At 41.2% G+C, this 144179-nt stretch overlaps 1 protein-coding gene and 1 pseudogene across 3 annotated transcripts; one reads left to right on the plus strand and one right to left on the minus strand.

Moving 5' to 3' along the window:
- Positions 1-16885: 16885 nt before the first annotated feature.
- Positions 16886-117949, minus strand: RNASEH2B (ribonuclease H2 subunit B). 3 transcript variants are annotated; one of them, XM_059684561.1, is made up of 11 exons: positions 117601-117947; positions 89373-89444; positions 86848-86955; positions 84564-84640; positions 79991-80105; positions 60403-60467; positions 58549-58654; positions 52271-52352; positions 48214-48256; positions 42756-42836; positions 39540-39780 (listed from the first exon to the last, which is right to left on the minus strand). In XM_059684561.1, exons 1-11 carry the CDS (start codon positions 117662-117664, stop codon positions 39664-39666), a joined length of 930 nt encoding a protein of 309 aa, XP_059540544.1. In that variant the 5' UTR covers positions 117665-117947; the 3' UTR covers positions 39540-39663. The 3 variants fall into 3 exon arrangements, with proteins under 3 accessions (XP_059540546.1, XP_059540544.1, XP_059540545.1); XM_059684563.1 differs by lacking the exons at positions 39540-39780; positions 42756-42836 and adding an exon at positions 16886-17501 and having other exon boundaries at positions 117601-117948; XM_059684562.1 differs by lacking the exon at positions 42756-42836 and having other exon boundaries at positions 117601-117949.
- Positions 117950-142609: 24660 nt separating this feature from the next.
- On the plus strand, positions 142610-142724 carry LOC132228979 (small nucleolar RNA SNORA16B/SNORA16A family; annotated as a pseudogene).
- The last annotated feature ends 1455 nt before the right edge of the window (positions 142725-144179 follow it).

The following is a 144179-nucleotide window of genomic DNA, read 5'->3' on the forward strand; positions in this document are numbered from 1 at the left end:
AAGAGCAGGAACCTGAGGCCTCGGCTCCCAGCTGGCAGCTGTGCTGAGACTGCCAGACCTTGTGAAGCAGGTGCCCTAGCCCTGGTTGAAAATGAGAGGATTTTGTTCAATGTTTATTATGATTGAAATAATCATTTCCCATGTAAACAGATGGCTCCATCCTGCATTTGGTGTCCCCTGGAGCCTACTATTTACTCTGGAACAAACACTGTAGAGACCACCTTCAGGTGCCCAGGGAACCCAGGCAGGCAGCTGGTGTGCTCTGTGACCCCCTGAGGCTCCCAGGGGAGCGTTCTCTCCCGGATGCACCTCTCCAGGTTGGAGGCCTCCGGAGCTCCTGAGTGTGTGAACATCCACTGAGCGTGCAGAGTAGCTCTTAGGACATCTGCCCCGCTGCAGCCTCTGCAAGTGCTCTAACTCCAGCCTCTGGTGTCTGCCTGGTGACCATCAGCGGGGCCTCTGGCTGTCTTTCCAGATAACAGACTTGTTTAGGAGAAGTGAATGCCTTGCTCAGCCGGGAAGGCAGGATGACTCCAGGCTGAGCCCTGCTCCAGCCTTAGGACCTTCCAGGAGAGGCATCTCCCTCCACCGAGACCTGGTTACATTCATTTTACCCGGGACCCTGTCTGGCTCCAAGCCCCTCAGCTCCCTCCACCCCAGGGGCAGGGCAGACTCAGATCTAAGCAGATGGCTGGTCTGGCTTCTGACCTGGTCTAGCAGGCCAGACCATTACAAATTCACAGGCCTCCAGCCCGTGAAGAGAGATGGAAATTTTCATTAGTAAGAACTTAAAAACTGCCAACCTTCCTTCCCCAGTGGAGTCCAGAGCTTCATCCCATGGTGCCTTCAGCTGGTGCTGCCCCACCTCTCAACCTCTCACACACCAAGCCTGGAGGTGGAGCTCATGGCCGCGAGCAGAGGGGTAAGGATCTGTCAGGGGTCCTTTGCCTCCCCTTTCTCCTTCCTTTGTAGACATCCGAGTCCTGTTTTCGAATGTTTGGCCTGGCCAGGGGGTAGCATCTCGCCCTCCCGCTGGGCTATGACTGGCTCATTCTTTGTAACAACCCAACCTCCCCACCCCTTCTTTTTCACCCTTTCTTCTTCTCCAACTTCCTCCAGCGTGAGTTGTGTGTGAGAGAAAGAAGGCGAATCATGTCTGTGCCTGGCTGAGGAATGAGATCATTGCTCTCCCTTCTCAGCAGGCTTGCTGTCTGCTGGTCGGGGTGACGGGGAGAAAACAGGGCAGCTCCATTTCCACACAGAGCCATCTGGCTCCACCAGACTTGCACGGATGCTAATCTGTTGATTTCCTTTACTTATTCTTTTTTGTTGGTGGTGTTGTTCCCCAGGACCACTTCACTGCAGCTGTAAATTCAGGCCTGGTCCATCTGAAGGCGGGGGGTGCATTTGGCATTATGCCCCCGGACCCCCGTCCCCTTGTAGGTGTCAGCGCGTCATTGTTATCATTGGTGGGTCTATGTAGTTGTAATGTCAGGGCTGTACTTTCAAATGGAAATCAGGCAATTATGCTGCACATGGGGAAATCTGACAGATGCAGAGGTTTTACACCACTGGTCCTGTCATGGGGACAAAGGCAGCCAGTGCTCCCAGGGGATGGTTAAATAAATAAAATATGTTTTAAGAGCACAGAAAAATCCAGGAATAATTAACTGCATGATGAGAGTTCATAGGTCCTGTGGCTGTTTAACTTCAGAATGTGATAATGATATGTCAATGGATCGCTTAACTCATCTTTATAAAGGCGGCATTAGAAAACTGATTTCAATGTGCATTCAAACAGAGGCAGCCGCTGCTCTACGCATCTGCTTTGCAGTTTCCAAATGCAAAGCTTTTTAACTTGTTTCTCTTCCACCACATGGGCAGAAGGGGGGAGGGGGATTGTAGCCGGGGGTTGGGGGGGGGGGGAGGAGGGATCCAGTTGGCTTAAGGAGAAGAGGGGCTGATAGCAGTCTGATGTCTAATTCACGGAGAGTTTCCTGTCAACATTTAGTGTAGATTCATAGGTGCTTACACAGAAAAATATGGTAACAGGATCATGGCTACCAGTTCAGTACTTGAATATTTGTTATGTGCCAAGCCCCAGCCGAGTGCTTTAGTCCTGTGAGTGTGAGGTAGGCACTCCTATTACCCATGTTTTACAGACGGGGCACTGGCACCAGCAGTAGGTGAGACAGCTGGGTTTCAGATCTCGCCTTGTTGGTCTTTGGTCTTAGCTCTCAGCCACTGAGTGGCCCCCTCTCCAATGTTGCAACAGAAAATAGAAAGAAAGTACACACTCATTCGTGCACCCTTCATCACACACCCTGTGTCAGACACATCCAGTTGGAGTGAATTACTAAATAGGAGAGACTTCAATAAAACTTAAAACTTAAGTTTTCCCCTAAAATACCCCGATGTTTAAACAAATGGTTAATTTGAAGCCTGAAACATGAGATAAGATTCAACACTCAATGTGTCCAAAACTGGACTTATATGAACTTACATTACACTTACAAAAAGTAAAGTGCTCCCAAATCCTGGCCATTTTTTTCTCCTGTTACAGAGGAAGCAGCTCAGAGCAGGCTTTGGTCCATGGCTTTGAACTTCAGTAGTCCCTGAATTTCTTTATATGCCGCGGCCGCGGCCGTAGACTAACTACAGCTGATGTCAATTAGAGCTGAGATAGAAAGGGAAGACATTTTATCTCTCAGAAAAAGTACTTTTAAACTAAGCATATGACAAACTAAATACAACAGGTTTACATGGGAATCCCTAATGATTTCTCAGATCAGTATGTTCCCTTTGAAAGTCCATGAGGCCCACTGTAGTTAGAATGCATTAATCAAATAAAACTGGAAGTTTCCAGAGACAAAATGTCTACTAATTTGTTACTAACTAATAAACACAGATCACACACACAGCACCCTCTGATTATGACTTGTTTTAACTTATCCAAGGGTAGAAAAATATTTGGACCATCAGCTTTGTCTTATGTTAAGAAAAAATTAAATTTCTGCTTATGGAAAATTAGTTTTTCTGTTTTCACCTCTACTGAACACATTTGTTTGAAAATATTAAATAATAAACTCACATTGTAGAAATAATATCATTAAAGCATACTCTTCATTAAAGATCTTAATTAAAAAGAATCGAAAACACTAGTGATGAGCACAAAAGAGACCAAAGTCACAAGTCACTCAAGAATGGATCACTCAGGAGCTCAACGGAGCAATCAGAGCATCATCCCAGGGGTGGGGCCAGCCAGACCCAATCACCCATCGACACAGCAAGGCCTTGTTCCACATAAACCAAGGACTGATGCTTCAAGAAGAAAAAATCAGAGTAAAAATAAAAAAAGTGAAAACCAATTAAAACTCAAAATTTTAAAAATTAAAAGCTACAATGCAGGTTAACAACCTCAAAATATATGTCATAGCTAATGTCATTCATTTAGTTAATGTCCATGATCAGTTATTAGCATATATCTTTTCCACAATGAATTTTAACTTCATTATAAATTCTTTACCCATCAAAAAGCATTTTAAACTAAGCATTTCACAAAAAAATAATTAACAGAGACATTTCTAACACTTTCCCGGATTTAAGAAGTGCCATTTTGAAAGTTCAAGATGCCCCAATTTGCAGAGGAAGTTTACTAACTAGACCTAGTGTCTACTAATTTGCCTGTGGTTAATGAGCATCAGAAACACACACATACACACACACACACACACACACTCATTTGTTATTCCAGCTTCCTAAATATAGAAAATCTTTTTGGCCATTAAATTATCTTATCATAGAAAAAAAATTAAAACCCTCTGATTAAAGAGAAATTAGGTTTTCTTTTTCCTTCTCTTTTTCAACATACTTATTTGAAAATATTATTGTAATAATCTTGTGATTGTGATTGGAAAAATTAGAATTGATTTTGACCCAGCTCTTTCAAAAAATTGTGTGTGTGTGTGTGTGTGTGTGTGTATTTAATATTAACCAAGCTCTCAGGTAACATACGTATTATGACTGTGTATGCATATCACCATAATACTTAAGAAAAGTAAAGCAAATTGCTGGCCAACGAGTGTACAGATAAGTCAGTAGGGATGCAACAGTGCAGAAAGCTTTCCATTAGTCATTCCAATACAAACCTCTCAAACTTTCTTACACTTGATCATGGACAGTGTGAACTTGGAAAAACCATGCCGTTTATTAGAAGAAAGAAAATGAGACCATGGGCAGATAAAAAACACATAAAAAACATAAAAAATACAGATCTTCTTTAGGAGCTGGAATTATGGGTGACTTCATTTTTCTTCTTCATGTGTTTCTGCGTTTTCCAAATAATATGTAATGGGTCTCCAGCATGATGCTTACATGAGTGGGCACTGGAGCCAAGCCACCAGATTGGGAGCCTGGCTCTGCGGCTCATTGGCTCGTGCAAATCACTTTCCACCTTGAACTCTCAATTTTCTCTCTGCAGAATGGAAGCCATTAGAGTGCCTACTTCACAAAGGTGTGATGATGCTTAGTGAGATAATACTCACAAAGTATGTAGTGCCTTGCACATATAACTGCAATAAATGTTAACTCCTTAAGGGAAGTCCTTATGCAGCCCACGTCGGTACTTGTTCTTACAGAAACAGAAAAAGTGGCAATCCTGAGTGTCGTTGATAAAGCCAATATAACTTTCATCTGCCACATTGCTGGATCGATCACCTGGTGCAAACAAGCACCCTCCAGTTCCTTCTCTGCCACACTCCCCTCTGTTTTTTAATTTATAACACTCATTGCAACCTGAAATTAGTTTATTTGTTTAAATTCTAGAATCAGTCACCATGGTTGATTTTAAACTCTGAACGGTTTAACAAATGGCTTGGTAAACTCCTGAATAGGTAACAACCGGCTCTCATGAGCCAGCATACCCCCAGCTAATCTCCTCTGACAATTTCAACATTTTAAATGGTAGTTTGGGTTTGACAATGAAGGAAAAGAACCCCCTACCCCATATCCTCAAGCCAGCACAAATATGACAATTAATTTGTAAGCAGTATCATCAGTGGGAGCTGTTAGCTGTAACTAAACTTATAACCAAGTGGACCATTTTCTGGGTTGATTTTTATTATAGTGGTGGTAAATGTTAGATTCCTTGGAAACTGATGAAACTGCAAAAATAGGATCCATTGTTATTTTTCCAAATAGCTCCAGCACCCTAAGGAAATGGGCAAGATTGAGCATTTTTGGAATTAAGATCCAAGTATTTTCTCTTTCAATTCATTTTGAAAATCAAAATAATTTTAAAAGGCATACATTAAGATGTCTCTCTCCTACCTCTGAACCTATCCACCCATGCTCTCATTATTGACTATAGGCCCAGTGCACGAAATTCATGCACGGGGGCGGGGGGGAGGGTCCCCCCTCAGCCCAGCTTGCACTCTCTCCAATCCGGGACCCCTCTGGGGATGTCCGACTGCTAGTTTAGGCCTGATCCTGGGGCAGTTGGACATTCCTCTCACAATCTGGGACCATTGGCTCCTAATCGCTCACCTGCCTGCCTGCCTGATCACCCCTAACTGCCTCTGCCTGCTGGCCTGGTCACCCCCAACTGCACCCCCCACTGGCCTGGTCACCCCTAACTTCCTCTCCCACCAGCCTAGTTGCCCCTTACTGCCCCCCTCTGGTGGCCTGGTCGCCCCCAACTGCTCCCCCCTCCCCCCGATGGCTTGGTTGCCCCACACAGCCTGTTGTTCAGTCATTTGGTCGTCCCTCACTAACCCCCCTGCTGGCCTTGTTGCCCCACACAGCCTGATGTTTGGTCGTTACTGTTATTGTGATGGTGTCCTGGACAATTTGCATATTCCTCTATTATTAGTATAGATAATCATTTGTTTGATTTCTTGTGTACATTCTTTTTTTATATATTTTATTGATTTTTTACAGAGAGGAAGGGAGAGGGATAGAGAGTTAGAAACATCGATGAGAGAGAGAAACATCGATCAGCTGCCTCCTGCACACTCCCTACTGGAGATGTGCCCGCAACCAAGATAGATGCCCTTGACCGGAATCAAACCTGGGACCCTTGAGTCCGCAGGCTGACGCTCTATCCACTGAGCCAAACTGGTTAGGGCTTGTGTACATTCTTTATAAAAATAGAAGCAAACACCATAGGTATTTTTATTCCCTGCTCCTGTTTTGCACAAAATATTTTGTTCACATTGTTCCATACTTAGCTTTTTTCACTTAACAAAACTAATGCTAACCATGTCAGTATATAGAGAACAACCTCATTTTTTTTTTTACAACTGCATATGTTTTTATTATATAGCACATTTAAGACGACCCCAAATTCTTTGCTCCTCTTCCATTCAGAGGTAGATTCTAGTTCTTTGCTACTATTGAGAGGTAGATTCTAGTTCCTTCCCCTTGAGTATGTGCTGGCCTCAATGACTTGTTTGACCAGCAGAGAACAGTGCAAAGGAGGCTATGTCAGTAGGTCAGGCATGAAGAGGCTGGCTACTTGCACTTCCTGCCACTTAGGGCACTCCCTGGGGCAAGGAGGACGGATGCTTGGAGAGAGGTCTTCCTCCCCTGAGACCACCATGCTGTGAGGAAGTCCAAGCTAGCTATGTAGAGAGACCTTGGGCAGAGAGATGCCTGACCAGCCCCCAGCCATTTCAGCCATGTTGGCCTTTGCACCAGGAATGGCAATGAAGACAGGGGGGGCTTCAGATGATTCCAGCAAGCCAACGTCTGACCGCAATGAGAATTCCTAAGTGAGAACCACCTTGCTAACCCACAGAACAATGAGAGAGAATAACCCACTGCTGTTCTAACCACTATATTTTGAGGTCACTTGTTACATAGAAATTGATAACCTGAATACATTATGAAGATACACATAGTTTGTTTAATTAGCCCTTTATAGATACACATTCAAGTTGCTTCCAATCTTTTGTTATTTCAACCAATGATTTAATGAATAATCTTGAGTATAAATTGTTTTGCACAGTTGCAGGTATATACATTTCCAGAACTATGTTAGTCAAAAGAAAAATGCAATTGCATTTTGGTGTACTTCCATTCATTTAGTGTCAATTTCCTTGCTTATTTTTCTATGGGCTTATTCTTTTACTTCTCAGTTTCTAGAAAATTAGTTCTTTGTGACATGAGGTACAAATATTTTTTCCCAGTTTTCTTGTCTTTGGATTTTGTTTATGATGACTTTCCATGAAGACTTCTATTTTTAAGACTCCTCTATATTTTCTTCATTACCTCTATCTTTTAACATTTAATTTTTGATCCATTTGGAAATTGTCCTGATGAATGCATCTAACTTTATTTTTTTTTGAAATTGCTATTTAATTGTCTTTAAATCATTTATTTAATTAATCTATATTTTTGATACTGATTTCAAATGCTACTTTTATCACATACTAACTTTTAGTATGCATGAGTCTATGCATATTTCTACTGATTATCTATCTTAATTTTTGTAAGTTGAAAATATATTTTAACATGTGAGATGGCTAGTGTATGCTTGTTATTCTTGTTTTAAAGAAGTCTCCTGAATATTTTTCCTAATTTTCTCATATGAACTTTAGAATCAACTTGTTGAGTTACAAGAATATCCTGGTAGCGCATTAATTGAAATTACACACAAGGAGATTTAACATCATTATGATATTCACTCCTTTTATCCAAAAATATGGTATGCTTTTGCATTTAAGACTGATTTTTTTTTTTGTAATCCTCACCTGAGAATATGTTTTTTATTGATTTTAGAGAGAGAGTGGGAAAGAGAGAAGGAGAAAAAAAACAAACATCGATGTGAGAGAATGTGAGAGAGAAACATCAATTGGCTGCCTCCCACATGTGCCCTGACTAGGGACCAAACCCACAACCTGGGTGTACTGGCCAGGAATTAAACCCATGACCCTTTGGTGCGTGGGATGACACTGCATCCAACTAGCCACACCAGCCAGGGCTGTTTAAGACTGCTTTTTGTCTTTCAGGATCAATTGAAAGCATTTCTTATATAGATCTGGAATAATTACTAAGCTTATTCTTGGTTATTCTAGCTTTTTTTTTAAAATTATAAGTGTGAAAGTGTCTTTTCATTTTTTATATCTTCTAATTATTTGTTTAAATATATGAAAGCTTTTGAAAATTATATATTGATTTAATATTAAGCCACCTTATTGAATTCTTATTTTTTAACCTTTTTCAGATCATTCTCAGGTTATTCAAGTATAGAAATAGGTATTTTGCAAATAATGATAATTTTGCTTCTTTTCAATTTTTGTATGTCCAGTTTCTCTCTTTCTTGTTTATACATTTATATTTTATCCCTGACTTAGTAGGAATGCTATTTGAATTTCTCTTTTAAACATAATGTTGATTTTCAACTAGGTTTATGTTAGGAAAGTAAACATCTATTGTTTTTTCATTAATTTTTTTAAAGATCAAAAATGAAAGTTACATTTTACTAAGCATTTTTAAGCATCTAAAAAGATAAGTACATATTTTTTGTAGTCATTAATATGGTGAATTCATATAGACTTCCTAACATTGAACCACCTTTGCATTGAATAAATCTCACGTTGTTACACTGTATTATTCTTTTATTGAGTTGCTTGAGTCTATTTTATATATTTATATATATTATTATTATTTTATTTTTTAATTTAAATTCTTTATTGTTTAAAGTATTACATAAGTCTCCTTTTTTCCCCATTGACCTCTCCCTGGCCGCCCCCAACCCCCAGCATATCCTCCCACCCCCGCCCCCGTCTGTGTCCATTGGTATTTTATATTTTGTTTTGTATTTTTGCATCAGTATTTTTAAAGTAACTTTGATTTTTTTAATAGCACAATTATTACTAGGTTTTTCTATCAATATTATGCTCTTTTTGAGTCTTTCCTGTTTAATAAATCTTTCTTATATCCATTTCATTTTGCTTGGTCTTCTCATTTTGATCCTCTAAGCTCCTTCCTGTGCTTTTACTATGGTCTATTTCCCTTCCAATTCCTCCTGTCTCTTTGATGTTTTGTATTTTCTCCCAGCTCTACCCTGAATCTCCCAGCTCACACATTGTCTCTTGTCTCACTATCACTGACAATGGCCTCTTTGCTTTGTGCCCAGGCTTCGTTGAGGTAACTGATTCATTAAATATTTTACATTTGTAGTAAAATACTTTTTACTATTTCCACCTGCTATTTGGCAACATCTAATCTACCATTCAATTTTCCTAATCTCTTTCTTTTTTTTTAAAATATATTTTATTGATTTCTTACAGAGAGGAAGGGAGAGAGATAGAGAGTTAGAAACATCGATGAGAGAGAAACATCGATCAGCTGCCTCCTGCACACCCCCTGGGGATGTGCCCGCAACCCAGGTACATGCCCTTGACCGGAATCGAACCTGGGACCTTTCAGTCTGCAGGCCGACGCTCTATCCACTGAGCCAAACCAGTTTCGGCCCTCATCTTTTTCTTGTTTCATTTGTTGAATCTTTCAAATGACTTGGGTTGGTACTTTTTGATGTCTCACCTTTGAGAGAAGTAAGTTTGTCTTGGACCAAATATTTACAGGTCCACATCCCAGACTAGTAGGAATCCTTTTATGGGCCAGGGCTTTGTGCATGAGTTTTAGATCCATTTTCCCCAGCCAGTAAAGATAGGCAGCTATGAGGTTTTTCAAAACCCATCTTTTTTTTTTTCCTGTTGCTTACCGAGGGGGCATTCCTTACAAGTGTGTGATTTTTTTTTAACCCCATAACCTCTACTTTTCACAACTAAATTAGGTTCAAGAGATTCCTACTTCCTTATTTGTATGTTGTCCCTTCTGTAGAAGCATGAGACTTGGATTCTGTTCCTCACCCCATTTCTCCCCTTTAAACATATGTTTTACTGACTTATTCTGATTTCTGCAGTCATGTGCTCATCTCTCCTCTTCCTCCTCCTGTATGCTCCCTTGCTTTCTGTAGCCCTTCCATCTACTTTGTTCTTTTAACTCCCTCCTAGTTTTGCTGAATATGAAAATTTTGTTTTAATTTGTTATTTTCCTTTTGCTTTCCACAACTTCCAATAGGAGAAGGGGAAAGACAGATTTCCCACCTTCCTCTTCAAATAAAGAAAGTACACGGGCACCAATATTTCATATTTTAATGTGAATAGTCGAAAGGATTGAAGTAGCGAATGCTGGAAATATTTTAAAGAAAACTAGTTTGGGGTTCACTCTCCAGAGCATATATTTTGAAGCTTCAAAGTGAATTTAGATATTCAAGGTCTTTTCTTAGCTTGTCCCTTGGGAAAGTTATCTTATCTCTCTCTCTGGACCTCATTTTTCTAAAGAGGGGAAAGGATCTCTAAAGCCTTAAGGCAGAGTGGTAACTCCAAGAAATAAATCACTGGTGGTGGAATTTAGCTCAAAGATACTTGGATGGGAAAGAAGTATGAGACCCTGAAGTGGAAAGAGGAGACCTAACCTGTAGAGAATTACCTTGTATCTGGCCCTGTGCTAGGAAGTTTACATACGTTAATATACCTGAAAGACAGATATTTTCGTGAGCTCCATTTCAGCCATGGAAAATGAGGTCCTAAGGGGTTAGATAACTTACTCAAGATCACAGTCAGGATTGGAGTCCTGGCCTTCCTAGTTTGGGAGCCCAGTGTTCTTTCCCAGAGCAACTCTCCTAGGTGCCCAAATGCAGGGGCGGTGGTAACACTCCGGTTCCCATGGGCCACACTTCCCTGCCTTCCTCACCTCCTTGGCAATTAATTAAAAACCAGGCTTTAAAAAATGTTTATTTTTCAATTACAGTTTACATTCAATATTATTTTGTATTAGTTTCTGGTGCATAGCACAGTGGTTAGCAATCACATGCTTTACAAAGTGACCCTCCTCCCCCCGATATTTCAAGTACCCTCTGGCACCATAGGTAGTTATTACAATGTTGACTATTATTGACTTAGTCTCTAATCATGAAAGCAACCAAAATAATTGTATGCACTCTGCTATTCATCTCCTGATGATCAAATCCAGGCCGTGTAAAGGTAACCATTTTCTGCCTGTTCAGGCTAGTGTTCTGGAAACTACACTCTAAACAACAGGATATTCATTTACTAAAACTTAGATACAATCATTTTAGGCAAATCATCCATTTAAAAAATAGACCAAATGGAAAAAAAAAAGCTCTGGCTGGTGTGGCTTGGTTAGTTGGATATTGTCTCATGCACAAAGGGGTTGCTGGTTCAATTGCTGGTCAAGGCATGTGCCCAAATTTTGGGCTCAATCCCTGGTGGGGGGCATGCAAGAGGCAGCCAATCAATGTTTCTCACATCAATTTCTCTCTCTCTCCCTCTTCCTTCCTCTCTCTCTCAAAATCAGTTTTAAAATTTTAAAAAAATAAGGAACTATCTTTTGACCATTTTCCATTGTTCACCAATGAAATCAGTGCAGATAATCGTTCATGTGTGTTAAAAGAAAAAAGGTAAACAATTCATTTCCTAAAAGTACGTTTGCTTAGAAATTATTTTACTTTCTGAATTTCCTTGGCTTTATGAACAAGTCAGCAGAGCAAACTAGGAGCTCATCTCCTGCAGCCATAAACCCACCACTCTTTTTAAAAGTCTCTACCAGCGATGGCGAACCTTTTGAGCTTGGTGTGTCAGCATTTTGAAAAACCCTAACTTAACTCTGGTGCCGTGTCACATATAGAAATTTTTTGATATTTGCAACCATAGTAAAACAAAGACTTATATTTTTGATACTTTATATATTTAAATGCCATTTAACAAAGAAAAATCAACCAAAAAAATGAGTTCGTGTGTCACCTCTGACACGCGTGTCATAGGTTTGCCATCACGGTGTCTAGTCTTTGGAAGTGTAAACACTTGTGTTGAAAAGCATTCACTGGGAAGATAAACGAGCAGCAAAATGATTAGTGTCCACTTAGTGATTAATTACCCCTGGTTGGCTTGTTAACAATGAAAAACGGACATGATGGGCTTTGAAAGCTGACGCCTTTCTTCACACCTGGGTAAAGGAGGTCTCCTGACTTTGTTCCTCCCTGCCTGGGCCTGCCAACCGCGGGGCCCTGGACAGGCTGAGCCCTTACAGGCCTGTTCAGTCAGCTTCTGTGGAGTCAGTCTCCTTAGAGCTGAGGTTCTAATCACAATTTAGCTTGGAATTCTACTGCAACCTGTAGGCCACAGCGCCAAGCCGAGAAAAAGTACAATTATATCCTAAAGAGATTCTCCAGCCTCCTCCTGAGTTCTACTCCCTTCTAGGTCTGAGTAGGGCAGATGGGGTGCACGGGAGGTGCATGAGCTGGTAACTCCCCTTACCCCCTTGGGTCACACCTGTCTAAATCCCAGTCATTCCAGCTCAGGCCAACCTTCTCCATGGAGCCCACCCTTCTATACCTGGCAACCTTTACTCTCTCTCTCTCTCTCTCTCTCTCTCTCTCTCTCTCTCTCTCTCTCTCTCTCTCTCTCTCTCTCTCTCCTGCTCTTCCACTCTGTTTGAGAACAAAACATTTCCATTTACTAAATAGATAACCTTACCTCATCCAATTATTAGCCACTGCTCCTGGATTCCCTGAGCAGCCATGCAGGTGCTACAAAGGAGATAGATCACAGCTCTGCCAATTAACAGCTGATGCATCTGAGAGTCCTGTCTTCCCTAGAGAAGGGTTAAAATGGAAATGGGTGTGCTCACATTTACTGGAGGGGGAAGCATCCCTAAGACAGTAGGTAACAGATGCATCTTCATCATTGCTAATGAGCTCTTACCAAATATTCAAAATAAAATTAATGAACTTCATCTTATATATAAAGTGAAGTGTATATTGGGGGTGGGGAGGGTGGGGCTGAGTGGTGGTGTAGATTGCTATTCATCATTAAAAACAACATTCTCAAGAATGACTTTGTTCTGCACCACAGGGATGTTCTTACCAGTGACCTTTCTGAAATTGGCCTCTTTCTTACACTGTTCAGATAAACAGTGTTATTTCCTACTCTTATCAGTGTGCCTGCCTACTAGCTGTGAGCCAGGAAACCAGAGTGGAAGCCTGTGAAATATGATTGTCAAAGGCGGGGATTGGACGGTGCTGGAGAGATGGTGGGTGGGGGTGTCAGCAGGGGCTACACAATGAAATCCCTGTGCCCAGACTAATTATATCAGAATCTCTAGGGCTGAGGCCTTGAATCACAACAGTGTGGTGAAGGCCTAGTGGGAGGGGAGCCAAGAGGAGGGGATCAATGGGGAGGGAAGGGGGGAAATCTGTAATACATTCAACAATATTTCCAAAAACCAAAACAACCTTCCAGGTGATTCCCAATGTGCCACCAAAGTGGAGAAGCACTCACTGCTCTGAATACTGGGTGTCACTATACATGGAACTGGCCAACACTGCAGGGTGGTGGGGTGGGGGAGGGGTGGGCAGGAAAGCCAGGGCAACCTCCTGTGGGAGAGTGAAGGTCCTGCCATCTCTCCACCCCTCCCCCAGCCCAGATACAGATTCATCTTCGTGAAAAAAATTCTGATAGGCTTTGACCTACTAGATTTCCTGACTTTTTTTTTTTTTTTTTAATTCTGCCTTTTTCAGAAGTATGTACATTCTTTATTTGGGTCATTAGGATGTAGTTGATAAATAATAGTATTTCTTAGTTCTGTTGAAAATTTCCACAGGACATATTTAGCCTTAGTCCTCAGATCATTTTCATTTTCATTTCAACAGCTAGGTAATGAACCAGTTATTAAAGGTCAAATACTGTACAAGGTTCTGGGGATATGATGGCGCACTGAGGGTCCCAAGACCACTCCCATGCTTGAATGCCTGCTCTAAGGAGTCTGTGGGAGTCGGCACATAGTTATATTAACAGCTAAGATTTACTACAGTGGTGTATGTAGTAAGGATACACAGTCAAATCATAAGAGAAAAAGACATCAGTGGAGTCTGGAGAAATCATGCGCAAGCTTCCTCATGCTCCCTCCTCCTGTGAGGGTCACAGAGTGCACCTCAGCAGCAAAGTGCAGCAACATGCATGCAGTGTTTCTGCCCAGGGCCCATTCGAGACTCCAGCCTAAGGTTTTCACTGCGGCCTGGTCACACTAGCACCCTCTGCCTAGCACGTTCCAAATGTCTAGATCCCAGAAGGAAAGCAGGTGTTCAGCATAAACCACATTGTTTGTATAAGCAGTTTAGACACAGTGGGCCACTCAGATCATATCAGTGTAAAGAGCTGTTGACCAGCCAAGTTCTCAGGCCAAGGGCCAACCTTGCAAGCAGGCAATGACAGCCGTCTCAGCCCTGCTGTGTTAACTCTTCTGCACGAATGGTAAGCTGAAAGGGTCTCTGCCTTTTTGAAGTCCTGCTCTGTGAAACTGGGGAGAGAAACTTTCATCCAATCACTATCCCTGCAGACATAAACATGTCTCTGTGACCGTTTCAGGAAGAGAGGTGCAGGGTGCCAGGACAGCTCACACAGGAAGGTCTGCCCTGTCTGTGAATTTCAGGGGAGTCTCCCTAAGCCTTCCAGATGGTGGACCAGGGAAGATGAGAGGCGAGGGAAGAGCAGGGCATAGGGAATCAGCGAGGGGCTTGAAGAACAGCACAGTCTAACAGCCATAAGCCAGTCAGAGAAAGACAAGTATCACATGATCTTACTCATATGTGGAATCTAATGAACAAATAAACTGATGAACAAAAATAGATCCAGAGACATAGAAGCATGGAACAGAGTGTGGAATCTCAGAGGGAAGGCAGGGGAGGGTCAGTGGGAAGAGATCAACCAGTGAACTTGTATGCATATATGCACAATCCATGCACACACACAGTAGGGTGGTGAATGCCTGGGGTGAGGGGTGGGGGTGGCCTAGAAGTCAATGTGGGAAAAAAGGAGACTTATGTAATACTTTCAACAATAAAGATTTTTTTTTTAAAGGCAAGTGTGAGAAACTGTCACAGCCTAGAGGAGCCTAAGGAGACATGAGGATTAAGTGTAATATATCCTGAATGTGCTGTGGTAACAAAAGTACCATCTTACTAATGTAAGATGTTAATAATAGGGGAAACTGGTTACAGAGTATATGGGAACTCGTGTTCCCAATTTTTCTGTAACACTAAAACTATTGTAACATAAAAAGGCTTATTATAGAAAAAAACAAGTAAATAAAGGCCATGTAGCCAGAGTAGGCAGGGTGCAGCGAGGACCTAAAAAGTAGTGTGGCTCTAACAGAGAGGAGGGCTGGAGCTCCGCGTGGCACGGCACGGAGGTCATGGGGAGGAGGAGGCTTCAGCCAAGAGCAGGAGGAACCACTGACGGTTTCACGGGAAGCTGGTATGTGTGTGCGCGCGTGTGCATGTGTGCGTGGCGATTCCGTTATTGTTATAAAGTTGAACAGTTTGGTCACTACCTGCTAGAAGAAAAAACATCAGCAAAGGCTGCATAGTAACAAATGTGAAACCTATTTCCTGCTCTCTTCCTTCAGTCCTGTGTTTTTTCTCACCTGAGTTTTATAGGAACAGTACTTCTCAGGTATGGTGGTGAAATACCTCAGAGCATTTGCAATGATCTCTAAGGCTCTTAGTAAATCTTCAAAGCAAAATTAATTAACTTCACCATTTATACTCATGTCAAACACACACAATTTAAAGCAAAACACACATTTTTGACCAGGAAAGGGAAGTCAAGGAATCAACAGCAGGGGTCTGGAACCTTTAAGTGTCTGAGGACAGAAGAACAATTACTTGATTACTGGTAGCACTTGGTCAGCATCCGCTTGAATACCAAGCACAGAACAGTAAAACATAGATTCTTCCTCCAAGAAACTTACTAAATGAGAAGACTTTTTTAAATTATAATTTTGAGAAAAACTAACGACATAAATTAACTATTTTTCTGTATTAACATAATAGTAGTATGTGTTTATCATGGGAGAATCCTAACATCAGAGAGAGGCAGGCAAAGGGCTGACATCGTTGATAAATGGAGCCTGTAGAAGATGCAGGACTGTCCCAGCAAGCCCTCCTCAAACTGGGGGAGCCTCAAACATGTGGGAGCATGGTGTCACACCAGGGTTTCCCAGAGTTAAGTCCTCCTGCAGGAGGGAGATAAGGGACAGCTATCATACTAGCAGCTCTGTTGCCTGAGATGTGGTCCTGAGAGGCTGACCAATTTGCTTACGGACACACAACATACTGAGCAGGGAAACTCCAGTGTTGGCAGTTGCTTTGGGCCAAAATATACAGACACCTGCAAGGGCAGTGTTTGGGACTGTGCAAGGTGAAGACAGAACAAACCAAATTTTAACTCCACATCTGTATATAGAACTATGTGTCAGGCTTTTGATTACGCAAATGGCCTGGATTTGAAACAGGTAATTTCTGGGGAGTGCTCCCTCTTGAAAGCCTTAATATATCCTGAATTCCACAACTGATTTCCTAGAATTGGGTTTTCGGAGAGGAGAATTCACTTATCAACTATAGAAGCACGGAATGTTAAAAGTCCCTCCAGATTAAAAATTTCTATGTGTGAAAGGAGGTGTGTAAAAAAACTACAGAGTACTTTCCAGAACCAGGTCCTACCACCTGATGGTGTGAATAATCAGAAACAAAAATATTTCCTGAAGAAGAGGTTTGGGATCCCGTTTGAATGCAGGACAATCACGGCACGGCTTCTACTCCATTCCTCTTGCATGTCAAGTGGATGAGCCAGCTCAAACCCCTGGAGATGTTTGCACAACCCCCACCCCCCACTACCCCCTAATACATGTTCACTATGTGTCAGAACTCCCCACACTAAATTACTTTTTGGTATCTACTTCCAACTTTCCCCCCATATCTTATGCCCTCACTCTAAAAAGTAATACTACACATACTGGATAAAGCTTTTAAAAATGAAGCAATGTTTATAACTCCAGCAGGTAATAAAATGCACATGTTCGGTATTGTTATGAATTACAAGCAGCCATTTAAAAAAATAAGGGTAGAAAATCAGTTCATCAAAGCTTTTAGTATAGAATCTAGCACTTACAATCACCAGGTATGCATGGTCACACATGGTCACCACACATCCACCACATGCTCACCTAAGCCCAAGAAAGCAGAACAGGCCAAGGTGGTCAGGCTTAAGAAATGACCTGAATTTCACAATGAGCTTTCTTCTCCCAGTATTTTGAAGTCTGAAGTACTATACTGTAAAAATCCACACCTTTATGGGACAGGTCTGGGGCAGAGGGGTGATGTGGCTTAAATTTCTAAGATTACAGACAGGCTCACACTCTGGGAGTACCACTGCCTACCTAACCATGCAGTTGATCAAAGAAATAGAGCATTTGTGGTTAGGTCTTTAATGTACATGTTTGGCATCTGGTGATTTTCTAGAAAGTGCAGAAGTAAAAGCTGTAGCCCTTTGGGAGAGTCTTAAATTACACGCGCAGCAGCCGAGCCTTGAGTGAACTTGCTGTCACTTGTTCCTTTTCTGTCTTTGTGCTGCCACCTATAGAGAAAAGGAAAACATGTTGTATCCCGCAGAAGGAGTCCCCTGAAGTCCCAAGCACCATCTGCACCTCCTAGAACAGAAAAGCAATGCTGGCTGGTTTAGTCCTCTGAGAACCTCAGACCTGAAGACCTCAGGTGAGGGAGGGGTTTTGGTGGTGGCCAGCCTTGGCGATTTTCTAGGGCTCCTATAGAGTGGATTGGTAAGAAACATATTTTTCCCCCCAGTGTTTAAAGGAGTGAAATACAAAATAATGTTAAGGTTGCCCCAAAGTTATGGAGCAAATACCATCATTTTAGAAAAAAATAAAGAAAATACATGAAACACACAAAAACGAGATTCTAACAAATAATTCTTAAACCATTTTTCTCTTTTCCTTTTGTTTTCTTTTTAAAAAGTGGATCCTTTTTTTAAACAGTAGGACTTCCAATGTATAAAAAGTATAAATATAGACTTGCTGAAGTAGTAGTCCCTAATATCCTCTGAAGAATGCCACCGAACAAGGATAATCACTATAAGCTGACTTCTCACTAAGTACAAAGTCAAGCATACTTTATTCTGAAGCTAAAAGTTACCAGGAAAAAAATGGATGGAAATCAGATTCCTATGCCATAGTGTAGATAAGATGTGACAGAGGTTAGACCTTTCTGACCACCCACATCCCCAGGGCTCTGTCCACTTCCTGGCCCAGCCTTTCCCCACAGCCCCAGCACTACCCAACATGTCCATCTACCTGCTCTCTAGAACAGAAACTTCCTGAAGGCAAGTAGATTGTCTGCCATGTTGACAGCTGCATTCCTAGTGCCTAAAATTTGGCACATAGCAGGTGTTCTTAAAGCAACTAATGGATTTAAGCCAGTGGTTCTCAACCTTCTGGCCCTTTAAATACAGTTCCTCATGTTGTGACCCAACCATAAAATTATTTTCGTTGCTACTTCATAACTGTAATGTTGCTACTGTTATGAATCGTAATGTAAATATCTGATATGCAGGATGGTCTTAGGCGACCCCTGTGAAAGGGTCGTTCAACTGCCAAAGGGGTCGCGACCCACAGGTTGAGAACCGCTGATCTAAGCTTATTCTTTGTTTTCTTTTGAAAGAACTAATAACATGACTAATTTTCACATATTCTGATTAAAACAAGTGTAAGATAACAATTCTTTTATTGTCTGTGAAGAAGCTGACTCCTCTGTAAATCACATTTGGTGTTTTTCCCTTCTCAAACAGGCTGGATTAATGTGAGGCCATCAAAATACATGTATTAACGAAAGCACAGGAAATGCAAAGAAGCTGACAGATGAATTAAATATTTGACATGCGAATGCACCAGCTAAGTAGAAGCTTTACTGAAATTCTGCTCACCACTGCTGAGGATAAACTGACCTGCAGAATTCATTGTGAATAGAGCAAGAAGATGAAGCAGAAGAAATCTGAGTTTTCTTTCTTAAAATAAAATTCACAATTAAATCAGACTACTGAACAGTAAAAGGCCATGGAGCCACATAATCAATGGCATGGATAAGAATCCTGAGGAGGCAAAAAGGAAAGAGGTCTGGGCCTGAGGGGGATGGGCAGCACAGCACTGCCACCGCCAGTGTGTGCGACCTCACTGTGACCATCTCTGAAACAGAAAACCCCTTTGTGGTCTGCCTTAGAGGCTTGTTGTGAAGATTAATCTAGCTGCTGATGTGGGACAGCGGCAAACACTGTAAAGTACTATTAAACACAGGGTAGGAAACCTTGTTGTAAGCCTAAGGGCTCTGAGGACTGTATAAATCTCTGTATAAAAAGTGTATAGATCTGAAAATGTCTTCCCATTATTCAGACAAGGTCAAAGCCTGTAGACATCTTCCAAGGACACCAAGGAAATAACCCTGCACTCGGCCTTCCTACACAGGGAGCTCTCTGTCTTCCATGGAGAGGTTTGATGCAGCTCACTCCGGAAATCGCCACATTTTTTATTAATCCTGGAGAAAGAGCTGTTTGGGAGAAAATATGTGATACGTGGCTGCTAGTCAAGCAAGATTAACTTTAAGAACAGAGAAAGTCAACCCTCACCTATGGGAAGAGGCTATCTTTCAAATCTGGTGAGGGGTGGCTTTCCAGGATGTAGCCAAAGTTAGAGCCTCTGAGAAGGGGAATTTGGTGCAGAGAGTCTGGGAGCCTGAGGTCCTGAGTTTAAGTTCTGGCTCAGTTCTTTAGTAGCTGTGTGACCTCAGGCAAATAAACTGACTTTACATTTTCAACTGAAATAATTCAATAATAACATAAGTGTCATATGGTTTCTGGAAGTATTAAACACATAAGGTCATGTGGAAAACGCTTAAAAATTGCAAAGCATTTTGTCAGTCTTTATTACTTTCCAATAATTGTGCTCTTTGCATTTCTTTCCACTGCAAAGTAATATAATCTATGGAAAATAAAGAAAAGAAATATATGCCCTGAAAAACACAAGAGCCAGTATGGGCATGTTGATGTATTTCCTTCAGGAGAAACATATGAGATAACTGACCTGGTACACAGTAAACCCTGGTGGATGTTAACTCTAAAAGCATTTTCCTCACAGGTACAAAGGAGATGATGCTCCCCCAAGTAGCGACTCAGGGAAGGACATAAACAACTCAATGGTCAGGTCTCATCTCACACAGATGACTGCTGGCCAGCAATGCTGGTGACTTGTTCAAGGATCAGGGAATTAAGGTGGGCCTGGGACTACTGCCAGGTATAATCCAGCTAATTTAAATTGGCCTTTTTAGACCAGTTACTTCTTCCCTCCCTCCCTTCCTCCCTCTCTTTTAATTTTAGAGAGAGAGGGAGAGAAACTTGATGTGAGAAACATGGATTGGCTGCCTTGCACACATACCCTGATTGGGAATTGAACCCGCAATACAGGTATGTGCCCTGGCCGGAAATTGAACCCAAAACCTTTTGATGTATGGGGTATACAATATAGACAACATTGTGCATTTAGTATGCAAACAGGTACATTTTAGTTTCTCATTCCAAATTGCCTTTGTGCATTGCTAAGGCCCCAAGTAAGAGAAATATGATCCTGGGAATGCTCTGCAGCACACTAAAAATAGACCCCGATCAACAAAACATAATTCCACTTAACATTCACATTAAACCTGATGGAGGAGCATGTCCTTGGGAGTGCAGAAGTATAAATCTTTGAAGATTAAAGAGCCTGAGCCAAAGTACAAGGAAAATTTAAATTGAAAATAATCCAGACTGAAAAAGGAAAGAATATTGGTAATCTGAGATTAATTTCAGAAATATATACTGTTTGATGAAAAAGATGGGGGCTCTTTTATATGTACAGTAGTTTTATACTTTGCAGATAGTTTTTGAAGCTTTCCCCAAACTCAGCACAATCCTATCTAATAAAGAGTAATATGCAAATTGACCATCATTCCAACACACAAGATGGCCGCCCCCATGTGGACACAAGATGGCCAGCAGGGGAGGGCAGTTGTGGGCAATCAGGCCAGCAGGGGAGGGCAGTTGGGGGGAACCAGGTCTGCAGGGGTGGCCAGGTGGGAGGACCAGGCTGGCAGAGGAGGGCAGTTGGGGGCAATCGGGCCAGCAGGGGAGCAGTTAGACGTCAATCAGGCTGGCAGGGGAGTGGTTAGGGGGCAATCAGGCAAGCAGGCAGGTGAGCGGTTGGGAGCCAGCAGTCCCGGATTGTGAGAGGGATATCCCAGATTGGAGAGGGTGCAGGCTAGGCTGAGGGACACCTCCCCCCATGCACAAATCTTGTGCACCGGGCCTCTAGTTAATAATAAAAAAAATGATGTAAGAGAAGCAAAGGGCCGAAGGATTTGAATAAGCTCAAGAGTCCTTATGTTTGGTATGATAAAGTCTAAAAAGGCGCTAGTTTGAAATTCCTTAGAGTTTGAAAACATGGATATATATGTGCCTTGGTATATGTGCATTTATATGTATATGTTTGTGCATATAAATGTTGGGTGTCACTATCCTGGCTTTATGGCACACTTCCCTACAACTATAGCTGTTTTGGGAATTAAATAAGTTATTACATGTAAAGTGCTCATAATAGTGCCAAACACATAAATGCTATATAGTGTTAGTATTATTAGTTATTGATATTATGAAATCAGCACATGAAAAATGGGAAGTTAGCATAGTTTCAAAGTATCTCAAAAAACTGAGGGGCATTTTACAAAATAATTGACCTGTATTCTCAAAATGTCAAGGTCATTGAATGACAAAGGAAGATTAAGAGACTGACACATTAGAAAAAAGAGGAGCTATGACAAATAAATGCAATATAGGGTAATAGATTAGATTATGCAACAGAAAAACATTAGTATAAAAACAAGCAAAAATCAAATAAGGTGGTAAATTAATTAATAGTATTGTATTATTGTAAATTTCCTGGTTTTGATAGTTGTACTATGCTTATGTAAGGTGTTAATGTTAGAGGAAGCTAGATGAAGGGTATATGTAAACTCTATGTTCTTGCAATTTTTCTATAATTCTAAAAATATTTCAAAATAAAAAAGTAAAGAGAGAAATAGGCCCAGAAATGAGAGAGATGATGAAACTACCAAGCAAGGACATTTAAGCAGCTATTATAGTTATAATGAAGTATTTAAAAGAAAGCGAGTATAATGAGGAAAGAAATCAGAAGACATAAAAAATAACCAATGGGGGAGACCCAAGATGGTGGCCGACAGGACAGCGGGCTGCAAGATAGTGTGTGAGTGAAAGAGCTAAAGGAGAGTGTGTGGACGTGCGGGGAGTGTCTGTATTTGAGAGGGACAGTTATATTCCACAGGACTGTTGGGGACTGGTGGACAGGCTCCCCTGGACGGGCAGCCTCTACTACTGCTGAAATCTCTCCCAGAACAGCAGGCTCTGCCACAGAGACCTCGCCATCTTAAAGGGGAGAGCGGCTGATTGGAAGCCCAGCCTTACCTTCAACCGGGGAGACCTCGGGTACCTCCCAGGACCCTACAACCACATTGCCCAGGGACCAGCTGCCTCAGCTGCGAACCCACAAACACAGAGAATCCAGCCTCCATAGCTGTGGGTGTCTAAAAAGAATGTCCAGGGGGAGACAAGGTGGCAGCTGAATACGTGGACGGGTCCTGCGCCTTCTCACAGAGCAGATAGAAGGAACAGCTGAATCAAATATCATCCACCTGGAATTGTCTAATTAAACACAGCTGGTGAGGCAATCTGTGGACGGAAAGGTCAGAGATCACCTAGAGCAGTGGTTCTCAACCTTGGCTGCACATTAGAATCACCTGGGAATCTTTTTAAAATTCTGATTTCTGGGCCTCATCCTCTGGAAATTCTGTTTCTTTGTTACTAATGTTGTGGCCTCACCCCATAACAAAGAAACAATTTCTGGAGGATGAGGCCCAGAAATCAGGATTTTAAAAAAATTCCCAGGTGATTCTAATATGCAGCCAAGGTTGAAAACCACTGGCCCAGAAAGAGGTGAGATCTGGATCCAGGCAGGAGGGAGAAACACGCACAGCAGGGACTAGAGTCTCAGAGGGAGACTGTGCCCCACCAAATCCATGGCCCTTCGGGTCACTGTAGCCCTTGAATGTGGAAGGAGGTCCATAGGGCCGCTGGCAGAGGGGGACTCTAAATCTAAGCCCACAGCTATAGGAGACTGTGCCAAGAAAGGCAGCCTGAAGTTCTATACTGGCCACGCAGTGCCTAGTGGAGAAAGACATGAGGAAGTGCAGTTGTTTTGTCTTTATAACTTCCTTGCTTTTATTTGCAAAACCCAGTGCATAGGATCTTTCAATTAAAAACACTCACTGAGACTTCAGGAGAAAGTTGTTTTTGTGGAAACTGGGGATCAGAATAAGGAGAGACAAGCAGGAAACCAGCTCTGGGTTAGTTCGTCCCTCCAACCCAGTATTAAGTGCGGCAAGGAAAGAAGAATCTAAACACTGGGTTGAGGGTCCATTTAATCCCGAAAACTAATACAAAAACACCACCACCCAGGGGTTGTGTCAGAAATTGATGCTTGTGTAAATACAACTGAAGGCAAGCAGAGAAACAAAGTGAGCAGAGAGATCACTCCTGCTTGAAAACAAGGTTGTGGCTTATGACACAGAGGAGTGGTGGATCGCAGGGAACTTCAACACTGTGCCGACTACCTGACAGGAAACAGATGTGCCAAGAAGAACAGAGAGAGGGGTCTTAAAACAACCCCCATACGTCACTGAAGCTCCACTGAAGTGAGCAACCTTCACTACTTCATTTTTATTATTTTTTTACTTAAGAAACTAAATTTTTTTCTCAGTTGATTTTATGTCTTATTATATTGTTATTTTTAATTATTATTATTATTAGAGGCCTGGTGCATGGAAATTCATGCACTGGAGGCAGGGTCCCTCTGCTTGGCCTGCCCCCTCTCACAGTTCAGGAGCCCTTATGGGTGGGAGGCAACCCGGCGATCAGGGGAAGGTGACACCCCTGTCACATCTCTGCTGCTGCCACAGCCAACAGTGCAAGCCTCTGCTGGCCTTGGTTACCTGAGCCTCAGGTGGCCCTGGGTGGCTGGGCAGCCACTATCCAAGGCTTACCTGTGCCTCGGGTCGGCCCTGGGTGGCTGGGGGGCTGAGGGGACTGGGGGACTCCGGAGGCGCGGCCACGTGTCTGCTGCCCTGGCGGGGCTGAGGGGACTGGGTGCCACCATCTTGTGGCTGTGGGCACCGCCATCTTTGAGGGTGTGGCAATTAGCATATTCCCTCCTTATTGGCTGTGGGCGCCGCCATCATTGAGGGCATGGAAGCCAATTAGCATATTCCCTCCTTGGCTGTGGGGACCACCATCTTTGCGACACCATGAGGGTCAATTAGCATATTCTCTCTTTATTAGATAGGATTACTATTATTTTACTTTTTAAAGTTTTATTTGATTTTTTCTTTATTTTTGGATTAGTGTTCTACATATTATTTTTATTTTTACTTTTCTTTTAGCATTATTTTACTATATCTCAATTTTTCCTTTATGCCAACACTTTCTTCCTCACTTTTCCCCTTTTCTGTCCTGTTTCTCTTACCCAGTTCCTGCTTTAGTTTTTCCCTATCCTTTCTTTTTACTCCCTATTAAACACTGATCTTACTCATATATCTAATTTCCTCTCCCTCACTCCAAGTCCATACACACTTCTTTATTCTCTTTCTTCACTAGCCAAAAATTTTTTTCTTTTTCTTTTCCTTTTACTTCCCCTTTTTCTTCCTTTGTCTTCTTGTTGTTGTTTATTTGACTGTTCGTTAGTCTTTTATTTTGATTTTCTCTTTTTTTGCTTCTGTTTTTCCTCTCCTCACTTGTTTTCTTCTACTAACAGCTTAATTAGTTTCAATTACCAACTCAGGCCTATCTACTCTTTATAAATTTTCATATATATATATAATCTTTCTTTTTATTTTTTTAATTTTCTTCTTATACACTCATTCTCATTCTACCTCCTCTATACTCAATTGTGGCCATTTACCCATTCATTCAATTTCTTGACCTTACCTTCTGGAAATAAACTCTGCCTCTTCAGATTCATCTGGGTGTTTGTTGTTTGCATTTTTTGGATTAATTGTTTGTTGTTTAGATTTTCTTCTCTGGGTGTTTGTTGTTTGCAATTTTTGGATTAGTTGTTGGTATTTTGGAATTTTATCCACATATACATATATTTCCCCCCTTCTTTTTTCTTCTTTCTTTTCTCTCTTACATTTTTTTCCATTTCTCAATATCGTTTTTGCACTCCTTTCTCTCCCCTAATTCTCTTTTCTCCGGTGGTCACCTTTATTTGGGGTTATTGGTATCGTGAATACATTTGTGTTTGGTGCCCTGTGTATTGTGTTTTGTCGTGTTGTAAAGAGAGAAATAGGCCCAGAAATGAGAGACCTTTAAGTCAACGTAGGGGAGAGAGAGCTACATAACCAGACACCCTGAGGAGAGAGAACATAAGGAGACAAATAAACAGCCCCCATATGGAGGAATCACTGGAAAAGGAAGTAAACAAAACGGAAGCAAGCAGTATGCCAGAGAAAGAATTCAGAGCAATGGTCATAAGGACGCTGAAAAAAAAATGCAAGACAAATTCAAAAATATGGATAAGAACCAAGAGGAAATGAAGAAAAAACAAGAAGAAATGAAGAATGACATTGCTGCAATAAAGAACACAATAAAAAGCATCAACAGTAGACTACAAGAAGCGAAGGACTTCATCAGTGAGCTAGAAGACGAGGTAGGAAGAAATACCCAAGCAGAGCAGCAACTGGAAAAATTTAAAAAAAGAAGGAATGCCTAAGGGAACTTTGGGACAACACGAAATGAAATAACATCCGCATAATAGGGATGCCAGAAGGAGAGGAGACTGAGCAAGGATTAGAAAGCCTGTTTGAAGAAATAATGACAGAAAACTTCCCTGATATTGAGAAGAAAAAACTCACACAAGTCCAAGAAGCTCAAAGATTTCCAAAGAAGATGAACCCAAAAAAAGTTGACACCAAGACAAATCATAATTAAACTGGCAAACACCAATGACAAAGCAAGAATCTTAAAAGCTGCCAGAGAGGGACAGGAAGTTACCTTCAAGGGAAGGTCTCCTATAAGACTATCAACTGATTTCTCAACATAAACACATCAGGCCAGAAGGGAATGGAATGAAATATACAAAGTCATGTAAAGCAAGGGTCTGAATCCAAGAATACTGTACCCAGCAAGGCTATCGATCAAAGTTGAGGGTGAAATCAGGAGCTTCACAGACAAAAAAGGACTAGCGGAGTTTATTACCACCAAACCAGCAATGCAAGAAGTGCTAAAGGGACTGCTGTAAAAAGAAGAAATAGAAAAGGAAGAAGGAACACAGGCATAAAGAATAAAAATGGAAACAAACAAGTACTTATCAATAACTTTAAATGTAAATGTTTTAAATGCCCCAATCAAAAGACATAGGGTAGCTGATTGGATAAGAAAACATGACCCATATATCTGCTGTCTACAGGAAACCCGCCTCAGAAAAAAAGGACTCACACAGACTGATGGTGAAGGGATGGAAAAAGGTTTTTCAGGCAAATGGAAATGAAAAAAAAAGCTGGGGTAGCAATACTTATATCTGACAAATTAGATCTCAAAGTGAAGGACATAAAAAGAGATAAGGAAGGCCATTTCATAATACTAAAGGGAGCAATCCAACAAGAAGAAATAACTCTGTTAAACATATATGCACCCTATACAGGAGCACCCAAATACATAAAAAAAACTGGAGGATATCAAGGGAGAGATTTGACAGCAATACAGTCATAGTAGGGGACTTTAATACCCCACTATCACCATTGAACAAATCCTCTAAACAAAAAATCAGCAAAGAAACAACAATCCTAAATGACTCACTAGATCAGATGGAATTAATTGACATCTTCAGAACATTACATCCCAAAGCCACAGAATATACATTCTTCTCAAGTGCACATGGGTCATTTTTAAAGATAGACCACATATTGGTACACAGACAAAGTTTCTTCAAATTCAAGAAGATAGAAATGATATCAAACATCTTCTGAGATCACAATGACATAAAATCAGAAATCAACTACAATAAAAACGATGTAAAAAAAATCAAATACTTGGAGGCTAAATAGCATGCTATTAAACAATGATTGGGTTACTAAAGAGATCAAAGAAGACATAAAAAGCATCATGGCAACAAATGACAATGAAAACACAACAATCCAAAATCTATGGGAAACAGTGAAAGCAGTCTTGAGAGGGAAGTTCATAGCTCTACAGGCCTACCTCAAAAAAACGAGAAAAAAATGGTAATAAATGATCTAACCCTACATCTCAAAGAGTTAGAAAGAGAGCAACAAGAAAATCCCAGAGTAAGCAGAAGGAAGGAAATAATAAAGATCAGAGCAGAAATAAACAACATAGTGACCAAAACAAACAATACAAAAGATCAACAAAACCAAGAGCTGGTTCTTTGAAAGGATAAACAAGATTGATGAACCTCTAGCCAGGCTCACCAAGAAGCAAAGAGAGAGGACCCAAATAAACAAAATCAGAAATGAAAGAGGTGAAGTAACAACTGATCCAATAGAAATACAAAGGATTATGAAAAAGTACTATGAACAACTATTCCAACAAAATGAACAACCTAGACAAAATGGACATAGTCTTAGATAAATTCAAGCTCCCAAAACTCAATCAGGAAGAATCAAAAAACCTGAATAGTCCAATAACTACCTAAGAAATTGAAGCAATGATCAAAAATCTTCCAGCAAACAAAAGCCCTGGTCTGAATGGCTTTAAAGGGGAGTTCTACCAAGCATTCAAAGAAGAACTAAAACCTATCCTCCTCAGATTATTCCAAAAAATTGAAGAGGAAGGAACACTTCCAAGCTCTTTCTATGAAGCCAGCATTTCCCTAATTCCAAAACCAGATAAAGACGCCACAAAGAAAGAGAACTATAGGCCAATATCCTTAATGAACACAGATGCTAAAATCTTCAACAAAATCCTAGCAAATTGGATTCAGCATTACATTAGAAAGATCATACACCATGACCAAGTGGGATTTATTCCAGGGATGCAAGGATGGTACAATATCCACAAATCAATAAATGTGATTTATCACATAAACAAATTGAGAGAAAAAAATCACATAATCATATCAATTGGTGCAGAAAAAGCATTTGACAAAATCCAACACCCTTTCTTGATAAAAACTCTCAGCAAAGCGGGAGTAGAGGGATCATACCTCAACATAATAAAAGCCTTATATGACAAACCTACAGCCAACATCATACTCAATGAGCAAAAACTAAACTCATTTCCCCTAAGAACGGGAACAAGATAGGGATGCCAACTTTCACCACTCCTGTTTGATATAGTACTGGAAGTGCTAGCCATAGCAATCAGTCAAAAAGAATATAAAAGGCATCCAAATTGGAGAAGAAGAAGTAAAACTGTCCTTATTCACAGATAACATGATACTATACAGAGAAAACCCAAAGACTCCATAAAAAAACTACTAGACTTAATAAGTGAATTTGGCAATGTAGCATGATACAAAAGCAACATCCAGAAATCTATTGCCTTTTTATACACCAATAATGAACTCACAAAAGAGAAACTATGAAAACAATCCCATTTACCATTGCACCCAAAAAATTAAGATACCTAGGAGTAAACTTAACTAAGAAGGTAAAAGACCTGTACTCAGAAAACTACAGGGCATTGAAAAAAGAAATAGAGGAAGACATAAACAAATGGAAGAACATACCATGTTCATGGATTGGTAGAATCAACATCATTATAATGTCCATACTACCCAGATTCAATGCAATCCCCATTAAAATATCAAGGGCATATTTCAAAGATCTAGAACAAATTCTCTAGAAATTCATCTGGAATAAAAAAAGACCCCGAATAGCCACAGCAATCCTGAGGATGAAGAACAAAGTTGGATGGATTATAATAGTAGATATCAAGCTGTATTACCAAGCTACGGTTCTCAAAACTGCCTGGTACTGGCACAAGAACAGACATATAGACCAATGGAAGAGAACAGAGAACCCAGAAATTGACCCATGCTATTATGCTCAGTTACTGTTTGACAAAGGAGGCAAGAGCATACAATAGAGTCAAGACAGTCTCTTCAATAAATTTTGCTGGGAAATTTGGTCAGATGCAAAAAAATGAAACTAGATCACCAACTTACACCATATACAAAAACAAATTTAAAATGGCTAAAGGACTTAAATGTAAGACAGGAAACCATAAAAATCCTACAAGATTCCATAGGCAGCAAAATAGCAGACATATGTCATAGCAATATCTTTACCGACACAGCTCCTAGGGCAATGGAGACCAAGGAGAAAATAAACAAATGGCACTATATCAAAATATAAAGCTTCTACACAGTAAAAGAAACCATCAACAAAACAACAAGAAAGCCACTGCATGGGAGAACATATTTGCCAATGCTATTTCACATAAGGTTTTAATCTCCAAAATTTACAGAGAACTCACACAACTTAACAAAAGTAAGATAAACGATCCAATCAAAAAATGGGCAAAGGGCCTAAATAGACACTTTTAGAAAGTGGACATACAAGAAGGCTATGAGACATATGAAAACATGCTCAAAGTCACTAATCATCCAAGAGATCCACATCAAAACAACAATGAGGTACCATCTCGTACCTGTCAGAATGGCTATCATCAACAAATCAACAAATGACAAGTGCTGGCGAGGATGTGGAGGAAAAGGAACCCTCATGCATTGCTGATGGGAATGCAGACTGCTGCAGCCACTGTGGAAGACAGTACGGAGCTTCCTCAAAAAGTTGAAAATGTAACTCCCCTTTGACCCAGTAATCCCACTTCTAGGACTATATCCCAAGAAACCAGAAACACCAATGAGAAAGGATATATGCACCCCTATGTTCATAGCAGCACAATTTATAATAGCTAAGATTTGGAAACAGCCTAAGTGCCCATCAGCAGATGAATGAGTTAAGAAACTGTGGTACATATACACAATGGAATACTAGGCTGCTATAAAAAAGAAGAAACTTTTTCCATTTGCAAACATCATGGATGGAACTAGAGAGCATTATGCTAAGCAAAATAAGCCAGTTACAAAAATATAAATATCACATGATCTCATTCATATATGGGATATAATGATCAACATAAACTGATGAGCACAAATAGATCCAGAGACATATGGCAGGGGAGGTGGTGGGGGGCTTTAGAGAGCAACCAAAAGACTTGTATGCATGCATATTAGCATAACCAATGGACACAGACACTGGGGTTGGGGGGCTTGCCCGGGGTGGAAATGGCTGGAGGGGCGGTAAAACTATAGACAATAAAAAAAAAAAAAGAACCAATGAAACATTTAGAACTAAAAATTACAATTTCTGAAATAAAATTCACTGAGGTTAACAGAAAATGAAACACTACAAAAGAGAATAACCTAAGTGTTCATCGACAGATGAATGAATAAGATGTGGTATTATAAATATACAATGGGATTTGGAAACAGCCTAAGTGCCCATCCACAGATGAGTGGATTAAAAAACTGTGGTACAAGCCAAAGCCGGTTTGGCTCAGTGGATAGAGCGTCAGCCTGCGGACTGAAAGGTCCCAGGTTCGATTCCGGTCAAGGGCATGTACCTGGGTTGCGGGCATATCCCCAGTAGGAGATGTGCAGGAGGCAGCTGATCGATGTTTCTCTCTCATCGATGTTTCTAACTCTCTATCTCTCTCCCTTCCTCTCTGTAAAAAATCAATAAAATATATTTAAAAAAAATAGAAAAAAACTGTGGTACAAATACACAATGGAACACTACACTGAGGTAAAAAAGAAGGAATTCTTATGATTTGCAACAGCATGGATGGAACTGGAGAGCATTATGCTAAGTGAAATAAGCCAGTCAGAGAAAGATAAATATCCCATGATCTCATTCATTTATGGAATATAATGAACAACATAAACTGATGAACAAAAACAGATCCAAAGACAGAGAAGCATTGATCAGACTGTCAAACCTCAGAGGGAAGGTAGTTGAGGGGAGGGGTAAGGGGGAGAGATCAACCAAAGGACTTGTATGCATGCATATAAGCCTAACCAATGGACACACACCAGGGGGGTGAGGGCATGAGTGGGGACGTGGGGGAGGCAGTCAGGGGGATAAGGACACATATGTAATACCTTAATCAATAAAGAAAAAGATAAAGAAATAAATATACAATGGAATACTACTCAGCCACAAAAAATAATTAAATATTGTCATTTGCGACAACATGGATGGATCTGGAGAATATTATGCTAAGTGAAGTAAGTCAGATGGAAAAGGACAAAAATAAAGTAGGATTTCACTTAAACGTGGAATATCAAACAAAAAAGGACCAAACATACTAACAAAATAAACAAAAACAAACTCATAAAAACTAACAACAGAATGGTGATTCCCAGAGGGAAACAAGCCTGGGGAGGAATAATAATTGGGCAAAGGGAATCAAATATATGATGATGGGGGACTAGACTTTTGGTGGTAAGCATTCAATAGACTATAAAAATATTGAAATATAATGTACACCTGAAATTTACAATGTTATTAACTACTGTAACCTCAATAAATTTAATACAAAAGCAAAGCAAAAAGAAATAAGACATTGATAAAAACGATAAACTTGAAAATATAAGCAAGAGAAACTGTCTAAAATGGAATACTAATAAAAAAAACAAAGTTAGTGAAAAGACCTGTGGTCCAGGGTAAAATTCCCAGAAGCTGAGGGGGTGAGGGAAAAAGGCAGGGGAGAAAGAACAGGAAACCACTTGAAGAAATATTGGACAGAAATTTCAAATTTTTATTAAAATAATAAATTCAAGATTCAAGAAGCTCAATGAACCCACAAACTAGATAAACACAAAAGCACATCAACAAATCATAATCAACTTGCTGGGAATTAATAATAAAGAAAGAAAAACTCGAAAGAATTCAGGGAGGAAGGAGACACATTATATAAAGTAGAAGAAATACAAGAATTATGACAGATGTCTCAATAAATATTATACAAGCCAGAAGAAAATGACTATTTAAGAGTAAAAGAAATTAATAAATCTCTAGCTGGATTAATCAAGAAAAAAAAAAAAGAAGACACCAATGACCAATATCAGATATAAAAGAAGGAACATCACTACAAAGCCACAGATATTAAAAGGATAATAAAAATATGAGGAACAACTTATGTCAATAAATTTGACAATCGAGATGAAAAAGACACATTTCTTGAAAGATGTATATTACTAAAACTGACACAAGGAAAAGAAGAAAATTAGAATAGCTCTGTATCTATTTAAAAATAGACTAATTAAAAACTTTCCCAGAAAGAAAATTACAGGGTCAAATGGCTTCACTGGTGAATTCTGTCCAACATAAAAGGAAGAAACAATACTGATCTCACACAAACTCTTCCAGAATATAGGTGATGAGGGAATATTTCTCAAGTCATTTTATAAGGTCACTTTACTCTGATGCCAAAGCTAGACAAAATCATTAAAAGTAATGAAAACTACAGGCCAATATCCCTCATGCAGAGATACAAAAATCCTTAACAAAATACCCTCCTATATAGCCAATCAAAGTGTAATATGCTAATGATATGCTGAGGGAGCTCAGCCACTTGCTATGACGTGCACTGACCACCAGGGAGCAGACGGTCGACCAGTCTACCAGTTGCTATGATGTGCACTGACTTCCAGGGGGCAGATACTCTGACCAGTAGATTAGCTTGCTGCTGGGGTCTGGCTGATTGGGACTGAGTGAGATGGGCCAGACATACCCTGGAGCCCTCCCACAGTCCCTCCCAGGCTGGCTAACATCCCGTGTCCCTCCCCGGCCCTGAGATCATGCACTGGTGGGGTATCTCAGCCTGGCCTGTGTCCTCTCACAATCCAGGATCCTTTAGGGAAGTGGTTCTCAACCTGTGGGTTGCAAACCCTTTGGCGGTCGAATGACCCTTTCACAGGGGTCGCCTAAGACCATTCTGCATATCAGATATTTACATTACGATTCATAATAGTAGCAACATTACAGTTATGAAGTAGCAATGAAAATAATTTTATGGTTGGGTCAAAACATGAGGAACTGTATTTAAAGGGCCAGAAGGTTGAGAACCACTGCCTTAGGGGAAGTCAGAGAGCCGGTTTCAGCCAGATGCCACAGGCCAGGCCGAAGGACCCCGCTGGTGCATGAATTCATGCACTGGGCCTCAAGCATACAATAAAAGGCTAATATGCAAATTGTCCCCACGGGCAGGAGTTCAACATGTGCTCACCACCAGGGGCAGCGCGGAATGACGGAAGGCCCTGGCCGGCAGCTGGTAGCCAGGGGAAGGAAGGCCCCAATTGGCTCTGATCGCTGGCCAGGAATAGGGACCCTACCCATGCACAAATTTCATGCACCAGGCCTCTAGTTAGGAAATAAAACACAATACTACCTATGAAAATAGTAATACACTGTGACCAAGTAGGATTTATCACAGGAATATAGAGTTAGTTTAACATTAAAACACCAATCATTACATTGCACATATTAAAAGTATTCCTTTATTGCCCTAGCCAGTTTGGCTCAGTGGGCTGAAGGGCCCCTGGTTCAATTCTGGTCAAGGGCACATTCCTGGGTTGTGGGCTCGAACTCCAACAGTGGGCATGCAAGAGGCAGCTGATCAATGATTCTCTCTCATCACTGATTCTCTCTCTCTCTCTCTCTCTCTCTCTCTCTCTCTCTCTCTCTCTCTCCCCTTCCTCTCTGCAATCAATCAATATGTATATATATAGTATTCCTTTATTAAAAGAGAACTACATGATCATCTCAATGGATGCAGAAAAACTGACAAAAGTCAATATCCATTCATGATAAACATTCTCAGTGAATCGGAAATAAAGCTTCCTCAATATGATAAAGAAAATCTACAAAAAACTCATACATAGATCAATAGCAATGAGCATGCTTAAATACCATTCTCTACTAAAAGGTACCTGAAACATATAAGAGGAGCCTGAAATAGCCGGTCATGGAACAAGGGAGTATGAATGAATGATAACATACCAAATGACATAGGAACCAACTTGAAGGGGCTCTCACTGGCCCTTTTGGGACAATATAAGCATCAAAGTAAATAACAAAATAATGTAGTATGACCCACTGGATAAAATAAAAGAAACACCTAAGTCCATACTGATAGAAGTTCATATATATCAGGTAAATAAACAAGTGAAGGGAAAGCTCTTCCTTATAGAAAACTAGAGGCCCGGTGCACGAATTCATGCACATGTGGGGTCCGGCCAGCCCCTCCCCGATGGGGGCCATCAGGGCTGGGCTGGCAGGGGGAAGGGGCTGTGGGAGGTTGTCCGGCCGGTCCTTCCCCCATTGGGGGATGGGGGGCCAATCTAGGGTGGGGTCAGCCAGGGGAGGGGCCATGGGCGGTTGGCAGGGGCCAATTGGGCTCTGATCAGGCCGGTTGGCCTCCCTAGTGTGCATCATAACAACCGTTTGTTCCAGTCATTTGGCTTTTATATATATACTAGAGGCCCCTAGTGCACTGGTGGGGGTAGGGGGGTGTCCTTAGCCCCACTTGTGCCCTCTCACAGTTTGGGACCCCTCAGGAGATAATGACCTGCTGGCTTAGGCCCACTCCCGGGTGGCAGAGGGCAGGTCCAATCCCTAGGTGCAGCCCCTGGTTGGGCTCAGAGCAGGGCCGATTGGGGAGTTGGGGCGCCGCCCCGTGAAGCACAGAGCAGGGCGGATTGGGAGGTTGCGATGCCACCCTCAGTCACGCTCAGGGTAGGGCCGATTGGGGGGTTGGGGTGCCACCCCCTGTCACACTCAAGGCAGGGTTGATGGGGAGGTTGCAGCGCCACCCCCTGTCACACACAGAGCAGGGCCCATCAGGGGGGTTGGGGCTCTGTTCCCTGTCACAGAGCAGGGCCGATCAGGGGGTTGGGGCGCCTTCCCCTGTCACGAACAGAGCAGGGCGGATAGGGAGGTTGTGGTCCCGCCCCCTGTCATACACAGAGCTGCAGGGCAATCAGGGGGTTTGGGTGCTGCCCCCTGTCACTCTGCTCCAGGGGCCAGGAGGCCTTGCTGCTCCGCTGATCCCGGTGCTGGGAGGCCTTGCTGCTCCGCTGATCCCGGTGCTGGGAGGCCTTGCTGCTATGCTGATCCCGGTGCCGGGAGGCCTCACGGCTCCGCTGATCCTGGTGCTGGGAGGCATGTTACCCTTTTACTATATAGCATAGAGGCCTGGTGCATGGGTGGGGGCCGGCTGGTTTGCCCTGAAGGGTGTCCCGGATCAGGGGGGATGATGGCTGTTTGCAGCTGGTCACAACCCCTTCAGGGTGGTGGTCCCCACTGGGGTGCCTGGCCAGTCTGGGTGAGGGGCTGAGGGCCGTTTTCAGGCTGGCGGGTGACTGAAGCTCCCAACCTCTCCTTTTTTTCTTTTTTTTTTATTCTGGGATATATTTACCTTCTATGGCTATCACTGGAGCTGAGAGCCAGCATTAGCTCTGAGGCTTGGCTCCAGCTCTGAGACCTCGGCTGCTGAAAGCAGGTATCTGGGTTTGTTTGGGTTCTATAATTGTAACACTGTTGTGGTCCTGCTCGCTCCAGCTCTGACGGCTGAAAGCAGGTTTCTGGGGTTTGTTTAACTTCTATAATTACAACATAGTTGCTTGGAGTGCAAGCTCAGAGGCTGATAGCGGTAGGTGGGGAACCTTGGCTTCCTCCATCACTGGAGCAAGCAAGCCTCCTGTTCGCTTCAGTTGCCTGGCTGCCGGCCGCCATCTTGGTTGGCAGTTAATTTGCATATCTCGCTGATTAGCCAATGGAAAGGGTAGCGAAGTTATGGTTAATTACCATGTTTCTCTATTATTAGATAGGATAGAAGATGACAATGATCAGTAAACATGAATATACAATAAACTAAATATATAAGAAATAAAAACAGAAGAAATGATGGAGTTAGAAAAATCATCAGTAGATTCTAAAACTTGTAGGTGAATGTTTGATGAAGAATAATTCTTCCAGATTAAAGACTAACATTAACAATAAAAAAGAGAAGGCTCAGTGCTGGACAATTTTACTACTTAAGTTCTTTAAAACTTTCCAGAAATAGAATTTTCCTATGCAATGTCATTCCTTCCAGAACACTGGGAAAGATGAAAAGCTAGAATAGTTCTGATACTAAAACTTAACAGCAATATTTCTTTTGAATATAGGATGAAACATCCTAAATAAAAGCCTTGAAAATTAGATTTGACAGTGGCTAAACCAGATAGGGAAATCTATGCTGTCCTTGATCTATTGTCAGGTAGGAACTCTAGTATAGTGTAATAGTAAAAAATACTTCTTAGTCCTAGGTGCCAAAGAGATAGTTAATACAACATACCCAATTACTAATTTAAACTTTAAAGAAACTATAAGTATTGAAAGTAAATATAAAAAATTTGATATATTTATCATCTTAACAGCTAGTGTCAGAATTAGTGCTAAAGTACATTAAAAAATCACAAATTAGACAAAGATGACTACTATTATTATCTACAACACTATCCTAGCTATTCTCATCATGGTAATATGATAGAAAACATATAAAAGAGTAATAACTATTAGAAGGAATTGCACACCATTTTCTCAGAGTAAGATTATAAACTTATGTATTATAAACTTAATATGAATATGAAAAAATTTTAGATTAATAGTTTAGTAAATTGGTTATTTAAAATATAAATATATAAAAACTAGAGGCCCAGTGCACGAATTCATGCATGGGGGTTCCAGCTGGCCCACCCTGATTGGGACTTATTGGGCCAGGCCAGTTGGGGGGATGGGTCATGGGTGGTTGGCTGGCCCTACCCTTGATTGGCGCAGGAGGCGGATCGGGGGTGGGGCCGGCCAGGGAATGGGGCCTCAGACATCTGGGGGAGGGGCCACAGTTGGTCGGCTGGCTAGCCCCGCCTCCAACCGAGGGTGGGGCTGGCCAGGGGAGGGGCCACGGTCAGCCAGGGGAGGGGCTGTGGGTGGTTGGCCAGCCAGCTCCACCCCCTGGTTGAATTTCTGGTTGAACACCCGATCGAGGGGGCAATTTTCATATTAGCCTTTTATTATATAGGATGTAACATTTACCACAAAATAGCCAGTTAGTAGATCTAATTAAAAAAAAATTCAATCAGAGCAACAAAAATACCCAGAAAAAAAAAGTATCTGCAACCTATATAAAGATGAAGAACCATATGTTAGTGAAAGATATGATTAGGATTTTAGTAAATACAGAGAAATACTATATTCCTGAATGAGAACACTGATTAATAAAGATGTCTGTTTTTCCCCCAAATTTTATGGGTTTAACAAAAATATCAATAAAAATCCCATTGAAACTTACTCTTAGAATCCTTCAAAACTAGTGGAAAAATAAGTGGGTGAGGAAATAAAATTAGAGCTTTTCTCACAGCATACTTAAATATAAATTCTCTAGATGATTTAAGTAATTAAATATAAAACAAAAATAACTGTTAAAAAAGTAGAAGAAATGACTAGTAAATTTTCCTGTAAAGAGAAACATCTAAGTATAATATTTTACAATACTTTTAGAGTCAACTAGAAAAGTACTGACTCTCCAATTTAATACAGGCATAAACAGATAATTCTCTTTATAAGATGACAAATGATCAGTAAATGAAAAAATGTTCAATATCATTACTAATCAGGAAAATGTGAATTAAAACTACAATAAAATGACTATTCCTCACTCATTTGCAAAGACAATATTTAAAGTTAACAAGCTGGCATTGAATAAAATAAGAACTCTCATCTTATTAAACTTTAATAAGATGAGAGTTCTTATCTAATAAACTTTCTGTGAAATATATTCCCACAAATATATATTTGCAGAACTTAGTTACAAACCAGTAAGCCTACATCCAAAAATCCATTCTAAGGAAACAATAAAAGATGTGGACAATTATTTACATACTAGAGGCCTAGTGCATGAAATTCGTGCAGGAAGGGGGTGTGTCCCTCAGCCCAGCCTAGACCCTCTCACAATCTGGAACCCCTCGGGGTATGTCTGACTGCCGGTTTAGGCCCAATCCCTCTTGCAAAATCGCTCACCTGCCTGTGTACCTGATCACCCCTAACCCCTCTGCCTGCCTGATCACCCTAATCACTCTGCCTGCCTGCCTGATTGCCCCTAACCACTCCCCTGCCTGCCTGATCGCCCCTAACCACCTCTGCCTGCCTGATCGCCCCTAATCACTCTGCCTGACTGCCTGATCACCCCCAAGCACTTTGCCTGACTGCCTGATCACCCCCAAGCACTTTGCCTGCCTGCCTGATCACCCCTTACCACTCCTCTGCCTGCCTGATTGCCCCTAACCACCTCTGCCTGCCTGATCACCCCTAATCACTCTGCCTGACTGCCTGATCACCCCCAAGCACCCTGCCTGCCTGCCTGATCACCACTAACCCCTCTGCCTGATCACCCCTAACCACTCCTCTGCCTGCCTGATTGCCCCTAACCACCTCTGCCTGCCTGATCACCCCTAATCACTCTGCCTGACTGCCTGATCACCCCCAAGCACCCTGCCTGCCTGCCTGATTGCCACTAACCCCTCTGCCTGATCACCCCTAACCACTCCTCTGCCTGCCTGACCGCCCCTAACTGCCTCTGCCTGCCTGCCTGATAGCTTCTAACTGCCTCTGCCTGCCTGATTGCCCCTAATCACCTCTGCCTGCCTGCCTGATTGCCCCTAACCGCCTCTGTCCCCACCACCGTGGCTTTGTCCAGAAGGACATCCGGAAGACATCCAGTCTAATTAGCATATTACCCTTTTATTAGTATAGATAATCTGATTCTTTAAATAGTGAACAGTTGAAAATAATCTAAATATTCAAAATAGGGTCATAGTTATTAAATAATCAAATATCCAAATAATTAAAAATTACTGTAATTAAAAGAGCATGTTAATAGCCTAGATAAATGCTCAGAAAATGTTGTCAAGAAAAAAAAGGTTATAAAATTATAATTCCTTTAAAAATTTATTTGCATCATATTATCTCTAGGTAATGAAAACTTGGAAGACTACAATTTTTGTTTTATACTTTTTTCTATTTTCTACAAAGAACATGTTTTCATTAGAAAACAGAAAATGCCATTTTTCAAAGCCAAAAACTAAAGGCTTTTAAAAAGTAGTTTTACAGATAGTTTTGCTATCAGATAACTATTTCTTCTCAGTATACTGAAAACCGTATTGCTATAGCTACCATTTGGCAAAGTTGGACAAAATAACAGGCACACACTCAAATATTGTCACATGTCAGTTTATTGGGGAAATTGAGATGCTAGAGGTTGACTCTAGTCACTTGATTACTTTTCAGTATGTCAAAGAAGACTCCACAATTACTTTCCCATATTTTGTTCAGGAACATAAAATTCAAATACAAAGAAATGTTCAAGTGAATCTAAAAACTGCTCTTTTATTTTATTTCAAAGGATGGTGATTAAGGGTCAGGAAGTACAGTGACATAGAGGAAGGACAAAAGTGGAACTGTAAAAGATAAAACATTTTTGCTGGATTTCATTTTTCATTTTCAAAGTTTCAAATCTTTCCAACTTGTTTTTTATTTTTTGCACCAAAAAAGGAATCAATACTTTTCATTCCAGTCTTGTCAACTTTAGCCAATGCCTTTTGAGCTGCAGTCATTTTGCTATTTTTCTGTTTATGAAAATAAGAGAGAAAAATTGTTTCAAATGCAACGTTTATAAATCACACATGCAAATCAAACCAGACCATGCATGTCTCAAGGTTCATTAAGGGAGGTAAGCATTTGCTAACATGCTTCATAAGGGAGTGTTGATTTTTAAAAAGTTCTGATTTCAATTCAGAATTCAAACCTAAGAGACAAAATATGTTAAAAGAGGCAGGAGATAAACTGCTGCCTTCTCTGAGGTGGAATGTCACAACCAACAGTTTACTATAGGGGAATAATTCTGGAGGGTGCATTAAAGTACAATAACACAAACAATGGAACTGACACAGGCAGCAATTACGAGGAAGGAATTACAGCCTTATATTACTACATGATGAATAATTCACATCAATTTGCCATCTGATTTTATTCAGAGGCTCTAGGGAAACCAAGAACACATATGGTGATAGAAGGAAACTTGACTTGGGGTGGTAAACACACAGTACAATATACAAATGATGTACTGTAGAACTGTATATAATTCCCTAAGTCTATATAATTTGATTAATCAATGTCACCCCAATAAATTCAAAATAAAATAAATTTTAAAAAATGTTACTATATTCAAAAGATAACCAGCTAGCTGGTCCATTTTTTCCCTCTAACAACAAAATACTTTCCAAAAAGCTGACTGCAAATATCTCTGCCTTGTAAATTGCTCTCTCTTCCTGATCACTATTTTTTTGTTTAGTTTTGTTTTCTTTTTTGCCATGTCCTAGTAGAAGGTAAATAGCGCTGATTTTATTTTGATGCATCACAACTTGTTCAACAGAAGCATAAATGGGAATCGGCAAAGAAAAAAATCAGCTGCCTCTCTGGGAACTATGAGACAAAGTTATTGCCAAAGTATCTTTTAGGACACAATACATGATCCCTGAAATTTTGCTTCTTACGTTCTGTCACTTATAATTTAGTAGGGTTAGTGAAAAGTGACAGTCTCTGAGATAAGACATCCCTGCATTTAACTGACATCCTGTTATCTCACTGGTGCTATGCCCTAGAGCAGCGGTTGCCAACCTTTGGGACCTCACGGACCACCCACGGGTTGTCGCCTGCTGCCCTAGAGGATACAAGGGACAGTTAAAAGGGTGGGGCAGAAATACTTCTCACCAAGAAACTCAAAAATATCCCTGCTCACAGAAACCATGGAGATAGCCAGGTATTTAGCCATATCTCAAATTGGATTATCCCCTGATATCACATGCCTAGATAAATTATATGTAAAGAATAAAATTTATTTAAAAACTTTAAATTATAAGGGGAGTAAATGTGAAAATCTAAGTGGAAGTTAACTCCATTTTGGGATAGGCAAGGCCTTTCTAAGCATAAAAATAACGAGAAAATCATAAAGAAGAGCAATTTCTATATTCAAACTTGAGAAAAACTTAAAACTATTTAAAAATGAAAAGGCTAAACACAAATTTGAAAATTCTTTGTACTTTCCTTATATGTCATGAAAAGTATGAATAGCCTTAATTTAGAACAGGCTCTTACAAATTAACAAGGAAAACATTACCATCCTAATATAAAAACAGGCATAAATGCAAATGGCCAATAACTTTCTAGTTAAAGAAATGTAGCTTAACTACACAGGCAAACATTTTCAAGAATAAAAATAATACTCAGTGTTGTCAAGAATGGAAGATGAATACTCATCAGGAATAATGGTTAGGAGTACAAATTTCTACTACATGTTTGGAAAGCATTTTACATATATCAATAATTATGGAAGGAGCTCATATTTTCTAAGCTCTTACTCTTAATTCTAAATTGTGTCTAATGAAATAATCAGATGCAGACTACAAATCAGAATGTGTATCACTTCATAAAAACAAAAAATTAAGTTAATTATGTGTTCAAAAATAGGGGAATGAATGCCTAAACTATATTTCATATGGTAAAATAACACACGAGTGAATATGATAAAAAGTTAATAAATTTTCAGAGCATGCTTAATAACAAGTAAACATTCTCACAATATAGTGATAAATGAAAAGGCAGAACCCAAAACTACATATCAGTGCCAATTTAAAAACCTATATAAATTTATAATGCATGTATAAGATAAAACAGTAAGAAATGTTATAAAAATATAGTGGTCGGCAAACTCATTAGTCAACAGAGCCAAATATCAACAGTACAACGATTGAAATTTCTTTTGAGAGCCAAAATTTTTAAACTTAAACTATATAGGTAGGTACATTGTTATTAACTTAATTAGGGTACTCCTAAGGCTTAGGAAGAGCCACACTCAAGGGGCCAAAGAGCCGCATGTGGCTCGCGAGCCGCAGTTTGCCAACCACTGGCCTAGGTGATTATTAAATGGTGGACTTATTACCAATTTTTGTCATCATCATTGCTGGGACGCTTCTGGACAGTAGAGTTGAAAAAACATTATCTGTGGCAGCTCCCTCCTTCCCCTCACCCTAACCCTCTGAATACATGAAAAGATTAGGCACACTTTTGCCAAGTACATTGAGCCTTTCTTAGATTCCTAAAGGCTTCCTTGCTGGACATTTTCATTGTCATTCACAATTGTGAATTGATGTTTAAGTCACAGAAATAAATTTAAGTCACAGGTTAATAATTCTTCATGGTTAAGATTGTAAAATCAGCCCTAGCCAGTTTGGCTTAGTGGATAGAATGTTGGCCTGTGGACTGAAGGGTCTTGGGTTTGATTCTGGTCAAGGGCATGTATGTTGGTTCTGGTTGGGGCATCTGCCTGAGGCAACCAATCAATTGTCTCTCTCACATGATGTTTCTCTCTCTCTGTCTCTCCCCATCCCTTTCATGCTCTCTAAAAAAATCAATGGAAAATATCCTCGGGTGAAGATTAACAAAAAACAAAAGAATTGTAAAATCATAATAGCATGCAATTGTTCCCAGATGTCCACATGCAGCATCACTCACTGAGTCTAAGTGTATGCCTGGACACACATACCTTTTCTGTCTTCATATCTTTGGTATTAAACTTAGTGTAATCTTCTTTTGCTTCTACAGGCTCATCTGATAACTTTACCTTCTGCAAACATTAGAGCAGTGAAATGATGTAAAACGTTCCCTTGACATATCAATCCTTTTAAAAAGAACCAATGTGCAATTTGGACCCACACTAAGGCCAAATGAAGCAGCTGACCCTGCAAATGGCTTTTTTCTTTAACGAGCTCCTTTACTTTTGATTATCTAGAGAACTAAGCCACACAGCCCTTCTGAGGAATAGTTTTGGTGATGGGGGATATAAGTAGGAAAATCCTTGCCCCAGCCTCTTGGGGTATTAATCACATACTTTGCATGCACCAGGGACAGAGACTGCTGAATTCCAGGACAGTTAGTTTAAGGGGGTGAATGCAGGCACAAAAGCAAAGACTGAAAATTCCTTTGAGGTCCTCAGCCAGAATATCCACTTCATTCACCTCCTGGGCTGGCATAATGTCCTTTAGAAACAGCACTTATTATCATCTTTATATAGTTTCATGTTGTTACCTCCTTTCAATTCAATAATCTCATTTTATCACATAAGAACAACTTCAAAAAGCAAGCAGCCAGAGGAAGAAGGAAACACAGAGATGTTCAACAAGTAACTTAAGGCCACCTAGCAGAGGACTTAGGGTGAGATCTCAATTTTTGTACAAGTGCTCTTTCCATTAGGCACAATCCAACTAAGTTGACCTTTACTTCGTGTTTTCCCTTTTCAAATTAGCATTTTGCACCAATGAGTGTGAGAATCTTGTCAATAGCTAAACTTAGCCTTAATATTCACATTATAGAGGAATCATGCCACATCCTATCTAATAAAAGGGTAATATGCAAATTAACCATCACTCCATCACTCCGTCACAAAGATGGCGGCAGCCACAGAGCTGGAGTGAGCAGGAGGCTTGGAGTACCCCTGGTGATGGAGGAAGCCAAACTTCCCACCTGCCCTGGCTGGACCTGGGCTCCGCTCAAGGCTACAAAGTTTCAATTATAGAAGATAAATAAATGCCAGATACCTGCTGAAAAAAAAGAAAAAGAAAAAAAGGACAGGCAGGGAGCTTGGGTCACCGGGGGGCGTGGCCAGCCTGAAAACGGCCCTCAGCCCCTCATCCAGGCACCCCAGCAGGATCCCCCCCACCCTGAAGGGGCTGTGGCCAGCATGAAAACAACCATGGGCCCCTCACCCAGGCTGGCCACACTGCTATGGGGTGAGGTTCCCCACTGGGGGGCTTGACCAGCCTGAAAACAGCCATCAGCCCCTCACCCAGGCTGGCCAGGCACCCAAGCGGGACCCCACCCTGATCCGGGACATCCTTCAGGGCAAACCAGCTGGCTCCCACCAGGCCTCTAACCTATATAATAAAAGGGTATTATGCAAATTGACCCTAAGAGCAGAATGACTGGGAATGACTGGTCACTATGACACACACTGACCACCAAGGGGTAGACGCTCAATGCAGGAGCTGCCCCCTGGTGGTCAGTGTGCTCCCATAGGGAGAGCTCTGCTCAGCCACAAGCCAGGCTGAGGGCTGCCAGTACAGCGGTGGAGGCGGGAGCCTCTCCTGCCTCCTCAGCAGCCCTAAGGATGTCTGACTGCAGCTTAGGCCTGCTCCCCGCTGGCAAGTGGACATCCCCCGAGGGCTCTCGGGCTGCCAGAGGGATGTCTGACTGCCAGCTTAGGCCCAATCCCCTGGGGAGCAGGCCTAAGCCAGCAGGTGGACATCCCCTGAGGGGTCCCAGGCTGTGAGAGGGCACAGGTTGGGCTGAGGGACCCCCGAATGCACAAAATTTTGTGCACCAGGCCTCTAGTTTATTATATAAAGGGCAGACAGCAGGGCTGATAAGTTTTTAGCATGGAGTATTGAGTACACAGAGATCCCAACTTAGAATTTTACAGATCTTCAGTTATAGGGTGAAGAAAAAAAATAATAGTAAAATAAAGAAAAGAAAAAAAAATAATTTTACAGATCTTCAATCTCTTTGTGGACACCAGGTTGAAAAGACCCAATATGGATCTACCCTAGGAAATATATATATATTAGTTCCCAGCTTCACTCTTCGCATCCCAGCTTTTGCTAAATACAGAACTGGGAGGGCGTTAAAAGATGCCACAGCACATGTATATCAGGGGATAAAACAACATCCTTGAAATTCTTCACTGGAACAAACAGAAGGGCATCTGGGAATATGTCACATAATGGGGAAAACCTTCTCTTGGCCACACAGTAACCTCTAGCAAATGAAATCTTCAAAAGAAAAAGACTAGTTTATCATGTATGAACTATGTACCAGCAAAGTGAATGTAAGTGATCAAGCAACTTTCTTAAGAATACATGGTTCTACTAAAATTAAGATGTGTTTAGGTGATGCACATTTTTACTAGGAAAGTATCTTCAACTGGGAGAGTAGAACGCATAGGTGATGATGAAGGCTATAATAATTTCACAATGAAAAAACTTAAGATTCTGAGGATGTTTGCTTTTCTACTATGCCAAAATGTCCTAATACAGATGATGTCATAAACATATGGGCTTATTTGCTTTTCACTGATAAGTCAAATAAAAATGGCAAGAGATTAAGATGACAGATGTTTCTTATAAATATTAAACATATAAAAAGATGACTGACTTGTTTAGGTGCTTTAACAGCTCACTATCATACAATACACAAGTTATAAGTACTTACAAAAAAAGAAAATGATGATGGTAGTCTCTGCACATAACTAGGTTTCATGTTATTCCCAGCACATTGTTGAATATATTGAAAAACCAAACAAACCCATAATTGTTATATTGACTTATTATTTTGTTGTTGTTGTTGTTATTTAAAAGACTGGAGTTGAGTAGTTGCAACAGAGATCATTTGCTTCACGAAGTCTAAAATACTAACTGGCCTCGTGATTTGGGGGACTGTTTCCGAAGGAAAAAAAAGTGACTCAGAAAGATGTATACGCACTAGTAACAAAGGGTCTGACTAAATGGGTACAGTTCTGGAAAGAAGAGAGCAAAGGGCAGAGGACCACCAGAATTAATGCTAGGATGGATTGGTCTTATCATTCTTACAAATTATTTGCAAGAAGAAACTGAGAAACATCTCCAAATCCACTGATTGCATTAGGCTCTGCTAGCTGACAGTGTTAATTCAAAAGATGGGAGAGGATGAGGGTTGGAAGCTGTTTCAACATAGGCACACATATGATAGTAAGAAAGTAATGCAAAACATGGCTCCATGCTATCGACTTACAACACAGACACAGATACCTATGAGCCATTAGAATGTATTTCCTGAAAACAATATACTAAATTACGTAAAAATCAATCAAATCCTGCACAGGAGAGCTAGCAGAAGACATTGTCCTATGCTTGTTTAAAATGTGGTACTTCACCCAATGCAGTTTGCACTGTGCACACTAGAGCCCCAGGAAGACCCAATAGAACCGGAGACCTCGAAAAGCAGCTAAAATAATCCAGGAGGCAAGGCTGAAATTTAAGAGAAGCAGGATGCCAAGACCTAAACAGGGCTTGGCAAACTACTGTCCATGCCAAATCCAGCTGGCCACCTGCTTTCATTAATGAAGTTTTTCTGGAACACAGCGCACTGGTTCATTCATGAATTGTTTGTGGCTGTCTTTGCACTTTTAACAGCAGAGTTGAGTAGCTGCGACAGAGATCATCTGCTTCACAAAGCCTAAAATACTAACTGGCCTTTACAGAATAAGTTTGCTGACCCCTCACCTAAATCATAAATAAAGAAGTCACAAACAACTTACATTTTGGAAATTAAAACAAGAAATCAGAAAACTGGATCCAAGAAGAATAAACTTATGAAACACATCACCCAGAATCAAAGGCTGAAAGCTTCAAGAATAGGTTTAGAGCCATTCATAAATAATCTCTTAGTTACCAAGGAAGATGGATATTTGGGAGAAAGATATATGCTTAGTTTTTGGAGAGAGAGAAATAAGAAAGACACCAACATGCCTATCCTCTCAATTAGACAATTATGTCTCTGTCCCCTAGTGCCATTGTCAGAGACAGTGGACCACTGGACTGGAAGAAGTGTGGTTTGACTTCTGCCCAGTGCTCTTCCCCCAGAGAGTGAAAGAGAAACCTCCTTTGATAATCAGCTGAAAATGGCCTACAGATGCACTGTAAATTTTCCATCCTTTCTAAAATTCAAAGTAACAAATGTTTTTAGAGCTACCACTACCTCCAAACAGGACATGATACAAAAAAGTCCCAAGAATGTCGCCACCTTGAAGGCAGGGAAAAAGGAAAGTTGTTCAACATCCACAATATGTCCACTTTACATTCTAAGGCATTTGCTATTTTTCTGGCAAGAGAATGGCCCCACTGATAGGCTGGCATGTGTGTCTATTTCTCTGTCTCGGAGGTCAGGCTGGACTGGATGCCACAGTGTGCCACCAGGTGTGGTGTGTGACTGACTTCTCTACTCTCCAATCTGGAGACAAACACAGCTGCAGTCCATGGTGCAGAGGAGCTATGGGTGGCAGTTCGAGAACATCTGAAAAAGGAAAAGGCTTTCCACTAACAGATAAATATTATACATAAATTTTGTTGATCACTTCAAGTACAGGAAAAACAGTATGGTCATCCTTTCTCAAAGGAGTCTTTGTGTTACAGAAATCATGCTCTGTGCACCTTTGTATCAATAACAACTAGATTTAGCAAAATTTTAGTATTCCTGGTGATTAATAAAGACAAGTACAGGATCTGGCTAAGAATATTTAATTATAATTATACTAGAGGCCGGTGCATGAAATTTGTGCACCGGGGGGGGGGGGCCCTCAGCCTGGCCTGCACCCTCTCACAATCCGAGAGCCCTTGGGGATGTCCAACTGGTGGCTTAGGCTGTGGGGAGTGGGCCTAAGCCGGCAGTCGGACATCCTTAGTGCTACCGCGGAGGCGGGAGATCAGACATCCTTAGCACTGCTGCAGAGGCAGGAGAGGCTCCCGCGACGGCTGCTGTGCTCACCAGCGTGAGCCTGGCTTCTGGCTGAGCAGTGCTCCACCTGTGGGAGTAAACTGACCACCAGGGGGCAGCTCCTGCATTGAGCATCTGCCCACTGGTGGTCAGTGCACATCATAGCGACTGGTCGTTCTGCTGTTTCATCGATTTGCATATTAGCCTTTTATTATATAGGATATCTACTCTATTTTTATATAGGTATCTGGTTAACCAACTCTTATTTGGGTTTTGACAGTACTTTATTATTCAGGTAAAATCTACAAAAAATAAAAAAAATTGATGGTGAGCCCAGTACAATCTTTATTCCACATAACATCACTCCATGCAAGATGGATTTAGAATGTTTTAAAATATACTACAGCAAACTAAATGTATATGGTAAAAGTATAACATTTTTCCAGCTTCCCCAAGATATCTTAGTCACAGCTTCTTACCTTTGATGGAGGTTTTGGCAATGAAGCGGAATCTTCTGGAAGCCTATGGAGTGAAAAATAAGATTTTTAGTCTTGGTTTTTCCTAGACAAGCAAACAGAAAAGCTGGGCCAATTTAAGATTCCATAAGTCTTCTTTCTTCTGACAGCTTCAGCTCTATATACTTTAATGTACAATCATTTCAGTGTAAAGAATGAAATTTGTCTAAATGAATAAATCTTCGCCCTAGCTGGTTTGGCCCAGTGAATAGAGCATTGGCCTGCAGACTGAAGGGTCCTGGGTTCGATTCTGGTCAAGGGCAAGCATCGATTGCAGGCTCCTCCCCGGCCCGAGCCCTAATCAAGGCACATGCGGGAAGCAATCGATGTGCTTCTCTCACATTGATACTTTTCTCTGTCTTTCCCTCTCTCTTCCACTCTCTCTAAAAATCAATAGAAAAATATCCTTGTGTGAGGATTAAAAAATAATAATAATAAATAAATAAATAATCAATTACAAAATTTAAATCAATCAATCAATTAATAAATCTTCATTTCACTAATTCCTTGTATGGGAATTGTCTGAACTAAAAAATAAAATTAGAACTCATTTGTTGAAATCAAATTGCTTTTCTTTAGCCTCTACAAATTTGCATTTTTGGCATTATAGTATTTCTTCTTCATAAATAATGAATCTAGCACATATTTAAAAGTTAAAATTATATTAACTGTTAACAAAAAGCCACACAAAATTTACTTTTTTCTCCACCAGAGAAAAGTTTAATTGACATATCTTTTCCCCAAATCTTTAACCTAAGCTTAAAAATTTTAGAGGGAAGAACCAAGATGGCGGCATAGGTTAACGCCGGAGTTTGCTGCTTTGAACAACTACTTCAAAAGTGAAACTAAAAGACGGAAGGGACATCACCCAGAACCACAGGAACGCTGGCTGAGTGGAAGTCCTACAACTAGGAGGAAAGAGAAACGCATACGGACACTCAGAGGAGGCGCAGTGCTGAAGTCAAATTCTGAGGTGCGGAGTGCACGGAGCGGGCTGGCGGCAGAGGGCGCGGTTGTTGTTTTCAATCGGGAGGGAGTCGCAGACTCTGAGCTCCAGATACAGGCGAGTCTTTAGGGACCCAGACTCAAACGGGAGAAGCGGGACTGTCTAGCTTCGGTCAGAGCGAGTGCAGCTTTCTCTCCGAGCTTTGCAGCGGGTGCTGGGACTCAGAGAGGCAGAGCCCCTGGGGACAGGACTGAGAGCCGCCATAACTGCTCTCTCCGGCCCACCCTGTTGATCCTGTGCGACCCGCCCTGCCCAAGCCCTGCACAGAGGCATTTGCTGGATAGCCTCAGGCAAAGGCTAGATTAGCACCTCCCTAGAGAACAGAAGTTCTCTCACTGCTGACACAGCTGATTCTCATAGCCACTTGGCCTGGAGGTCAAACCCTACCTGGTATTAGCTACAACAATCAAGGTTTAACTATAAGACTGCGAACAAAGACCACTAGGGGGTGCACCAAGGAAGCATAACAAAATGCGGAGACAAAGAAACAGGACAAAATTGTCAATGGAAGATATAGAGTTCAGAACCACACTTTTAAGGTCTCTCAAGAACTGTTTAGAAGCCGCCGATAAACTTAATGAGATCTACAAGAAAACTAATGAGACCCTCGATGTTATGTTGGGGAACCAACTAGAAATTAAGCATACACGGACTGAAATAACGAATATTATACAGACTCCCGACAGCAGACCAGAGGAGAGCAAGAATCAAGTCAATGATTTGAAATGCGAGGAAGCAAAAAACACCCAACCGGAAAAGCAAAATGAAAAAAGAATCCAAAAATGCGAGAATAGTGTAAGGAGCCTCTGGGACAGCTTCAAGCGTACCAACATCAGAATTATAGGGGTGCCAGAAGATGAGAGAGAGCAAGATATTGAAAACCTATTTGAAGAAATAATGACAGAAAACCTCCCCCACCTGGTGAAAGAAATGGACTTACAGGTCCAAGAAGCACGGAGAACCCCAAACAAAAGGAATCCAAAGAGGACCACACCAAGACACATCATAATTAAAATGCCAAGAGCAAAAGATAAAGAGAGAATCTTAAAAACAGCAAAAGAAAGTAACGCAGTTACCTACAAGGGAATACCCATACGACTGTCAGCTGATTTCTCAACAGAAACTTTGCAGGCCAGAAGGGAGTGGCAAGAAATATTCAAAGTGATGAATACCAAGAACCTGCAACCAAGATTACTTTATCCAGCAAAGCTATCATTCAGAATTGAAGGTCAGATAAAGAGCTTCACAGATAAGGAAAAGCTAAAGGAGTTCATCACCACCAAACCAGGATTATATGAAATGCTGAAAGGTATCCTTTAAGAAGAGGAAGAGGAAGAAAAAGGTAAAGATACAAATTATGAACAACAAATATGCATCTATCAACAAGTGAATCTAAGAATCAAGTGAATAAATAATATGATGAACAGAATGAACTGGTGATTATAATAGAATCAGGGACATAGAAAGGGAATGGACTGACTATCCTTGGGGGGGAAAGGGGTGTGGGAGATTTGGGAAGAGACTGGACAAAAATCGTGCACCTATGGATGAGGACAGTGGGTGGGGAGTGAGGGCGGAGGGTGGGGCGGGAACTGGGAGGAGGGGAGTTATGGCGGGGGGGAAGAGGAACAAATGTAATAATCTGAACAATAAAGATTTAATAAATTAAAAAAAAAATTTTAGTAGAAAGAAAGGAATGTGAAATATAATGGAGTACAAAGACATAAGGTATCTAACTAAATAAGGAGCAACTAAGTAATCCAGGGAAATATTAAACAGAAGGATATGGTTATCAATTTAAAGGAGGCTTTCAACACATTTTAACTACCACAAAAAACAATTTCTGCTAGTTGTTTTTTAAAGGAGGACCTATGCAATTTGCTAAAAACATCAACTAAAATCTATTAAAAAGTCATTTTATCTTCATGTATGAGAGGAAAATGTAATTATAGGGATGAGAAAGTACATTAACTTATCACACACATATAATCGGAAAAACAGTTATCTAAATCTAGAAAAAAAAATTTTTTTTAAGGTAAAGTCTTATATTATACTAGAAGACCAGTGCACAGAATTTGGGCACGGGGGCAGGAGGGGGAGGGAGTGGTCCCTTGAGTCTGGTCTGCACCCCTCACAATCCAGGACCCCTCAGGGGATGTCCGACGGCTGGTTTAGGCCCGGCAGTCGGACATCACTCTCGCAATCCAGGACCGCTGGCTCGTAACTGCTGGTCTGCCTGCTTGATTGTCCCTAACCACTCTGCCTGCCTGCCTGATCACCCCTAACCACTCGCTTGCCTGTCTGATCGCCCCTAACCACTCGCCTGCCTGCCTCATCACCCTTAACCGCGCCTCTGCCTCGGCCCCTGCTGCCATGGCTTTGTCAGGAAGGTCGTCCAGAATGATGTCCGGAAGGTTGTTCGGCTGTCCGGTCTAATTAGTATAGTATGCTTTCATTATTATAGAAAGGAACACAAATGAGGTTATTCTTAAACCCTTCTGTCCTTAAAGACACAAGACTCTATTTTTTCCTTTTTTGGATTCCAAGTGCTGGGTGTAATAAAGTTACTCAGTGAACATCTTATTTTTTAGTTCAGACAATTCCAATTTCAGTATCTAATATAAATGGTACAAATCTTTAAATGTAACTTTCAAAAATATTCTACACAACACCTACTTTCTTTGCCACTTTTATTTCTATTAAAATGATCAAAAGAACCAAATTTATTAAGTCTAAGGAGGGATAAAATATTAATATAGTTCACTGTCTAAAATCACACCAACCATACTTCCAATCCTAACACAAGTTCTCCAATCAGTATCCACTAAACCAATTCATTTCAATCAAGGAATGTCCATTAAAAATCAACTCCAAACCATACAATTTATAACATAACTCTAAAATAATCTCTTATCAGAAACAATGATATGATAAGTCATAAAGAAATCATATTGCTGGAACACCAAGAAGTGAAAAGGTACTTCTTAATTATGACTGAAGATGAACAATACTCACTTTAAATATTTAGATAAGTCATCACTTAATTCTTTAGGGATGTAATCAGATATCAGGCCATGGGCATAACGAATATAGTCCTCTGAAAGAAACAGAAGAGTAAAAAAAAAAAATTATAGTAATAATTATGAAAGATTTAAAGTCAAGTTGACCAGAGTTCCAATTCTGACTTTATATGATCTTAAAAATTCAAGCTTCTCACCCATTTTCTCATGTGTAAAATGGGGATGCTAATGTATATCTGTCAGAGTAGTGAGGTATTATGATGGATGAAGATATAAGATATCCAAGATATGATCATATAATACAAGTACAACACAAGAGATGCCCACTAAATGACAGATAAAACCCAAATTCAGGGTTGTGTTCTTAGTTGAGGCCCTTGAATACAAATAAAGTTCAAAAATAAGTTATAACAATATGAAATATTGTTAGCCCTTTGAAAAAGACTAATTGTTTCTCTAGGTCTGTTTCAATATAGAATAAATCTAATTATTTAACAGTAATGAGTATGCTCATTTAACTAATAAGCTCTTGCTTTATAAGAGTCCTGAACATTATATTATATATTCTTCCAAACTAATAAAATGAAAAAAGAAACAACACTAAACTCAGCAGAGTGTATAATCATTAATTCTAAAGCATTTGGATCCTTGGTACTGAGTATTAATTAAATGCAGTTACATAACACAATAAAATCTGTTTTAAAGCCCTGTTCCTTAATTCAGTATTTTATGCAGGTGATAATCAAATTTAATCATAAGATTGGATAATCACATCGGGATATAAACTATCAATATCCCAGGTTTGTTGCTAAGATATTTATTAGCTTATTTTTTTCTTTCTCTTCTACCTTCAAGTTAAGATAACAATTTGCCTCAGTATTTGTTAGAAAGTGTTTGCTTCTTGGATCACCTGATCACAAAAAGTCTTCAGTAAGAGGTTTTTACTGCCAATGTAGAAATGGAACATTTCTCAAAATGTGCTCATGGTTCTGAGCTAGCAATTATCCAATGAGTCATGAATGGACAAAACAATTTTAAGAACGTCATTTTAAGAATTTTAAGTGTTTGCATCTTTTGGTAGCATATCAAGCTAAAGATCTTGAAAAAGGAACTAGCATAAAGAATGGCTGGGACACTAAATGGCAATATACACTTATATGTAGAGATTAGCAAAAACACTGGATTGGGAGCAGATGACCTGGCCTCCTAGCCAGGATGGTGACCTGGGACAGTTGTCCATTTCTCTGAGGCCACAAATTCTCATTTTGTATTTATTTATTTTTTAAAATCTTTATTGTTGAAAGTATTACATATGTCTCCTTTCTCCCCCATTGACTTTCTCCACCACACCCACCCTAGGCCCTCACCACCCCACTGTCTGCATCCATGGGCTATGCATATATGCATACAAGGTCTTTGGGTGACTACCTCCCACCCACCCACCCTCCCCCGCCTTCTCTCCGAGATTCCACACTCATGGTTCCATGTCTCCAGATCCACTCAGTTCATCAGTTTATTTTGTTAGATTCCATATATAAGTAAGATCATGTGATACTTGCCTTCCTCTGACTTATTTCACTTAGCATGATACTCTCCAAGTCCCTCCATAATGTTACATAGTATTCCATGGTATAAATGTACCACAGTTTTTTATCTAATCATCTACTGATGGGCACTTGGGCTGTCTCCAGATCTTAGCCATTGTAAATTGTGCTGCTATGAACATAGGGGTGCATACATTCTTTCTGATTGGTGTTTCTGATTTCTTAGGATATCTTCCTAGAAGTGGGATCACTCGATAAAATGGCAGTTCCATATTTAAGTTTTTGAGAAAACTCAATACAGTTTTCCATAATGGCTGCACCAGTCTGCATTCCTACTACAGTATACTAGCGTTCCCTATTCTCAACATCCTCACCAGCACTTGTCATTTGTTGATTTGCTGATGGTGTGAAGTGATACCTCATTGTTGTGTTAATTTGCATCTCTGATGATCAGTGAACTTTGAACATTTTTTCATATGTCTCTTGGCCATCTGTGTGTCCCTTTGGAGAATTGTCTATTTAGGTCTTTTACCCATTTTTTAATTGGATTGTTTGTTTTCTTTCTGTTAGGTTGCATGAGTTCCTTATATATTTTGGATATTAACCCTTTATCAGGCATATCATTGCCAAATACATTCTCCCATACAGTGGGCTCCCTTTCCATTTTGTTGATGGTTTCTTTTGCTGTGCAGAAACTTTTTATTTTGATGTAGTCCCTTTTGTTTATTTTCTCCTTAGTTTCCTTTGCCCTAGAACAGTGGTTCCCAATGTGGGGCACATGCCCCACAGGGGGCAATCTGATTTTTAAGGGGGGCAATTTGAGAATGAGTTAACAGTGAATTTTTTGCATTTCTTATGGTTCTAGGGGCCTCATATACAGTATATGAATACATAGTGTCATATTTATGCATTTCAGTTATCTATTATATGTTTTGAAACTTTACTTGCTATTTTTTCATATCACTTTATATTGTGTGTTGTTGTTTTTTTTTAACAATTTCTAGGTGATTTCTTCCTCAGTACTTCAACTGTCCTTTTGTTCTTTTATTTTTCTCTTTCCTGGATGCCATGTTCTCTGGAAGCTTGTTTAGACCAAGTTTATGGCCTTCTAGCCTTCCTCCACCATGTGAAGAGGAGTTCACTTTTTGAATAAGAATTATATGTCACAGGGGGGCATCAGGATTTTAGAGATGCCTAGGCGGGGCATGGACAAAAAAGGTTGGAACCACTGCCCTAGATGTATTCATAAACATATTGCTATGAGAGATGTCTGAGATTTTGTTGCCTATGGTTTCTTCTAGAATTTTTATGGTTTCTTGACTTACATTTAGGTATTTTATTCATTTTGAGTTTATTCTTGTGTATGGTTTAAGTTGGTGGTCTAGTTTTTTTTGTTTTTGTTTTTTGCATTTACCTAATTTTCCCAACACCATTTACTGAAGAGATTGTCTTTCCTCCACTGTATACGCTTGTCTCCTTTGTCAAATATTAATTGAGCATGATGGCTTGGGTTGATTTCTGGGGTCTCTGTTCTGTCCCATTTATCTATATGCCTGTTCTTGTGCCAGTAACAGGCCGTTTTGATTACGGTGGCTGTGTAGTATTACTTGATATCTGGTAGTGTGATTCCTCTAACTCTGTTCTTCTTTCTCAAGACTGCTGTAGCTATGGGGGTCTCTTTTGGTTTCATATAAATTTTTGGAGTATTTGTTCTAGATCTGTGAAATATGCCATTGGTATTTTAATAGGGATTGCATTGAATCTGTAGAGTGCCTTTGGTAGTATGGACATTATAGTGATGATTCTACCAATCTATGAACACAGTATGCTTTTCAACTTGTTTATAACTTCTTCTATCTCTTTTTCAATGTCCTGTAGTTTTCTGAGAACAAGTCTTTTACCTTCTTGGTTACGTTTATTCTTTAGTATCTTAATTTTTTTTGTTACAATGGTAAATGGAATTTTTTTTCTTTCTGAGAATTCATTATTGGTGTATAAAAAAAGCCATCCATTTTTTGGTATTGATTTTGTATCTAGCTACACTGTCAAATTCATCTATTAAATCTAGTAGTTTTTTTGGTGGAGTCTTTAGAGTTTTCTATATACAATATCATATCATCTGTGAATAATGAGAGTTTTACTTTTTCCTTTCCAATTTGGATGCCTTTTATTTCTTCTTCTTGTCTGATCACTGTGGCTAGGACTGCCAGTACTATGTTGAATAGGAGTGATAAAAGTGGACATCCCTGTCTTGTTCCTGTTCTTAAGGGAAACAGTTTTAGTTTTTGCCCATTGAGTATGATGTTGGCTGTAGGTTTGTCATTTACGACCTTTATCATGTTGAGATATGCTCCCTTTATTCCCACTTTGCTGAGAGTTTTTATCAAAAATGGTGCTGGATTTTGTCAAATGCTTTTTTATGCGATTGCTATGATCATGTGATTTTTGTGTTTCATTTTGTTTATGTGATGTATCATGTTTATTGATTTGTGAATATTGTACCAGCCTTGCATCCTTGGAACAAATCACACTTGGTCATGATTATGATCTTTTTAATATATTGCTGGATCCATTTGCTAATATTTTGCTGATATCTCTATTTCATTTATCTTTTCTTCTGGAGAATTCTCTTGTTCTTTCATTTGGGGGTTGTTTCTTTGTCTCCTCATTTTTGCTGCCCATTTGGGTTTGTGATTAGGTATTAGATAGATCTGCTACGCCTCTCAATCTTTAGTGCAGAATAGTGTCAAGTGCTATTTCTGACTAATTAGATCAGGCAAAGACTCAAAGACTCTAGAGACTGCCTCTGCCTATAGACTTAAAGGATTTTGTTTTGAATAGCCCTCAGGCAATCGTCCACAAGTGTAGTGAGAATTTTTTCAACAGGGAAGGGCAACTGCTTCTGCCTGGAGGCTAATTGCTATTTTCAGTCTTTTAATGGGCCTCAGATACTTTGCACCTTAAGGCAAGGTGTTTTCCAAAAGAGTGGGTCAACTTTCTTCCCCCCTCACCCCTCGAGGCAAAACCGTTAGATAGCAATTGTCTTCGTGAGAAAGATGATCTCCTCATCGCAAGGGAATGACTCAGCACAAGAAACCAGAGTGTCTGCCTTCTGGTTTCTAACCCCAGAGACCCTGATCCTATCTTCTTCTCACACAGCTCCAGTCCACTATGTTCTCCCTCTGCCAGAGTACAAGGTGAGTGGCTCCAGAGGGAATTTTGTCTGTTGGCCCTTTAAATGTGTTGCATTTCTAGCCATCTCTCCCTGGTAGTCAGCAACACCACTGCTTTTCACAGTCAGATGTTACGTGGGTACCCTTCTCAGTTCTGGGAGGTCCAGCTTGGGGATTAGACCCCAGAGTTTCAGGTGGCAATCCCGCACGCTTAGATATCTCATGTGAGAGCCTGGGACTTCATTGTGGGAGCCCAGCCAGCCCTTTTGTGCCTCTGTCCCTCCTACCGGTCTCTATGCAGTCTCCACTTTCTATCCTTGGTTTTCAGGGTTCTCTCCAGTGAGTCTTCAGTTGATTATTAAGGAAGTTTTTCTGTATTTTAGTTGTAATTCCACTTTGGTCCTGGGAGCATGTCCGTGCAGCATCCACTTACTCCACTGACATTTTTAATCTTCCAATTTTTCATTTTTTAAAATGACATCTGCCTAAATAACCTCTAACATCGCTTCTCCTACTTAAAAAAAAAATGCTATGGTTTTATCCATCTATCCATCCACTTATCTACTACAACCTTTCCTTTTGTTAAAACCAACCAAAGAACCTGATGGCAGCTGGTATAGTGAGGGTGCTGTCCACCATTCCCAGAATGGCTGGAGCCAGCTATCATCTGTCTGTACTAGGTGTTCAAGGTATATTTCTGCAAACCAAAGACTGCCTCAATTATGATAAATCACAAACAGGGCACTGTCCCTATTTTTACTTTTTAATGACTAAAGTCAGGTGTTTCAGAATTGTATACCCAGAACAGGGGAACACTGTACTGAAGGTTAAAGTCAGAATAATTTCTGCCCCACCATTTGAGAATGTTAATTGCACTATATAGCTGTTTTTATTCAACATCTATATATACATAAGAGTATACTACACTGGAAAAAGCACCAAAAGAATGAACTTTAATAACCCCAAAGAATAAAAAATTGCTAAATGGATCAATTTTTATCTAAAATTGAAGTACTGAGACCTAATGTAGGACAGATGCTTCTTTAGAGAAAGATGCAAACAGATGCAGCTCACTAGACAGCCTGTACCACACAAATAATACAACAAGAAGCTTGAATGTGGGCTTAGGACTAAACCAGCTCCTTAGTAGCTTAGCTTCACCATTTTACCAGCAATGCAACTTTGGACAAAGCCTCAAGAATGAGACTTACTGGAGTCAGGTGAGATAATGTGTGTATACTGGCAACTTAGCAAAAGGCTTGGCATATGATACACCCTCAGTAAATGAAAGGCAGAGCTGTTAGGGTTGTTATTATTAGTGCAAAATAAATATTTGCTGAATGAATGATTTAAAAGTATCAGTTAGTGACAGAGGTGACCTATGGTAGAAATATTACATGTTTCTGAAATGAAATGCACACCTGTCACAAGATGAGAAGACATGGTAAGAATGTAAACTTCTGAAACATTAAGATTTTAAAATCATAAGATAGGCATTTATAACATAAGCAACATACTCCAGACAAAAATAATTTCTGATGAATCTATTTACTTACCTTCCTTGTCACTGGAAATATGGTGACCGGAGAAAAATGCAGTTGACTGTACACGGGCACCGACATTTATGTTATTGGTTTTTAATGCTGCCACGGTCTGATTAACCTATGAAATAACCAAAAGGGGAATATTAGGGTATTTTGAATTAACTCTAGAAATCCACAACTTTCCAGATAAGTCTTCAATTCATTTAAGATCCAGGAAGAAATATTTTTTCAGCAGATATCAGAGGAGAGACAGCTGCATATTTGGAGAAGGTTGAGCAGCAGCCATAGCATTTCAGGATGATCTCCATATACTTAAGGGCTACACAATAGAGAGCACTGACTCTGGAACCAGGCTGCTTGCTTGGTTCTGCTCTGTGACCACGGGCTAATTACTTAACCTCTCAGTAAAATGGAGATAAAAATAGTATCTACCTCATACAATTGTTATAAAGATTAAATGAGTTAATATACAGGGTGGGGCAAAAGTAGAGCTACAGTTATTTGTATGGAAAATAATACAAGTTAATAAATAATAACACAAGAATAAATTCTGCTTCACATACAACTGCAAACTTACTTTTGCCCCACCCTGTATGTAAAGACCCTTAGAACAGAACCTGGCATAAAGTTTATATGTCATAATTTTCTAAACAAAATAAATAATGTAAATTTCCCAAATCCTAAAATTTACGAAAGAAAACACAATAAATATAAATTTCACTTTGCTATTCATGTCATTATTATTTGTTAAGAGCAAAAACTAAACGTCAAGATTCGGTTCAGTACTTACACTCATTCTTCACTAATAGTAGACTATTACTAAGGTGAATGAAAAATGAAACATAGAGGCACCTTTAAAATTTTTTCACTATGCTGTACAGTAGGAGCCTAATTAATTTTACTTTTATAAGTTCATTTCCATGCTCCCAGGCTCCTAATATGCCCAGTAACATATAATAAACAGGTTTTTCACAAGATGGAAGACAGTAGAAGAGAATTCTAGGAATCAGTACTGTAACTGCTGGTATCACTGATTTGCAAAAACTCAGCAACAGATATCCTCTGGTAAGATTCTTAACCAATGTCAAAGTACACTGCATCCTTAGACTAATGGGTTTCAAAGTATTTTTTGTGTTGTCTTTTTAGCCATAACCCACAGTAAGAAATACACAGCAACCCAATATTGAAACACATATATAAATATGTTTCATAGAGCCACACTTAATACTTGTCCTTACTTTGTTAAATTTTAACACATCCTATCTATCCTATCCCATTCCAATACTGATTGTGACTTACTAAATCCAATTTGGAAACACTACCAGACCTTACATGCAGTCAGTCTACTTCTTAGGATCACTAAGTACACAGTGCGCCTGGAAGATGACTCCTCTTCAGCAGCCAGATACAGAGCGGGACACACATCCTCTAAGCATGAATCCAGTCGGCCTCAGGCCCCTGCCTGGCTGCGTGTGAGTAACACCCACCTCTGAGACAACTGTAGGACCAACTGCAGCAAATGCACATCAGGCCCGGTATTGTCTAGCTTGGAAGATTCAAGTCTACACCAACAAAGAGCAAGAACTTCTTTCATTCAGTGGTGAAGATCATGGGAAAATGGGGATGCAGGTCAAAACAAAACAAACAAACAAACAAACAAACAAAAAACCCATCTAGCAAATTCCAGAGACATGAGTTAGGGAGGATGAAAAGTAAAAGATTTCTTCTCATATTGGATATCCTTACATAGTTTTCCTGTCTTAGTTAGAAATACGAGATAGTCTTTGGTTTACGACTTACCACATTCCTAGTTTTAAAAAGATGTACTGAATTCATTCTGCCATAGGCACTGGAGAGGTACTATACCTTTTTTTCCAGCCACTTTAATGTCTTCTCTTTGCTGTACTTGTAATATTTCTTTTTGCTTATTTCTGGATTAAATTAAAAGAAAAAAGAAGACTGAGCATAGTAGAGTAAACAGAAATAAAATGCATAAGGTTATATCATATACAACAGGGGTGGGGAAAGTCTGGCCCCAGGGCCGCATAAGGCCTGTGAAATAATTTGGTCTGGGCCTGTCACGGCATTAAGGGCGAGTTAATTAAATGTTTGGCCAAACATAGCAGGCTAATTTTTAAGTTGATAATTTTGTATGGCCCACAAATGATGTTATAAATATACAAATGGCCCTTGGCAGAAAAAAAGGTTCCCCGAACCTGACATACAAGATAATTTTAAAGTATTTTATATTAGTGTATATTCTTGAAAAACTCAATTTGCAAACCTGTGAGTGTACTTGAGACATTAAAAAAATTCCAAAACAGCCCTGGCCAGGTGGCTCTGTTAGTTGGAGCGTCGTCCCATATGTAAAAGATTGTGGGTTCGATTCCCATTCAGGGCACATACCTAGGTTGCTGGTTAAGTCCCAGTCAGGGTAAGTGTGGTAGGCAACCTATCGATGTTTCTCTCTCATATCCATGTTTCTCCCCCATCCCCAATCTCTAAAAATCAATAAGCATATCCTTAGGTGATGATAAAAAAAAAATTCCAGAACAGAATTTGGTAGGAAGTATCCAACCATTGAAGGAGTGGGAATTTAAACAAATCAAATTATACACACAAATCTGAAGAAAAGGTAATTTTTAAAACAGAAAATTAGCAATTGAAGAAAATTTCATTCTTTGCATAATTTTAAGCTCACTTCCTTCAATGTTTTCAATGAAAGACTACTTTTCTAAAATAAAAACAAAATTCCCATAAAAGAAAATTGAAACTAAATGCAGATGCCTATGAACAGTCCATTATCAAATATATATTGTTAACTACTCAGTACTGTCATGATGGGATTAGTGGAGAAAAAAAGAAAAGATAGAACTCTCTTTCACTGTATTGCAGTATAACCATTGCTATTTTGGGGAAATTTAGACTTATGATATGTTCAACCTGGCCCTTTTATATAAGGGATAAAAGTTCCATGTCTTATAAATTATACTTCCTGTCCTCACAATCTACCTAGCATTACCTACCACATCACTGAACCACTATTTCCTCGGTATCTCTTCATTCATAGGGAGTCTTGGTTTCTGTGCAATCGGTGCACTCCCACTTCCTGCCCCACACAGGAGTTATCCTGTGATCACTGGATTAGGGCAGATGCAAACACCAGCTTATGGCTCTGTCAGAGACATCCTAGATTACATAGAATGACATTTTCTCTTTCGCTCCTCTGTAATAGTAGCAGGAAATGGAAACTACCCTATTTTTCCAGGTATAAGACACCCCCATGTATAAGATGCCCCCCACTTTGCCAACCCAAAATTAAGAAATCAATATTTTAAACATTTCGCTGGTTTTCCTCTTAAGGCCTTCTTCTTTCTTGGCATCTTAAGGAGTTGTTCTTCCTGTTTTCTCCACTGTCTGACCATACACTCAGTGGGAGGAGGTCCAAATTGTCTCTCTGCAGCTCTATTTCCATGCTCTTTTGCATAGCTGATTACATTCAGTTTGAATTTTGCAGAGTAAAACAATCGCTTACCAGTATTTATCTTTTTATTTTTGATATCTTTATGGGTTCAGAACGCTCTGTTCCCTGTTGCATCTGTGCACTCTCCACCTCCACCTCCAATTATGGCATCAGCTGATGTCAGTAATAAGGCTCGTGATTGGAGGAAGCCTGCTTGACTTGTCAGTTTGCCTTTGTAGCTGGGATATATGAGGCACTTCATATATCCCAGCATGGCTCCCTCCTGGGCTGACTTCCATGGATAAGATGCCCCTCGATTTTCAGTCTAATGATTTTAGAAAAAAATAGCGTTTTATATGTGGAAAAATACGGTACTTATTCAGGGATCACTTTACTGCAGTCTGTTAATTGCTTGAGTTCCACTAAATCAGTGGTCGGCAAATTCATTAGTCAAATATCAACAGTACAACGATTGAAATTTCTTTTGAGAGCCAAATTTTTTATTGTTATTAACTTAATTAGGGTACTCCTAAGCTGGCCTTTGCTAAAAACGTCCTCAATCTGATTGAGGTACGTTCGCTGAGGTCGACCCCTTCCAACTCTCCCATCCACACTCATCTTGTATACTTGTTTCGTCTATCTCCTTTCGTTCATCCTCTCTATATGTCCAAACCATCTCAACATACCTTTCTCAATCCTCGACACTACATCTTCTTTCACTCCACAATGTTCCCTAAAATTAATTTAATAAACTTTAAAGTTTTTTTTTAAAATATATTTTATTGATTTTTTACAGAGAGGAAGGGAGAGAGAAAGAGTTAGAAACATCGATGAGAGAGAAACATCGATCAGCTGCCTCCTGCACATCCCCCACTGGGGATGTGCCCGCAACTCAGGTACATGCCCTCGACCGGAACCGAACCTGGGACCCTTCAGTCCGAAGGCGGATGCTCTATCCACTGAGCCAAACCGGTTTTGGCAAACTTTAAAGTTTTAAGTCTTAGTTAAACTATAGGTACGTTGAATAAAACTTGATATCATACTTAATAACGATATTATTTATTGATAAAATTAAATTCCTTACAATTTACCTTACAATATCCATAAAATTAAATCACGACAAACACTAATGTGAACAATGGCCTTGCATCTCCTTGGAAAGTTTGGGTAAGTCAGGTTTGTACGTTGTTGTTTTTAATTTTAGGCACGATTCCAGGTTCTCATCAATAAGACGACTTCTCAATTTACTCTTGATAAGGTTCATGCTTGAAAATGATTGTTCGCATAAATATGTAGACCGGAATAAGGAAAGAACAGCAAACGCTAGTTTTTCAGTTGATTATATGAGTCAGGAATACTATTCCAGGTGTTAAAAATCAACATATCTTCCTTTTCCAGGTCTTTCAAAGCAGACCACTTGTGCTGTGGACGAAGGTCACTAACCACTGCACAATGAGACTGCTGACTGACTGGCTCACTCAATTGGTGCATGAATCGAGTGCGCCTCCCCTGCGCTGCGTATCCCGGGGCCCACCTGCGCCCCCTCTCCCTTCGCCCTACAGACCCACACCTCCCACTTCTTCTAACGCCACTTCTTCAAAATAGACTCGCCCAGTCCGAAAACCGACTTCTGCGCATGGGCCACGAAGTTTCAATCGCACTGTACGTGCACGCCCACACGTGGTATTTTGTGGAAGAGCCACACCCAAGGGGCCAAAGAGCCACATGTGGCTTGCAAGCCGCGGTTTGCCGACCACTGCACTAAATCAGTGGTTCTCAACCTTGGCCCAGAAATCAGGATTTTAAAAAGATTCCCAGGTGATTCTAATGTGCAGCCAAGGTTGAGAACCACTGCACTAAATGGTTTGCATGGGGAAGGGGCTGGCAGGTCCCTGGCCCTAGCACAAATACATTTCCTCCCCATTTCAGCCTGTGGTTGTCAACACTGTGGGCACTAGAAAGCAGGATAGAGTGGGGAGCCACATCTATGCTCCCCTCTCCTCAGGACCTGTCACCAAATAACAAAAAGGAGGCACTGTTACAAATGGTATCCTGTCAGAAATTTGAGAATTTCAAGGTGCAAGGTCTGCTGTCCCCAGAGCTAGGATTGCCTGGGGAAACAGCCTGCTGTAGAACCAAGGTAGAGGAGACTGGACCCATCTTCCCTGGAGACAATGTCCCATCCACATACATTAGGGGAATTCTAAGAGCAACGCAGCAATCACTCAAAAAATGTACACCGTTCAATGGACTTTATAAGTACTGTTCATTACCTAAGACAAATAATCACTAAAGAAGCTCAGGTCTCTCTTAAGAAATCTTACTTTGACTACTCACTTCCCTCTTATCTCTATCTCCAAATTCCCTGAAAGAATGTTCTACAATCTGCCCATCTCCTTCCTTCCTCCCACTCCCTGTGCCCCTTGCAGGCTACTTCCTTCCCTCTTGAAAATGCTCTTTCAGAAGAAGAGTCAGTCTCTGAACCGTATTTCCTGGGTTCCTATACTCGCAGAGCACAATTCACCTTGGGAAGTCAGTCACCTAATACACGGGATGATCCATACAAATATGATTGCACAACACCAGGCACATGACAAACACGTAATGTTAGTTAAGAACAAATGAGAACTGACAACCTGTTCACGATAATAGCATCTAAAACTAAGTACATTCAGGCCTGTGCTACATTCTTTTTTCTTTTTAAAGTATTTTTATTGATTTTTAGAAAGAGAGGAAGAGAAAGAGAGATACATTGATGTGAGAGATTGAAACATCAATTGGCTACCTCCTGCATGGCCACTACCGGTGGGGCGGGGGTTGAGCCTGCAACCCCAGCATGTACCCTGACCAGAAATCGAGCTAGCAACCTTTCTGTACAAGAAATGACGCCTAACCACTGAGCTACAACGGCAAGGGCTGTGCTATGCTCATTATACACATTTTTTCACTGAATGCCCAGAATGAATGGCTAGTTCAAAGGCTTATTTGTCCCCATCTTAACGGACTGGGTGTGAGTGAAGTTCAGTAAGTTGTTCAGAGTAAGCAGGAGCATCAGGATTCCTTTTCAAGCTGGCTGCAAGTTGTGGGTCTGACGCTCATTTTACCAAAATCAATTAGCTACTCATTCTACTGCCTCAGTACTTGTAACCCTGTTATTTGTGGGTAAAAACCTCTCCTCCAAGGTTCTATAAAACCTTTCTCTCAGTTATTCTACATCTCTGATGACTTTTCCTCGGATTCTTTTCTAGCTCTACTTCCTCCTCCTCTGAGGCCAATTGTACCTTTCTCCTGGAGTGACTTAATCCTACCTCAACAACACTAAACAAACCCAACCAGGAAACCCACAGTCCTGAGATGAGGCCCTGAGTGCCTAAAGCCAAACTGTGCACCTTCCTCACAAACTGCCCTCCTGGACACCCAGCCTCGAATCTCAGCCAGTACTCACTCCTGCCTTCCTCCCCACATTCCATCCCTAGACTCCACAAGAGATGGGAAGGAGACAACATTATCTTAGAGGGGACAATGGGGAAGGAAAAGCAAATAAGAAAAAAACTATGTCAGAAATAAGCAGGCTTAGCTTCTTGTGCTGGATCAGTAATCACTTCATTTAAAAAAAAATATTTAGTAATAATGTTTATATGATAAGTACACCCATTTTAAGTACATAATTTGAGAGTATGGACAAATGTATACATTCAGTCATGTAACCATCACCCAGAAAGTTCCCTTGAGCCCTCTGCCATCAGTCCCCCCATCCCTACCCAGACCTCAGGCGACCACTGATCTACTATCATCATAGAATCATTGTTGCTTTATCCTAGAACTTCATAGAAATAGTACACGGTGAGTGCTTATGACCATCCTCTTTTGCTCAACATCATTTCTTTGTGAGTCTTCCATTTTGTTGCAGTTGGCAATAGTTCCTTCCTTTGTATTATCAAGTGTATCCTGTGTATGGATTCCCACATTTTGTTTACCCACTCACCTACTAAAGAACATTTAGGTTGTTTCCAATTTGGGGCTATTTTGAAAAAGTTCCTCTGAAATTAAAAGGCTGCTCTGAACATTCTTGCACACGTCTTTGCACAGATCTGTGTTATCATAAGTCTTGGATAAATATCTAGGAAGAGAATTACTGAGTCATAAGAAATTTCTAAGTAGTTATATATCATTTTATGCTTCTCCTAGCTAGGTAGGGGACTTCCAATTATTCCTTAACTTATCATATTTCTTACTTAGCCATTCTGTGAATACCGATATTTTCTTGTGATTTTATTTACATTTTCTTGGTGACTGATATTGAACATCTTTTCATGTGCCTATGGGCTATTCATAAATCTTCTTTTCTGAAGTGTCTGTTCAAACTGCTTGCTGATTTTTTACTGGGTTGTATATCCTCTTATTATTGTGTTAAGAGTTCTTTATATATTTGAGATACATATTTTTTTATCAGATATGGCAGGTAAATATTGTCTTCCAACTGTGGCTTTATCTTTTTTATTTTTCCCCTCAGTGGTGTCTTTCAAAAAGCAGAAGCTATTAATTTTGATGAAATGTAATTTATAATGTTTTTCATTTTGTATTGGTTTCAGGTATATGGCTTAGTAGTTAGACAATGATATACTTTACATAGTGTTCCCCTTGATAATCCCAATACCCTAAATGGCGCCATACATAGTTATGGCAATATCATTGACTATATACTTTTTTTATGATTAGTGGTTTTTATGTCCTAAGAAACCTTTGCTTCTCCACACAAAAGTTTCCTATTAGACGTTTTAAGTTTTTGCTTTTGCATTTAAGTTAGTAATCCATTTTGAGTTCATTCTTTTGTATAAAGGTGAGGTGAGGGTCAACGTTAATTGTTTTTCATATGGAGATCCAATTTTTCCAAGTAATTTATTGAAATAACTATCCATGTGCCCATTTAATTATCTATTTCTGGATTCTCTATTCAGCTTCATGTATCTATATATTTACCTTATAGCAATAACACACTTTCTTGATTATTTTAGCTTCACAGTAAGTCTTAAAATCAGGTTGTGTAAGTTCTCCAACCTTTTTCTTCTTCTTCAAAATTGTTTTGGCTATCATAAGCCCTCTGCATATATAAATCCTAGAATCATCTCATTAATTTCTGCTAGAAAAAAATGGCCATCTTAATATTGAGTCTTCTAATTCACAAACATTATCTATCTCTCCATTATTTATGTAATTCCTTAATTTCTCTCATCAATGTTTTATAATGTTCAGTGTATTGGTCTTATACATTGTGTTATATTTATTCCTGGAACTTCATGATTTTTTGATGACATTATAAATGGTATGTTTGTTTTGTTTTTTAAATATATTTTATTGATTTTATAGAGAGGAAGGGAAGAGGGAGAGAGTTAGAAACATCGATGAGAGAAACATCGATCAGCTGCCTCCTGCATGCCTCCTACTGGGGATTGAGCCCACAATCAAGGTACATGCCCTTGATCACAATCGAACCCAGGACCCTTCAGTCCGCAGGCCAATGCTCTATCCACTGAGCCAAATCGGTCAGGGCTAAATGGAATGTTTTTATTCCATTGTTCGATTATGCACTGCTAATATACAGAAATACAATTTATATCTCTATATTGACCTTGTATCCTGGTGCCTTTTTTATTAGTTCTAATGATTTTTTGTAAATTCTTTTGAGATTTTAATATACATGACCATATTGTTTATGAGTAAATTGTTTCATTATTTACTTTCCAATCTATACACCTTTTAAATTTTTCTTGTCTTATTGAAACTGTTAGGACTTCCACTTCAATGGTGAATAGAAGTGGCCATCCTTATCTTGTACCTAATCTTAGGGGGAAAGTGTTTCTTTTACAATAAAGTATGATGTTAGTCTAGGTTACAGATGCCCTTTACCAGACTGAGGAAGCTCCCTTCTATTTCTAAGTTGCTGAAAATTGATATTATGACTGAATTTTGTCAAATGATTTTTTTTGTATCTATTGAGATGATCATACAGTTTTTCTTTTATGATGCATAAATATGGTGAATTATATTGACTGATTTTTCTAATGTTTAACCAACTTTGTATTACTGCAATAAACCCTACATTTTTCCTTTATCTTTTTAAATAAAATTATATATATGTTAATGTAGATATAAATACATAAAACAGACACAATACAAGTAGAAACTGCTGTGTGGTTACTCCCAGGTCCCTGGCACCAGGAAGAACTCTCAACTCCTCCCCATGTGCATTCCACTCAGGCCTGACTCTGCATGCTTGGGGTAGAAAATCTAATCTGTCAGGTAAGGAACTTCTGAGGCCAGTGTCTGATACCACCTGCCCCCATTACCTCCCACAAGAGCATAAAGCAGAGGTTAAGGCTTAATAATAGCGAGTTTCCCAGCTAATATTTAGTTAAAAATTTTCTGTCTGTTATCATATGAGATATTGGCCTAGTTTTTATGTATTTATACCTAGTTTTATTTTGTAATAATTTTGATTTTTGGTATGGAGTAATTATGGCTTCATAAAACTAGTTGGGAAATATTCCTGCTGTATCTAATTTCTGGAAGAATTTGAGTATGATTATTATTATTTTAGTATTATTTCTTCCTCAAAGTATGGTAGAATTCACAAATGAAACCAGCTGGGCCTAGAGTTTGTTTTTTTTTTCTAGGAAGTTTTTAAGTTAAAATTTATTTTAAATGAGACATTCCCTGGACAAGAAATATCAAGGAGAAAGAACCAAGATGGTGGCATAGGTAGTACTTGCCACCTCCCATAGCCACATCAAAATTACAACTAAAATACAGAACAACTGTCATTCAGAACCATCTGAAATCTGGCTGAATGAAAGCCCTGCAACTAGAGAAGTAAAGAAAAAAGCACATTGAGACTGGTAGGAGGGGCAGAGGCGAGGAATGGGCTGGTCCAACACCCACATATGGCGGGTTTTTAATGAGGAGGGATATCTTGGCCACAGAGGCCTCCTGTGAGGAGCAAGGGTTCCAGTGTTGGGAAGAGAGAAAAGCCCCCATAACTTCCAATGGGCATTGGGGCTGAGTGACACAGAGGCTGCCAGAGTCCCAACAATTCCTCTTAAAGGGCTGGTGTATGAACTTACTTGGACTGGCTCCCTCTGAGCTCTATTGCTGGGCAGTAGCTTGGGGAGATCCAGGTACCTACAGGGAGGAACTGGATTGTCTGGCATCAGAACAAGAACTCAGGGGCAGCTTTATCCCAGACAGAGGTGCTTGCACGGATCATTATTCCTATGCTGAGACATCCCCCATCACAGAGCCAACTGGCAGGTGACATATCTGAGTCTCTATCAACCTGAGTCACACTGTTGGCTCTGCCCTGGTAATTCCCTGAGACCCCCGCTCCACCCAATTTGCAGCCCCACCCAAGCTATTTGCAGCAGCTTTTCCAGCTTGTCTTGGCTCAGGCTTCAGACTTTTCTAAACTCTCTTAAACAAGCAACAACTGGTGACAGCATGTCCCATACCTCTCAATGAGAGGCCCCAGGCACAGCACTAGCAGCAGTCAGCCTTGCTTCACAGCTTGGCGTCTCCTGGGCACTTCTAAGCCCAACACAAGTAAGATTATCTTCAGATCCCTCTGCAGCTGCTGACAGATGGCCATAGGCAGGGCAGAGACAGTGGCTGACTTTGCACCTCCAAAAGGTCCCCAGAGCCTGTGGACAGCTTCAGACCATGCCAGATTACATCTCTACACATCCACGAGCAACACATTGAAGTGGCAGACTCAGTGAGCACCAAAGCCCTACTGAATCAAGTCTTATTCCATAGGATGTCTCCTGCACAGCAGCTCTTCCATTGTAGTCACAGATGCTCCTCACAGCCAGTTGGCCTGGGTATCAATTCCTCCCAGTGACACCAACAGCAATCAAGGCTCAACTACAATAAGACAGTGCACACAATTCACACAGGGACACATCTAGAGTGCCCAGCTCAGGTGGCTAGGGAAGCTGAGCCCCTGGGCCCTACAGGATACATATTACACAAGACCACTCTACCCAGTCTGGGAGACATAGCAGCTCTACCTAATACATAGATGTTTACAGGCATCAAAAATGTGGAGACAGTCTCTTCCCACATCTCCCACACCCCTTGCACCTATGGATGAGGACAGTGGGTGGGGAGTGAGGGCAGAGGGTGGGGTGGGAACTGGGAGGAGGGGAGTTATGGGGGGGGGGAAAGAGGAACAAATGTAATAATCTGAACAATAAAGATTTAATTTTAAAAAAGTATAAAAAAATGTGGAGACAAACTTGTCACAAATGAAAGAACAGAAGAAATCTCAAGAAAGAACTAAATGAAATGCAAGCAACCAAACTATTAGATACAGAGTTCAAAACAATGGTTATAAAGATGCTCAAGGGTTTAAATGAGTTTCAAGGAAATTAGTGAGAACATCAAAGACATGAAAAAGGACCAGTCAGAAATGAAGGATATACTAACTAAAATGAAGAATCATTTACAGGAATTAACAGTAGAGTACAGGAGGCTGAGAATCAAATCAGCAATTTGGAATATGAGGAAGCAAAAACACCCAATCAAAACAGCAAAAAGAAAAAAGAATCCAAAAATATGAAGATAGTGTAAGGAGCCTCTGGGACAACCTCAAGTATACCAATATTCGCATCACTGGGGTGTCAGAAAGGGAAGAGAGAAAGATATTGAAAATCTATTTGAAGAAATAATGACAAAAACCTTCCCCTACCTGGTGAAAGAAATAGACTTACAAGTCCAGAAAGCTCAGCGAGTTCCAAAAAAGAGAACCCAAAGAAGGCCACACCAAGGCACATCATAATTAAAATGCCAAAGGTTAAAGACAGAGAGAATCTTAAAAGCAGCAAGACAAAAGCAATTAGTTACCTACAAGGGAGCACCCATACGAATGTCAGCTGATTTCTCCACAGAAACTTTGCAGGCCAAAAGGGAGTGGCAAGAAATATTCAAAGTGATGAAAAGCAAGGGCCTACAATCAATATTACTCTACCCAGCAAAGCTGTCATGTAGAATTGAAGGTCAGATAAAGAGCTTCACAGACAAAAGAAAGCTAAAGGAGTTCATCACCACCAAAAAGATGAACAATAAAGTGGCAATTATTACGTATCTATCAACAATTGAATCTATAAATAAAAATAAACAAGGAATCTAATGAACAAAATAAGCTGATGAATAAAATAGAACCAGAGGCATGGAAACATGAAACAAACTGACCAATCACAGAGGGAAGAAGGGAGGGATGGGGTGGGAAGAGATTAACCAAAGATCTTATATATATACTAGAGGCCCGGTGCATGAAATTCATGCACTGGGGGATGGGGTTCCCTCAGCCAAGCCTGCCCCTCAGTCCGGGAGCCCTCAGTGGATGTCCTACTGATGGCCACAGTCTGGCAGCAGAGGCTCGGTGCAGGAGTCCCGTGTGTGTGTGTGTGTGTGTGTGTGTGTGTGTGTGTGTGTGTGTCTGCTGGGGCCTGCCCCCAGCTGCACCACATAGGCTCCGAGCAGTTGCCGTGTGTGTGTGTGTGTGTGTGTGTGTGTGTGTGTGTGTGTCCAGTGGTGGTCTGCTCCCAGCCACACTGGAAGTTAAGAGTAGGCGCTGTGTGTGTGTGTGTGCTGGGGGCCTGCCCCCAGCCACACCTTGGAGGCTTGGAGCAGGCACCCCCCCCTCTGTTGATCTCTCAGGCTCCTGGCCTCCACTGTATGTTGTACTCTTCCTTGAGCTGTGGCCAGGGTGGGGCACCCTTTCCTGCTGTGGGATCGCCAGGGCGACCCAGGGACAGGCATACAGGGGGGCTGGCTGGAGGCCACCGTATCCTGCTGTGGGATCGCATCCTCAATTTCATGGGCAGGCAGGTGCACACAGGGGCTGGCTGCCGGCTGCCCTTTCCTTCTCTGGGATCGCAGCTGTGACCCAGGGGCAGGTGCACACAGGGGCTGGCTGCAGGCCGCCCTTTCCTGCTGTGGGATCCCCGTGGCGACCCAGGGGCAGGCGCACATGGGGGCTGCCTAGAGGCCGCCCTTTCCTGCTGTGGGATCGCCGTGGGGACCCAGGGGCAGGCACACACAGGGGCTGGCTGCAGGCCGCCCTTTCCTGCTCCATGATCTCCGGGGGATCCCATGGGCAGGCGCACACAGGGGTTGGCTAGAGGCCGCTCTTTCCTGCTCGGGGATCGCAGCTGCGACCCAGGGGCAGGCACACACAGGGGCTAGCTGCAGGCCGCCCTTTCCTGCTCTGTGATAGCCGCAGCGATCCCACGTGCAGGCGCACACGGAGGCTGCCTGCAGGCCCCCCTTTCCTGCTGTGGGATCCCATCCGCAATCCCATGGGCAGTCAGGTGCACAGGGGAGCTGGCTGCAGGCCGCCCTTTCCTGCTTCAGGATCTCCAGTTGCTCATCCCTGGCAGGGGCCACCAGGGAAGAGGCGGGCACCTGCCTCTTCCCTGCCCCCCTCTGGCTTCTCGGATCACCGGCAGGGGGGTGGGCAAAGGCAGCCAGTTCTCCGATCCAGGGCCAGGGGCAGTGCCTCCTGGCTCTTGCCTGCCGCCTGTGTTTCCAATCACTGTCCTTCCCCTATGGCCTCCCATCATTGCCCCTATGTATGCAAATTAACCGCCATCTTGGTTGGCAGTTAATTTGCATATCACCCTGATTAGCCAATGGGAAGGGTAGCGGTCGTACGCCAATTACCATGTTTCTCTTTTATTAGATAGGACTAGAGGCCCAATGCACGAAGATTCGTGCAAGAATGGGCCTTCCTTCCCCTGACTGCTGGCACCGCTTTTGCTCCGGCCAGAGCCACCTTTCTGCCTTCCCACGCTGCCCAGGGGCCCGGAGCAGCTGGGGCGGTGCGGAACGCCTGCATCATCGCCATGGCGACAACGCAAGCGTCCCACTCTGCCCCTGGCCTCTTGGTGCCTGTGTATGCAAATTAAGCCACCAGCTTTGTTGGATTAATTTGCATACTCACTCCTGATTGGCTGGTGGACGTTGCAAAGGTATGGTCAATTTGCATCTTTTTGTTTTATTAATGTAGATATGCATTACCTATGGACACAAACAATAGGGTGATGAAGGCCTGGGGTGGGGTGGAACTGGGTGGAGGGGGGCAATGGAGGAAAATGGAGGACATCTGTAATACTCTCAACAATAAAGATTTTATAAATACATACATACATAAATATCAAGCTTTAATATCCATAATGCTACATAAGGACCAAGTCAAAAACTACAGCTCACCTTTATTTGTTTGTTTGTTTGTTTGTTTAGTCATTCATTTATTTTACATATCCATGCTTTTATTTATTTATCTATCTTTTTTTTCAGTGTTTTTATTAAATCTATTGAGGTGACACTGGTTAATAGGATCATGTATATTTCAGCTGTGGATTTTTATGTTACAAGATCTGTATATTACACAGTGTACCCACCACTCAAAGTCAATAATATTTCATTACTATGCTTACCTTTAAAATTCACAAATTTTTATAAGGTTTAAAATACTCATGAAGGCCACAGATTACCCTTAATTATGAAAAATACCACATCTTTTCATGTCCTAAATTTCATACTTATGAGAGTTAGTGATTAGATAATATGCACATATGTTGGAAAGGTTTCTTTCCCTAATGTGGCTGGTACCTATAAAACTGGTTTCAAAACTTCTTGAAAGATTGGGCTTACAAAATAAAGACAGAATAAAAGTGAGTTCACTTTTAAATAACATGTTCAGCAATTGGGTAATCTGTTCACAAACTTGAATTTTCCTGATAGATTGTAGAACAAACTGCCTAGAGCACATTTTTACATCTACTTTCTCAATGTTTCCTACCACTGAGAAACTCATATGGCCTCTTTTTTCCCTGCCTCCTGGGGAAAGAAACTTGGCAACTGTACTCGGGACATTTTAATCAGGTAAGTTTTCCTGACTTCCTGTTAATCACACTGGACAGCGCAGTGTAGCTTTTGCTTGCAGTATGAAACAGTGTTACACTCAAGACGAAGTTCATAACCCTTTATTAGTCCTTTCCTCTGTCATCTCTCCATGACTGTGAGCTTCTTTGGCAAGAAATGTGCTGAGCCTCAGAGCTAGCAAACAGAAACACATAATTTCCTTCACTAATAAAGCTGGTGGTGCTAACTAAGGTCACCGCCATCATCATTCAGGATACAAACAACCGTGGCAAGGTTTATTTGGCAAGGAGAAGGCAAGGGAGAAAGGTTTTCATAAAACTAGAAGATGTAACCAGATCTTTAATGACATAGTCTTTTAAGACAGCATCTGGAGTCCAATATCAAAATAGCTGGCTAGGTAATTTGAGTATTTGAGCTTTTACTCTATCTGCACAGTGCCTGTGGAGAGGATGGAAGTTAAAAAACAGCAGCTTTCCTCTTTATCTTTGCTCCTTGTCATGGACATTACCTGACCACCCTTGGGCAGTCTTCTTTGTTTCTTATTTTAAAATCCTAGCAATAAAATACAAAGAATGGAGCCAAACAACTTCTAAATGGACAATCACCCCAAATCAAATAAGCAGCCAGCACCCAACAGCAATCACTAAAACAGGCTAATACAGTGCCTTGAGCACAGAAAGCTCATTGCTGGGATTAGAAAAAATGCCTTTCCTTACTCCATTAAAGTTCTGTCTCCTCTCCTGTCCCTCTCTTTTTGCCTCACAAAGGGAAATTAAGAGGTGATACAAGATTTTTAAAAAGTTTCTATTTTTACATATGACAATGCCTAAGCATTCTAACAGAGCATTATGGAAGTGTTAACACAGTTGTAAGAAGAAAGGTTGGGGAGCAGAAATAAAGAATTCACTAGCAGGTAAGTTCTCCAAGGACAAAGATGAAGAAATTTATTCACTGATATATTTTAAGCTCCTAGCATAGTCCCTGCCATAGGAAAAGCTTTCAGAGAATATTTGTTAAATGAATGAATGATAAATAAATTAAAGAAAAAATGCTATTTTCACATACAAATTAACCTAATCTGGACAATCTGCTGTGATTTTGCTTTTCTGTGTTTGTAAAGAAGTTGATGACCTGATGCCAAATAAATGCATATAAGGAGGCACCTTTAAAAAATAAAGAAAAAAGGGAAAGAGTTACTGCCATACAGACGTGAATTCAAATGTCAATTCTATCACTTCAAGTTCTATGATGTTAGTCAACTTACTTACACCCTGTGAGCCTCAGTTTCCTCATTTGTAAAAATGCAGGTTATAAAAACAATGAAAGGAGATTACTGTAAGGATTAAATAATATATATATAAATCAATAAGTATAGATATGGTATAGAATAATTTCTTAATATATGGAAGATATTTTTATTATCTGACTAGAGGCCCAGTGCATGAAATCTGTGCACGGGTGCGGTCCCTAGGCCTGACCAGCAATCAAAGTGCGAGCGTCTGGCATGGAAAGGCAGGTCCCAGCTGACCTCTGGGCCCTGGGCAGCACCTGGGCCCCCAGGGCCCTCACGCACCCTTCTCCGCCTGTGTTATTGGGCCCCTGCCTGGCTCCCTCAGCGCCTGGGAGCTGGGCGGCAGCCCTGCTCCCCGCCCCTGCCACTGGTTGCTGTCTGCAGGGTGATCAGTGGGGCGATCCGGCCTGCTTGCACCTGCCTTGGCCTGGAGCCGCCCACTCACCTGCCTCACCATCCCACCGTGGTCCTGCTCTCATCAGGGTCTATCGGGGCCAGCAGCACCTCCACTGCCGCCTGCTGCCAGCGCCGCGTCGCCAACGCCCACCATGTTCTACGTCGCCCCCTGGTAGTCAGCACACGTCATGGTGAGTGGTCGCACTCCAGGTCAAACTCCCAGGCGAGGGGACAATTTGCATATTAGGCTTTTATTACATAGGATTATCCTCACTCTCCTATTTAAACCATTTATATATAAAAAAGCCTAAGCAACAGTTCAACCATTAGCTATGATGCGCACTGACCACCAGGGGGCAGACATTCAATGCACAGGCATGGAAACATGGAACAGACTGATGAATCTCAAAGGGAAGAGATTAACCAAAGATCTTATATACATACTAGAGGCCCAGTGCACGAAATTTGTGTGGGGGTGGGAGGAGAGGAGGGGAGCCCTTAGCCTGGCCTGCACCCTCTCTAATCCAGGACCCTCGGGGGATGTCCAACTGCAGGGACCAGGCGGAAACCAGCAGTCCAACATCCCCCAAGGGGTCCTGGATTGGGAGACGGCGCAGGCCAGGCCAAGGGACCCCACCAGTGCACAATTCTGTGCACCGAGCCTCTAGTTTGAATATAGAATAATAAATGTACCATCAAATGTGTATTGGTCACCTACTGTGTACCCAGTACTTAAACATCAGCAAAGAATTAAAAATTTCTAATTTAGAAGCCTTAATAGTACTAACATTTATTGAGCATTTACTATCTATACCTAACACGCTCTGGGCATCCATTTAGTTATATTATTTAAGTCATGAAGCATCTGTTCACGGCAGACACTAAATACAGTAAAATGCAATACTTAAATAATGTTCAGATGTTGGTCATTCATAAATCTCAACACTTTGAAGTTAAGAGAGTGAAAGTTTTATTTTATGATTTAGAACAACTCTGCAGAATACTAATTATAATGTGTGACAGAATACAGATACTCTCAACCATTCAAACTCTTCATGTGACAGATAAAGGATGCTGAAAAGTTTGAATGATTTGTTCAAAACCATAGAGCATATACATTTTTAATTTTCCTTGCAGGACATCAGATCCTGAGATCAGATTACACAAGAGATATGAAGCAAATATAACAAAATATTAACTTTTTTTTATTATTGAGGTTAGTACAAATAATATTTATAGTGTTTTCCTCTGAGTTTTTCTGTACCTTTAAAATTTTTAATTGAAAAAATGCTTCAGCTGCTTATGTACTTTCATTTTCAAAGCAGATATATTATCAACCTTTATATATACCAGATTTATAAAAACTCTAGGTCTCAAATTTTTCTTTCTTTTTTAATGACAGTACGGCAAAGCACAAAGTAGTTCAGACAATAAAAGATGCATACAATTCTCTAGAAGTCTTGGCAGTTTTCTCCATAATCAAATTCTTTCCCTAATGAACTACAGCCTGCAAATCTTAAAATAATAGAAGGTTTAAGAACAAAATCAAAACAAGAAAAAAAAGAAACATCTTTCATGCCTCATACTCAGAAAGGCATCTTCATCATAATATACATAAGCAATTCCACATTACTTGCTTCAACCCTTGACCCAAAACACAAATATGTACAGTATTTTTCTTTATGTGAGTCCTATATTCACGGACAGCATGAACTCCAAAAGAAGACACACAGTATTTTGAAGTGTACAACTGCTTATTTAGAGCCAGTCAAACAAGGTAAACATAGCGTATGCACCGCCAGTACAGCAGAACTTCCAAACCCAGGCAATTTTGAGAAGTGAAAGACATTAGGACACGAAATTCAGATAATCTACACTAATAAAAGAGAAAAATGGTAATTGGCGTACGACGATACCCTTTTCATTGGCTAATCAGGGCTATATGCAAATTAACTGCCAACTAAGATTGGCAGTTAACTGCCAACAAGATGGCGGTTAATTTGCATATGTAGGCACAATGCAGGGAGGCGAAAGGGAAAGCAGGAAGAAGCCCCCTGCCACTGACAGTGATCGGAAACCCAGGGGGGAGCTAAGAGCTGGGGGGCAGGGCAAAGGCGGCCCTGGGGCCGCCTTTGCCCTGCCCCCCAGCCATGATCGGAGAATCAGGTGCCTTTTCCGCCCTGGCCAGTGATAGCAGGAAGTAGGGGTGGAGCCAGCGATGGGAGCTGGGCACGGTCGAAGCTGGCAGTCCCAGGAGCTAGGGACCCCTTGCCTGGGCCTAAAGCGAAGCCCACAATCGCGGGGCCGCTGCAGCTGTGGCTCCCCGCTGCCCAGGCCGAACGCCTAGGCCAGAGGTGTCAGGCCTGGGCAAGGAGCCGATCCTGCGATCGGAGGGTGATGGGGGTCAACGCCTGAGGGCTCCCAGTATGTGAGAGGGGGCAGGCTGGGCTGAGGGACACTCCCCCCCCCCGCCCCACACACACACCCAGTGCACGAATTTCGTGCACCGGGCCCCTAGTGATTCAATAAGAGGCCAAGGATTTGGTGTGCAAGAAGGAAGGAATGAGAAAGGCGGAAGCTCTTGCTTTGAAACAGAGTCTGTAGCTAACAAATGCCAGTGCATTAGCACTCTTTCTGAATCTGGGTTTCTGGGTTTGGATTTAGCTGTTCATATACAGCTAACACAAGAATTTTGGATAATAAGAATTAATTGTATTTTCAACTGTGTTAACAAAATTAAAATGAATTGTAATTATTCCTCATTACTTTAGCTTTCAGAAATGGTTATGAGCTACACATTTGTCACCAGAAAAAGACTGCTATCTCCTGCCAAACTCAGCATCAGGGAATGTGTTTAATGGACTGCTTTGATAAAGCCTTGGCACCACACATCCCTCAGATACAAAATGGAACGTTAGGTCTGGCCAAGTGTGAATTTAGTAGACCCCTCAAATGTAAGATGCAATCAATGAGGTTCTCCCCTTTCCCACTGTAAGCTTACACTTCTGGGAATCACCACTTTCTTGGTCCCAGAACTATCATAGTTGGCCAAACTGTCTGTGACCACAAACAACCACAACTTATCAGCCTGTTGTTGTGGTCCCTGTACGGTTTCCACATTAACCCTGAAACTACTTGGGGCACTGATGCTAAATTTGTATAGTATTTCTAACTATTCAAAACACATTCACACACACTGCCTCACTTCTTCCTTTCAAAATTCCAGGGAATAATATCTAAAATTCATCTCTTCATTACCCCCAGCCTGCTCCTCCCACCATGTTTCCTATCTCCAGGATGCTACCACTACACAACCTGCTGGTCAAGAGACAAAACCAGAAGTCATCCTTGCCTCCTCCTTCTCCTTGATTACCATCCAATTACCAAATGAAGTTGGTTCTATCTCCAAATTGCTGATTATCTCTAGTTCCATCTCGTAAAGTCAGGCTACAATCATCCTCTGCTTTGGATCACTGCACTGGCCTCTGTGAATCTGGCCTCAGCTTCTCCAATATACTCCACATTATTGTACTTTCTGCTTAAGTTTTTGCTGATACTCCAGTACCATTAGGTAAAGTCCAGACAAATATAATGCCCTTCACCATCTGAACCCTTGCCCAATATTCCACCCCATTTCTTCCTTACTAAATCCGTTCCTGACATCCTATATTTTGGCCACTCTGAACTCCTTGGAATTTATTGATTGTGACACATTTTCCATACACCCATGCCTCTTTTTTGCTGCTACTCTGATGGGTGTCCTACAGGACTCCACTTAGAGGTCATTCCTTCCAAGGAGAGAAACACAGTACTCACTGACCTGCATTCCCACCCAACCCAGGCCGGGTTATAAACCTATCCTGTACATCCCCAGATACCCCAGAGTTCACTTCCATTAATCCCTATTGTTTGCTTTACTTGTCATTTGCTGCTATCAAACTCAAAGCTAAATGAGAGAAAGAATAATGTCTTATTTATAAGTATTGCCAGAGCCTAGCATCAGTGCTCAATGTATGTTTCTTAGTAGATGCTCAATAAATGCTTCTTGAATCAATAAAAGTATAGATTTTATGTCATTTTACAAATTAGAAAGCTGAGTAACAAAGCAGTTAAAGTCACAAACTAATTCAAAGAACTGAGACCAAAGCCCAAGCCTTGCGAATCCTGGTCCTGTAAGAGACAAGCCACCACATTTTGCTGGTTGGAATGTTAACAACGGGGCGCAAAATCTGAATGACAGTTTCCCCTATGACCCACACAGAATAAGCATTACACTCAGTGGGCCTTCACACAGCTCCATTCTCAGACAGGCGCCCGCCTTTCCAGTAGCCATCAGCCTGATTTCAAAGGCTGTATCCTACCTTTTCCCTCTGTCACATGTTGAAGTAACTTCTCAAGTTCAGGAAGTTTCAGCAACAAGATGCAATTCGGAAACATATCATCCACCACAACTTGATCTAGAGGCTGGAACTTTCCCTGAAAAAAAGACTTTAGTCAGTAAGAATGCAAGCACACCAGTCAATAAATCCACACATTAAAAAAAAAAAGATACATTACCTCATAACTGGACTTTTAAACTAAGTTCAAAGTCACTTGTTCACCTAAGGAATCCCTAAATTGGGACAGGCTCCAGAACTGACTCTCGGCTCCCTTTAGGAAGCCCTTAAAAGAGTTTCTACCTCATGAGTACAATAACTGGATAAAACTGGGCAACAAAATTCTGGAAAAGTACTGGAAGTTATGGAAACTTGCAAAGATGGTAGATTACCTGAGGCTGGTCTAACCCATTTAATTTGAAAAAGAACCAGCTGATGTTACAGAGCAGGAGTCCTGACCATAATCCAGAAATAAGCCTAGATCAAGCCCAGCGCGTACCTCTCCTCTCCCCTCCTCACATCTCCAGTGCTTTAAATACCACACAAAAAAAGAAACATAGCAAAAGTGAATCTACTCCTGTCACAGATGTCTGACAATGCTTCCAAATTTAGACCATAAGGAAAGAAGAGATAGGAGGATGAATATAAGAACTTGCAGACACATTAAATCAGGCTCAGCTTGATAAGTGTATGTGGCCTGGTAGCCAAGTGCAGGACACAGAAATCCGGATCATCCTTCTTCTCAATCAGATCTAGTTTTTCTGAACTTTACTTGTGGCCTGGAGAGAAGTCTAAGTTATTAGTCACCTGACTTAGGGATATCAGACTTTGTAAAGGTATATGGTTTTGCTCATATCCCACTTCTAGCTCACTCTACTTTCTGTGTTAATGACAGTTCCACGTGAAGACAGAAAACCTGTGTCTGATCAGTTTTCTTTCTGCAAATACAGCTTTCTTTGTTTTAAGGGTAAAAGCTTCTCATTCATTCAGTAGCATGTGTGATAGCTGGTCATGCTGTCATTTAGGTTAACAAGTGGCAAAAAGTCCCTCAATTTAAATGTTCTCTTTTTTCTTCAGACAGTAAAAATAATTCACAGATTTCCTAAGTCTTACTGTCTTTAGATTTCTATCTTAATTTATATTCTTCCATGATCAACATTTTAAATATTTACCTTAAAACAATATTCTACATATATGTAATGGACTACTACACAGTCATAATATAATTTCAAAATTAATGCTTCATTTCTTTTTTCTTTACCATCCTATATAATAAAGAGGTAATATGCAAATTAAACCTCATGCCATTACAAGATGGCTGCCTACGACCAGGCCAGTAGGGGGGTTGGTGAGGGACAACCAAATGACTGAACAGCAGGGGGCAACCAGGCTGGTGGGGCGCCATGAGGGGCGACCAGGCCGGTGGGGGGGGGCAGTTAGGGGCAACCAGGCCAGCAGAGGGGGGCAGCTGGGGGCAACCAGGCCAGTGGGGGTGGGGAGTAAGAGGCGACCAGGTTGGCAGTGGGGGCAGTTAGGAGTGATCAGGCCAGCAGGGGGGACAGTTGGGGGCAATTAGGCTGGCAGGGGGGCAGTGAGGAGTGACTTGGCCAGTGGGGGGGCAGTCGGGGGTGACCAGGCCAGCAGAGGGGGTAGTTGGGGGCCACAAGGCCAGCAGAGGGGGGGCAGTTGGGGGCAACCAGGCCGGCAGGAGGGGGCAGTAAGGGGTGATCAGGCCGGCGGGGGGGGGCAGTTAGGAGTGACCAGGCCGGCAGGGAGAGGGCAGTTGGGGGTGACCAGACCAGCAGGGAGGGCAGTTAGGGGCGATCAGGCCAGCAGGGGGGGCAATTAGGGGCAACCAGGCAGGCAGGAAGGTGAGCGATTAGGAGCCAGCGGTCCAGGATTATGAGAGGGATGTCCGACTTCTGGTTTAGGCCCAATCCTCGAAATTCAGACATCCCCCAAGGGATCCTGGATTGGACAGGGTGCAGGTTGGGCTGAGGGGACCCTTCCCCCATTCACGAGTTTTGTGCACTGGGCCTCTAGTCTATATATATACTAAAAGCCTAAGTGACCATTATGACCGGTCAACTGAATGACTGGTTGCTATGACGCACATGACCACCAGGGGGTAGACATTCAATGCAGAAGCTGCCCCCTGGTGGTCAGTGCACTCCCACAGCCAACCTACCTCCCACAGTCCCTTCCCCCAGACAGCCCTGATGCCGGCCAGGCCAAGGGACCCCATCCATGCATGAATTCGTGCACTGGGCCTCTAGTATATACATAAAAAGGAAATGTAATAAGTAACTTGCTTTGAATACTTGCTTTGGGATAGCTAGAATAAAAAATTATTTCTTCTGATGCTAAAATAAATCTTATGATTAAAAAAGAATAAGTCAACATTTTAAAAGTGCGTACCAATATTTTTTTTTTTTACTGAAATAAGAAAAGATCATGTCTAAAATGTAAGGAAGAAAATACCTAAACACCTCATTGGTTACTTTAAAAGGCATTTTTAGTATTTGAGAAAAGAAAGATAGTTTATAATGAAAGCCATAAGCATTTAAACTATATGCAAACATTAGAATGAAAAAAACCCACAACAGATTCTTCTCAGCAGTTTAAACAACACTTATTCCTTAAAATTGTTCAAAGACTTTCAAATTGAGGGTTGGTAGAACCCTGGGAGTCCCCAGTATCCTTTCAGAGGACACATATGCTCAAAGCTATTTTCATAATATTGCTACGATGCTATCTGTGTTTCCACCGTGTTGACATTTGCACTGAAGATTCCAATGCAAAGGTGGGTAAAACTGCTGGCTCCTCAGCATCCATTGGTTAGGGTGGTGAGAACAAACTATCCTGGCAACCACTAAATTCTTCACTGCCATACACAAGCAGTAAAAACTGGCCAGTTTCACTTAAGGACATGCTTGATAAAAAGTAGAAGCTTTTATTTAAATCTTGACTCAAGTGCAAATCTTTTAAATACTTGGTGTGATGAAAGTAAAGTTTTGCTAAAGTGCTAAGGCTGCCAGGGAAGGTGCAGGACTGTTGCAAGCTGAACTAGCTGCTTTTTTCGTGGATACCATTTTTACCTGAAAACAACAACAACAACAAAAACCCGCTACCAACTATGGTGATTCAGATTTGGATATTTGGTAGAACATAAATGAAGTGAACCTGTCACTTCAAGGGAAAGAATGACAGTACTTGTAGCCAATGATAAAATGTTAACTTAAAGCAAAAATTAGAATTGTAGAAAATTTGTATCTGTCATTATGACAGCTTCCCAATACCTAAGTTTTCTGATAAGATCAGTGATGCTATCAACAAAGGTTTATGTGTGCGTGTGTGTAATGAGATGTGTCAACATTTGGAAAATCAGCATACTTCAGTGAAACAATACTTTCCAAAGTTACACATGAGTAAAAGATCCATTCTTAGTGCAAGACAGACCAATAGCTTTTCATGTAACAGAGCATGGAGAGTTACGGACAAGGTTTCAGATTCCACACTGCAACTGACTTTTAAGAAATTATGCCTGTTGATTTCTAGAAGAGTGTCAAAGAAGAACAGCCACAATTATCTGAAAAGGCTATTATACTATTTGTCCCTTTTCTGACTACATATCTGTGAAAGGCTGCATATTCATCATATACTTTCACCAAAAGAATGTAACAGAATGCAGAAGCAGATATGAGAATCCAGTTTTCTTCTATTAAGCCACACATCAAAGAGACTTGCAAAAATGTAAAATAATGCCACACTCGTCACTGAATTTTATTGAAATTGAAATTTTGTTTGTTTCATTGAAAATGTGTTATTTATGTTAACATGTACTGGGCTTGTTATTTTTATTTAAAAATAAATTAATAACATTATTTTCTAAATTTCTCAGTTTTAATTTCTAATTTTTAAAATATTAATAGATAAAACCCACAGGAACAAAAAGCTCTTTGGTATCCTTAATAATTTTCAAGAGTGTAAAGGTATCGTAGATCAAAATGTTTCAGGACCTATGCCTGAAATTATTACTATTAATAAACCCTGTCTCAAGGTAAATTTTAAGGTAAATCTGAATTAAGTCTCAACTAGAGTTTCCCCATTAACGAGGTTTTTTACTAAACATGCCCCAGTTCACCTAATTTGCGGTTTCTCACAAATAATAAAATGAAAAAAGCTATTATCTTCTTTCTTCTCTTAAGACTTGAGATCAATTTCTTAACATTTGTACTATGTTTAAAAACTACTGAGTACTTAATAAAATCTTCCATTGCTAGGTTGTGCCAAACAAGTAAGGCACATAGACAGCATTAGAGGGTCAAGCAGTGCTCAGAAATCCCAGGTATACTGGTCCAAGATTAAGGTAGCAGTTCTCAGGTCTTGCTAATCCATACCAGCACACGTGATATACATGTTCTATATCAACCTATCTAAATCTGATTGTGAGGAATCTACATTTTGATCATTTAAAGGAGAGAGAGGAGATCAAGCAAAAAAAAAAAAAAATCTATTCTGTTTCCTCACTGTTATATTCTCAAACTGGGAAACTTACCTCTTTATCAGCCTTTATAAGGTAGTGGAGGAGCAGAAATAGAGGGTCCATGGGTGTAACAAAGTGGAGAAGACCTCCTATAGATTAAAAAGAGAACAAAGGAAATTAATGTCTGAAAAGACAATTTAGTCATTTCACCTTAATCCTAAAGTGGAAACGATTTATTGAAAACTATATGTGAAATTCTAAATATAGAAGCTCTTCTTATACAAGCCCAAGATTCTATGTGTCTCTCAAAAGGCAGAATGTGGCCCATAAAATTTTACTCTAGAGACCTTCAAATTTCTGTGTGTAGATGAGACCCAAGACACTGAAATCAATCTTTAACTTTCCATTTCTCTTTCAAAATAACTTTTAACAGAGGTCCTCCCCACTGCCCCCAAAAAACAAGGATTGGGGGAAATATAAATAGAATATGAACCATGCAAACATAGGAAACCTATACAAGTCTATCTGTAAAGCTGCAGTAAAATGTAATTTCCTGTGCTTCTGAGGATAAAGCCATGGGAAAGCAATATTCTCTCTATACAGAGCTTCTTCTCTGGTCTGTGGGCTCACTGCTCTGCATTGCTAATGACTCAGAGCTCAGAAGGTTGTAACACACCGCAGACACTACCCCATCCCTTCCCCCCCCCCCGCCCCCCCAAAAAAAGGTAAGAGGGCAGGAGTCTAACAAGATTGCACACCAGAAACTGGAAACTCCAGTAAGATTAATGGTGCTCTCCAAGCTGAAAGAAAAAGACAAATCACACAAACTAGCATAATTACTCCTTGCTTGTCTTTCCTCTATCACACTCCTCTCCAAGATTCCCCAACTTCCTCTTCCACAGACATGAATCAGAAGAGGAATTTCATCAAATGGAACAATAAACAATTCATTATCTCCTTACTTATTATTTTGGTTTTAGGAAATACAGGTACTTAATTTTATTCTCTAACAGAGCAATCTAACTATACAGACAAGAAATTCTAACCCTCAATTATATATATGAATCCATTTCATAGTAAGAAAAAATTAAAGAAGTAATTTCATATTATGATATTAGTTGACTATTTTTTTAAAGTAAAAGTTTATAAAAACAACCCATTGGGTTCTCTAAGTTCATTTTATGAGTAGGTTTCTAGATCCAAAACAATATCCTGGTGACTATTCTTAAAAACAGCTCTTTAAGGTTAAATTTATAAAGAAGACAATAATGAAAAAAGCAGGTATTTTTGCTGTGAACCTAAAACTACTAAACAAACAAACAAACAAACAAACAGGTTAACAACTCAGTCTAGGGGAGATGAGCAATATTTTCCAGTTTTATCTGGATACTACTCTGCCTATCTAGCTAGACCCAACTGCAAATATACGTATTACATTAGAAATTGGAACTCTCATATACTGCCAAATGAATAGCACAGCAGCAACAACAGAAGGGAATATCTATATTCCAACTACCAGACTATACACAGACTACCATTGCATTTTGGCAACTAAAAACCACTTTAATTCTTCTCATACACATAGGTATTTGGAATTTATCAGCAGCATGAAACCCTTTTTTGGAATGTCTTAGAAGAAAGGCAAAGTGACCTTTCTACCTTAGCAAGGCGCAGCCACATACACAGTCAACAGAAAGCAGCACTCTCTGGAAACGATGAGAGAACAGGCAGGGAATGCAGAGTGCCTCAACTATCCCATGGCTCCCCACACCACTCCACATCCTCCCTCTCAGAACCATCAAAAAAACATGTGGTATCCTTTTTCCCTCTGAGTCAATACTACTCCAAATTAAAGGAACATTAAAAAAATATATAACTTTGGTGTTGGGTGTGTGTGTGTTTGGGGGGAGGGGTGGCAGTAGTAATTTATATAATAAAGCATTAAAAAAACTTTGTTAGATTCTATTCTATTTTAGAAGCTATATCAGTATCCATTTTCAAGGAAATAAGATGTTAAAAACTTGAAAAGCCACAAATGTGGCTAAGAGAAGAGCAAAGAGTTTCTGGTCAAGACAATGTGCACTCCATGGTACAAAGGTCACCTACCTTCTGAAAAGATGTTAGTGTTTTAAATTCGTTGGGTAAAAAGTACCTATCATTTAAGATACATAGGTATTGATATAACTTGCTCAAATTATTTTTCCTTTCTCCTTGATTAAACCCTGCTCTGGTGCCAAAAAAGAAAACAACCATTGACCAGACTCTAAAACAGGAGGACAGACTTGTTCGCCTGTGAAGGATAAAAATGCTGAAGTATATTGTTTAGTTAAGGGAAATATATACATTAGTCGCTTACCTGATTGAACTGATTGATTTATAAACCAAGAATGGTGTTTTTCCTTGAAAACTTTTATTTCAAACAGCTGTTGTAGACACATATTGAACAAGTAAAGGGCTCCTTCCCCTGTTAAGACAAATGTTTTTTATTTGCACGTTTTCACACAAAAAAGATCAAAAGACTACCCAATTGTTTTGAGGAATGTCCCTAATATAAACATAAACATACATAGACATATATTCTATACAAACTGACTCCAAGGAAAGCTTACACTATTATATACAAATGCTTGTTTTCCAGCCTTATAATCCTCGCTGAACTTAAACCAATCCTATATAATAAAAGGCTAATATGCAAATCAACCGGTCACTATGACATGCACTTACCACCAGAGGACAGACGCTCAACACAGGAGCTGCCCCCTGGTGGTCAGTTCGCTCCCACAGGTAAAGTGCCACTCAGCCAGAAGCCGGCTCACGGCTGGCAAGCGCAACAGCGCTAAGAATGTCCGATTGCTGACTTCGGCCCGCTCCCCCTGAGGGCTCTCGGACTGTGACAAGTCACAGGCCAGGCTGAGGGACCTCCCCCCGAGTGCAAGAATTTCATGCACTGGGCCTCTAGTAAATAATAAAAGGCAAACTATTTATCTTAAACTGTTAAACAGCCTCTTACTGAATCCTCCATTGGACCAGGAAGGAAAATCCATTCTCAAACTACCCAAATCTAATGGTTCAGCAAATGAACTGAGCTGACACACTGGTCCCAGACTCCAGGGCAGCGTGTGCCTTACATTACACAAAGGGACCAAGAACGGGACTGAGCCTGCCGACCCTGAAGGCCAGCTCTGTGTGAGAAAGGCAGAGGCCCTTTAATGCATGAAATTTTTTTTCTAAACACAAAGAAATCAAGGACTTTGAATCTATCTCTATCACATGCTGGGCCTGCGCCCTTGGTGAAGTTATATAAACCTTTCTGCACTGCTGTTTCCATATCGGTTAAATGGGAACAACCGTGAGCCTACCTCACAGGGTTTTTTATAAGGATTAAAAAGGTAATACATGCGAAGCTCTTAAAACAGTACAGTACTTAGCACAGAATAAATGCTCAACAAGTCTTAGCCTTTCGTTTTCCCTAGTCAATGCAACAAATACAAACACTGGTTCAAACTTCTGTTGTCTATGGACATTTAGATAACAAAGAAATTTTACAAGAAGCCTGGCATTTTTGAATCTTTACTTTTGTTAAATGCTTTAGAACTTTTGCTACTACCTAAAACTTCTCTTGAAAAAATTGTTTCTCACCTCAACTTATGCATAATAGAGAGGAAAAGTTATATTCAATTTCATTTTGAGAAGAAAAGAAAACTGGAGGAAGCCAGAAATTTTTTCCTCTCTTGTTGCTTCTATCTTATATTTTTCCAACAACAATAACAACAGCAAAGTACTACCCACTGGTTTCCCCTTTCTTTTACTTTTATATTCAGTATTATAGTCACTAGGAGAATCCTCTAATTTACTAAGTATCAGGCATCTACTCAAACATAAAATTAAAATAACCTTTTAACGTAAATCTTATAAAATACATTAATGGAAAAACAATTCCATATAGAGATAAAAAATATGGTAAATTTTACTACACATCTATTATATAGTTTAATATTTTTGCCTAAAGATTAGAAGATAAAACAGAAAGTACACTGAATATAAAGTTAAAATAAAATTACTTCTGATAAAATATGTATCTCTGTAATATATAATTGTTTTGCTACAAAAAAATCAACCCTTGACAGGAAAAAAAAAAGTACTATTTTCTGGTCAGAACAATATAAAGAAAGTACAGCTAAAAATGAAACCACTGTAATCTTGGCATTTCGGGTAAAAGCCTTTTTTGAACCCCTATATATTTTACTGTATAGGAGCCTAACTACTCTAAGAAAAGCTCAGACAGAAATCAAATATGCTACTATGTTTTGCCATCATTTCTGATAAACAGGTCTATGGATTAAAATTATAAGGATAAATAAAAAATGTTTAGGTCCAGTGAATCATCTGGAGAAGACTAGTAATGCCAATAGTTTACTTTGGTCACGAGGTAATGCCATTTTACATTAAAAAGCTATTCAGTTAGAACAAAATACAAAGGCAAATAAGTACATACATTTTTTGTCAATAACTTACTTTGTTCACAAGGTAATGCCATTTTACATTAAAAAGCTATTCAGTTAGACAGTGGTTCTCAACCTTCTGGCCCTTTAAATACAGTTCCTCACGTTGTGACCCAACCATAAAATTATTTTCGTTGCTACTTCATAACTGTAATGTTGCTACTGTTATGAATCGTATTGTAAATATCTGATATGCAGGATGGTCTTAGGCGACCCCTGTGAAAGGGTCGTTCGACCGCCAAAGGGGTTGTGACCCACAGGTTGAGAACCGCTGAGTTAGAACAAAATACAAAGGCAAATAAGTACATACAATGTAAAAAAAAAAAAAAAAAAAAAAAATTCAATTACTATTATTGCAGGGGAGGGAAAGGGAGCTTACCTGAACATGGGTTAACCAATTTTACAAATATAAGCCCACTTTTCATCTTCTTGGAAGCATCTTTTAAATATTCTGAAAAGAAACGGTGAGCTTGTTAAATAAGATATTTGCTTTTTGTTCTTCTAATTTACTTCACCCTGATTTTGTTTCTTCTATTTACATCATTTTTCTTTCTATTATTTATAACTCAACTAGAGGCCCAGTGCATGAAAATTCATGCACTGGAGCGGGGTGGGGGGGGGGGGGAGGCTGCCCCCTCTCACAGTCCGGGAGCCCTCAGGGGTGGGAGGCGACCTGGCGATCAGGGGAAGGCGACACCCCATCACACCTCTGCTGCTGCCACTGCCAGCAGCGCAAGCCTTAGGCAGCCCTGGTTACCTGAGCCTCGGGTGGCCCTGGGTGGCTGGGCAGCCACCATCTGAGGCTTGCCTGTGCCTCGGGCTGGCCCTGGGTGGCTCAGGGACTGAAGGGACTGGGGGACTCTGGAGGCAGGCGCACAGAGCGGCTGGGCCCACCTGGGAGCAGACCCAGCATTGCCGTGTGCCTGCCGCCCAAGTGGGTCTGAGGGGACTGGGCGCTGCCATCTTTGAGGGCATGGCAATCAATTAGCATATTTCCTCCTTATTGGCTGTGGGTGCCGCCACCTTTTCAATGGCATGAGGGTCAATTAGCATATTCAATCTTTAATAGATAGGATTCTATTGTTTAGGAGCTGTGTGATCTTGAGCAAATTAACAATTTCTCTGAGAAGTGCAGTGGGGTTTTAGGTCATTTTAATTTATTTCTTTGAGAGGTGATGAAGAACAGGACTCTAAGTCAGATGGCCTGAGTTATAACCTTGACTCAACCACTTGATAACTTTGTTGCTTTGGGCAAGGTTCTTCATGTCCTGTCTCAATTGTCACATTAATAAAATGATAACATATATACTTGCCTTTGAATGGATTAAACTAATCTGCTGAAAGCTCTTAACATATTCAAACAGAAACACATAATATAGTTATGATAATTATTATTTTAATTATCATTATGAAATAAAACATTTTAAAAATAAATATTTCCTGAACATTTATATTTTTTGCCCCTAATTGTGATTACCTAACCTTGTCCTCTGCCCACTTTTCTATTGGGGGTATTCATCTTTCTTCTACTACTTTATGAGGAGTCTTTATACAGTAAGAATAGGAATTCTGTTTATGTCATACTTAGAAAGGCCTTCTTGATTTCAAGATTATATTTTCTTTCTTTAACATATCTGGAACATATCTGGGTATACTGGTAAGATATGGGAAGGAGATCCAAATCTAATTTTTTTTTTCAATGAGTTATTCAATTATACCAACACCATCTACTGAATGACCCACCATTAAAATAATTCCTTTATGCTAAAACACATTTATAAGTCTGTCAATGTATATTCTATTTTGATCCATTAATTTGTTTCTATATTAACATTAGTACTTCAACATTTTAATTATCATAGCTTTAAAATACATTTTAATATCTTGGGAGGCAAGGCTCCTCATTATGTTTCCTCTATAATGTTTCCCTGTCTAAGTTTTAATCATATAGTCCTATCTAATAAAGAGGGAATATGCTAATTGACCCTCACGCCAATGCAAAGATGGCAGCACCCATAGCCAATAAGGAGGGACTATGCTAGTTGACTGCCATGCCCTCAAAGATGGCAGTGCCTACAGCCAATAAGGAGGGAATATGCTAATTGACTGCCATGCCCTCAAAGATGGCAGTGCCCACATCCACAAGATGGCTGGCAGGGGAGGGCAGTTGTAGGGAATCAGGCCAGCAGGGGAGGGCAGTTAGGGGCAACCAGGCCAGCAGGGGAGGGCAGTTGAGGGCGACCGGGCCACCAGGGGAGGGCAGTTGAGGGCGACGGGGCCGGCAGGGGAGGGCAGTTGGGGGCAACTGGGCTGGCAGGGGAGGGCAGCTGGGGGCATCCGGGGCAGCAGGGGAGGGCAGTTGGGGATGTCCGGGCCGGCAGGGGAGGGCAGTTGGGGGCATCCGGGCCAGCAGGGGAGCAGTTAGGCGTTGATCAGGCAGGCAGGAGAGTGGTTAGGGGGTGATCAGGCTGGCAGGCAGAAGCAGTCAGGGGCAATCAGGCAGGCAGGCAGGCGAGCAGTTGGGAACCAGGAGTCCCGGATTGTGAGAGGGATGTCCGACTGCTGGTTTAGGCCTAAACCCTTGTGGGATCAGGCCTAAACCGGCAGTCGGACATCCCCAAGGGGTCCCAGATTGTAGAGGGTGCAGGCTGGGCTGAGGGACACCGCCCCCTCCCCCCTGTGCACAAATTTCGTGCATGGGGCCTCTAGTTTAAAACATAAAGACCATGACAACTTTATTTTTAACAGCCTCTACACATTTTGAAGGGCATATTCATAGAACTAATTTAAAGAATCTCTCTCCAAAAGAAACCAGAGACCTCTGACGATTAAGGGAATAGAACTACCTACCAAAGAGCAAATCAGAAAGTTTTGGGTAAGGAAGGGAACTTATAGTCACTTTTATTCTACGGCCCATTCCCTTCACCCTATTCAGATCTTCATAAACTCATATAGAGCAAGCATGTTTAGAAATTGGCTTACCCAATAGTTAAAATAGAACATTTTTTTCTGAAAATAATAGTGACATTAAATATATTTCTAAAAAAAAAAAACAACACCCAAATTTAGAGATTCCTACTTACAATCAAGTGAAATAATAGGAACCCTCCTCCCACCTGATGCAACAACACCAAAATAAAGACAAAATATACAAAACAACTACTTTCAAGAAGATGGACATTGAGCCATGCAGGATGGTGGTCTCTGAGGGATGGGAAACAAATAAGGTGAGCCCTGTGATTGCCCAAGCTTACTGTCTTGAGAGAGTTTCCAGGCCATGGAGCAGAACAGGAGAACCCAGGTGAAGCCTGGTGGACTCCCTGAGCTGAACAGGGGAAGCTGAGAGTTCTGGAGATACCACGGTTAGAGTTCACAGGTCATCTACAGGAAAGGAAAGAGCTACAAAGAAAGAAAACCCCAGAGGTCTGCAAAGGGTGCTGATCAGTGCATTGCATATAACCACTTGAGGGCTGGGAGAAAAAACAGCTGAACTGATTAGATGGAGAAGTACCTCACATTCACTCAGGGCCTTGAATTGGGCCTATTCCCAGACAGACTGGAAAACCTCATAATTCAGAGAGCATTGGGTAAAGACCTCAAAAGGGTCTTGCCTCAGTAATATGGAACAAATAACTGTAGACTAAAAGCTGCTTGGGTTCCACTGAACTGATTATAAAAGTAAGACCTAAAGAATCAAACTGTTTCAAAGGACCTTCACTGTGTCCCAGAACAAAGCTCAAGATTATTTATAGGAATACAAAAATATTCATCAGCCAAAAAAGTAAAATTCACAATGTCTGGCATCTAATCAAATATTACTAGGCATTCAAAGAAGCAGCAAAATATGGCCTAAAATGGGAAAAATAGAGAAATCAATGACTGAGAAATGGATATTGATATTAAACACAGATGTTAGAATGAAAAGATAACATTAAATACAAAAAGTTAAGTAGAGACATAGTCAAAAGAAACAAGTTGAGACAGGATTAATGGCAGAAGATTAATGAACTTAAAGACATAGAAATAGAAACTATCTAAAATGACAACATTTATAAAGTAAAAAAAAGAGTATCAGTGAACTGTGGGACACTTCAAGCATTCTAACAATGTATATGTAATTGGAGTTTCAAAAAGACAGGGATGGAGACAGAAAAAATATTTGAAGAAAGTATGGTTGAATATTTTCAAATGTAATGAAAGCTATAAGTAAGCCCACACATCCAAGAAGTTTAATAAACCAAAGATACATCAGAATCAATAGTTCAAAAGTAGTAATAAAGAGGAAATCTTAAAAGCAGAGAGGAAAAAATGACTTTATGTACTGAAGCATAAGGCTAACAATGACAGTAAATTTCTTATTGGAAACAATGCAAGCCAGAAGACAATAGAAAACATCTTCAAAGTACTAAAAGAAAACATGATGAACCCAGAGAAAATACTCTTGAAAAATGAAGGTGATAGACTTTTTCAGACATATAAGAACTGAAAGAAATAACCACCAACAGACCCACACTACAAAGAATGTTAAGGGAAGACCTTTTGTAAGAAGAAATATGGCACCAGATGAAAATATGAATCTAAACAAAGGAACACTGGTAATGGTGACTGCAGGGGTAAATAAATAGAATTTTATTATTATTTAAATCTCCAACAAAAATAATAACTTAGTGCAGGGTTTATAATAAGTATAAATAAAATGTATGACAACAATAGCATAAAGATCAGGAAGGGAGAAATGAAAGCATGCCATTTTAAGTTTCTTATTCAATATGTGAAGTTGTGTAATATCACTTGAAGGTAGATGTGATTTAAATATGTGGACAATAAACCCTGTACAGCCACTAAAATTCTAAAACAAAAAAAGCTGTCACTAATAAGACAACAAAAGAGATGAAATAGAATCATAAAAAATATGCAATCCAAAAAAAGGCAGAAAGAGGGTTACAGAAGTACAAGGAACCAATGAGAAAAATAGAAAACAACCAGCAAAATGAGACTCAAACCTAACCATGTCAATAAGCCTATTCAATGTAAATTGTCTGTACACCCTATTAAAAGGCAATAATTGTCAGGTTGGATAAAAAAGTAAGCTAAGCCCTAACCGGTCTGGCTCAGTGGATAGAGCGTCGGCCTGCAGACTGAAGGGTCCCAGGTTTGATTCCAGTCAAGGGCATGTACCTTGGTTGCAGGCACATCCCCAGTAGGGGTTGTGCAGGAAGCAGCTGATCAATGTTTCTCTCTCATCGATGTTTCTAACTCTCTATCCCTCGCCCTTCCTCTCTGTAAAAAAATCAATAAAATATATTTTTTTAAAAAGTAAGCTAAAACTACAGAGTGGGGCAAAAGTAGGTTTACAGTTGTTAATATGGAAAATAATAATTAATAAAAATAATCTATACTAATAAAAGCCTAGGTGGCCCTCGCGTGACACCCTCAAGTCATCACAAGATGGCTGCCCCCACGTCGTCACAAGATGGCTGTACTCAAGTCATCACAAGATGGCCAGCAGGGGAGGGCAGTTGGGGGTGACCAGGCCTACAGGGGAGTGCAGCTGGGGGCGACCAGGCCTGCAGGAAAGGGCAGTTGGGGGCGACGAGGCCTTTAGGGGAGGGCAGTTAGGGGTGACCAAGCCAGCAGGGGAAGGCAGTTGGGGACCATCAGCTGGCAGGGGAGGGCAGATGGGGGCAATCAGGCTGGCAGGGGAGCAGTTAGGGTGCGATCAGGCTGGCAGGCAGAAGCGGTTAGGGGCAATCAGGCAGGCAAGTGGTTAGGAGACAAAAGTCCCGGATTGTGAGAGGGATGTCCCACAGGGATCAGGCCTAAACAGGCAGTCGGATATCCCCTAAGGGGTCCCAGATTGGAGAGGGTGCAGGCTGGGCTGAGGGACACCCTCCCTCATGCATGAATTTCGTGCACCGGGCCTCTAGTCCTATATAATAAAAGCTCCCACAAGAGGAGCGCCACAGCGGTGGCAGGAGCCTTTCCCGCAGACCTAAGCCTTTAGTCAGACATCCCCTGAGGGCTCCCGGGCTGCCAGAGGGATGTCTGACTGCCAGCTTAGGTCCAATCCCCCGGGGAGTGGGCCTAAGCTGTCAGTCGGACATCCCCCTAGAGCTCCCGGACTATGAGACGGCACAGGCCGGGCTGAGAAACCACACCAGTGCACAAATTTGTGTACTGGGCCTCTAGTGCACTCAAAACTGTAAACCTACTTTGCACCACCCTGTATATTCTGCCCATAAGTAACACACTTTACATATAAAGACACAGTAGATTAAAAGAAAGTATAGTATGCTTATCATGCTAACAGTAATTAAAAGAAAAATGAAAAGGCTGTCAATAACAAAGATTATTTCCAGGGATAAAGAAGGTCATTTCATAATGATAGAAGGCTAAAGAAATAATCATAAATTTATGCTCACAACTACAGAGCTTCACTATGTATAAAGTAAAAATTAATAGAACCCTCTGCCCCACCTCTAACCCCTGGCAACCACTAATTTGTTCTTCATGTCTATAATATGCAAACCAACCAAATGGTGGAACGACCAGTTGCTATGACCCACACTGACCACCAGGGGGCAGACGCTCAATGCAGGAGCTGCCCCTTGGCGGTCAGTGTGCTCCCACAGGGGAGGGGGAGTGCCTCTCAGCCAGAAGCCAGGCTCATGGCTGGCGAGCACAGCGGTGTCTCTTCTGCCTCTGCAGCAGTGCTAAGGATGTCCAACTGCTGGCTTAGACCCACTCCCCATGGCCATCAGTCCCCCAAGGGCTCCTGAACTGTGAGAGGGCGCAGGCTGGGCTGAGGGACACCCCTTCCCAAGTGCACTAATTTTGTGCGCTGGGCCTCTAGTGTTATATAAATGAACCATACAGATTCAGTTTTAAGAATCTTTTAAGACTTTCATTTCTGCAACTTATAAATATGTAAAGGATAAAGTTTAACTCTTTTAAAAACTTTCCCCTAAAACTAAAACAGGTTCTGCTTCTCTCTCCTTTTCCCCCTGGCTGTTTCTCACATATCCAGAATCATGTCTTCATCATTCAAGGCATAGAAAAGGGGACTTCTCTCTTCTTCAGCAATACACTATTTTATTTTGGTACTACTGTAAGTCTTTGAACTTTAAATTGGTAAATTATTCATTTTTGTTTCCCTTTTTTATTTTGGTAAAAAAATTTAACTTTAGTGATTCTTGCCAGTTCTCCTTCAGCATTCCCATTCCTCCACAGCTTAAAATAATTAAAATTTATAAATGCCCAAAGTCTAAAAATATTTTTAATAACTACACAAGAAAAGCAGTGTTTCCATTTTTCCCAGGAAGAGCAATAAATCCAGAGGATAAGCGATAGCCTAAAATGTCAAATTCTAATAACTTTAGAATTACTAAGTACAAATAAATATTGACATTAATGTGTTCTGCTGTAAATGCCAATGTTCTCTGAAATACGCCTAGAGATATGTTAGTGTAGGTAACACTGAAATGTCTATGTAGTAGGGGGAAAAGTCATCTTTCTCACATTGTGCCGACAAAAGAACATTGGACTGAATCTTTGAACACAGATTTTCTAGTGAGATACTATACTCAGATTGTTTTTGCCTCTCTTTATCTATAGAATGCATTTCAAAATTACTCTCCTGCCCACTTAATTAATTAATTACTGATTAGAAAATATATAACTATCCGTGAACCTTCGGGAGCTTTTGGATGGATATTCCATGGTAGAGCAGATATTGAATTAAATAATCACACAAATGTAGTCTGCCAATGTAACAACTGCTATGAAGAAAAAATACATGGAATATGAGACCTTATGACAGAGGATATAATATAGATGAGGAAGTATGGGAAGCCTCCCTACGCCTAGCATTGGTTAAGTTCTTTGCTTTGATGTTAAGGAGTCAAAGGAATTACACATTCGTTTCATTCCTGAGCCAAACCCAGTCCACAGAAGGGTTTTGTTTGATGTGCACATTTTAAAAAATTTGAATTAGGTGCCAATATTTGGAAATCAGTTGGTTTTTACATAAAGTACAGACTGCAAGTATGTTTCCCTAAATATGAAACACAATTAGGCAAAGATTTTGCCTTGCACAATCAAAAAACGTGGCAACAAATTCACTTTGTCCAATAATAACTACCACTCTGTAGTTGCACTTAGTCCTATAGCATTTTGTATGTTCAGCTTATGGTTGGATGATTATCAAATGCCATGTCTGTCCTTACCAAACTGCCTTCTCACTTGCTAGCTTCTAGGTACCCACTTGATCATGGTGTATAATCCTTTCTCCATACTCCTGGATTTGGTTTAGTAGTTGTGGAAGATATTTGTATCTATGTTCATAAAGGATATTGGTCTGTAGTATTCTTTTTTTTTTTTTAATCATGTCTTTAGGGATGAGGGTAATACTGGACTCATAGAATGAGTTGAGTTTTCTTTTTTTAGGAAAGTTTGTAGAGGATTGGTAGTAATTTGTTCAATGGTTAGTAGAATTAACCAGTGAAGCTATCTGAGATTGAGTTTTTTCCTATGGAAAGATTTTATTTTATTAATGTAATCTCTTTAATTGTTATAGATCTATTCAGAGTGTCTATTTCTTATTGAGTCAGTTTGGTAGTTTATGCCTTTCTAGGATTTTGTTCACTTCATCAAAGTTTTCTGTCATTCATGATTTTAATAATTTGAGTCTTCTCTCTTTTATTTAACAGAAATAAAATGCATTCCATAAATGTGAGTCACATACATCATTTAAAATTTTTTAGGAGTCACATTACAAATAGGTCAAATAAATTTCAATGCTATATTTCTTAACCCAATGATATATTTCTTGAGTCTTCTCTTTTATTCGTGGTCTAAAGATTTGTCAATTTTGTTTCAAAAGTCTCAACTTTTGTTTCATTGATATTTCTCTGTCGTTTTACTGTTCTCTACTTTATTTCTGCTTTAATATTTACTTCCTTCCACTTGCTGTGGATTTGGTTTGTTCTTTTTCTAGTTTCTTAAGGTAAAGATTAGGTTATTGATTTGAGATCTTTGTTCTTTTTTTACTATAGGCATGTACAGCTATAAATGTTGTTCTAAACACTGTCTTACCTGTGTCCTTTATGTTTTTGATATGTTTTATTTTCATTCATTTCAAAGTACTTCCTAATTTCTCATGTAGTTTCTTCTTTAATCCATTAGTTATTTAGGAGTGCATTATTTAATTTCCACTTACCTGAGAATTCCCCAAATATCCTTCTATCATTGCCTTCTATTTTTATTTCACTATTATTGATGTTTGTTTCATGGCCTAAAATATGGTCTGTTCTGGAGAAGGTTTCATGTTCACTCAAGAAGAATGTGTAGTCTACTGTTGTTGAATAAAATGTTCTATAGATGTCTCTTAGGTTTCTTTGGTTTAGGCAGTTGGACATCCCCCAAAGTGTCCCAGATTGGAGAGGGTGCAGGCCGGGATGAGGGACACCCACCCACCCTGCACGAATTTGTGCACCGAGCCACTAGTATCTAATCTAATAAAAGGCAAACATGCAAATTGACCCTACCTGTGCTATGCCTTAAGCCACACCCACCAGCCAATCAGAGCAACTATATGCAAATTAACCCAACCAAGATGGCGGCCGGCAGCCACAGAGATGGAGCAAGCAGGAGGCTTGGTTGCTCCAGTGATGAAGTAAGCCAAGCTTCCCGACTGCCGTGGCCGGCTCTGAGCTCCACTGAAGGCAACAAAGTTTCAATTATAGAAAGAAAATAAATCCCAGAATAAAAAAAAGGAAAGAAAAAAAGGAGAGGCTGGGAGCTTCCATCACTGGGGGGCTTGGGCAGCCTGAAAACAGCCATCAGTCCCTCACCCAGGCTGGCCAACCTCCATGGGGTGAGGGTCCCCACTGTAGGGGTCTTGACCAGCCTGCAAACAGCCATCAGCCCCTCACCCAGGCTGGCCAGGCACCCCAGTGGGGACCCCCACCCTGAAGGGGGTGTAACTAGCTGCAAACAGCCATCAGCCTCTCACCCAGGCTGGCCAGGCACCAAGCGGGACCCCCACCCTGATCCAGGACACCCTTCAGTGCAAACCAGCCGGCCCCCACCCGTGCACCAGGCCTCTATCCTAAATAATAAAAGGATAATATGCAAACTGACCCTAACAGCAGAAAGACTAGGAATGACTGGTCACTATGACACACACTGACCACCAAGGGGCAGACACTCAATGCAGGAGCTGCCCCCTGGTGGTCAGTGCGCTCCCACAGCGGGAGCTTTGCTCAGCCACAAGCCAGGCTGACAGCTGCCAGTACAGCGGTGGTGGTGGGAGCCTCTAAGCGCTAAGGATGTCCGACTGCAGCTTAGGCCGGCTCCCTGCTGGCAAGTGGACATCCCCCGAGGGCTCCTGGGCTGCCAGAGGGATGTCTGATTGCCAGCTTAGGCCCAATCCCCCGGGGAGCAGGCCTAAGCCAGCAGGTGGTCATCCCCGAGGGGTCCCAGACTGCGAGACGGCACAGGCCGGCTGAGGGACCCCCCCCCATGAGTGCACAAATTTTTGTGCACTGGGCCTCTAGTATATATATAAAAGCCTAAGCAACCGTTTGACCATTCAACCAGTAGCTATGATGAGCACTGACCACCAGGGGGCAGATGCTCCGACTAGTAGGTTAGCTTGCTGCTGGGGTCCGGCCCATTGGGACTGGGCGACACGGGTTGGACACGCCCTGGAGCCCTCCCGCAGTCCCTCCCCGGCCCCAATCCGTGGGGTCCCTTGGCCTGGTCTGCGACCTCTCGCAGTCCGGGACCCCTTGGGGGATGTCCACAAACTGGGCTAAGGGACCCCACTGGTGCACAAATCCGTGCACCGGGCCTCTAATATGTTTGTATTGTTATATCTTCCTAATAAGCTGACTTTGTTATCATTATAAAATCTCTCTTTATGTCCAATAACAATTTTTGTCTTACAGAATATTTCATCTGATATTAGCCACAATTACTGTTTGCATAGTATATCTTTTTCCACCAGTTTATTTTCAACCTATGTGTGTCTCTGAATCTAAAGTGTTTGTCTTATTGATAGCATATAGTTGGGTCATGTTCTCTTCCCCACCATTCTGCCAATTTCTACATTTAATAGGAATGTTTAATGCATTTACATTTTATGTAATTACTGGTAAAGTAGGATTTACACCTGCCATTTAACAATTTGTTTTCTATGTTCATATATTTTGTTCCTCTAGCCCTTTACTAATGTGTTCTTTTGTATTAAAAAGATAATTTCTGGAGAAACTAAGATGGCGGCATAGGGAAACACCAAAACTGCTGCCTCCTACAACAACTTCAAAACACAATAAAAAGACAAAACGGACATCATCCAGAACTACAGGAAGGCTGGCGGAGTGGAAATTCTACAACTAGAAGGAAAGAGAAAAGCACATTGAGGGTCAGGAGCTGCGGAAGTAAAGTGCAAAGGTACGGAGACTCGAGACTGCGCAGAAAGGGGCTGGTACCTGAGGACACGGCTGTCTTTTTGAATCGGGAGGGAGTCAGAAGCTCCCGACTGCTCTGAACTCCGGTTCTCTGGGGACCCAGGACTCATACGGGGAGAAACTGGACTGTCTGGCAGCGGGCAGAACTCGGAACTCCAGGGCAGCTTTCCCTCAGAGGTGCTTGCAGCAATTAAATTATCAGGACACTGAGACACGCGTGGCCCCTTAGGGCAGGGCTGAGAATCCGTCATAGTTCCTTGCTCTGCCCTTGGATTCCCTGAGACCCCACCCCACCCAGGCTTCCGCAGAGGCTTTTGCATATGAATGCCCTGGCCCTTTGCAATCTAAAATTACCTAACAAACTGCAGCTGGGCCAGAGAGACCCAGAACTTCCAAGAGAAGGCCCAAGGCCCCACAGCAGCTTGCATTGCTTCACAGCTGGGCCTCATCTGGGCACCTCCAAACTCCAAAAAAGGAAGGGGAATCTGCAGTTCTCTTCATAGCTCCTGCTGGGTAACCTCCAAGAGCCAGTGTATCCAGTGGTCAGAGGGGGACCATCCGGATTACAACTTCTCAGATCCATAAGGGACACACCCAGGGGGCAGACTCAGTGAGCACCAAAGCCCCACTGAAGCAAGTCTTGCCCCAGAAGGGTGTCTTCAGCACAGAAGTTCTCCCACTGCAGACACAGCCAATTCTCACTGCCAATTGACCTGGAGGTCAATTCCTCCCAGTGATCCTACAACAATCAAGGCATAACTACAACAAGACTGTGCACAAAGCCCACAAGGGGGTGCAACAAGAGTGTCCACCTCAGGTAACTAGGGAAGCTGAGCCACTGGGCCCTACAGGACACCTAGCACACAAAACCACTCTACCAACAAAGGGAAGCATAAAAAATGCGGAGACAAAGAAACAGGTCACAAATGACAAAAATGGAGGAAAGCAAACGACTGGATATAGAGTTCAAAAACACGTTTATAAGGTTTTTCAAGAATTTTATGGAAACGGCCGATAAATTTAGTGAGACCCTCAAGAAATCTAGTGAGACCCTCGAGGATATGAAAAAGGACCAATGAGAAATTAAGCATACACTGACTGAAATAAAGAATAATATACAGAGATCCAACAGCAGACAAGAGGATACCAGGAATCAAGTCAAAGATTAGAAATACAAAGAAACAAAAAATACCCAACCAAAAAAGAAAAAAGATTCCAAAAATATGAAGATAGTGTAAGGAGCCTCTGGGAAAACTTCAAGCGTACCAACATCAGAATTATAGGGATACCAGAAGAAGAGAGAGGGCAAGATATTGAAAACCTATTTGAAGAAATAATGACAGAAAACTTCCCCTACTTGGTGAAAGAAATAGACTTACAAGTCCAGGAAGCGCAGAGAACCCCAAACAAAAGGAACCCAAAGAGGACCACACCAAGACACATCATAATTAAAATGCCAAGAGCAAAAGACAAAGAAAGAATCTTAAAAGCAGCAAGAGAAAGAAAGTCAGTTACCTATAAGGGCGTACCCATACGACTGTCAGCTGATTTCTCAACAGAAACCATGAAGGCCAGAAGAGAGTGGCAAGAAATATTCAAAGTGATGAATGCCAAGAACCTACAACCAAGATTACTTTATCCAGCAAAGCTATCATTCAGAATAGAAGGTCAGATAAAGAGCTTCACAGATAAGAAAAAGCTAAAGGAGTTCATTACCACCAAACCAACATTATATGAAATGCTGAAAGGTATTCTTTAAGAAGAGGAAGAAGAAAAAGGAACTCTTACCATTTGCCACAGCATGGATGGAACTGGAGAGCGGATAAATACCACAGGATCTCACTCATTTGTGGAATATAATGAACAACATAAACTGATGAACAAGGACTGATCCAGAGACGGAGAGGCATTAATTGGATTGTCGGGAAGGTAGGGGAGGGTAGGGGTAAGGGGGAAAGATCAACCAAAGGACTTATATGCAAGCATATAGGCCTAACCAATGGACACAGACAACCGGGGGGTGGGGGGTTGTGAGGGCATGAGCTGGGGGGGGGGGGGTAGGGGGTAACGTGGGGATAAGGACACATATGTAATATCTTAATCAAAAATATATTTTAAAAAAATAAATAAAAATACAAAGATAATTTCTAGTGTACCATTTTAACTTCCTTGTTTCTTTTACTATATTTTTGGGAGAGTTATTTTCTTAATGGTTGTCTGGGGAATTACAATTAGCATCTTAACTTACAAGTTAGTTCAGATTAATACTAACTTGAAAATTTCAATAATATATAGACACCTGAAATATATTCCTTTTATTCCTACCTCTTTGTGCTATTATTATAAACTAGAGGCCCGGTGCACAAAAATTTGTGCACTCGTGGGGGGGGGGGGAGGGTCCCTCAGCCCGGCCTGTGCCCTCTTGCAGTCTGGGACCCCTCGGGAGATAACGACCTGCTGGCTTAGGCCTGCTCCCGGGTTGCAGAGGGCAGGCCTAATCCCTAGGTGCAGCCCCTGGTCGGGCTCAGAGCAGGGCCGATTGGGGAGTTGGGGTGCCGCCCCCTGTCATGCACAGAGCAGGGCAGATCGGGAGATTGCGATGTCACCCTCAGTCACGCCCAGGGTAGGGCCGATTGGGGGGTTGGGGCACCGCCACCTGTCACACTCAAGGCAGGGTCGATGGGGAGGTTGCAGAGCTACGCCCTGTCATGCACAGAGCAGGGCCAATCAGGGGGTTGGGGCGCTGCCCCTGTCACTCACAGAGCAGGGCCCATAAGGGGGGTGGGGGCTCCATACCCAGTCACACACAGAGCAGGGCCCATCAGGGGGGTTGGGGCGCTGCCCCCTGTCACGCACAGAGCAGGGTCAATCAGGGGGTTGGGGAGCTCCCCCCAGTCACGCACAGAGCAGGGCCCATCAGGGGGTTGGGGAGCTCCCCACTGTCACTCACAGGGCAGGGCCCATCAGGGGGTTGAGGAGCTCCCCCCTGTCACTCACAGAGTAGGGCCAATAGGGGAGTTGGGGCACTGCCCCGTCACACACAGAGCAGGGCCGATCAGGGGGTTGGGGCGCCGCCCTCTATCACCCACAGAGCAGGGCCGATCAGGGGGTTCGGGCACCGCCATTCTCACACTCTGGGCAGGGCTGATGGGGAGGTTATGGCTCTACCCCATCACACACAGAGCAGGGCCCGTGGGGTGGGGGGGTTGGGGTGCCGCCCTCTATCACCCATACAGCAGGGCTGATCAGGGGGTTGGGGTGCTGCCACTGTCACACTCAGGGCAGGGCCGATGGGGAGGTTATGGTTCTACCCTGTCACACACAGAGCAGGGCCCGTGGGGGTGGGGGGGTTGGGGCGCCGCACCCCATCACACACAGAGCAGGGCCCGTGGGGTGGCGGGGTTGGGGCGCCGCACCCTGTCACACACAGAGCCGCAGGGAGATCAGGGGGTTGGGGCGCCTTCCCCTGTCACAAACAGAGCAGGGCCGATAGGGAGGTTGTGGCCCCGCCCCCTGTCACACACAGAGCCACTGGGCGATCAGGGGGTTTGGGCGCTGCCCCCTGTCACGCTGATCCCGGTGCCTGGAGGCCTCGCGGCTCCGCTGATCCCGGTGCTGGGATGCATATTACCCTTTTACTATATAGAATAGAGGCCTGGTGCATGGGTGGGGCTGGCTGGTTTGCCCTGAAGGGTGTCCTGGATCAGGGTGGGGGTCCCCACTGGGGTGCCTGGCCAGCCTGGATGAGGGGATGATGGCTGTTTGCAGCTGGTCACACACCATTCAGGGTGGTGGTCCCCACTGGGGTGCCTGGCCAGTCTGGGTGAGGGGCTGAGGGCTGTTTTCAGGCTGACAGGTGACTGAAGCTCCCAACTGCTCCTTTTTTTCCTTTTTTTTAAAATTCTGGGCCAGCTTTAGCTCTGGCTCCAGCTCTGAGGCCTCTGCTGCTGAAAGAAGATATCTGGTTTGTTTAGGTTCTATAATTCAAACAATGTATAACTCCAGCTCTGAGATGCTGGCTTGCTGAAAGCTGGTTTCTGGGGTTTTGTTTAGCTTCTATATTTGTTACAATGTTTCAAACTGCAGGCTCAGAGGCCGGCAAGGCAGGCAGGGAACGTTGGAGTCCTCCCTCACTGAAGCAAGCAAGCTTCATGTTAGTTTCAAGCTGCCTGGCTGCCGGCCACCATCTTGGCTGGCAGTTAATTTGCATATCTCGCTGATTAGCCCATGGGAAGGGTAGCGGTCATACGCCAATTACCATGTTTCTCTTTTATTAGATAAGACTAGGGGGTAGCTCCTGCATTGAGCGTCGGCCCCCTGGTGGTCAGTGCAGATCATAGCTACCAGCCAGTCACCCAGTCATCTGGTCGTAATGGTCTCTTAGGCTTTTATATATATAGATTACATCTTTATATAAGCCCATTAACAGTTTTATTATATTGCCTTATGAAGTTGTATTTTAAATCAGATAGGAGAAAAGAGTTACAAACAAAAATACATTGTACTGCTTTTTATATTTATCTAGGTATTTACCTTTATCGGTGCTCTGTATTCTTCATGTGGCTTAAAATCACTTCTAGTGTATTTTCTATCTGAAGGATTCACTTTATGATTTTTATGGGTAGGGTCAGGTCTACTAGTCATGAATGAATTCTCTGTGTTTCTTTATCAAAAACGTCTTTGCTTCTCCATCAGTTTTGAAGAAGAGTTTTGTCATATACAGAATTCTTTGTTAAGTATGTTTTTCTTTCAGCATCTTGAATAACTTCTGGCCACTATGGTTCTGAATGAGAAGTCAGCTATTCATCTTACTGAGTATCCTTTACTTGATACACCATAATCTATTGCTGCTTTCAAGATTCTTTCCATTGTCTTCCGCTTTTGACAGTTTCGGTTTGGTGTATGTAGGCATGGATCTCTAGTTTATCCTACTTGGAGTTTGTTGAGCTTCCTGGATGTGTAGATTAATATTTTTCATCAAATTTGGGGAGTGTTTGGCTATTAACACATTGTTTGCGGGTAGTTTTTATCGCGCGCTAACAGGTGGCGCGGGCCATTTTTGCTAATTTTTTGTGCAAATGGCAACGTTCAGTAAAATTACGATAACTTTAGTTTACGTATTTATACGTTACCTGCATTCTACCGCTAGTCTATAAAAAACGTATTAATACGTGTCCCGCGCTCTACTACACTGGTAGAACGTATAAATATGTAAAACGTGTAAACACGTTTCCCTCATACAATGTGTTAATTCTTCAAATATTCTTTTTGTCCCTTTCTCTGTGTTTTGGGACTCCTGTTATACATGTGCTGGTGTGCTAAATGGGCTAGTACAGGTCTCTGAACTATGTTCACTTTTCTTAATTCTCTCTGTTCCTCAGGCTAGATAATCTCAATTGATCTATCTTCAAGTTTGCTATTTCTTTGCTCTGCTAACTCTTGAGTTAATAGTGGATTTTTCACTTCAGTTATTGTACTTTAACTCCAGAATTTGTATATTCTTTCATCATTTTTTATCTCTCTTTATTGATATACTCTATTATGTGAGACCTCATTGTCATACTTTCCTTTCATTCTTTAGACAGGGTTTTTTTGAGTATACCTATAATATCTGATTAAAATCTTTGTTGAATAAGTCCAACATCTGGGCATCTTCAGGAACAGTTTTATTGACTCTTTTCCCCCCTGTGTATGAGCCATACTTTCCTGTTTCTTCACATATCTCATACTTTTCTTTTGAATGCTGGATATTTTAGATAGCATAATAATTAGTGTAATAATTCTGGATATCAGACTCCCCTCCCCCAACTCACCAGTATTTGTTGTTGCTGCTTATTGTCATCACTGCAGTGGCTGCTGTTTGTTTAGTGACCATCCTGGACTAAACCTATCATCATCTGTGTTCCCTGTAGTATGCAACCACTGGTGTCTGTTATTTTAGTGGTTAGCTAGATCTGACATAGATCAGACATTTCCTTAAGTGTTTTGAAGCAGTAAGTGAAAGATCAGACGGAGGCCTAAAACCAGGACTACAGGCTTTATTGGAGGAGAAGCACCTGCCGGGCTGCCTCACAAGGGGAAGACAGCAACACGTGCAGGGGTGGGCACGCCTTTTGAGGGGCGGAATGGGAAGGGGTGGGGGGCTTAGTGTACTTGGGGCACACTGATTGGTGGTTTACTGTATTGTCCATATAGGACAAGGGCTTAGGGTATTTGGCAGGTGTGGATTGGTGGTCCAATGTGTAGTCCATATAAGGTACCTGGTTAGTCACTCAGGTATTTCTGGGCTTCAGGTTACATCATACCCCGCCCACCAGTTGGGGGAAGGGAGGATCTATCAGTAAGTCTCCCAACATTTGCTGAGGGGTTCTGCCCCTGTGTTAGGTCATACCTTCAACACTGAATCACTTTAAATTTCTGCCTTATCTTTAAAAACAATAAAAATACTTTATTGTTGCGATTATTACAGATGTCTCCCCTTTTCCTCCTATTGCCCCCTCCACCCAGTTCCTGCCCCGCCCCAGGTCTTCACCACCTTGTTGATTGTGTCCATAGGTAATGCATATATGCATTTAAATTCTTTGGCTAATCTCCTTCCTCCCCCCTTAGCTTTTAATTATTGCTCGCCTAGGGCCTCAAAGTCAGTCAGAAATGAGTGATTAGGGCCCTCTCAGGTCTTTCCTGGGGATTCACATAGCCCTGCATAATTCCCTAGGAATATGTCAGAGCTCTTCAAAGCCCCTTATGAGTATTTTATTGTCTTATCTTCCTATTAACTATTGTCCCCTCAGCAGCTGATATGTTAAACAATTGCCACTGATTGTTTTTGACAAAGGCCCCGGGGACAGGGCTTTCTCTGCAAAGGAAGTTCTGAGCTCCAAGGAGGGCCAAATGATAGCAATACCCTGTGAATGGGGCTTTTCCAGTGAGCTGTGAGACAGTCAAATAGGGACATGCACTGAGAATGGGACTTTTTTTGAAGAGTTCCAAGCAAGGCCTGCCCTATCCAGTGGTTGCAAGGCAGCTGGTTTTTACAAGTAATACCATGTTTTCAAACTGCTGGTTTTCAAGGCTACTGCAGACCTGAGCAGAGGGAGATGGGAAGAGTCAAGTTATATGCCACAAACCCTGCTTAATGAGATTCAGCAGTTTTTCTTGAATAAATATTCCTAAGATTATTGGAAGCCTTTGGCTAATATCAAGAGTCTGAAAAGGTTGATTTTGGCCATCTTTGTCAATGTTTTCATTACTTTTATGATTTTAACCCTACCAGATTTTGAATGCTTAGTATAAAAAAGAACTCAGATTGCTAAAACACTTTTGATAAATTTCTTAGTCTATACCTGGCCTTAGACACACAAAATTACCTGTGATTATAAATTAAAGGCTCTATGAAAAAGCTTTTAATTTTCATTTAAATTTTGGAAATCCTGGGTCATCCCACCAGACTTGGAAGTGCCATCTTTTTTCTAACTTTTATCTGCATTAATTAGGGAAGAAAAAAATCTGCTTTTAGAATAATGAGAAAGAATCAGAAAAGGAAGAGAATGGGAGTGTAGAGGGAAGGGGTCTCCTCTATAAATTTGAGCTGATGCCTATTTCTTTGATAATACCAGCTTCATAGGAAGTACATAAGATCTAGAGTCAGACAGATGCATAATCCAATCCCAGCTTTTCTCCTTACACAGCAGATATCCAACCTTTCTGTCCCTCAGTTGTTTCATTTATAAAATCGAAATAACAATAATTATTTTATAGGCTTTTGTTAGGCTCGCTTCCGGGAATGTTAATTTCAGTTACAACTATATGCCTTCTCTTCCTAAGATGTTAGCACTGCCATATGGTCTGAGTCATTTTCCTGACTTTGAAGCTCTCAACTTTCTCAAACATGACAAGAGGCAAACCAAGAAAGCTAGAGAAAGGTATACACTAGAATAATAATTCCCAAGTAATAGGTTCTTCTAAGAATATCTTTTTATTCTGAAGCTTTGAAGAAAAAATAAAAACCGGCCTTAATCAAGACTATAGAAGATAAAATCTCCATTCTTCCAATGCTGTCCCTATCAACAGATCAACAGCCTTATTTCTAGGAATGCCCTATACCAGGGGTGGAGAATCGTCTGAGAGCCATATAAGGCCCACGAAATCATTTGGTCTGTCCCTACCAAGGCATTAAGAGTGAGTTAATTATCCATGAATGAGTGAGATCATGTGGTATTTTTCCTTCATTGACTGGCTTATTTCACTTAGTATAATGCTCTCCAATTCCATCCATGCCGTTGCAAATGGTAAGAGTTCATGGATAATAGAGACCATTATAAACTTTTGAGCAATAATAGATACAGAGGCAGAGCTGCCTCAAACAGATTGTCAAACTGCAGCGGGAAGGCCGGGGAGGGTTGGGGGGCAGGAGGGAGGGGGATAAGAGATCAACCGAAGGACTTGTATGCATGCATATAAGCATAACCAATGGACATAAGACACTGGGGGGTAGGGGAGGCCAGGGGACTGTCAAGGGGGGGGGGGGGAAGGACACATATGTAATACCCTTTGTAATAATTTAAGCAATAAAAAATAAAAAAAAAGAGTGAGTTAATGAGATGTTTGATAATATACAGCAGGCTAATTTTTAAGTTGATCATTTTGTCTGGCGCATGAATGACATTATAAATATCCAAACGGCCCTTGGCAGAAAAAAGGTTTCCCGCCCCTGCCCTATCCAGTCAGAGAACGAACTGATGAAAAACTTCAGGTTTGCAGCCAACTCAGAGCCACAAAGACCAGCAATATATAGAGATGGCATGAAGGCCTTGAAATATCTGGGAAGCAGGAAAATTCTGAACAGGTAGAAAGGACAGACCTGACTGGAATGTCAATAACAACCGAGGCTGGCTCCAGGAAAGGTGTGCCCAGTCCCTGGTCATTGAACAGAGGGAACCCCAGCCCTTTCTGATCTTCCCACCTCTCCAACAGTGGCAACTACCACCTTCCATTCAGCAGAGTGGCCTTTGGCACATAGGAGTTCAGGAGGACACAGAAGAGTCAACAGTCTATGCCACTTAATTCCTATTGAGTGTTGGACAGATTATTTGACTTCTGTGAATCTTGTAGAATGGTCATAATAAAGTTTGCCTTGACTACTTCCCAAGGTCAAACACAATAACTTACACCCACATGCATTGTAAAAGTATAAGAGCTAGATGATGGGCTTCCTAAAACTTACATAAACCCTGGCTAAATGAAAGGGAGTATAAATTACAACCAAAATAAAATTCTCCCTACAAATAAACCTCTTCCATAACTGTATGTCACCCAAAGAAACCACCAATAACTGAGAAACGCAGAATGCTGGACTGACACAGGCCTGGTCATGAGTGGCTCAAGCTTTTGACCAGAGCTCAGTCACACTGGTAACTGAGGACAGTAGCTGTCTGTTGTGCCGTCTATTCCCACTCTTCCAGGAAAACACTCTCTACTCCTGCATACAGCTCCTTCTGCCCCCTCCCACCCTGTGCTTGCAGTGGAGTCTGCTCCTCCCTAGATACAGGTAACAGGGGGTACAGGGTGGGGATCATGCGATCACAGAAGGGCCATCAGAAGACTATTTTGAAAAGGTTAAAACTAGAATTAAAAGAAGAGGGGCAGCTTCTCCCAGCAGACACCAGGAGATTTGAAGCTTGGGTGCAGTGTGCAGCCAGGTTTCCACTAAATAGAGGAAGTTGGTTTGAGAAGCAGTTAATGCTCAGAGAAGAAAAAACCCTGGACCTTCTGGTGCTGCCAACACCTGAGTTCCAGATGTCTCTCCCACAACACCCACCCACCCCCAACCCTGCCCCCAACACACAGCAGGCTCTTCTAGGAATATGCTGATCCCACTATGGAACTCCTAACAAAGTGTTAAGTCAGGTTTTGTAACACAATCAGGACTCACTGGCCACACATTAAAGCAGTGGTTTTCAACCTTCCTAATGCTGCGACCCTTTAATACAGTTCCTCATGTTGTGGTGACCCCCAACCATAAAATTATTTTCGCTGCTACTTCATAACTGTAATTTTGCTACTGTTATGAATCGTAATGTAAATATCTGATATGCAGGATGTATTTTCATTGTTACAAATTGAACATAATTAAAGCAGAGTGATTAATCACAAAAACAATATGTAATTATATATGTGTTTTCCGATGGTCTTAGGCGACCCCTGTGAAAGGGTCGTTCGACCCCCAAAGGGGTCGCAACCCACAGGTTGAGAACCACTGCATTAAAGAAATACTATGGAGACTTATGGTCCATTCAAACTGGCATCCTATTTATTCCAAGGGCTGTTTGCAGGAAGCCATGGTTGTCCTAAATAACTTTAACCTCAAATGCCTTTCAAAACACCCTAGCTTGCCATGTGTCCACTATAGCTCTGTGAATTTATCTTTCCCTGTCTTGCATCTATTTGTATTTTCATTCTCAATCCACTCTTAAAGATAATCCATTCTAAATATGTAGTCTACTCTGTGAAAGCAATGCTTATGTGGTATATTTGTTACACTATAAATAAATTCATAATAAGCCTTTTGAACGAAAAAAGTATGACGTACAAATCTCTTTGTCAACTTTGTTCATATGGCTATGTGAGTTTCTATCTTTCCTAAAATTAAGAGAAAAAAAAATCTCAGTCCTTTACCTCTCCATTAAATCAACTTAAATGTCTTTCTCTAATTCCATGATTAAGTATAGCAAATAAAACTATATAGCACTCTGGTGAAAATTCTCAATATCCCTGAGAATTTTATTGAGTGTTAATAGTAAATAAGTAGAAAGAGTAAATAGTGAAACAGAGGCAGAAATACAAAAATCAGAAAACAATTTAAGAACACGTAATTCATTCTGTGATACATACAACATAAAAAGACTGGAAAAATATATTTCCAAATTGTTATTTCTAGGTGGTAAAATGATGGACAAATTCTTTCCTTCTTTATATTTTTTTGCATTACTAAAATTTCTTGACGGAGTATTGCTATTCTGATAAAAATTTTACTAAAAATATATGGGAGAAAAATGTGTAAATAAAGAAATAACTAGTCAAAACTGAGCAACTGATCATGGCAGAGCCTCACCAAATGTTGTTGGGACTTTAGGCCCCTGCAGGGAAATCAGCTCTGGCCAGAGAGACCTCAGCCAGCTGGGCCCTCCTTGTTTCAGAGGCAGATAACGAAACAGGCACCAGAACATGCAGATCTGACCCTTTTACCAGGCAGAATGGGCTACTTTCGCAGACAGAATACCTAGAAAAGAAAGTCAGTTTTAAAGATATTTTAAAATCAAATATAAAGGATCTCTGAACAAAAAGGCTGAAAGTCCTAAGTAGCATACTCTAGTTTCAGAGGCACCGAGCAACTTTGGGCTCTGAAGCTTAAGGCCAAGGCTCCACCACTAAGAAGCTAAAAATGGCTACTCAGGGAGAATGGACCTGGATTCTCCCCAACCACTGGCATGTATTGGGCATTCAATACATATTTATACAAAAATGGTACAGTGAACTGAATAATCACAAGGAAATGTGTAGGTGAATGCAGAGGTACCATTAACTTGCACACTAACAGGAAAAGCCAAGAGGGAAGGCTTCCTGGAAGAGGTGACATTTGCATGTGTTTACCAGTAAAGGAGAAACAGGCATTTGGCAGGTAGAGAACACGGAAGAGAGCTGGCAGGTAGAGGTCCAAGCAGACACAAAGTCAAGGGTATTAAAAGAAAAAGAAGTTAGATTGGGGCAAATGGATTATCTTCAAAGGAAATAAAGTTGAAGCGAGCCTTGAAGAAAGTAGAATTTGGATAGAAGTGAAAGAAGAAAAAGGACAGTGTAAGCAAAGAACACTGCAGGAAGAAATGAAATGTGAGGCATTTATTCTTTCAATAAATGTTTATTAAATGCCTACTCTGTCCCAGACCCCAGGCTAAGAACTTGGGGTGCAAAAAAAGAGCTTCTGTGTAACTCAAACCAACAGACAGCAAACCCATGAGACTGGTACTGCTCTCCCCAGTGTAAAGATGAGGAAATTGAGGCTTAACGCTGAGAACACAATTTCTCCAAGAACCTAAAGCTAATCAATAGCAAAATCTAGTTTTAGGTGTGTGTTTTTATAACCAGGCTTTAAAGAACACTGGTGAGTTGTTTGTTTCTTATCATAGTTAAAACTGAGGATATGGGGAAAACCCATGTAGCTCCTATTCTGCTTTCCAAATAAAAAATTATGAATGTTGCTTACTTTCCTTTTATGATTTCTCTTCTGCCCTGGAGGATAAACATGAGGGACTCACAAGTTCTTATAAAACGTACTTGGTCATTGGAACAATTACTAGCAGGGCAAGATCAGGCTCCGGAAACAGCCTAATTACACCAGCTGGCAAACATTTAAGTCCATCCACTCAGAACGTGCTCAAATAGCAAGGGGAGCAGATCCAGTGGCCATCTGAGAAAGGTCAGTCTGGTTCCCACCAAAAAACTTTTCATAAAGGCAAAGCCAGACTCAGTATTTGTGCGGAAAATATTACACATGCCCCATGCTAGAAAGCTCAGAGACCCCACTGCTGAAGGCCTACAGACCACTATTCAGTAAATGTCATATTTTCCCAGAAGCTGAGCTTAATTATTCAGAGGTTTTCTAGAATCAGCACTTGAACTGGCCAGACCGCCCCATGCCTCCCTGATCCCCTCTTCCCACCTCCCCGCAAGGCTAGCCAAACTATGCAGGTTCCTCTCATGTGAATAAGCTCTTCTGAAAGTAAGGAAGCTTTCAGCCCACAAGGTATGTTTCTAAACACAAACAGACATACCGGTGCATGCAAACAGTTTGACAAAGAACAAAAAACCTGCTTAAATATTCTTTCTGAGATTAACCATGTGCACTTAAGGAGAAAAAATGAGTTTTTTGTGTTTTGTTCGTTTGTTTTAGGGTCACTGAAAACTTATTTAGGTGTATAGTAATTATTCTTTCAACACATATTTTTACTTTTTTTCAAATAAGAATTGTTCTTGGGGGCTTATTACAAAGCTACACGCCCTAGCTGGGTTGATCGGTGGTTAGAGCATCAATCAGCCTGCAGACTGAAGGGTCAAGGGTTCAATTCCCAGTCAAGGGCATGTTGCAAGTTCAATCCCTGATTGGAGCACATGTGGGAGACTACCAATCCATGTGTCTCTTTCATATCTATGTTTCTCTCTCCCCCCTCCCCTTCTCCCTCCTTTCCACTCTCTCTAAAAATCAATGGAAAAATATCCTTTGGTGAGGATTTAAAAAAAACACACCAACTACAAGACTCTAATCAGTAATAGCACTGATATGAATTTTCTCCATGATTAAACAGGAAAATGAGTTTTTTCTTTTAAAGTTTATTTCTCTTTAATTTTTAAATTAAGAACATAGTTCTAAAGTTTGCATTCACACTATGCTTTCAAATCTATCTTTGCATTCCATTTGGAGAGGCCTATCATTATTTGTGACTGTTGCGGTGCCTCACATGAAAGATTTCTTACTATATTTGGAGTGTCTAAGGTTGGCTGGCAAGCCTGGAATTCTTATCTCCCAAAGTCTATCTTCTACCACCCCACCTTCCCCCCCAAAAAAACTGGCATTATTTATGATGGCTGTGGGGAAATAAATAATACAACCCTTCCTAAAATACTTTTTAATAAGTATATGCATGAAATACAGTAAAGGGGAATTACTTTATTGCAAAACTTGTCTATGGTTGAAGTCCAGTTTAATCAGAGGGCTGATTAAAGGACCTTTTCAGCTTAAGTAGACCTGAAGGAGTTTCTTAACTGGTCCTGAGATCATTTCTGTCCTTGCTTTCCCCCCTCACATTAGGGTTCCCCAATGCTTTAACATTTCCTTGGAGATGGCTAAGTCACAGGGTTCAGCCACATTAACAATAAGCGCAGTCTTCTATCCTACACTTAGTGAATCTGTTCCCGGCTGGCCTTTTACACTAGAGTCCACTCAAACTTAATAGAACTGACAAGCATACAAAACTGGACTCAAGAGAAATATTTAAAATATGACTTAAACATTTACTTTTAGGGTAGCAAAGAGGGATGGAAACTTCTACCTTATTCCAAAAAGTAGAGATGTTAACAATCTCTCATAGTAACTGAAACTGCAAATATGTAGACTAGTATTCCCAGGCCATGTTTGAGAAATGTTTAAGACCATCCTAAACTACAAGACATGCTTACTCTGCTGAAAAGGAAGGCAGTTCAGTCTTCACCAGCGTATGAAAATCGAGACTCCAAGACTGATTGCCTCACAAGTATCCCTTCTAAGTCCCAGCTTTTTTTTGGGGGGGGGGGGGTGGAGGATGTGGGGGGGAGATAATCTACTTCTTCAGGAAAATGAGAGGCAAAGATACCTAAATAGTACTTTTAAATTTACCCTCCAAGATGTAACACAATGCTGTGGTAGGCAACTCGATAAGTAAAGTAAATTAAATGTTGTGGGGAAAAGAGTCATCTCAAGGTTTCGGTGCCTGTACATTTGTCTCATGGATCAATCTCTGCAGTTTTGTTGGCCTGATGATAAACTTGCTCACTTTTCTGTATGTAGAGTAAGCGCTTCAAATCCTTCTGCCAAAAGTTTTCCAAAACTGAGCACAGACTGCTTCCATCAAATACTTTTGAAAAATTTCATACAATCTTTGTTTCTTTTATGAAGGGCCCAACTTTACTGTAGCTAATGGTGCTCACTCAGCCAAGGGTACAGTCTCCTCCTTTCAAATGCATAACTTACTAGAGCTGATTTCCTAACAAATACCAGGACATGTCATACCCTGTGCTTACACGCACTCCCCTGACCATGCACATTCTGGCCCACTCCAAAGAGAGAGAAACCTCGAGATGGCCATTCCTATCTCCCAATCCAGCTCTCAAGGGCTGGTCTCACTGCAGTGGTTCTTTGTGTGGTCCCAGGCCAGCAGAATCAGCATCACTTGGGAACTTGTTAGAAATGCACATTGTCAGGCCCATTCCAGACCCACTGAATTAGGAACTCTTGAGGTGAGGATCAGCTCACCTGGTGACAGATACCCCCAAGTCTGAGAAGCACTGTTGCACTGCAGTAATTATCAAGCAACAGTGTTTGTACCCTCAGAGCCTGCAGGTGGCACTAAAGGCCGGCTAGAAGAATTGCATGAGCAGGAAGCTGAAGTTGTGTTACAAAACCTGCTGGTCTGACAGTTCCTTCTAGCAGTTCCTGAACAGCTGCCTCCAGCTCCTCCAGTGAGTCATAGCACATCTCAGTTTTGAACAGGAACAGGACTGAAATTATTCTCACAGCCCCAGCAGTAGATACAGTAAACCTGCAATTTTATGGGATGCAATCAGTACTTAATTTTTCTGAAGGTCTTGTGTTTAATATAATGAAGATACAAACAGACTTTAAGAATGAATGTCAATACTGATTAAACAGAAAAAAATAAGAAACTTACATTATCCTCAGCCATTGTGTGTCTCTGAATAAAAATAATGCATTTGATTTGAAAAAATAGAGTCCCTACCCTTAAAATCTCATTGAATTGATGTAACAAAAGTGAGAAGATGATTTTTCTAACGTAAAGCATGAGTATAGGTAGCCCTTTATTAGATTCTGTCAAAACCTGAATTTTGCATTACCTGTTTTACTACACAAGCATCTCTAGCGGGGATGGGGAGCAACAGGAACTCTCACACACTGCTGGTCGTAATGTAAATCTGTACAACCACTTTGGAAAACTGTTCAGCAGCATCCACTAAAACTGAACATACAAATACCTAGGACCAGCAATTCCACTCCCAGGTACTGCACCCTACAGAAACAAATTCCTCTGTCTGTCCTAGATGTGTAATTCATAATAGTTACCAACCGGAAATCCAAATGTCCATCCACAGTAGAGATAAATATTATGGATATGTATACAATAAAATATAGACAGAAATAAAAACACAAATCAACCAACAAACTGCTACACCCAATATGGATGAATCTTACAGGCATAATTCTGAGTGAAAGAAGCCAGTCACAGAGGAGCACACACTGACCTCAACAAGTGAAATGAATCTCTGGTGACAGCAGAGAGGTTACTGGCGTATCTACCAACAGGCATGAGGAGCTTGAATAAGTTCTACATCATGACCTGGAGGATGGTTACAGGGGTGTATACATACGAAAACCTCATTTTGTTGCACACTTAAATATGTAGATTTTACTGTATGCTATACCTCTTTATAAAGGTTTAAAAGGTTAGACACACAAAAATACTAACTGACATGTGATACTTTTCAATATCCACCATAAAACCTACATAACTGGACAACTATATCGTCATTAGCAAATACTTTAGCATTTGCTGAACTAAAATCAAACACAAACAACGTATTTCCCATATTTTCTATGTTATGCCATCATATCAATATATTCTACAGAAGTGCCAAACTTTCCTGGCTTTCACTTCTTGTCCCAAACTCCTCCTTTTATTCTGCCATTTCAGGGGCCCATCACCTGTGGCAACTGGCCGCCACGCCAAGCCCCTGGCAGGCCTGGATGGCTGATGGTCAGGGCGGGGCGAGGGCGGGGCCGGGAGACCTGCCGCCGGCGCTCCTGCCCTCGCCTACCCTCCGGCACCTCCCCACCCTGGTCCTGGCCGACCACCATCCAGGGTTTGTCCCGGGACGGGGGCCAGTGCAGGCCTCCTGGGCCCTAGCTAGCTTCCGACCCAGGAAGAGCCCGGACCTGGAGCCAGCTGCCGGAGGGGGGGGGGGGGGACACCGACTTACACCCCAGGGCAAGACACCCCCGGCGCCGCACGCTCCCTAAGGCCCGTGGATCCAAAGAGAGTGCGAGCGGGGCCGGGGGCGGGGGCCGTTTGGCGCTTCCGGCGGGGGCTTGGGAACCCGAGCTGCTGTATGTGACCAATACGAGGGACGATGTGCTCCGGGAGACCATCGGGTCCGGCACGGGGCCCGGGGACGCGGCGCGGGCCGTGGGTCCCGCAGGGGAGCGCGGGGGCCCCGGGCGCGGGGGCGGCGGGGCGCCTCTCGGCGGGACGCTCCGCGCTCCGTGCCGGGCCGCGGGGCTGCAGGCCGAGGGCTGGCGCCGGGCGGCCTGGTTACCTGGAAGCAGGAACACGTGCTGCCGCGCGCGGGCGCCGTCCCCGCAGTCCTCGCGGCGCGCCATGCAGCCGGCCTTCTCCGCCCAGCGCGCCGCTGCGGGCCGGCGGGAGCGGCGGGAAATGGCGGGAGCGGGCTGGTTCCGGTGGCGCGGCGCCGAGGGCCCGGCGGGGCCCCAGAGGCGGCCCGCGGGGCGAGTTTGGTTTCGTTTCCGGGGCCAGCCGCTGTCACGTTAACTTTTTAAACTTAGCGCCAGGCGGAGGCGGAGGCGGAGGCGGCCTGAGCACCGGCGCCTGGCCGCCCGCGGGGGTGAGGCCGCGGCCGCTCCCCCCTCCCGTCCCCGCCCGTGGAAGGTGCCCAGTTTAGGCGCCGGCGGCCGCTCCCCCGGGACTGGACGCGGAGCGGGCGGGGTCGCCACCCCCAGCGGCCCTCCCACCCGCTGGTAGCGCGGCCGAAGGACCCCCTCCGCGAGGGGGCGGACGGGGCGGCCCGGGAGGGGACGGGGCCCCCACGGGAGACGTCCGCCACCCCGGGAGCAGGTCCGTGTCAGTGACACCCGCTGCCTCATCCGAATCCTCTGCCCGCTGAGCTGTCAGTGTGTCTTGACCCTCAGTTGCGCTCCGCGCAGGAATTAATGTCAGAATAGTGTGCGCTCTGTGAATCGTAACGCATGCAACAAGTCCTCAAATTGGCTGAGGCCTCATCACTAAAACGAGGGTTCACGAGGTGATGCTTGGTGTACATGGTTTTAAAATGATAATAGCAATTTCTCTCATACTTTAAAGGAAAGTATGTCTCTCTCCTACCCCAGCTCCCCAATCCCGCTCCCCAGGGCAATTACTGTTTACAATATCTTGTCTGTTCTTCCAGAAATTTTCCATTCACTTACAAATTCTTATGTCTTGCTTTTTGCACAAATGGGAGAATAATATATATATAACTCTATGCACTTTGCCTTTCTTGTTTAACCTTGAAGATAGTTAAATTCGACAACACTGGGTCTATCTCAGCCTTCTGAAAGGGCTTTTTATTTTCAATCCTGTTTCCCGTGGGAAAGAGACAGCTGAAGTTCAATGCAGGACACAGGTGGTGGAGAGGAAGACTTTCTGGCTGAGGAGGGGCAGGGAAATGCCAACTCTGGGGCAGGCAGAGATTAATCTTGCCCTGGTCTCTTCTGTCCCCTAAGATTATACTGGGTAAAGCTCTAGTGTGTAGGTCAAATCCCCAGGCACACCATAATCATGACTAACAGCTACAAGAGAAATGTTACACACAGTTCCCGTGTTCCAACATAAAGAGCTGTTTTTATTTCCTCTGCTCCTTTCCAGCCATTGGCTGTATGAACATGTATTTTTACTAGTATGTGGTTGTTTTCACAGGATAAAGACAATTGTGTTTGCTTTTCTCCCTTTACATTGTCATAAAAACATATCCCATAGCATCCAGAACTGTCATTCTTAATGGAGGCATGTTATTTCACAGTAGTAATGCACCAAGATTACTTAACCATTCCCTATTGTGCAATATTTAGGTTATTTCACAGTATTATTATAAACTAGAGGCCTGGTGCACGAATTCGTGCACTGGTGGGGTCTGGCGGGCCCACGCCCAATCGCCTGGCTGGCCTAGGGGGGAGGGGATGCGGGAGGTTGGCCGGCCAGCCCTGCCCCTGATCAGGGGGTGGTGGTGGGGTGATGTGGGGAGCTGGCCTGGGGGAGGGTCCGTGGGCAGTTGACCGGCTGGCTCTGCCCCCTGATCAAACTCCTGATTGAGGGGACAATTTGCATATTAGGCTTTTATTATATAGGATAGTGCTACAAAGTATACAATATATGGATTATGCAGCAGTTAGAATCAATGAAATAGATGTATACATAACAACATGGGTCCTTTATATCAAGAAAAAAAGTTAGGCAGAGATTTATAGCAGAATACCATGTAGGTAAATTAAAAACACACATTAAAAAACATGTTTTATAATGATAAATGCACAGTGAAGGCCATGTATCAAGCACATAAGAAATGGGTGTCTTAAAATGGAGGGCAATGGGATAAGGAATGAGGGGACAAGGAAAATCAAATAAGAGAGAGACCAAGACACATATGGACCACTGTCAGTATGTCCTATTAATGAGATTATAGCAAACTTTCTCATGTTTAGATCCAAGAGCAAAAACGAATTTTTTTAATGTGCTGCAACAAACATCTCTGAAAATTTCCTCTATCCACTTAAAAAAACAAAAAACAAAACCTTGGAAGGGGGACCAGTGGTGATGTTGGAGACGGACTCTAGATCCCTATTGTCCTCAGGGTAAGGTCCAAGGTACTGTGCTTTGAACAAATGGCCTTGAAATCTGGTCCTCATTTGCCCCTCCAACCACAGGTCCCACCACCTCTCTCTCTCCTTACTCTGCCCACAGTCTGGCCAGGAGGAACTGCCTTCTGTCATGTGAGCATTGTGTTCCCAAGCTGAGGCTGCCTGCTCTCTACTAGCCTCATTCCTCTACCTCCTTCCTTCCCTTCCACCACTGCCTTCAGACCTTCTTTAGACAATGCCTTCTCCAAGGACTCCTCTTGCTGCCTCCCAACACCCTCCCCAAGAATGAGTGCGATGCTTCCACCCTTCTCAGTTATCTTACTAGGTAGGGAAGCTCCTCCTTCTCTTCAGTTCCTTGAGGAAGTACAGCATCTAGTAATTCAGTTCATCCTTAAAAAATAAAAATGGCTTTAACTGAGTACTGTGACAAGCTCTTTCAGTCCTCCAGTAGCCTTCAGGGGAAGTACTAGTATGATCCCCACATTTTACAGAGGAAGAATGTAAATTCAGAGAAATAAACTAATTGTCCAACCTGCAAAATCAGCAAGTGGCAGAGCAGGAGGTCCAACCCAGAGACTGGGCTCTTACTCACCCCTCCTCCTTCCCTAATGTTCCAATACCTAGGACACATCATGTGCTCAGCAAATATTTTCTAAATAAATGTATATGTGGGTAGATATGTAGGTAGATATGGCAGTTATGGTAACAGTCAGTGTGGCTTGTGGTATTCCTAAATTTTATAAACAAGAACAAATGGATTATATCTAGTATATCATAAAATATGCTATATATTAATTTTTAATCTAGTCCCACTAACTTGCAAAGAGATAAGCAAGTCATTCCAAAAAAATAAAATAAAATAAAAATAAGGGAATAGCAACCTTAATACCTGTAAGAATAGAATCATAGAAACTTTTCTAAAGGTAGAAGCAAGAGGTAGTCATTTTCTAGTAAAAACAAACCAAAAAGAGGGAACTGGGGAAAAAACAGTTCAGTGACAAATGACCTTTAGCAATGCTTAGTGATCAGATCAGAGGAGTGGTTCTCCACCTTGGCTGCACATTAGAATCACCTGGGAATCTTTTTAAAATCCTGATTTTTGGGCCTCATCCTCCAGAAATTGTTTCTTTGTTACTAATGTTGTGGCCTCACCCCATGACAAAGAAACAGAATTTCCAGAGGATGAGGCCCAGAAATCAGGATTTTAAAAAGATTCCCAGATGATTCTAATGTGCAGCCAAGGTTGAGAACCACTGGATCAGAGAGAGCTTGAACTAAAGGCAGTGAATTTTTTTCTCTTATAAATTACTAGAGGCCCAGTGCACAAAAATTTGTGCACTCGGGGGGTAGGGGGGTGCCTCAGCCTGGCCTGTGCCCTCTACAGTCTGGGACCCATCGGGAGATAATGCCCTGCTGGCTTAGACCTGCTCCCGGGTGGCAGAGGGCAGGCCCAATCCCTAGGTGCAGCCCCTGGTCGGGCTCAGAGCAGAGCCGATTGGGGAGTTCGGGCACTGCCCCCTGTCACACTTAAGGCAGGGTCGATTGGGAGGTTGCGGTGCCACCCCCTGTCACTCACAGAGCAGGGCCCATCAGGGGGGTTGGGGCTCCGTACCCTGTCACACACAGAGCAGGTTCGATCAGGGGGTTGGGGAGCTCCCCCCTGTAACACACAGAGCAGGGCCGATCAGGTGGTTGGGGCACCGCACCCTGTCACACACAGAGCCACAGGGCGATCAGGGGGTTGGGGAGCTCCCCCTATCAGGCACAGAGCAGGGCTGATCAGGGGATTGGGGCGCCTTCCCCTGTCACGAACAGAGCAGGGTGGATAGGGAGGTTGTGGCCCCAACCCCTGTCACACACAGAGCCACAGGGCGATCAGGGGGTTTGGGCGCTGCCCCCTGTCACGCTGATCCCGGTGCCAGGAGGCCTCGAGGCTCCGCTGATCCCGGTGCTGGGAGGCATATTACCCTTTTACTATATAGGATAGAGGCGTGGTGCATGGGTGGGGGCCAGCTGGTTTGCCCTGAAGGGTGTCCTGGATCAGGGTGGGGGTCCCCACTGGGGTGCCTGGCCAGCCTGGATGAGGGGATGATGGCTGTTTGTAGCTGGTCACACACCCCTCAGGGTGGGGGTCCCCACTGGGGTGCCTGGCCAGTCTGGGTGAGGGGCTGAGGGCTGTTTTCAGGCTGGTGGGTGACTGAAGCTCCCAACTGCTCCTTATTTTCTTTTTTTTTTCTTTTTTATTCTGGGCCAGCTTTAGCTGTGAGGCTTGGCTCCAGCTCTGAGGCCTCCACTGCTGAAAGCAGGTATCTGGTTTGTTTGGGTTCTATAATCAAAACACTGTTTCAACTCCAGCTCTGAGATCCCAGCTGGCTGAAAGCAGGTTTCTGGGGGTTTTTTTAGCTTCTGTATTTGTAACAATGTTTCAAACTGCAAGCTCAGAGGCCGGCAGCGGCAGGTGGGGAACGTTGGAGTCCTCCGTCACTGAAGCAAGCAAGCCTCATGTTCGCTTCAAGCTGCCTGGCTGCCGGCCGCCATCTTGGCTGGCAGTTAATTTGCATATCTCTCTGATTAGCCAATGGGAAGGGTAGCAGATGTACGGCTAATTACCATGTTTCTCTTTTATTAGATAGGATTAAAAACATGAGAATTCTTCTGTAATAACAAAATAAAAATGAAAATCCACACTTATCATCACTTTTATCATGTTTCCAAATGCTCATCTAGAGACAACAGAGAAGGCAAAACAGTACCCAAAGCATATGCTGAGAACGAGAAAGGATAACCTCTTGAAAGGGCCAACCGTTTAGAAACAAGACCAATGGATACTACTGAACCATCCTTTCTAGAAGGAGAGTATTTCTTTTATATTCACTCTCTTACTTAAGCCAGCCTAAAATTGGATTGTACTTGTTGCAAAAGGGGCAGTGTGACACATACCCACATATAAATGTGTAAGATCTGCCAGTTATAGAATAAGAATGGCTGAAGCTTTTGAGAAAGAAAAACAATCCCTGACAGAAACTGGCCCAGAGCTCACAGCCAGACCATGTCTTTCCAAAAAAACATAAAAACATTCTCCCAGAATACCAGTCTCAGATACCAGCTCTCTGCTCTGAGACCAGGAAATAAATGAGACAAAACAAGTGCACTTCATGATTTTGCAAAGCAAACACACACAAAAGAAACAGGTCATTTTGTCACCCATAAAATACCAAGCACACACCCTCTTGGGCAAAATAAGTGACTGCTACTTCTTTATCAGTTACAGCTTTATCCTCATCCCATCTTCCCCTACCTGTAGATAAGATTTATTGAGATATCCCATCAGAATTGCCTCAATTTCTAACAGCACCCAATCTAGAGTGAGTCCCTGATTAGATCCTCCTCCAGTCCCCCAACCCAACCCCAAACCCTCTAACGTTTCCTTCTAGCACCTTACTTAGACATCCATGATTTCCCATGACCTGTGTTCTTCTCTGCAACGAGCAGCAAACCCAACTTGTTCAACTGCAGGCGTGTTCCAGGTGGTGTTTAGATGAAGCATTACACATTTCTGTGTGTGTGTGTGTGTGTGTGTATGTGTGTGTGTGAATTTATAAACATAATATATACTTATTTAATTTGGGTAATTTAGGCTCCAAAATATGTACTTTTGTGCCTGCACTCTCTGTAGAGATACCATGATCAAATGAATCAGATAATCATATAATTGCATATGTTTCTGCATGTCAGCCTAAGCAATTTCCATACACTTCAGAAATTGTTATAACTTTTAGTTATCCTGACTAAATTTGCTTTATATATGTTTTTAATATTTCCTACATTGCAATACTTTATAGATGTGTTTTTAAAGCAATGCATTACCTAACAAGTTAATAAACTGAGAAATGCCAAAATGTTGGCTTTTTAAATATTTATTTTCAAAATCAGGATACAAACTTATATAGATAGTATGAACCCAACTATGAAGAAAAAGGAAAGATTGGTGATTAAAATCTAACCATAGTAGTTCTATGCAGGAAGCTAATTCCAGCATGTCATATTCAGCAGGGCTGAATCATCTGGAATGGCTGAGGGCATTTCCCCAAACCTGAAAAGGATGCATAAATGATTGCTTGCTGCCAGACACCTGAGAGCATTTTAATCTACATGTTATTGCCTCCTGCTGGCCAAACACTTGAACAGTCATAGGCAGTTCCCACAATCTGACAATGGATTCTGTGTACTAAACCTTGCCTTTGATATGTATATCTACCTTGCTTTAGGACAATTTGTGTTGATAAAAAGCAAGGGGTCCAGAGAGACAGGAGGACTTGGTTTCTTTAGCTAAGTCTCTGCTGGCTCCCCAAAATGCCTTCCAAATTTATGTTTAATCTCTGGACTCTTTAATAATTCACTGCAGCCCTTCTCCAGATTCCTGAACCCTTCCAGATGCTGGACAAGACCCCCAGCAGTTCTACTTATATTTTCCAAAATTGCTCAGTTAATATTTTTAATTTGATGATAGGAATATTATTAATTTCTAGTTTTATTTTACTCTGTGCTTCCTCCTAGATGCTTAAACAATACTATTCTGGTTTTCTTTGGTAAATCCTGATTACTTTTACCAATAGTATCACAATTAAGAGGCTTAAGGATACACATTCATTTATAATATCCTAGTGGTACATTTCTTTTTAAAAAATCATTTTTTAATTTTCAATTACAGTTGACATACAATATTTTATTAGTTTCAGGTGTACTCTCCAGTGATTAGACATTACATAACTTACTAAGTGGTCATACTGATAAATCTCATACCCATCTGACATCATACACATTTATTAGAATACTAGAGGCCCAGTGCATAAAAGTCGTGCTGGGGATGGGGGGGGGGGGGAATGTTCCCTCAGCCCAGCCTGCTTCCTCTCACAATCCGGGACCCCTTGGGGGATGTCAGGCCTAAACCAGCAGTTGGACATCCCTCTCACAATCCAGGACACTGCATGCACCAGTGACCATATTTTTCATACAGGTGAAAGGCATCTTGCTGTTGTATGGGCAGCTCCATTTTTTGCCCTGATTATAAAAAGTAGTACATAACATGATCCTTCTGAGGCAGTAGTACCATTTCCCCATCTTATGGGTGGAAAAACTGAAGCAGAGAGAAGTTAATTGGCTTTGTCACACAGTTATAAGTGTCAGAATCAGGGCTGACCACAAAATATGCAAGCCAGAGTCTATGCATGTTATCACTGCATCATCCTGTTTTTTCAGTGTTAGAGTAGCCTTGCCAGGTTTTAATTTTTAAATCTAACAGATTGTTCCTAATATATAGGGTAGGGTCCCTAGGCCTGGCCGGTGATCAGGGCCATCTGTGGGGTGACCAGCTGGCAGGGCAATTGGGGGGCTCCCACTGGCACCAGCCGTGGCTGGTGGCCTGGTGCCACCCGCTGGCCAGCCCCACCCCTCGATCGCCACCACTGGTTGCCTCCCTCTTGGGGGGCAGATGCTCAATGTGGGAGCTGCCCCAACCGGGTCAGCTCCTGCATTGAGCATCTGCCCCCTGGTGGTCAGTGAACATCATAGTGACCGGTCGTTCCGCAGGTTGTCCTGCTGTTTGGTCAATTTGTATATTAGGGTTTTATTATATAGGATTATTGACCATATTCCCTGTGCTCTACTTTACATCCCTTGATTATTCTGCTACTACCAATCTGTACTTCACCTGTTTTACCCATATTCCTAACCCTGCTTCCATCTGGCAACCATCAAAAAGTTTTCTGTGTGTTTGAGTCCGTCTTGTTCTGCTATTTGTTTATTTGGTTTTTTAGATTCAATTGTTGATAGATACATATTTATTGCCATTTTACTGTTCATATTTTTAATCTTTTCTTATTATTCTTCTTAAAGAAGACTTTTTAACATTTCATGTCATACTGGATTAGTGGTGATGAACTCCTTTAGCTTTTTCTTGTCTGGGACGTTCTTTATATGTCCTTCCCTTCTAAATGACAGCTTTGCTGAGTGGAGTAATCTTGGTTGTAGTCCTATCACTTTGAATATTTCTTGCTAATCCCTTCTAGCCTGCAAAGTTTAGAAATTTAGAAATTCTCTGTTGAGAAATTAGTTGACAGTCATATGGGAGCTCCCTTGTAGGTAACTAACTGCTTTCCTCTTAATGATTTTAAGAATCTATCTTTGTCTTCAACACATTCTACATGTTAATTAGGATGTGTCTTGGTGAAGGCCTCTTGGGTTCATCTTGTTTGGGACTCTCTTTACTTCCTGGACTTGTATGTCTAGCTTCTCCAGGTTAGGAAAGTTTTCAGTCATTAATTTTTCAAATAGGTTTTGAATTTCTTGCTCTCTTCTCCTTCTGGCAACCCCAGGATATAAATGGTGGTATGCTTGAAGCTTCCCAGAGGCTCCTTTCACTGTCTTCATTTTTACCTTTTGCTGTTATGATTTTATGTTTTTTTTCTTCTTTATATTCCAAATCACTATTTTGATTCTCAGCTTCATCTACTCTACTGTTGATTTTTTGTAAATGATTCTTCATTTTAGTTAGTGTATCTTTCATTTTTGACTGGTTCTTTTTCACAAGTTTCATGTCATTTTTTTATGCTGTTGGAGTTCTTTCTAAGTTCATTGAACATCTTTATAACCAGTATTTTTGAACTCTGTATCTAATAGATTGCTTGTCTGTATTTTGTTTAGTTCTTTTCCTGGAGTTCTGTTCTTTTATTTGGGACATGTTTCTTTGTCTCCTCATATGGGCAGCCTTCCTGTGTTTGTTTGTTTGGTTATGGTTTTTTGTTTTGTTTGTTTTGTATTAGGTAGAACTGCTATGTCTCCCAGGCTTGGTAGTATGGCCTAATATAGTAGGAGTCCTATAGGATCCAGTGGCCTGGAAAGGCATTGTTGACTTCATTAGCTGCAAATAGTAGACCCTCCTTCTATGTTGGAAAATTTGAGGTGGGAAATAGATGAAATGTGCCAAGTATGTAACCTTACTGCTAGAGTAGCAGATCAGCTCCACTGGGCACCTTTTTATAAAAAAATATATTTTATTGATTTTTTACAGAGAGGAAGGGAGAGAGATAGAGAGTCAGAAACATCGATGAGAGAGAAACATCAATCAGCCGCCTCCTGCACATCCCCCACTGGGGATGTGCCCGCAACCCAGGTACATGCCCTTGACCAGAATCGAACCTGGGACCTTTCAGTCCACATGCCGACGCTCTATCCACTGAGCCAAACCGGTTTTGGCTCCACTGGGCACCTTTATTCCCTAAATTGAGCCACTCCAGAAACAAAATTTCAGGATCCATCACATTGATCCTTTTACTTTCCTACCTAAGTGTTATGTTGTAAATCATCTGACTCTAGTTATTTATTTTCTGACCTCCTTTACTATTTCATTTTCAATATTGGATAAATATTCAGTAGAAGTTGCAGCAGTGATGATCTTGCCTCTATTAGCTGTCTTAAATCTATAAATTGTAACCAGAGGCTCATTTGTTAACTTGTGCTACACTCTTCTGGGATGGATTCCTAGAAGTTAGTAGAAGCTCTTCCTCCAACATCTTATAGAACCATAGGAGGAACAGGCTCTATAAGGAGAAAATGTAAAATAGACTTGCTGCTTCTGAGAAGTTAGAAGTTTTTGACAAAAGGCAGGAAATAACCAAAAAATGCAATAACAACCTCCTGATAACTTTGTATTTATTTTTTGGTCTCTCTCTCTCTCTCTCTCTCTCTCTCTCTCTCTCTCTCTCTCTCTCTCCATCCCTCTTTTCCTTCCTCCCCCTCATGCATGTGCAATGTGGACCAATCTAATATTTATAGACACTGACTCTGTGCCAAACATTGTCCGGTTGATTGGTTGATTGGGCTATATCAGTAAATAAAACAGAAAAATATCTGCTCTCCTGGAGTTTACATCTAGTAGAGATAGACAGACAAGCAATATACACAATAAATAAATTGTAGAATACAGTAGAAGATGGCTAGTACTATGGAGGAAAGAAATACAACAGGGAAATAGGGTTTGTGAATATGAGAACAGTTGCAATTTAAATATAGCAGCCAGGGTGGGCTCAATTAGTAAGTTAACATCTGAGCATAGACTTAAAGGAAGATAAGGAGTTAGGTGGTTACTATCCTAGTGGTAAGGGTTCCAGGCACAGGGAACAGCCAGTGCAAAGGCTCTGCAGCATGGCACATTCAAGGACAGCAAAGGAGGCTGTGCGGTTTGAATGTAGGAGATGAGGTTGTGAAGCATGGTGGCAACCATGCTTAGGTAAATGTTTAATATTTTAACCTTGCTGACTTGGCTTCTGTCATTATTTGCTTGCTAAAATAATAGAAAAGTTATTTTGATTTTCTGAATTATATAAATCATCCCATTTGATTGAATACCCTATTGATTGTAATGTGAATACCCCATTGGTTGTGGTCATACTGGTTTTAGAAACCACATTCCTCTGTACCTGGAGGCCAAGACTGCACAATTACTCTAAATTGCCCCAGTGGCTCCAGATAATGTGTTTCTGTCAACTCAGTGGTCCGAAGACCCAAAACTATAATTAATCTTTATAGATAACTAACTCGCTCAATTTTGCTTCTGTAACAAACTGCTTTTTTGCAAAACAGGTTCCTCATTCCAAACCCCGAGATGTAATCAATACCTTTGCAATTTTTGCCTATATAAATCTGGTGTTGCAGCCATCTTATGACTACGAGATTTGAGAGAGCAAAATGCCCCCTCGTAGTCCTGGCTTCGAAATAAATGTGACTCCTTAATTCGACTTCTTGAGGCGTCCTTGTGTGATTCGCGGGGTACATTACAACAGTTGCAGCAGTGAGGACCTTGCATACCATTGATGGACGTAAAATGGGATTCCCCCAGAGGACTGACTAAGGAGTGCTAAGGTAGTGTAATAATGTGTAATAAAAGGACTTTGATCGATATGTAGCCAAAAGAAAAAAGTAGACCAACCAAGAGTAGTTGCAACTAAAAACCTGAAAGAAGTATTGCATAAAATATTTTCACTGTAATCCACAGTAAGAAATACATTTTATAGCATGACGCAGCACTCACACAAAAGACATGCTGATAGCTTTGAGTAAATTTATTTCACAGCTTAGTAGTAGGTTGTGATCTGCAGTTGAAAAACATTGCTGTCAGTAATGTGATCATTTTGGTTATATACTAACACTTGGATAACATAATCAAGAGCGTTGTCAACTCTGAGCATGCTTTGGCTAAACACCACATAGGGCCTAATGACTTTAAACAGGGACCCACCATTATCCCATTTATCAAAATCCAATGTATATATAAGATATTCTGCTTTTATGACAGCGGTCATGATATAAAAATATTGTGTGGGTTGGGCCACTATTAGGAAATTTAAAACATATGAAATCTGTGTATATCATTTTTGACAAGCAGCCAATATTTATGGTAGTTAAAGAAATTTTATGTCAAATAAGCAATTGTTTTATGTTTTCATTAAGGCATAGACCTGGCCCTAATTAGTAAATTTGCTAATAGATTTTTGCTCATTATCTCCAGACCAATCGTTAGATATATTTGTTTTTAGAGAACAGTGCAGATTTTAGAACTGTATCTCAACATGTTTGCGAGTTTCTCAAAAGGTTTGGGAATAACTTGATTTTATAAGTGTGTAAACATAAATACTTTTCTGAACTGTTAAATCTCCCTTTCAAAACTCAAAATTCACTTTCAACTAGATTATAATTTAATTTTTTTTTCATTTCAAAAAGTTCTTAGATGTACTATTATATACGTTCAAATTTTATAGACACTGGAATTATTCCTACTGACATGCTTACCATACAGTTGAGTGTCCAATATTTTCAACAGTGTTATCCAATGGATCTTTCTGCAATGGTGGAAATGCTCTATATCTGTACTTCCTGTTAACGAAGCTACTAGCCACATGGGGCTTTTCAGCACTTGAGATGTGGATTGTGACTGAGAAACTGAATTTAAAATTTTGTTCAGTCCTAATTAATTTAAATTTAAATAGTCATGTGGGGCTAATGGCTGCCATATTGGACAGAGCAGTTTCAGAAAGAAAATTTAGCAAGTTACTTTTCTGCTTAAACCCCTGCAATGGCTTCTAATGGCCCTTCAAATAAATTTAAAATCTTCAGTTTGGCACTCAAAGCCAAGACAAACTGACCCTGCCCACCCCTTAGTTACTGCAACTTCAGCCTCTTGGGTCTGCTTTCTGCTCCTACAGCATGCCACACTCCTTCTGCTCCCAAGGACCTGACACAGGAGTTCCCTCTACCAGGAAGGTTTTTTCCACTCCCACCCAACATTCCTCTCATATCTGGTGAGTGATAGCAAAGACAACAAGACAGAAAAGCTCTCAGTCATTGTGCAGCTCACAGTCTAGTTAGAATGACAGATTTTAAAAATTAAATGAGCAAAATAGTGGTAAATTGTGATAGGCATATCAAATCAAGGCTCTGAATTGGACCAGAGAATAATGGCACATGGGTGGGGAGAGGGTTACCAGAGGATATTACATTTTATCTTATTTTTAAATATATTTTTATTGATTTCAGAGAGGAAGGGTGTGAGAGAGAGATAGAAACATCAATGATGAGAGAGAATCATTGATCAGCTACCTCCTGCGTGCCCCCCACTGGGGATCGAGCTTGCAAACTGTGCATGTGCCCCGACCGGTAATCGAATTGTGACCTCCTGGTTCATAGGTCGACACTCAACCACTGAGCAATACTGGCTGGGCAGAGGGTATTACATTTTAAATGAGGCCCTAAAGGGAAAGAAGGAGCCACATATGTGAACAGTAGGAAGAAGGGCACTGAGGAGAACTTATTGCGGCAGTAGTTAAAGCTTATTGCTGTAATTATTTATTTAATGTCTGTATGCTGCTTATCTTACCTTATTTCTCATAGCACAGAGCCTGGCATGGAGTCAATGCTCAGGATATTCTTATTAATAAATAAATAAGTAAATAAATTGAATTCTAAAAAAATCAAACAATTGCTGTAGAATAACGGAAAGGGAAAAATCATTAGTGATTATTAATTATGACTTCCTTTGGCATATAAAGATAATTTTATCCAAAGGTTTTGAACCTTTAAAGTATAGCTTGTAAAGTACAAATAATAATAATCAAGAATCAAGAATTTGTTGATATTCCACAAAATCTCAGAATACCTTATTGATGCAACTGTTTCTTGTTTCTCATCTGTAATACCTTAGTTCCTACAGTTACTGTACTAATCACAAAGTGAGCGTACGTGAGGCATGCCTTCCTTTTGTGCTTAGGATCCTTTCCCTCTTGGCTGCTCAAGATAAGGAGCATTTCGGCTCAAGATTGCACAGTAAGTTCATACTTCCAGTCCCCACCTACACCAGCACAAACAAATAACATATAAAGGTATGATACAAAAACTGAAAAAGCAAACCCATGTTGTATGTCAAGACAAGCATCTGTATGGACTCTAAGTAGAGAGAAAACATGGCACAGTACGTTGTGGCTGGTGCTCGCAGGCAGGCAGAGGCAGCCGGCGGTTCCACGGTGACGGTGACCAGAATTAAGGGCATTCTGTGTGAGAGGAGTCAGGACAGGCTCCTTATTTCACAACAGGAAGTGAGGTAGGGATGATAAGGAGAATATCTTTAAGAGGGAAAGTATAGACATAACCTCTCAGACAGGGACCTGTGCAAGGCCATGCGTGACTCGGTGCCTGGATCTAGGTGTTTCCAATATGACCAAGGATAGGATCCAGGAGCTCCAGATATAAGACTTGGCTTTGAGTTGGGAGCCGGATGGAGGTGATCAAAATTTCTAGATAAGGGACATGAGTGGAGCAGAAGGTAGGGGTGAGGGAGACAAACAAAAACTATATTCCAAAATAAGCCTGCAACCTCAATTTCTAAAAACACATGAGGAAGAAAGGACTGCTTAAAACATGGCCCACAGAATCTGCAAGAGTTAAATGGATTCTTTGTTCCTTCTTAACAGAGTAATCTGAAAGTGATGCTAAAATATTTGTTTTAAAGCCCCAAAGAGATAAAGAAATACCCTCATAGAAAAGACAAGGGATTATAAAATAAAAACAAATGGAAATAAAGTGAGAACAAGGTTATATTAAAAAACAAGTCCAGTTGGATTCCTCAAAATGAAAAATACAGCCATTGAAATAAATGCATTAAGTAGAATAAATTCTAGACTAGACATAGAGAAATGGTCAGTTAGAAGATGGTAATGAGGAACTGGCGGATAAAGCAGCATACATAAGGAGGTAGAAACTTGAAAGAGCAGTTTGTAAAAGTGGTGACTAGACTGAGAGGCATCAACAAGAGAATGGAGGGAATGGCAGAGAAGTTAGACTTGGAGAAATAATGAAGAGTCTCAGGTTGATTCCTGGTCAGGGCACATACGCAGGTTGTGGATTCAATCCCTGGCTGGAGTGGGTACTGGAAGCAATCAACTGATGTTTTTCTCTCACATGGATGTTTTTCTTTCTCTCTATTTCCCTCCCTCTCTCAAATAAAAAATACATATCCTTGAGTGAGAATAATTGTGCTTAATCCCTGGATGCCCTTGCCTAGAGGACAATGTAAACACATGTGTCCTCCCAAGATTACCCACTCTACTGATTGTATCTAAAGATAAAAATTCCAATAAAAGCCTATTGAGGCAGGCAATCAAGGCTGCCTGGCTGCTATCAGCCAGGTCATTCCTTAGCCTTCTCTTTCACAGTGAAACAATGTCGGAGTAATCTGTTCATCCATCATTCAGGGGTTGCTGGTCAGCCCTGGCATATATGTTACGTGTATACAATTTAAAAACTGGACAGGAGGAATATACACTTAGCTTAAGATAGTCAAACCCTTTAGGGAAAAAACAGGCAATTGTACAAAGGAGGCATCAACTATATGTGTAATACCTTAGTTTTTAAAATCAAATATTTAAAGCAAATGTGACAAAGTTTCTCTGTACTTTCTGAATGTTTGCAGAGTTACAGAGCTTGTCTAATTATAATCAGTACTGCAGATGGCCTTTTACTTTAAAACAGACCAGATAGAAGACATAACACCACATCCTCCAGTTGCGAAGAAGATAGGCTGATAAATATTCTTAAAAATCAGTTATGTGGTGCTCAGCAAAGATAGCTCTAATCTCTGTGTCCATTTAGGATTGTGATAAAGAGAACAGACTTGAGTTGTAGCCAAAGAGATTTAGATTAGATATTTGAAATAACTTCATGTCTCTGCAAAACATTCAAGACGGCCCGGGAATTTTTAGAACAAGAACTTTGTTGAAACAGCTTAGATCCTAGCCTACTTGGAACTAGAAGGTTTATCAATGTCATAGATGTCCTTTGAAATTTGAGATTCTGTCTGCTAACTCTGTAGATATAAGGACTTTAATTGCTTTACTTGGAATCTACAGCAAGGCAGAAGGGTCACTGAGGAACAAAACAAAGAAGCTTGGTCCTCAGTCCTCATAAGAACCTAGCTTAATCTGAGAAGCTAATGGTATCCCAGTAGGACCATTACTGGGGGCCAATGATGGAGGGTAGGGCACTGCTTCACCTGTACTCCACCTTATTTCTACCTGTCCATCAACAAGCATTTGTAGAAGAGCATTCAAATTCCACACTGTGCAAAATGCTCAGAAGAATGAATACAAGAAGAATAGCATCATTGCTTATACTTCAAGTTTGCAATCAAATTGAAAAGACCTACACAGATTAAACTACTAGAAAAATATAACTCAACAACTGATAATTACAGTAAAGAAAGATCAGCATGGACTGGGCTCATTGTGCATGAGAGGGTCTATAATGAGCCTTGAACAGTCACAGACAAGTTGAAGTGCTGGGCGCCAATTGCCGGGGTCCAGTGCCAATGGTCCAGGGGTTCCCAAAGGTGTGGGCGGAATCGGCAAAGAATGAAGGACACGGAGACAGCGTTCAGATGATCAGCATAGCTAGGTTCTCTCTATTGTCCTGTTACATCTGTATTTATACCATTTGATCCTATAAGCATGCCTCTATAGTTACACCATCATATGTTTTGGGTCCTCCTTTGACCTTCTACAGTTCCTTGTTTTATGTTTATAGTTTCTTATATGACCTTTGATAAAAATCTTATCTCTATTTAGCTCTGTTGATTTTAATCTTGTCTAGGTTAGTCTCTGTGTTCCATTATAAGGGCTAGTTTGTTGTCTCTATTCCAAGGTCATTATCCTATTGCTATAAGGAGATTTTCCTATTCTATGGCCTGAGTAAGGATTGTGTAGCTTAAGCGTGATTGTTCGTAGTTAAGGTGATTAACTACCGGCCTGGCACTTAGTTAAGGGGTTTTACTGATTTATTCCCTTCCCTAGCCCTGTTAATCCCTAACTCCAGGGAAACATTCTCACCTGGGGAAACAACCTTTCTTGGGGAGGTGGCTCTGGTTATAACACATAGCGCTAAAAAGGGGGAGCAAACATATTAAGAACAGTATGCCATATACACCAGGTCCCTTGAAACATATGCTGTGTGGATGTTTCTTCCCTGCAGCGACTGTGTCAAGCAGCAAGGATGGACCAGCTTCTGGCATTAAAGGAGTTCCAGATGCTGGCTAAACGTGGACTAAAACCCAAGGGAGGAATATTCATGAATATCAGAGAATGTTTGTAGAAGTTTTGTAGAGGTAATGAAGTAAAATAGTTGATTAGTGGTGTATAGTCACAGGATGCTTTAAAATCAGCGAGAGAATTTTAGACTTTAGGATGGAGGGGAGAGAGAAGCCAGTGTGTGTTCTTGAGTAGGACAGAAATATATTGAAAATCATGTACATATCCAAGATTTGTTTGGCAGCAATTTTCATAATTATTATATACTAGAGGCCCGGTGCACAAAAATTTGTGCACTCAGGGGGTCCCTCAGCCAGGCCTGTGCCCTCTTGCAGTCTGGGATGCCTTGGGGGATGAACACCTGCTGGCTTAGGCCCGCTCCCCAGGGGATTGGGCCTAAGTTAGCAATCAGACATCCCTCTGGCAGCCCAGCAGCCCTCAGGGGATGTCCACTTGCCAGCAGGGAGCAGACCTAAGCTGCAGTTGGACATCCTTAGCACTGCTGAGGAGGTAGGAGAGGCTCCCACCACCACTGCTGTACTGGCAGCCATCAGCCTGGCTTGTGGCTGAGCAGAGCTCCCCCCATGTGGGAGCGCCCTGACCACAGGAGGGCAGCTCCTGCACTGAGCGTCTGCCACCTGGTGGTCAGTGTGTGTCATAGTGACCAGTAATTCCCAGTCTTTTTGCTGTTAGGGTCAGTTTGCATATTACCCTTTTACTATATAGGATAGAGGCCTGGTGCACGGGTGGGGGCCGGCTGGTTTGCACTGAAGGGTGTCCTGGGTCAGGGTCGGGGTCCCGCTTGGGTGCCTGGCCAGCCTGGATGAGGGGCTGAGGGCCGTTTTCAGGCTGGCTGGCGACTGAAGCTCCCAGCCTCTCCTTTTTTTCTTTTTTTTAAATTCTGGGATTTATTTACCTTCTATAATTGAAACTCTGTTGCCATCCTGCTCACTCCAGCTCTGAGGTCGCAGCTGACTGAAAGCAAGTATCTGGGGTTTGTTTAGCTTCTATAATTGAAATTTTGTTGCTTTCGGAGCTCAGAGCCAGGCCACGGCAGGCAGGGAACCTTGGCTTTCTCCATCACTGAAGCAAGCAAACCTCCTGCTCGCTTCAGCTGTGTGGCTGCCAGCCGCCATCTTTGTTGGCAGTTAATTTGCATATCTCACTGATTAGCCAATGGGATGCGTAGCAGAGGTATGGTTAATTACCCTTTTTGTCTTTTATTAGATAGGATGGATTATGTGTAAAACAAAAGATCAACATACTTTTCTGTTCCTTTTTATATTAAAATGTAGGATTTTTATTGTTAAAAGAGGACTGTTAATTATTTCAGAACACATTTAAGAAACAAAGACTATGTATAATTGGATAATCTTATCATTAATCAGACAATTATGTTGAGCTTTAACCTGGAGCTTAAAACCCTTTCCCAATGGTTTTTTCTTCTTTAGATTTTTCACTGCATCTAAGTACTATTTTTCCAAAAATAGCAATAACAGTATTAACAACTAATATGACTAATATGAACAACTAATATTCTTTACTTTTTATTTTTTTTATTGTTTAAAGTATTACATGTGTCTCCTTTTCCCCTGATTGACCCCCCCTTGGCCACTCTCACCCCCCAGGACAAGCCCCCACCACCCCAGTGTCCATGTCCATTGGTCATGCTAATATGCATGCATACAAGCCCTTTGGTTGATCTCTTACCCTCCTCCCCTGCCTTCCCTCTGAGGTTGGATGGTCTGTTCAGTGTTTCTTTGTCTCACTAATGTTCTTAAATATAGAATTTCAGCCTGGCTGGTGTGGCTCAGTGGGACTCTCAGAAATTTCATTTCAGATTCCCAGCATAATGCTTATATAGTACTCGCTCCTATGGTCTTGGGAGCATCAGTATTAAGAGCTAGGCTCAGTGCGCAGAGCAGCAGGCTGAGCCCTGAACTGAGAGCAGGATACTTGTGCGTGGTCCTATCTCCATGTCGACTCAGTCAAGCCATTTCCAAGTCTAGGTTTCATCTAAAACTGAGAGGGAAAAATTAAAAATAAATAAAGAAATAAAATTTCCAGTCAAACCTTACATAAAAATATATTCATTTATGTATAAGGAATTCTGGTTTGATCCTAGCCTGACATATTTTAGGGTATATTTGGAAGGTAAGTAGGAAAAGTCTAGTTGCATTGAGTATAGAATTCTCTTGTGAGTATAACCCATTCTTAGAGAGTCACACACACACACACACACACACACACACACACGGTTGAAAAACAGTTTTCTAGCACTAGAAAATGGGGGGCAACAGTGACTATATTGTCTACTATTTAGAGCCTCTTTGGCCCAGTCCCTGTGGACTGGTAGTTGAATTCTAGGACAAATTCGGAGACATTGGAGGACAAATTGCTCAACAAACCACATCGGTCAGATGAATATTTTCAGCTGCAAAGACAAAATTCCTGACTCAAGCTGGAGTAAGCGATTGGTCTATATGATCAGATTCCAAAGCTAGACCATTAGTTCCATCCTGGGACTGGTTCTTTGCATGTTCCCAATTTGGCTGCCAGTGGCAGTGGGAGTTAACATGCTCCTGCTGTACATAGAAGTATGAAATATAAGTCCTTCTTTTTATTCTGCCTATTGATGTAAGAAAAGTCCAAACCTGTAGAGAATTTTTAATGAGTTTATTGGAGCCAACTTGATGACAATTGCCAGGAAGCAAAATCTCAACAGACTGAGAAAATGCTCCAGAGAATAGGAGTTTTGCAATCAAAGGAGGAGACATAAAGAGGGTTACATGAAATTCATTGGTGGTTTACTAGGGAGGCGGGAGAAAGCAAAGCAGGGAAATCTCTGAGACTGGATAAGGAGTAAAATGGAGAGACATACCTCTTGTACATTGAAGATAGTTAGGATAGTTAACATATTAACATTTACAGTACATAGAAATGGTATTTGGGGAACACTTATGATAATGAGGGATTCTGTGGCCTCGTGCTCTCGTGGGAGACTGTGCCCTGAAGGATCTGGAAAAAAGAGGATTACTCTGACATTCCAAATGTATGTTATCTTAGATGCAAAAAGACAAATTCAGGCTTAGTTAAGGTAAAGACTGATCTTTGTCAAGGAAGATACTGACCTAGGACATAACTACCTGCTATGACTAGCTTTTAGACAGGAATTTATAATTTCACACCATCCTTGTGGTTACTTTAGGTCTCTGAGTTTGTAAGGCCCTCCATGCAGGCCTCCCCTGAGCTTGTCAGGTTTAGTATGTGGCCCCCTTTTCATCCACATGCCTACATTATCTCAGATTATGTGCCATTCCTGGCCTAATCATTAGCTGGGGCACTGCTTTTGACTTGAACTAATCAGGTGCAATCCTTGGTGATCCAGATGGTAGTCAAATGACCTGAGATGTGTGGTAGAGGGGCACGTTTCTGAAAAGTATTTTGGTTCAGTAAGGTACTAATGAATAGTCTGCAGGCAATGGACATCTTTCATGACTGACCTCGTGTCTGGGGAAGAGAGGGTTGAGGAGAGCAAAGCTAGTGGGTTAAAAAAACTTACTTGGAGGTTCCAGAACACAGGGATTGTTGGCAAGTATGGGTGTGTTATTTTATAAGTCAAAGGACTTAAGTTCCTCAATCTAATAGATGGTTAAAAACGCAGTTTTGGTAATTCTGATGGTTTATATTCTTTGATATAAATTGAGCTTCTCATTCACTGCTATTGTTTGGGCAAACATCACATGTTCTAGGCAGTTGGACGGAAGTTGCTTAAGATAAATTATCAAATATGTGTAAGAATTGGAGACTATGCCTGGGATTTGGGATGCATGAAAATTCAAGAGGTGCATTTACACAAACCTCTGGGGATTTGGCTAAAGTAGAGAATAAAAGATATTTCTAAAAATGTTTTTTTATTGATTCTTGGTATAATTATACTCTGAATCATGAATGCAGTCTATTTTTTAAAATTGATTTCAGAGAGACAAAGGGATAGAGATAGAAACATCAATCACCAATCAGCTGCCTCCTGTACGCCCCCTACTGGGGATCAAGCCCAAAATCCAGGGCTGTGCCCTGACCAGAAATCACACCGTGACCTCCTGCTTCTTGGGTTGACTCTTCACCACTGGGCCTCACCAGCCAGGCTGCAGCCTATTTCTTGATAGGTAGGTTTCAACTGCAGAAATTCTACTTCAGCTTTGACCTCTGCTGGTGGCATCATTTTGATGTTAATGCCAGTTGATATAGGCCTCCTTTCTTTAGCAATAAGAATGCTAAGTGTCCTTGCGCTTATTAAAGGAGACATGTTTCTACCTCTTTTAATGCATGTACTTTGCATGTTAACGGGGAGGTTGGCTGTGGTTGAACTGAATTTCTAAGCACATGTGTGGTATCCTGATAAAGAAAATGAAACCTCGTCTCCACGTCATTAGGAGAAGCATGCTGATTTTTTTTAATACTGTGTATCCGACACACACTGAACAATCTTATTTCTACTCCAAAGAGGGAAAAGGTCAAATCATGTTACATGCCTGTAAGGTATTTTAAAGTTAATCAGGCCCTTTGGGTCTAATTTAATTTGTGTAAGATTGCTGTTGATGATTAAAATACCTATTTAAGATTTTTGTTAACAGTCTGTTACATGGACTTAACAGAAACACTTTCAAAGCAGTCTGTTCACTTTCCCCTGTCAAATTCGGGTTACATAGCCTTCACAGATGTTGTTAGTAGACATTGATATGAAAAGAGGATAGAATACAAATTAAAATCATAAGTGTACTCAAACTGCCAGCGTTGAACTTTGGTTAAAAACATCTGTCACATAAAAGCAAACATTCAGAGCTATTGCGTCTTGTAATAGTGGTCTTTATTTTTCATATCTTTGGCATTTTCATTATTTTATGTTACTGCTCCCTTTGGATTTTTTTTGAACAAATGATTTCTTTCCTTCTTCTTCTTCTTCTTCTTCTTCTTCTTCTTCTTCTTCTTCTTCTTCTTCTTCTTCTTCTTCTTCTTTTTTTTTTAACATCACTGACTTTTCTACAAGAACTGCATTTGTAAGGCACTGGTACCACGTCCCATGCATAGCTGGAATCCTAATAGTCACATAGAATGGAAAAGGGCAGCTGACTCCCGCAGAGTACTTGAAAGATGTGCATATGTTTAACTTGTATAGTCCAATACTAAGTCAAACTGGCTCTTTGATTCTTTCTAGAAGGTTATTTTTCATCATCAAAAAATGTACAGTTACCATCCTTTAGACATGAAGCTTCCATGAAAAACACGTCAGTTCAGTTCTCTCTTTTGTGCAATCAAGATTTCAGAATATTCTTGAGCCAGCCTTCTGTTATTTGTTATAAATCATAATTTTTTTTAAATTTAACATTTTATTTCTTTCATTACTTTGTTGCATAGCTTTAAATTTTTATTCCTTTGTTCTGTTTTCGTTTTCTTTTATCTAGGCTTTATATTTCAAAACCACAGCCCTCCTACGTCATTTTTTCTCTCCTTGATTTTCTCTCCCAGCTCCCCTTCTACCTTCTTTAACTCTTATCTCTTTTATAGGGGAAGAGGTTTATCTGATAGAAAGTTAAGTGTCCTATGAGCTGCAGTTAAGCATCTGCACCCCAGCATCAAGAGCAAGATGACAATGAGCACCTCCCCTCCCCAGCATCACAGTCCACTGCCCAGGAACACTCCTTTGCTTCTTGTGTGGCAGGAAAGGGCAAGGTGGGCACACCAGCACAGACGCTAAGAATTGTAGGCAAATAATTTTAAAAGAATCAAGTTATTCATTGAGTATGAAACAGTTATAAACCTTATTTATTCTTGATTTAACCTGAATAGTGATCTTATAATATATACATTATGATTAATCAGGTGATTGAGGACTTAAAACTTAAATGGAATGAATTATCTTGGTAGGCATTTGGCTGAAGGCTTACCATAAGGTGATCTTACTCTAAAATTATTTTTTAAAAGTATATTTATGCATAAAAGTGGAACATAAGATTTAGATTAATTTAGAAATCTCTATTTTATAGTGTTTTATTTATGGATAATTGACATTTTAAAAAGGAATTTAAAAAACTAATAGAAAAAGTTGTGGATTATTCCACCTCAATCTCTTTCTTCCTGGTCACCCAGGTTAGTCACCACACTCTCCTTGCTGTCCCTTGTGCCATCTATGAGATTATATAATCGCCAACTCCTTTTCATTCAAAACAAAATCCCTTTTATACTAAAGCTGAAAATATACTAAATGTCATGAATGTTGAGATTCAAATCAAAGGCCTTGCAATCATATTTCTCTCCCATAACTACTGGAAACCAGTAGAAAGACCTGGACTTCTTACCTCAACACAGGGTAACTCTAAAGGGAAATCTCAGCTCCAGATCTCCCCATAGAATTAAGTGAGGCCTCTGTTGCAACTGAGTTGTGGTTCAACTTCCTCTGACAGTTCTGCTTCCCTCACTCCCTCCCAAGTATTGATCCTAAGGACATTCCCCAATGAACCTCCCATGAGTTATCAAAGTGGCAGAATCCGTTTCCCAGGGAACCTGAGCTATAGCATTCTACAACTTGCTTTTGACATGGATCATATTCTAAGGATAAATCCACATTGGTGTGTATCCATTATTCTAACTGCTAAATGGTATTCTATTCTATGGGAAATCACTCTTTAATCATTCACACATTCAGTTAAGTTGTTAGTACTTTATGCAGTTACAAAAGGGTTGCAATGAATACATGTGAATATGTCCATTTGGCACATGTTGAAGGGATTCTTTAGGGTCTATACCTACATGTGGAACTGCCAGCTTGTAGGTTATATAGGCCTTTAAATTTATTAAGTAATCCTAGGTTTCCAAAGTGATTGTAAACATTTACTCCCTAACCAATGGTTTTTAAGTTTTTCTTCTCTCACATCCTCACCAACATTCTGTGTTATCAGGTTATATTTTTTCCAAGCCAATGAGTGAAAAAGCCATCTCAATGTTGTTTTAGTTTTAATTTCTCTGACTACTGGTGAAATAAGCTATTTTTTCATGTGTTTATTGGTTATTCAAGTTTCTTCTTCTATAAATTGCCCATTCACATTCTTTGCCCATTTTTAATTGGTTTACCACTTTTTCTCAGCAATTTGTTGAAATTCTTTATATACTAATAGTTGTCTGCTTTGTGCTATACAAATAGCCTAATGTGTGCTTTGCTTTATTGTGTAGATGGTGTTTTTAAGATATTCAAGTTTATTATCTTTTATGGTTTATAGCTTATTATATCTTTTATGCTTTATTATATAAGTACTTCCCTGCTACAATGTCATAAGGCTATTATTTTCTATTTTCTCCAAGCTTTTTACAGTATTGTTCTTTTACATTTAAATTTTTCATATATCTGAGGCGACAGTTTCCATAAGACTACTAATTTGCAATGCTGCTTCTGTCATATGACAAATGTCTATATATAAGTTGTTAAATTTCCAGACTTCTTTGTTTTGAGTGTTACAAATTTTCACTATGATATGTCTATCTTTGGTTTTATTATTTTTATTCAAGAGTGAGGGTAAAATATACTTTTGGATAAATGAAACCTAAAAAATTGACTATATCCTTGCTGAAAGAACTACTGAAGGATATACTTCTGGAAGAAGAAAACTGAAATCAGTTAAAAGAATTGGGATTCAAGAAGCAATGATGAGAAAGGAATGTGGCAAAAATGCAAGTAAAACAAAGTAAGCACTGGCTACAAAACAATAATCTAATATGTCTGGCTATTCTAAGGGTTATTTAACAGCCAATCTCTTCTTAACCATATCACAAAAAATAAAGGGAACAGCATGGACAATAACAGAAAGTGTAAATATAAGGTGGAAGATTTTGATAAATCTGTGCTGGTTGAGATATAATTTGGTGCTTTTCTTTTTTCCCATGATGGTAACTAGTGAAATAACAAACTCAGGATTTTTTAATTTTTTTTTTTTTTACAAAATTAGAATTTGCAGATATTTTCAGCTTATAGTAGTATAGGCATCATACAGTTGTAATTTAAACTTTAAAAAGTAAATAGACACCACATAGCTGCTGTGGTCAAAAAGGAGCCCAGAGTGACAGTTTTCTTTGACGGTCGCCGTTCTGTTTGCTGTAACCGATCTGCAACATTGCAGGAAAAGACAATTAAAAAGAAAAAAGAAAAAAAAAAGTAAATAGACAAAAAGGTGGAAGCAATATCAAGTGTTCATCAATGGATAAACAAAATATGGGACACATACAGTGGAATATTATTTAGCTTTAATAAGGAAATTCTGAGTCATGGTACAAAAATGGATGGGCCTTGAGGACAGTACGTTAAGTGAAATAAACATCAAAAGGTAAATACTGTATGAGTTCATTTATATGAACTATCTGGAGTAATCAAATTCATAGAGACAGAATGGAAATGGTGGTTGTTGGGGCTGCAGAGAGAAGAGAATGTGGAGTTATTATTTAATGAATACAGAGTTTCAGTTTTGCAAAAAATAAAAAATGTTCTGGAAATATAGATGATGGTTGCACAATGGGAATGTACTTAAGTTACTGAACTGTACACTTAAACATGGTTAAGATGATAACATTTGTTATGTGTTTTTCAAGACAATTTAAAAATAATTTAAAGAAGTCAGTAAATTCTCCTTGGATTTAGATGTTTTATAATGTGTACAGGGGTGAAAACACTTTTGAGAGAAGATTCAATTGCTTTGTCAAGCTTCTCAGACATCAAGTCCAATCTGGTGGGAACATACCTTTTCCACCTCCCACAGCACCACATCCAACTCATCCTAGAGTCAGTGTTCCTGTTTACATTTGAATCTATTCCCTTCTCCATTGGCACTCCAAGTCTTAGGTCAGGCCCTATCATTTCTTACTTTAAAAAAATCTTTATTGTTGAAAGTACTACTTATGTCCCCTTCCCCACACCCCATTGACCCCTTCTAGCCTAACCCTGCCCCCCTATCCCAGGCCTTTACCACCCTATTGTCTGTGGCCATGGGTTATGCATCTATGCATACAAGTTCTTTAGTTGCTCTCTTCCTGCACACCCACCCCACCTTCCTTCTCATTTCTTAATTTGATCAACACAATAAAATCATAACCAGTTTCCCTATAATCTTGTATCTTCCATGCTTTAAACTGAGCAATCTCCCCAAGCATACATCTGTTAGAAAGGAAAAACAAAGAAAAACAGATAAAGGAGGGAAGAGAAGGAAGTAGGGGTTAACAATGTGAAGTAAAGTTGAAGAGTCACATAGAAAATGTAACCTGAGAAACACTTAATGGATTTGTGTCCTTCAGGAGAGAACAGTTTAAGTTGTGGAGACAGAGGCCAGATGACAAATGTAAGAAGAAAGTGAAGAAAGTAAAATGAAATTAAGTGTTCACCACACAGAGGAAGCTACTACATCAGAGTCCATTGAGAATCTATCTCCCTGACCAACCTCAGGCACAAGGTCATTATGCATTAATATGATATTTACTTAATAATATTATCATATAGGTCTAGAAATATTTCCATGACAGAGTCATATTTTGTGCATAACACATAAGGAGCCACCAATTCTGCCCGTAGCCAGCCACGGGTCAATAATCTGTCATTT

The sequence above is a fragment of the Myotis daubentonii genome, chromosome 2 (genome assembly GCF_963259705.1).
Source record: "Myotis daubentonii chromosome 2, mMyoDau2.1, whole genome shotgun sequence".
Taxonomy (NCBI): Eukaryota; Metazoa; Chordata; class Mammalia; order Chiroptera; family Vespertilionidae; genus Myotis; species Myotis daubentonii.

Bases quoted from the DNA above. Each gene is read 5' to 3' on its own strand.
- RNASEH2B (XM_059684561.1), bottom strand. From the start codon at position 117,664: ATGGCGCGCCGCGAGGACTGCGGGGACGGCGCCCGCGCGCGGCAGCAC. The intron at 86,956-89,372 runs GTAAGCTCCCTT...TTGTCTTAACAG, and splicing joins ATTGGTTAACCCATGTTCAG to GGGAAGGAGCCCTTTACTTG. The intron at 58,655-60,402 runs GTATAGTACCTC...GTTATTTCATAG, and splicing joins TAAAGTGGCTGGAAAAAAAG to GTTAATCAGACCGTGGCAGC.